The 117,902-nt window shown below is 38.4% G+C and overlaps 2 protein-coding genes and 1 long non-coding RNA gene across 3 annotated transcripts; all 3 read left to right on the forward strand.

The window, feature by feature from the left end:
- Window positions 1-24,752: 24,752 nt before the first annotated feature.
- On the forward strand, window positions 24,753-58,203 carry LOC147570821 (uncharacterized). Its single transcript, XM_086696761.1, has 15 exons — window positions 24,753-24,860; window positions 25,241-25,282; window positions 35,889-35,993; window positions 39,140-39,193; window positions 40,448-40,552; window positions 41,069-41,122; window positions 42,260-42,361; window positions 45,468-45,521; window positions 48,148-48,252; window positions 48,801-48,854; window positions 52,924-53,028; window positions 54,786-54,839; window positions 55,445-55,549; window positions 56,369-56,422; window positions 57,946-58,203. Exons 1-15 carry the CDS (start codon window positions 24,785-24,787, stop codon window positions 57,972-57,974), a joined length of 1,098 nt encoding a protein of 365 aa, XP_086552887.1. The 5' UTR covers window positions 24,753-24,784; the 3' UTR covers window positions 57,975-58,203.
- A 4,349-nt stretch (window positions 58,204-62,552) lies between these two features.
- LOC147570822 (uncharacterized) lies at window positions 62,553-67,724 on the forward strand. Its single transcript, XR_015248004.1, has 2 exons — window positions 62,553-63,522; window positions 67,670-67,724. It is a non-coding gene; the product is annotated as an uncharacterized LOC147570822 (long non-coding RNA).
- Window positions 67,725-68,748: 1,024 nt separating this feature from the next.
- LOC147570823 (uncharacterized) lies at window positions 68,749-106,748 on the forward strand. Its single transcript, XM_086696760.1, has 25 exons — window positions 68,749-68,809; window positions 69,864-69,968; window positions 79,074-79,127; window positions 87,265-87,318; window positions 88,731-88,835; window positions 89,529-89,582; window positions 90,345-90,449; window positions 91,050-91,103; window positions 91,767-91,871; window positions 92,444-92,497; window positions 92,843-92,947; window positions 94,385-94,438; window positions 95,019-95,123; window positions 95,937-95,990; window positions 97,108-97,209; window positions 97,889-97,942; window positions 98,846-98,950; window positions 102,319-102,372; window positions 103,026-103,130; window positions 103,307-103,360; window positions 103,630-103,731; window positions 104,249-104,302; window positions 104,991-105,095; window positions 105,877-105,930; window positions 106,639-106,748. Exons 1-25 carry the CDS (start codon window positions 68,749-68,751, stop codon window positions 106,746-106,748), a joined length of 1,968 nt encoding a protein of 655 aa, XP_086552886.1.
- Window positions 106,749-117,902: the final 11,154 nt, after the last annotated feature.

Consider the following 117,902-nt stretch of genomic DNA (forward strand, 5'->3'; position numbering starts at 1 on the left):
ATGAAACACTCATTGGCTCTACAAGAAAAAAGACTGCAAGAGTTATCATAATCATGTTCCTTTTTATAGTCTGAGGTGTGTTTAGCAGAATCAGAGTTAGAAAACAGGACTAACTTGGTTCTGAAGATTTGGTAAGCATGCATATCTTTTGACCTCATCCCTTTGTATCTTTGGGTGAAAGACCATTCATTTCTTGATGTTTCATTTTCAGACGAGGGGAAAGTGAACTTAAAAGATTTCCTGACTCAGTTAATGAAAATGCCATATCTTACAAAAGTTCAAAGTAAGTGAGAATTTTTTAACAATAAAAATTTTGAGTGGAATCCTTTAGCTTTGATTATATGCATTTGTGCAGTTTTCTAATGCTGAAGCACATCATGTATGTAACAAATGTACTTTGGATGATGAATCAGGAAGGGATCCTAGTCCTGACCTTTTCTTGACTTAAATTTTATGAACTTATAGTATTTTTCCATCACTCAAAAGGGATTAACTAAGTGTTAATAGCTGAATGAATAAGGAAACCATAAAAAGGATGAGATCATGCCATTGCAGACAACATAGATGGACCTAGAGGGTATTACGCTAAGTGGAATAAATCAGACAGAGAAAGATGAATGCCATATGATTCAAATTATAAGTGGAATCTAAAAAAAGCCAAACAGGGTCACCTAGCTGGCTTAGTTGGTAGAGCATGTGACTCTTGATCTCAAGCTTTTAAGTTCAAGACCGAAATTGGGGGGGGGGCGCCTGGGTGGCTCAGTGGGTTAAGCGTCCGACTTCGGCTCAGGTCACGATCTCACAGTCCGTGGGTTCGAGCCCCGCGTTGGGCTCTGTGCTGACCGCTCAGAGCCTGGAGCCTGTTTCAGATTCTGTGTCTCCCTCTTTCTCTGACCCTCCCCTGTTCATGCTCTCTCTCTGTCTCAAAAATAAATAAATGTTAAAAAAAAAAAAAAAAAAAAGACCCAAATTGGGTGTAGAGTTCACTTAAAAATACAAAGAAGAATTATAAATAAATAAATAAATAAATAAAGCCAAACAAAACAACAAATAAATAAATAAGCAAATAGCAGAATCAGACCTATAAATACAGAGAACAACTTCATGGTTGCCAGAAGGGAGGGTCTTGAGGGTTGGACAAAAAGGGTGAAGGTGAGAGGGAGATACAGGCCTCCAGTTATGAAATGAATAAGTCACAGGAATAAAAGGCACAGCATAAAGAATACAGTCAGTGATATTGTAATAGTGATGTAATGGGACAGATGGTTCACACTTGTGGTGAACAGAGCATAACGTATAAACTTGTCAAATTACTAAGTTGTATACCTGGAACTAATGTAACATTGTGTGTCAGCTATACTAAAAAAAAAAAAAAAAAATCAATGTTACCTTTTCTTTTTTTATCCTATTATATGTTCATAAAAATGGGATTTTATCATGAGAAGATTAACTATTGAAACATGTAGGAATATGTTGAAACATACAAGCTTCCTCCATATTTTGTAAGAGGTATTCATCTCATTATTCCACTGCCTTAGCCATGAGGCATTGAATGTAATCTGGTTTTAATGTGTTCATTTAATTGACATCTCCAACTGTGAGATATCTGTGATATCTGTGGAACTTCTGGGTCTCCTTGGAGCCTTTGTTCTTGAGATTAATTGAAATGGCTTAATTTCCTCTAAATTTTAATTCCCAAGATTGAAACTGAACAAAATTCAGAAGGCCTAATTTAGGTAGCTACAAAAATGAAATTATTCCCTAGAGTGTAGGTGTTTAGGATGTGACCCAAATGGTATGTTTTTTCAACTGACAAAATATTTTGTCCTTAATCTCTGGTTTTCTGAATGGGATCTATAAAACTCTCCTAGGTATGTGGTTTATAAGCAAATCTCTTACAGGATTAATGTTTATGATGTGATAGTGTTTATCATAATACGTTTAAAATGTGTTTTCTTACTTGAACAATTGAACCATGATACTTTCAGAAATGAATGTTACCTTTTTTTGGTATTGATAGCAGTGCTAACTAATCCTTCCATTATTTGGGGGACTTTTTGTATGTATGTGTTGGATATATCCGAGTATCCACTGAATGAAAAAAATTAAGAATAGTCACATCAAACTATGGCTGGTTATCTAATTTTTGGCAAGAGAATTGCTAGAATTACTTTTATGCTTAGTTATCCTAGCTTTAATGGAATTCCCAGCCTCTGATATGCCAGAGATGAGTATAAGCGGATGTCCTGAGATTCCTTTATATGTAATCATTCCTCAATCTCAAATTAAATATTTACAATGCCCTGTTTAGCCTAGCGCCTAAACATTCTATGAAATCAGATAGCCTGCACTTCACACTTGGCTTTACATTTAATAACTGTGTATGCTTAGACAGACTAGCCTCTCTAAGGCTAGGTTTCCTTATCTGTTAAATAAGGGAAATATTGGTAACAACCTCACAGAATCTTTGTATTAAAATGGGATGGTGGAGGGGTGCCTGGGTGGCTCAGTCAGTTAAGCATCCGACTTCAGCTCAGGTCATGATCTCGCGGTCTGTGGGTTCAAGCCCCGCCTAGGGCTCTGTGCTGACAGCTCAGGGCCTGGAGCCTGCTTTAGATTCTGCGTCTCCTTCTCTCTCAGCCCCTCCCCCACTCCCACCCTGTCTCTGTCTCTCTCAAAAGTAAATAAACATTCTAAAAATTTTTTTAAACGATAAAATGGGATGGTGTGTATAAAGCACTCAGCATAGTGCTTAGCAAGCACTAAGCTGAATACTTAATAAGTGGTAGAAGTAGCAGTAGTAGTACTACTAGTAGTAATTATTGTCACTCAGGACCCACTGAATATTGCATATTTTTTAACTTCATGTATTGCATATTTTTTTGAATATAGAAAAAGAAGGCCCCTTGAAAACTTTGGCCGCCATTAGGAAAAATGAGGTCACTCCTGATGATCTAGACTCCATGATGAAAAATATAGGAGTTCCATTACCCCAAGATGCGATTCAAAGATCCCGGAAGAATGTGGCTATCACGGGTGAGTATTTAACATTTCTAGGTATCCTTTATCTTAGCTGACATGCATGTGTTTGAACTTTTCAAGAATCCTTAAAGCGTTTATCCACTTCATGGATTATCCGAGCTCTTTTCTACCAACTACCCACTTGGGTTCTACTTATTTTAAGTAGCATCATACAGAGGAGGATCTATACGGTAGGAGGGTATGTGTCTGAATGATACGCATGAGTCTGTCTTTTTGATGGAATCTACAAAATATCAAACGTTTTTCAGTATAGCAATTACAGTTGCCAATCTCTGTTCATATTCCTTGTTCTCTGACATGCATTTTTTCTTTCAGAAGATGGGAAAGTGAATTTAGAAGGGTTCATTGGCAATTTAGTCAGTTCAGGATTTTCATTTCTACCTGAAAGTAAGAATTTTCAGTTGAATGGAGATAGCTAATGATATGTAGGTTATAGATCTCTTGGGAAAACCCTAGCTAGATTTTGAGATGGTCTTAAACTGATTTACCACTGGCATAATTTTCTAGTATCTTTACTCCACACATGTCAAATGTGTATGTAGCACATGAGAACATGCCCTTTAGAGAGTTCTAGTTACCTCTTCTGCCTAGTCTGAGACCAGAGTCTTGACTGCAGTTATCTTTCCACTAAGGACCTTGTGAAGAAAAAAAATCACATTAATTAAAATGACTAAACCAGCACTTAGAATTACACTGTTTGCAAGTTACTCTACTTTAACTCAAGTGTAATTGTGTGAGACATATGAGTATGATAAATAGTGGGTTCCTGATATTGATTTACAATAATTCTTCTTTAAGAAATGAGTGAAAATCTTTGTTACTGTTAGGAGAATTTTTCTTCAGGTTTGTTTTTTTTCTTTTGTTATTTCAACGTTGTTTTCTTCGGTTATTTCTTTGTATGAGCTCCATGTTTTTGCCCCTAGTTTCTCTTTATACACTAATTCAAAGTTTAATTTTAGCACAATGTTTGTCAATTACAATGTTAAGGACCCTTTTCTTCTTTTGGTTTGCATAGTATTTCTGTAACCTTAAGCCTCTGAATTCTCTGATAAGCTGCCCTTTCTTGCCAGATGGTGCTGAAAAGGAAGGAATGATTTACATTTTGCACATTTAAGTGAGAAGAATATCTCTGACACCAAGCCAAAATTATACACACATTCAAACCACTTCATATTGTCCATTTTTAAGTGCCCTCTATGGTTGCAGAAATTCAAGGTTTACTTCTTTGACCATTTCCACCTACTTTTGGATAAGCACATATATGTAGCTTTGATAAGCAAAAAAATATTTATGGAGAGATGTTTTGTAGAAATGCCTGGGATCCATACCTGAGCTGAGATCAAGAGTCGGATGCTTAATTGATTGAGCCACCCAGGCGTCCCTAGAAATGCCTTTTTTGAGACAACTTCCTGATAGTATATATCAACTGCTTTTGGGAACTGGTGTTAAAAATAGCCATATCAAGAGTGTCACTATATCGTCAGAAGATGTTGCCCATTAGATTATTTAGTGATGAAAAGTGTCTTGAACTTTAGATGATTGATTGATTGATTGATTGATTGATTTTTTAGAGAGAGACAGGGCACGTGTGCTCACCAGCAGGGGAGGGGCTGAGGGAGAGGGAGAAAGAATCTTAAGTAGGCTCCATCGTGAAGCCTGATGTGGCTCTCCATCCCACAATTGACCATGAGATCCTGATCTGAGCTGAAATCAAGAGCTGGATGCTTAACTGACTGAGACACCCAGGCACTCCTTGAAATTTAATATCAGAAAAAAAAATTCTCTCTTCCAAAGACCAGTGTGCTTCTTTGTGTAGGTAATAACCTGAGTTCCCTTTTATGCCTTAGCTTCCAAAAAGTTTCAGATCTAAACTTAATATTTAAGCACTATTAACCATGTTGGCCTTGTTTGTTATTTACTACCTTTTTCTCATGTGTTTTTGATGCTCACATTTCTCATTATGATTGTTGTATTTTCTATTTCTCCATGAAATTTTGTCAGTTCTGTTATATACTTTCTAGACTCTCTAATTTGGCTCATCTGCATTTATGATTGTTATATCTTCCTGATGAATTGGCTGGCAGAGAATACCGAATGTATCATATTGGAAGAGAAATCACTTTTTCCTCTGAGTACAAGCTGAAAATTGATTCCTCATTCTATGGCTACATGACTCTTTATTTACCACATTTTTTTAATGTTTATTTATTTTTTTGAGACAGAGAGAGACAGAGCATGAACGGGGGAGGGTCAGAGAGACAGGGAGACACAGAATCCGAAGCGGGCTCCAGGCTCTGAGCTGTGAGCACAGAGCCCGACACAGGGCTCGAACTAACAGACCGTGAGATCATGGCCTGAGCCGAAGTCGGACGCTCAGCCGACTGAGCCACCCAGGTGCCCCTACCACATTTTACATACTGGCTCCTAACTGTTCCCTCAACATCAGCCAGTAACACTTCTTGTCTAATATCATATGGGCTGTACTGGGTTAAATGTTCCTGTGCTTATAGCCATATTCTCTTTAAAATGATCAAAAGAACATGTTTCTATTTCTGATAGAATAACTGAAAGTGTGCATCTGAATACATGTCAAAAGACTCTTCTTTTCACACTGAAATGGAATATAGCGATGTGAAGATAATAGGAAGTATTTTTCTGAAATTGAAAATTATTAGCATTTCCCATTCTCATAGCTTTTACCGCTTCTATTTTTCTCCTAGGAAGTAAGGTTGATGACAGCAACTTAGACACTTTTCTAGGAAACATGAAGATGGAGATGTCAGGTAAAGAGTTTTGTAAGATTCTGAAGCACCTGTCAGTGGAAGGGGACATAGACATAGACATGGTTCACATGGTTCTATGTTGTGAGAAGTCTTTTTATTAATGTAAACTTCTTAGATATAAAATTCTTATAGAAAGAACCATAGAAAATGATAAAAATAAAAAAAAAGTTACCTTAAGTGTTATGCTTTAGGCTCTCCTCCTTGAGAATAAATGTTATGGTTTCCAAAAGTTCCATTTGGGAGGTGTGGAAGAAAGATGGAAATGTATTTGCTATGTTATGTTAGTACTTTAGATCCAAACTTACGTTTCTAGGAATACTTTGGCAACCTTTCCTCTGTATCACTGATTCAAAAAGCATCATTAAGATCCCACAATATTCTTTTTATTATTTAAAAAAAATTTTTAATGTTTTCTATTTTTGAGAGAGAGAGAGAGAGACAGAGCATGAGCGGGGAAGGAACAGAAAGAGAGGGAGACACAGAATCCAAAGCAGGCTCCAGGCTCTGAGCCGTCAGCACCGAGCCCGACGAAGGGCTCGGACTTTAGGAGCGGGGTAGCATCCTAAACTGCCACCGTTACCATGTATACCCAGTCCAATCCACCACGAAAGGCCTAGCACACAACATTCTGCTCTTTAAACTTTTTTTTTTCAATTTTTCCTCCTTTCTCCTTTTAAAATGCTATTCTGCACTTTGAAAACAGAATCAAGACATGATAAAGAATCAGCTTCCGAAGAAAAGGATTTCTATAGAATAAATACAGCTGTATTACACTGCTATTAAATAGCTCAATGCAGGAAAAAATTTACAAGATACAAGTTTGTTTGTTTTTTACAATATTAAAAGGCAGGAGTTTCAACTTTATAAATCTAAGAACATTTTATGCATAGGGTAACGTGCATTACTGTCATTTAAAGAAACACTGACAAATCCTTTAACTTGCAAATCTGATGAAAAAATATCAAAATGTTGAAAGTTGTGGAACAACCTAACCATTAAGCAATTTATCTACTATTTTTATATGATTACAAAATGTGAGGAGCACCTGCGTGGCTCAGCCGGTTTAGTGTCCGACTTCAGCTCAGTTCCTGACCTGGCGGTTGGTGAGTTTGAGCCCCGCTTCGGGCTCTGTGCTGACAGCTCAGAGCCTGGAGCCTACTTTGGATTCTGTGTCTCCCTCTCTCTCTGCCCCTCCCCCTCTCACGCGCTGTCTCTCTGTCTCTCAAAAATGAATAAATGTTAAAAAAAATCAAAATGTGATAAAAAGCCCTTATCTTGCCTCCCCCCTTTTGGTGATATGATCATACCTGATCGGTCACAAGGTTGACCAAGGAGGGCGATGAGCGAGCAATGGGAACCACAGCTAGGACCAGACAGGGTTCCACAGGCAAGGGGAGCATGAAAGTGGAAGGGCCTAACTGACATCGACAGGGAACTGGATGTGAAGGAAACAGGACTAAATGAATCAGTCTGTAAAAATGGAATTATTTTTACATGAGATGACTGCTCATGTCCCAGACCCCCTAGTTTGCAGAGAAGTGGGAATAGAGGTGAGGTAGTCCTAACGTGGACTTTATAGACCAGGGCAGGTAATAAAAGCATTTTGAATGGCAATACTGGTGTGTAGGGTTATGTACCTGGTGGGGTGGAGCACAGAAAAGAATATGAAGGCACGGGCGGAGCGGGGGGAGAGAAGTACAGTTGTAGTAAAAATCATGGGAAATTGTTGATTTCTTATGCTCTGTTTCACAGTTAAGAATTTCATGTGTTTGAGGGGCGCCTGGGTGGCGCAGTCGGTTAAGCGTCCGACTTCAGCCAGGTCACGATCTCGCGGTCCGGGAGTTCGAGCCCCGCGTCGGGCTCTGGGCTGATGGCTCAGAGCCTGGAGCCTGTTTCCGATTCTGTGTCTCCCTCTCTCTCTGCCCCTCCCCCGTTCATGCTCTGTCTCTCTCTGTCCCAAAAATAAATAAACGTTGGAAAAAAAAAAAATTAAAAAAAAAAAAAAGAATTTCATGTGTTTGAATCTCATTATGATCTCTGTAATTTGTACCTCATTTTACAGCTGATGGAACAGTTGAACCTAATAAACTAATGAATAAAGCTGAAACCGTTACAGGTAAGAAGTTGATATAAAACTGAGAGAGCAATGCTTTAAACTTCTTTAAATGTTTTATTGATTTGCGAGGGGGGGAGGGGCAGAGAGATGGGGAGACACAGAATCAGAAGCAGGCTCCAAGCTCTGAGCTGTTAGCACAGAGCCCGATGCAGGGCTTGAACCCATGAACCATGAGATCATGACCTTAGCTGAAGTCAGACACTTAACCAACTGAGCCACCCAGGCGCACCTGAGATAGTAATGCTTTTAAAACATATTTTTGCAACAGTATTCTTAGCAATATTTTTTAAATTATTGAAGTGTAGTTGACATACAACGTTATACTAGTTTCAGGTGTGCAATGTAGCCGTTCAATAATTATCTATTTAACTGCTCACCATGGTAAATGTCGTTACCATCTGTCATCATACAACGTTATTATATTACTGACTATATTCCCTATGCTGTACTTTTCATCTTTGTGACTCTGTTTACCTATTTCATGCATCCCCCCCCCCAACTCCCCTTTCCTCTGGCAACCAACAGTTTGTTCTCTGTATTTATGAATCTATGGTTTAAGAAAGTGCAACTGGGGGGAGAAATAGAGATAAAGATCTCTCTCTCTCTCTCTCTCTCAAAAAAAGGTTTAAGTGTTCTTGCTGCCTGCTGCACATCCCCGTCATCTCTACCCTCAACCCCTCTTTCTAATCAAACCTTGATAGGAGGTAAGATAGAAGAAAAACTCTAGATGTGTTGATGGGATGGGAGTGAGGGTATAGAAAAAACCAAGGAGACCTTTTGTCGTGCTTCCTATTTGGAACTCTGGGATGTCACCACCTCATTGGGTGTCCAGACAAGATGCCATTTTCACCAGAATAGATATTGTGGTATGGTGTTCTTAGGCAGAGGGAGGGCTGGAAACAGGCCGCCGCTTTGCCCCCTTTGGCTTTGTGTGGTATGAAGGATATCCAGTTTTCCCACGTACTCCCAGTAAGCAATGTAGAAGGTTTCTCAGAGATGGAGGTCAGTGGGTCTGCCATGGGACACCAAGTCAAAGGGAGAGGTGATCCCTCCAGAGGCTATGGAGTAGGCAGTATGGTCTCGGGACTAATAGAATACTTGACTGAGACACAGAGGACCTCATCACCAGTGAATGCTAGGGCTTAGCCAACCAAGTTAGTGAAGGAAGGACCAAAGAACCTTGACTTTGCTAAAAAACAAAACAACAACGACACAGACCACAACGACACAGACCACAAGTTTCTCAGGCCATCAACTTCAGCAGGAGATGTCAGGACTCATGAAATGGGCTGTCAGGGCTCATGAAATGTGGATTTTGTTGAAGAAGCTATCGAGAATCCAGAGGGCAACCCAAGGTCTGGCCGCCCTCCTTTACGGGCAGCAGGACCCCCAAGCTTTCCCTGATACTACGAGGAGGCCTCTCAGAGCGGACGTGCGGAAAGATTTGAAAAACTGAGAATTTCCCAAAATAAACTAGGTCAACCAAAAAGGAACTTTTTATATTAAACCGGAAGAAGCTAGGTTAACTCTATTTTTTAAGTTTTTGTTTAAATTCCAGTTAGTTAACATACAGTGTGATACCACTTTCAGATGTGAAACTGTTTCTCCGCCATCACCTGTTTCTCCTCCCCTCACCCACTCCCTTCAGGTAGTTAACAGACTTTTCCCCTCCTCTTCTTACCAAATAGGATACGGGAAGAAGGGGGAAAGGGAGCTTCCTTGTGTCATTTTTTTTTTTCCCTTTCAACCCTCTGGTTCACAGTAAAACGAAATGTTAGATTTTCAGGTTTGCTTTATAAAAAGTAGCTTTTGAAAATTAAAAAAAAACCCTCTTTCCTCTGAGTTATATAAATTCTATGGCTGAATAGGAAAAATTTTATGGAAGAAAAGGAATATGAAGAAGAAAAATACATGAGTACAATTTACAATGTCATACCTGTTCCACATGTTTCAACATGGCAGGATGTCACTCACAGCTGCTTCAAGGGGAAAAGATTTTGACCTAACTTTTATATTATTATGGAGATAGGTATTCCAGATGTATAAGCCAAATGAGAAAAGTGCTTCTTTATGAAACTTAAGCAGTTCTATGAATTCCACTTCTCTTTCTCTGTGATTTGAATTTTGCCTTGTCTTTAGCTAACAGGAAGCTGTATCATTGTGAAATCTTACCTTTCCAAGGTGAGATTGATGATGAATCAACAAACCACTCGCAATGGATCACTTATTGTCTTACTTCCTAATCGTGTGATAAAGAATCCTGATACTCTCCAACATATGGATTCAATATAATTGAAATTATTTTATCTTGGCAGGTTGTTTTCTTTGGGGCTTTTATATTGATCTTATTGATATGAATTTTAACAAATTTTCCAAGACAAGAGACAGAATTTATTACTGCAGGTTAATTGTGAAATGCAGAATAAGAATGTAATTATTCTGTGATTTTGGTTAGCACAGGCAATGAATCTAGTTAGAGCTAAAAAAAAAAAAAAAAAAAAGGAAGCCAATGCTACTTTGGCTTAGATGTAGTTATTAAAATGTATCACGCGGGGCGCCTGGGTGGCTCAGTTGGTTAGGTGACCGACTTCAGCTCAGGTCATGATCTCCCTGTTCGTGGGTTCGAGCCCCACGTTGGGCTCTGTGCTGAATGCTTGCCTGCTTCAGATTCTGTGTCTCCTTCGCTCTCTGCCCCTCCCCCGCTTTGCTCTGTCTCGCTCTGTCTCGCTCTGTCTCTAAAAAATAAATAAATGTAAAAAAAAATTTAAAACAAAACGTATCAAACGTCTGCTACATACCTGACAGAATTCTAGATCTTTTCATAAGTGTTATTTTATCTTCACAGAAGCTCTGCAAGATAGTCTCATCTTTGTTTCATACAACAGAAAACTAGGACTCAAAGTTAGGTTATTTACCTAAGTTCCAGTAGATAATAAATAGTAGAGAACAATATTCAACCCTTGTGTTCTTACTCCAACCATGGTGATGTTCTCGTTTCACTGGAACTGCCCATTTATTTTTCTTAAAAATGTTTAACATTTATTTTCTTTTGAGAGACAGAGACAGAGCATGAGTGGGGGAGAGGCAGAGAGAGAGAGAGAGAGAGAGAGAGAGAGAGAGAGAGACAGACAGACAGACAGACAGAATCTGAAGCAGGCTCCAGGCTCTGAGCCGTCAGCACAGAACTAGATGTGGGTCTTGAACCCAGGAACTGTGAGATCATGACCTGAGCTGAAGTCGGACACTTAACTGACGGAGCCACCCAGGCGCCCCCTGCCTGTTTCTATCATAAAAATTATACACTGGAAACTAATTCTGTTCCTTTAGAAGTTTATGGTGTATATGGTTATTTTTCCAAAAAGGTTTAAGAGAAGTGAGCTTAATTCTAACCGTATTGAAGCCCTGCCGTAAACTGAAACATGTTCCATGGATCTTGCATATTTCTGCCAAGTCTATAATGAATGGGTAAAATATATGGAACATTTCAGCATTAGTAGGAATTTTCATATTTTTTTCTCTTTCCCTGAGGAGAGACAGTAGCTGTCAGAGACCTGGACGAGATACTAGGGAACATGGGCTTTGAACTCGCCAAAGAAGATTCTGGAGAGATGAAAAGAAAACTTCCACTTTATGGTGACTCATTTTAGATATAAAAAGTCTTTCAGGAAAATTTGGTCTCGAGGGTCTATGTAAGCGTTATTCTGAAACCAGATTAATTTTGTGATGTAAAATGTAGGGAAAAATGTAGTTCTAGAACAAGAACTAATCCTGTCTTCCATTTTCTGAATGTATATAGAACACAAAGCACTTGACTAGACTGATTCCAAGACCATCTTTCACATCTGGGAATGTTGAGGAAGCACAGTTAAACGATGGGAAAGGAAATAAATGCAAGCCCACTGTGTACCCTTCCCACATTCCCCATCATCCCTCTCTTCGGACACAGCCCCATAATACCACTGAAAGTTCTCTCCGGGCACCAGTAACCTGCCATTTGCTAGTTGCATTAGACATTATTCACTTTTCATTGGAGCTTTCTACGGTCTTTTGTATTGGTGATAATCCTCACCTTCTTGAAATTATTCTCCTTTGGCTTCTGTGTTTTTTTCCTCCTAACCTGGATCTTCTCATTTTTTGATTTTCATTTTGCATACTCTACCTGGGTAATCTCATCACTGTCTTTTGTTCAACCTATCATCTACATGCTTATGACTGTAAATCTGTGTTTCTATACAGCTTCAGACTGGTGTATCCAAATGCCTGCTAGACATTTCTACTTGGATATTCCATGGGATGCTTCTTTTTCCCAACTGAACTGAATTTAGAATTTAGAACTGAATTCAGTATTTTCCTGTCCAGTCTCCTAGTCCTGTATTCTCAATCTCATTTGTGCTCTCCCTATCCATCTATTCACCTAAGCTAGATATATGGAATTCATTTTTGATTCCCCCAATTCCTGTCAACCACTATCTGGATTATCTGTCACCTAATTTTGTAAGTTTTACCTTTATATAAACCTAAATTTAAAAATTACTGCACGCAGATGGGTAGATGGATGGATATGTGACAAGCCAAGTATAGTAAAATGTTAAATAGTAGAATCAGATGGTGGGCATATGGGTGTTTATTGCACAGTTCCTTCAACTTTGCTATATGTTTACAAATTTTCATAATAAACCATTGGAAAAAATCCCATAGGTAAATGCATCAGCTTCTCTCACTCCCTGCTACCACTGCCCTATTTTAGGTCCTTTCATTCCTGACTTCAGCTACTACAACGGCTTCCACAAAATATTAGACGTTAGAGTGATCCATATAAGATGCAAATCTGATGACATTCTGCACCAATTTAAAATCCTTTAATGGCTTTCAGTTAGGTACTTGGGATTGTCTCAAGTCCTTTTTATGGCAAACAAGCTCTTTCATTATCTGGGTTGGCCTTATCTGTTCAATCTAGTATTTTACCCTCACTAACATTGAACTTTTATTCCAAGCATACATATATCATGCTTTTTGTCGCATCTTTGTTTTGTTTATACTTTCCCCGCTATTCAGAGGGTTTCCCCTTCCCCTTTGTTTGACCTACTCCTCACCATTGCTTATTAGAGTTGAGGGCACTTTTTCTAGTAAGTTCTTTAAATACCCAGGCTCCATTAGATGTCTCTTCTCTGTGTTTCCACAATAACTGCATACATTTTTCATTATAATTGCCACATTGTGTAAATGTATGTTTATTTGCCTGTCTTGTCACTTTAATGTGACCTTAGAATAGAAAAGGTTATTCTGTATCTAGTACGTAGCAGAGTGTCTGGCCTATAAGTAAGCACCCTATAAATGTTGAGTGAGAGATGATAGAGTAAATGAGCGAAAAAGTGAATGATTCCTAAGGAAAACAAAAACTGCCTTTGGTCAGGCCACTAATACTTACTTCTAGTACATTGTAATCATTTGCAGCAATTCTGAGCAACAGGGAGAATCAGAGTATATTAGCAATGAACCAGAGATGAAAATAGACTTTTCTTCACTAGAGACTCATACTTAAGAGTCATAGCATTACCAGAATTGAGGGCCTTTAGAGAATTAACTTGCATGGATGGTATTTTCTATCCTGTTTATAAGGACTAAAAGAGCTGAGTAAAAGCATATTTTTCCATGGGCCAGACTTTATGGTTCAAGGGTCAAAGGCCAGCTTACTAAAATAGAATCAATGTCTTGGGGCACCTGGGTGGCTCAGTCGGTTAAGCGTCCGACTTCAGCTCAGGTCGTGATCTCACAGTCTGTGAGTTCGAGCCCTGCGTCAGGCTCTGTGCTGACAGCTCAGAACCTGGAGCCTGCTTTGGATTCTGTGTCTCCCTCTCTCTTTGCCCCTCCCCTGCTCCTACTCTGTCTCTCTCTGTCTCAAAGAAAAATAAATTAAAACATTAAAAAAATTTAAAAAAGTAAAATAGAATCAATGTCATAAAACTAAGAATTAAGCAATTCAAGTGAGCCCAAATGGTGATGTGGAATAATGAAATGTAGCTTATTTCTGGTTTCTTATTTTATAATTTTTTAAAGAACCTGCTTTGTATCTCCATTATGTCTTATTTTTTAGCTAAAGGGAAGACTGATCTAAAAACATTGATAGATTCAGTACAAGTTATTACAGGTCAGTGAGAAATTACTATAAATATGAGATCCCAAGTCTACACTAAATTATATTTTTTCCTGTGATAAAGATTTTACTGAAGTATGAAACACGTAATTACTACATTGTGTAATGTGTCCAGCTTAAGAATTATTACCAAGTGAACATACATCTTTATCTATCACCTGGATGAAGGAATACATTATCAATAATACAGAAGAGCCACTATACCACTTCACAGTCATGTCCTCTGGACTCTCTGGAGGTAACTGCAGCCTGTATTCTAGGACCACAGATTAGTTTCACCCGCTTTTGAAATTTGTATAAATGCAGTCATCTGATCTGTGTTCCATGATGTCTGACTTCTTTCATGTAACATTGTATTACATCTTATTCTCTGAGATTTGTCCACATTGTTGCATGTAGCGGCAGTTTGTTAGTTTTCATTGCTGCATATTGTACAGTCAAATTATAGTCAAGGAGATCTTTAGAGAATGTGCGGTAGTAGGTAAAATGATTTCTGACTAGCTCGTTGTACCTGAATTGCCGTGCGATATTCCACTGGGTCAGTATACCACAAGATATGTATCCAGTCTACCATCACAGGACATTTCTAGTGTGGAGCAGTTATGAAGAACATATTGCTATGAATATTCTTGTATATGCCTTTTGGTGAACATATGTGCACAATTCTAGGCCATCCACCTAGAAATGAAATTTCTTTGTTGTAAGATGGGATTGTGTGTACTTGAGTAGATATTGTCAATCCATTTTCTAAAGCAGTTGTACCATTTGACACATCAACAATTGCTTTACATCCTTGCTAATACTTGGTATTATCTCTCTTCTCCATTGTAGCCATTCTGGTGAGCATGCTGTGGTATCCCACTGTTATTTTTGGATTTCCCTAATGATTAATGATGTTGAGCATTCATGTTTACTGGTTATTTGGATACCTCTGCTATAAAGCTCCTTTCTTTTTTTTTTTTTTTTTTTTTAATATTTTTTTCGACGTTTATTTATTCTGGGGACAGAGAGAGACAGAGCATGAACGGGGGAGGGGCAGAGAGAGAGGGAGACACAGAATTGGAAACAGGCTCCAGGCTCTGAGCCATCAGCCCAGAGCCCGACGCGGGGCTCAAACTCACGGAGCGCGAGATCGTGACCTGGCTGAAGTCGGACGCTTAACCGACTGCGCCACCCAGGCGCCCCTATAAAGCTCCTTTCATGTCTGTTGCCTATTTGCTTGGATGTCTGTGTTCTACATACTGAATTTTTAAAAAAATTTTTGTTTTTTAAATTCAAGTATATGTATCATAAGGTGTTATATTAGTTTCAGGTATACATTCTAGTGACAGCTATACATTATTCAACAGCTCTATACATTACTCAGTGCTCATCAGCTAAGTGTACTCTTCAGTCCCCATTACCTACTTCACTCATCCCCCAACCCACCCACCCATCTGCCTCCTGGTAACCATCGGTGTGTTCTCTGTACTTCAGAGTCTGTTCCTTAGTTTCTCTCACTCTTTTTTTTTCTCTTTGTTTGTTTATTTCTTAAATTCCACATATGAGTGAAATCCTTTGATATTTGTCTTTCTCTGATTGACTTATTTCACTTAGCATTATAGTCTCTAGCTCCATCCATGTTGTTGCAAATGGCAAGATTTCATTCTTTTTATGGCCGAATAATATTCCATTACATATATATTCCATTATATATATATTCCATTATATATATAATTTCCATTATATATATATTCCATTATATATATAATTTCCATTATATATATATTCCATTATATATATATTCCATTATATATATATATATTCCATTATATATATGTATGTGTATGTGTGTGTGTGTGTGTGTGTGTGTGTATATATATATATATATGTGCGTGTATATATACACACACACACACACACACACACACACACACACTACATCTTCTTTATCCATTCATCAGCTGATGGACACTTGGGCTGCTTCTATAGTATGGTTATTGTAAATAATGCTGCAATAAACATAGAGGTGCACATATCCTTCTGAATTAGTGTTTTTGTATTCTTTGGATAAATACCCAGTAATGTGATTACTGGATCATAGGGTAGTCTATTTTTAATTTTTTTGAGGACTCTCCATAATGTCTTCCACAGTGGCTGCACCAGTTTGCATTCCCACCAACAGTGCACGAGAGTTCCTTTTTTTCCACATCCTCACCAACCCTTGTTGTTTCTTGTGTTTTTGATTTTAGCTATCCTGACCGGTGTGAGGTGATATCTCATTGTAGTTTTGATTTGTGTATCCCTGATGATAGGTGATATTGAGCTTGTTTTCACATGTCTGTTGGTCATCTGTATGTCTTCTTTGGAGAAATGTCTGCTTGTGTCTTCTGCCCATTTTTTAATTGGTTTATTTGGGGCTTTTTGATGTTGACTTGGTGTAAGTTCTTTATACATTTTGATACTAACTCTTTATCAGATACATCATTTGCAAATATCTTCTCCCATCCAATAGGTTGTCTTTTAATTTTGTTGATTATTTCCTTTGCTATGCAGAAGTTTTTATTTTGATGGCATCCCAATAGTTTATTTTTGCTTTTATTCCCCTTGCCTCAGGAGACATATCTAGAAAAAAATGTTGCTACGGCCAATGTCAGAGAAATTACTGCCTGTGCTCTTTTCTAGATTTTTATAGCAGTAAGTCTCCTATTTAGGTCTTTAATCCATTTTAGTATCCCTTGGTGTGGGGTGTAAAGTGGTCCAGTTTCATTCTGTTATATGTAGCTGTCCAGTTTTCCCAGCACCATTTGTTGAAGAGATTGTCTTTTTTCCCATTGTATAATCTTTTGTCAAAGATTAATTGACCATATAATTGTGGATTATATGCCTAAATATGCTTTATATGCTTTCTACCCTTTTCTATTGGTCTATATGTCTCTTTTTATACCAGTACTATATTGTTTCGATTGCTACCGCTTTGTAGTATGACTTGAAATCTGGAATTGTGATACCACCCGCTTTGTTCTTCTTTGTCAAGATTGTTTTGGCTGTTCGGGGTTTCTGAGGTTCCGTATAAATTTTAGGACTATTTGTTATATTTGTTACTGGTATTTTGATAGAGAATTCATTAAATCTGTAGATTGCTTTGCATACTATGGACATTTTAACAGTATTTGTTCTTCTACTTCATGAGCATGGAATATCTTTCCATTTGTTTATGTCATCTTCCAATGTTTTCATCAATATTTTATAGTTTTCAATGTATGGGTCTTTCACCTCTGTGGCTGAATTTACTCCTAAATATTTTATTATTTTTGGTGCAATTGAAAATGGGATTGTTTTCTTAATTTCTCTTTCTCTACTTCATTATTAATGTGTAGAAATGCAACAGATTTCTGTATATTGATTTTGTACCCTGTAACTTGGCTGATTTCATTTATCGGTTCTAGTAGCTTTTGGTGGCTTTTGTAGTTCTTCTTTGTTCCTTTCTTCTCTTGCTTTCTTCCGTTGTGGTTTGATGGCCTTTAGTGATATGCGTCAATATCTTTTTCTTTTGTTTTTTGCATATCTATTACACGTTTTTTTATTTGTGGTTGCCATCAGGTTTATATATAATATCCTATGCATATAAGCAGCCTATATTAGGTGCTGGTTGCTTAAGTTTGAACCCATTCTAAAAGCACTAAATTTCTCCCCTCCCCCCCCCCCACACACACATTTTATATGTATGATTTCATATTTTACTTCCTTTTATTTTGTGAATTCCTTGACTGATTTCTATAGCTATAATTGATTTTACTGCTTTTGTGCTTTAACTTCCATACTGGTTTTATAAGTGATTGATCTACCACTTTGGTTATGTTTGTATGCCCCCGTGAATTTTTTTCCTTTCCTAATTTGCTTGCTCCTGATTATGGCCTTTCCTTTCCAAAGAATTCCTCTTAACATTTCTTGTAAGACCGGTTTAATGGTGAGGAATGCCTTTTACTTTTGTTTGTCTGGGAAACTCTGTCTCTCCTTCTATTCTGAATGATAGCCTTGCTGGATAGAGTATTCTTGGTTGCAGGTTGTTTTCTTTCAGCACTTTGAATATATCATACCACTCCCTTCTGGACTGCAAAGTTTCTTCTGAAAAATCAGCGGATAGACTTAAGGAGTTTCCCTTGCATATAACTTTTTTCTCTTGCTGCTTTTAAAGTTCTCTCTTTACCACTATTTTTTGCCATTTTAATTATTATGTGTCTTGGTGTAGACTTCCTTGGGTTTATTTTGTTGGGGACTCAGAGTCTTCTGAATCTTGATTTGTCTCCTTCTCCACATTAGGGAATTTTTCAGCTATTATTTCTTCTAACAAACTTTTCTGGCCGCTTTTCTCTCTCTTCTCCTTCTGGGATCCCTATAATGCTAATGTTATTACATGTGATGGTGTCACTGAGTTCTCTATTCTCATTTTATATTGTTCTTTTACTCTTTCCTTTTCAGCTTAGTTGCTTTCCATTACTGTTCTTTCAGTAATGATCTGTTCTTTTGCTTCCTCTAGTCTACTATTTATTCACTCTAGTGTGTTTTTAATTTTAGTTAATGAGTTCTTCATCTCTGGTTCTTTTTTTGTATTTTCTCATATCTTTGTTGAATTTCTCACTATGATCCTCTACTCTTTCCTCACATCCAGTAAGTACCTTCATGACCATTACTTTAAATTCTCTATCGGGTATATTGCTTATCTCTGTTTCATTTAGCTCTTTTGCTGTGATTTTGACCTGTTCTTTCATTTGGGACATAGGCCGCAGCTTCATTTTGTCTAACTCCCTGTGTCTGTTTCTATGTATTGGGAAAGTCAGCTATGTCCCTGATCTTGAAAAAAGCGGTCTTATGAAGAAGAGGCCCTGTAGTGTCCTGTTGTGTAATGTCCCCTGTTCACCAAAAACTAGCATTTCAGCTGTCTTCTCTGGGTGTTGCATGCCCTAGGGCTGTGATTGTTGAGTCATGTTTGCCATCAGTTGTCATCTGCAATGGCCTTCTTTGCCTGTTGTGGACAAGGTTTGGTCCCTGTGATGCTAAAGGGCCAGTCTGGGGCCACCTTGGGCTTGAGTTGGGTCAGACCAGATGCCTGCCCTCACCCCATTTGCCAGAGCTGTGGTTGCACCAAACATCAGGGTGCTCACTTTCTGCTGCCCGCTGTGAGATCTTCATTGGTGGGTAGAGCTGGCAGTCAGAGGTCTGTACCCATCCCAGAGCTGGGAATATAGTCAAACTGATGTGTGTGATTATGTTCCCTCTCCCAGGGCAAGAGTCACTTGGGAGTGGTCCTGGACAGTGTTGGAGCTGCCTGCTGCTTACAAAATGAGAGGCATCTAGTGCTGCTTTGGATGGACTCCTGCCCAGTGGGGATGGTTGGAGGGGGCAGTCTGCAGGAGAATGCAGGGGTGGGTCAAGCGGTGTTAGCAAGCTACATGGCAAGTGTTCCAGCTGGTTCCTGCAGCTGTCTGGGTATCTGGATTAGGGTGGGGGTAGGGGAGAGAAATGGTGCCTGCCAGGTCTTTTATTCTTGGAGAAGTCTCCTAAAGATCCCTGCCCTTCCAGGAGAAGTTCTGAGATTAGTAAATAAATCTCCTTTCTCTATATCCCAGCCACTTTTCAAACTGCCACTTCTATGCTGGATCCCTGCAGGGCTGTTTGTTATGCTGTCTCTTTAAGGATGGAGACTGTTTCCTCTTGCCCTCCAGCTCTCCCAGAGCCAAGCCAACTGATTTTTAAAATTCTAGGTGTTAAGCTCCAGTGATTGTAAAAGTTAAAAAAAAAAAAAGTTAAGCCCCTCTGTCTTTCAAAGCCAAATATTATGGGGGTTTGTCTTTACAGTGCAGGTCACCCATGTCTGGGGTGCCTGGTAGGAGATCTCTTCCTCTCCCTTTTCCGTGCTTGTGGCGTCCCTCACATTTGTGGTTGGTTTTCCTGGGGGTCTGGTTCTAACCACATCTCCATTATTCCTCCCATTCTTTTCATTGTGGCCTCTTCTCTTCAATTAACTGGGGGGGGTCTGTTCTGACAGTCTTCAGGTTATTTTCTGGGTTGGTTACACTGATATGGGTGTATCGAGGGGTATCCATGAGACAAATGAGCTTAGGATCCTCCTACCTTGCCATCTTTCCCAGAAATTCATATTGCATTTTTCGTTTATCTTTTACCTGTTTGTTTGTTTTTTTTTTTAATGTACTCTAGATACAAGTCCCTTGCAGGTTATATAAACTATAAATATCTTGCTGTATAGTTTGACTTTTCACTTATATTTTATCGTCTTTTTTTTTGATAGGGAAAAATGTTTTTTAATTACACACTCAATCCATTGGATGTATTTCAAAATACCCCCCAAAACACTTTTCTTCATTTATCAGTGAAAGAAGTTAGAAAGTAACGTCAAAAAAATAGCATATGGCAATCAAATTTCCCTGAAAGTCACAGTCACATATAGAGTACATCCTAGAAAAGAGGAGGGGCCAGACAGGTTCTCCCTACTTTCAGGAATTTCATCCAGTACTGGGCCTACTCATGGGTGGAGAGAAAAGGCAACTTTTAACTATGAGTATGTTATTAAATGAGGCATTTACTATACTCCTTCCTAAGAGCACCAGGTGGGGGACAAGTGTTCTAAACTTGATCTAGGAAATGGAATGTGGAGTCAGTCCATCCTCTTCCCCCTAAGAGCTGTCCAGTGGCTAATGAATTTAAAAAGCATGACTAAATAAAAACAAATGCCCACATACTCTCTCCTCCCCGCCAATAAAGGTAAAAGAAAAAAACTGGATTTCCCAGATTGTTCTCCAGAATAATAGTTGCTTTATATATTTGGTATAAGTGGGATGTTAAAGTCCTTTACTGTTAGTTCATTGCTATCAATTTCTTCCTTTACATATCTATTAATAGTTGCTTTATGGATTTGGCTGCTTTCATGTTGGGCACATAAATATTTGCAACTCGAGAGTGGATGGAGCCTGGGAGTAGCTTTAACAACCCAAATTCGTCGATTACAGAGTCATCACAAGCATGCCTTGCTTTTAAACAACAAAAAAAATATTTTTGAAACAACAAGATAAAAACCTAGTACTAATCCCTTTCTGACAATACACAATTACTGAATTAACTAATATTGAGAAAGGGAAGGGAATCATACCTATGGGCCTTGTCTCACACAAGTGCATGTTTGTAGGTGCAAGGCACTTGTCATTATTGCAGAAATGAATTTGAATTTTTCATCTTTAGTTTAACATTGCTTTTAGTACAATGCTGACACCAGCAGTGCAGAAAGGGCTCTGGAGAGTTGTTCATAGCAGCAGCTCTCCTTTGGTTCTGGAGGCCCCAGGCCAGCCAATATTGCCTCGTCACATACATTCTTTAGGCCTTTCTGTGAGTGCAGAACCCGCCACATATTTGACCACCTTCAGGTCATGGGCCAGCTTTTCACATCATTTCGGCAGTCTCCGGAGGGATAGACTTCTCTTTGTTCTTGGTTTCTCAGTCGTAGAGGAGTCATCTTTAAGATCAATTTGGGTCCCGACAAGCAAGAAAGGAGTCTTGGGACAGTGGTAAGTTATCTCAGGCACCCACATTTCCTTCACATTTTCGAATGAGGAGGCAGAGATCACTGAATAACAGACTGGAATACATTTGTAGAAATGTATTCGTAGATACATTGAAATACGTTTGTAGAATAACTTGGCAGTTGTAATCTGTCATAGTCCTCTTGCCCCGCAGTATCAGAAAGTCCAAGAGTGTATGGCCCCCTATCGATCATAATGGTGACTGCATAGTTGTCACCAAGAGTCGGTACATCCTCGGAAATGTGTTTGTTGTGTAGGATATCAGGAGTCATGTTTTACCAACAGCAACGTCACCCACAACAACGCACTTAATTGTCTGCATTACTGAAACAATTTTGAATCCACTTTAAATATTTCAAATTCGGTGGTGATCTCAGCTTCTCCGCGGGGGCATTGGCAGTGCTGTGTGGTGTCTCCTCTTGTATTTTATCTTCTGATGAACAAAAGTTTCTCTTTGACACGTAGTTGAATTAGTCAACCTTTTTTCTTTTATAGTTAGAATGTTTGGGAGCCTGTTGAAGAAATCCTTCCATACACCACGGTCATGAAAACGTCTCCTATTTTATCTTGTGGGAGCTTTATTATTTTCCTTTCACATTTAGATCTATAATCCACTCAATTGATTTTTCTACATGATGTGGGATAAGGGTCCCTTTTTCTTCTAAATGGATATTCACCATTTATTGACAAGATGATCCTTTCCCTACTTTAATGTAAGGCTAGCTTTTTCATAAATCAAAGATAATAAACGTGTGGACTTTTTATTCTTTTTGTTCTTTGGTCTATCTGCTGGTCCTTGCACCAGTATACCTACTCTTTTAATGTAGATTTAATCTGTCTTGATATCTGAAGCATAAATCCTCCCAATTTTATTTACTTCTCTAAACTCTTCTTGGCTATTCTTAGTAATGTCCTTTTTGTCATTAGAAATATTTATTCTTTGTGCTTTCTCTCTTTTTTTCCTTTGTCAGTCTTAGTGCAGGTATGTATCACTTTTGTTGGTCTTTCCAAAACCCAACATTTGGCTGTATTGATTTTATTTAAAGTTTGCTTTTCATTTCAGTAGTTTCTGCTTTTGTCCTTAGAACTTTTCTTCTCCTTTTGAGGGGTTTAATTTGCTGTTCTTTCCTAACTTTTTAAGATAGAACCTTGGGTTATTGATCTTTTCATCTTTTCTATTACATGCATTTAAGGCTGTGAATTTCCCTCAGCACAACCTTACCATATCCTTTAAGTTTTAATATGTAATATTATTATTTTTACTCAATTCAAAATATTCTAACTTCCAGTTTGGTTTATTTTTTTGACACATGATTTATTTAGAGAGGCATTCTTTAGTTTCCAAAGTTAGGGGAGTTTCCTAGTAGCTTTTGCTATTGATTTCTAGCTTAATTTCCATACCCTATATTAAGTTATTTGTACCGATCATCTTTATTATTCTAATAATTTTTAAATTATATGAACCTTATTCAATTGTGAAATATTACTTTATAACCATTATTATGGGAGCATCTCTTTTGCCAGTGTTAAAGAAACACTGTTCATTTTGTGTCTGTAGCTGACTGCTTATTTTTTAGCAGGTATCATTATGCTTTATTTCTCTTTAATAACTGGAAATTATGCTATTTTTTAAAGTGTCATCTTTCTCTACTTCTTTTGTTCTGCAGGAGGAGAAGTTGACCTCAGTGACCTGGAAAATGTCTTGCAAAATATGGGGATAGAGTCCTCACCAGAGCATTCGGAGCTAAAGAAATTACTTCCAATTAATGGTGGGCATTTCAAATATCAGAATAGTCTTCAAGAGAGTTAATATAGTCATCCAGGGAGTTGTTCAGCCATTGCAAGTATCAGGTAGAATCTTGAGGGAATTAGAATTATAGCCTACAAATTTTGTATAATCCAAATCTCCATGTTTATTCTAGATCACTTAGAAGTTAGAGTTAAAAATATCCATAATTCTAAAGATAATTATTTTTCATATTTAGGAATACATAAATTGCCATTTAAAAATATGTCAAAATCAAGAGGCTCATCAATCATCAGTCTTGCCATCTGGACTAAGGAATATTGATAGTTATTTTTCCTTCCATTGAGATGCCTTGGGTTAAGACCTCTAGGACAAAGGAGGAGGACGAGGAGAGATGTAGAACTATCCTTACTAGTAGAGGGGGAAAAATGTGGACTCAGAAAAAACACAACATAAGGAAGTGTTTTTGCTTTGGCCTGGCAAATATTAATAATTGTCTCAGGTGCTAAAGAATTGATTTACCATATTAAGAATTTCGTTTACATTTTTTGTTTTATTATTTCTAGAAGATACTAGGTAAATTTTAGGAGCAAATTATTTTATGCTGTATATTTCTGAACTTGGATATTTGATATTGTTTTAGCATGTCTAGATATTTTCTCTATGACCTAAATTATGTGTTTCTTGCAGCTACAGCTAGTAGAAAAATATATAAGACTAGTTTGCTGAATCGTGCAGAAGATGTAAAAGGTGAGTGAGATTCAAATAAAGATGTCAGATTGAGACTCTTGTGTTTTGCTTTTTTTCTTATTAAATATTGCCCCCTGCCATTCTCATATATATTTCCATGATTAGTTTTAATACACACATATGTTCCTACTGATTAAATAATTTTCTGTCTTGTTTTTAAAAGGTGTTCTAAATATTTAGGTTTACCTAGATTTTTGATGTGGAAATAATAAAATTTAGGCCCAGCTATAAAAATTTAAGATAGTATATCTTGAAATACAGTGACCAAACTGAATCTCCTTGTATAAATGTTTATATAAAAAATAACTATTATATTTGCAGTTTTTGCTGCTAAAATTAACCTGAGTGGTGTCTCAGCCTTATTCTGATGTATTGTGTTATGTAAGCTTATCTTCAGTGTGGGATATTTTGGGTATAAATGAATAGATAATTTTAGTCCATTAGTATTTCTCTTTAAAAATTTAAATGTCCTTAGCCTCTTTTTTTTATGATGAAATTGATACCACCATACATTAGGAATTTATATTATATTTTGATTTTTATTTTAATATCCTCGTATCTTTCTCTTTTGTTGGGTTGCAAGATGATGACCATGACCTTGACTCTATTCTTGAAAACATGGCAATCAGACTTACAGCTGAGGAACTTAATGATGTACGAGTTGCTTCAGATGCTTCAGATGTACCAGTTGATGGTGAGTGATTTAGATATCATTATGCCTTCATGAAAATTTGGGTTTTGCAGCTGACATTTTTTATAGGACTTATGTAGCTGAAATAAGAATTATTTTTTCTCTCAATATATTAATCTAAAGTTGATACTTATTCGTTTATTTAACAAATATTTACTGAGCACTATATAGCATGTATTCTGCTCAGTGCCAGAAATACAATGACCACGAAATACAGACATAGTCCTTGACCCAAGGAACTTAATGTCTAGTGTATCACAATTCTTAGTATTCTAGTAGAGGCTGAGAATGTTGCTGGGGCCTCAGTCAGGTTAGTAGTTTTCACAGGAACAAGGGCTTTGGTTTCAGCCAATATGAATGACATTTTTGCCACTTCTATATAGGCATGGATCATCATATCCTTGGACCAGACTTCACGATTCAAGGTCAGTATTGTATGTATTAAATAAAATATTAGGATTGAAGTGTGATGCATCACAAAGTAATCCCCACTTTAAATAAACCAAAAAAGAATATATTTAGCTGAGCACAATCCACTGAGGTCAAGCAATATCACCTAGAAACATTTTACTGAATACTGCCTCTTACCTGAAAAAATATTTTTTTTCACATGATTCATATACTATTTAGTTATGTCTTTGCCATGGGTTTTATACCCTTCTGATAGGGTGAGTTTTTTTTTTCCCCAAAAGATATTTTTATTGAATCATTCCTTAATTTTCAAGTACTACTGTGTACCAATGAAAAACATGTAGTTAGTTTTTTATTTGCTTATTTTCTTTATGCTTTTAAGTTTCCCTGGGACATCTGGAAAAAAATAACTAAGTGGGACTATCAACAATTGCCAGAGGTTATTTTTAGCTTCAGAAACTCACTTGGGGATGTCAGATAAAAGGCAGAATAGGAACCACCGAAAAACTCTCTCCTCCATAAGAGCAATGAGCAAACTGGCAAAAATGGTCAAAATTAACATTTTCAGAACTGGAAATTAACCAAAGGTTTGCTGCAATCTGGGAGGATTTAAGAGAAAAAAGACTGAATCTCAGTAAGAATAGTGAGCTTTGTGATATTTTAATTTGCCCTATTCCCATCCTCTGTCTTACAGCTCCGTAATAGCCTTGAAAAATAACATTTTCTATTTGCAGTGAAAACTAGTAGCCTGGAAACCACTGGAGGGAGCAGAGGGGAACTGGAGCTCTTTCAAAGCCTTATTGCCTAAGAACTGTCATTATTTGGTCTGTTTGGTGGTTCCTTGGAGTGAGGCTTTATATCTGTCTCCCTTTATGTATGAATTAATAAATGAATAATTCATGAGTATGGAAAGATGAATCAAGAGATAAACTGAAAAGAGCAGAAAAGAATAAGAAAAAATAATAATTATTTGGAGTCATAAAGAACTAATAGCAATTACTGCAGTGGTAGAGTAATAATTAGTCAGCAGCCATACTGAAATGCACGCAGTGATTAAGAAAGAAGAGGAGAAAGTATGTTAGTAAAAGACAAGAGATGAGAATTATGGCCTTTACTTCTTTTACTCTTGGTACCTGCATGAGTCTTGTCCCTGCCAGAACAAAGATGAACACAGAGAGCATGAACTGTCCTGTAGAGTTTATGAACTAGTGTGGCATCATAAAATGTTTTTCCTAGACTCCGAGTCCATTTTGCAAATACAAATTGAACCCCAGAAAGCCTGAAATTAAAAATTAAAAATGGACTCAAATAAAATAGTGGAAATACTGGACTCTGCCTTAAGCTTTTTTACAGTATGGGTACTTTATGTTTTCATTCTAAAGCTCTATCATTTTCTGGATCCCAACTAAGTCTTTTTTTTTTTTTTTTTTTTTAACAGCTAATGGGAACTTTGATGTTGGTATCTTAATGGATGGAATGGATGGAATAAAAGCCAAAACAGGTAATAGAATAACAACTAAGAGTAAGATGCTACTAGAAATCTAAGAACCAAATTCTTTCCACTAAATTACAATATAATGCTCTTTCCACATCATGATTGCATGGACTTTTAAAATCTGTCTTACACATCTTATAAAAATGTTTATGTATAAATGCCTACAGTTAGATAATAGATTATCAGAACTTTTAGCAATAAAACTTCAGCGCTCTTTGTTGTTTCCCAAGTCATTATCTGAAATCTCTGCCAATAATTAGCATACCTTCTTTTATGGCGGAAAGCTAAATTCCAGTTTAACACAGTAAAAAGTGAAGGAAAGTTTTGGTAAAGTTAGAGGCGATCTCAAAGCAATAAAAGTGCTGAGAAAACTATTTAGATCAGCAATCTGTATCATTCTAATGCACTGCGAAGTTTATACTCATAATCGCATGCTCTGTTGCCCTGCCTATCATTCAGAGATTATACTAGAAATAACAAGAAACCTCTGTAGGCCCAAAGGCCTATTTTTTAGGCTGGGTCTCTTTTCATTCAGCAGTTAGCTGTAATGCTACAAAGGCAATTTTTTTTTTTTAATTGTGTGGAATCACGACATCATTCACAGTAATACCAGAAGTCTCCCTTCTTTTGCTTTGAAGGAGAGGTTGAGGTCAATGACATGAAAAAAGTTCCAGGAAACATGGGGATAGAACTCAAAGATAAGAAACAGGGAGAGTTGGTGAACAATCTGCCAGTCGATGGTGAGAATTTCTCTAACAATTCTATTTCATATCTAAGTGAAAAAGATTGTCCAAAAAAATCTTTTACAAGGTAATGACTGTTTTCTCTTACGAAGACATACCTACGGGGTCCTCTCATTCTTAGTTGGGAATGAGGTGGCTTTAGTCAGAAATCCTGCGACCATGGTTGAGAAATCCTGGCTATTATTCTTGAATACACTGTGATTCTGAAATTTTAAAATGAGAAGAGGAAAAGGAAGGCATTGAAAAGTATGAAATGGAGATAAATGAGAAATTACAAAGAATAAATGGATGGGAGGGGTTCTGCCTGTTAGAGGGCCAGCAATAAGTGCCTTAGGTGCCAGTGAATGAAGAGTGGCCTTATTTTCTCCGTTTCATATATTTTTTAAAATCATTGAGAGTATATTTGTACTGTATGGAAAGGTAAAGTCTGACTTTGTGAAATGATGGCTTCTCTGTTGCTTAATAACGAATTTTGGTGAGATTTTGATTTGTATGCTTCTTAAAGCTGATACATCTATCAGGATAGGCTGATGGTTGGCACAGAGGCCTTTTTCATTAATTTATTCTAAATCAAAGGATAACTGACATATAACATTAGTTTCGTGTGGACAACATAGCGATTCAACAATTACACACATTATGAAACACCATGGTAAGTGTAGTTGCCTTCTGTTGTCATAGTTATTACATTATCGACTCTGTTCCCTATGCTATACTTTTCATCCCTCTGACTTATTTTCTTTATAACTAGAAGTTTGCACCTCTTAATCTTCTATTTCACCTAATCTCCCACCCACCTCTACTTTGGCAACCACCTGTTCTCTCTATTTATGAGTCTGTTGTTTGTTTGTTATACTTTTTAGATTCCACAAGTAAGCAAAATCATATGATATTTGTATTTCTCTGTCTCACTTACGTCATTTATCATAATAGCCTCCAGGTCCATCCATGTTGTCATTAATGGCAAGATTTCATTCTTTTTTACGGCCGAGTAGTATTCCGTTATGTGTATGTGTACCACCTCTTCTTTATCCATTCATCGGTTAATGGACACCTAGGTTGCTTCCCCGTCTTGGCTATTGTAAGTAATGCTGCAGCAAACAAAACGGCATAGTATCTTGCCAAATTAGCGTTTCCATTTTTTTCTTGTAAATACCCAGAAGTGGAATTACTAGACCATATGGTACTTCTATTTTTAGTTTTTGGAGGAACCTCCTTCCTATTTTCCAGAGTGGCTGCACCAATTTACATTCCCACCAATAGTGCACAAGGGCTCCCTTTTCTCCTCACCTTCACCAGGACTTATTATTTATCTTTTTGATACTACCCATTCTGATTGGTGTGAAGTGATATCTCATTGGGTTTTGATTTGCATTTTCCTGATGATTAGTGATGCTGAGCATCTTTTCATGTGTCTGTGGGCCATCTACATGTCTTCTTTGGAAAAGTCTATTCATGTGCTCTGCCCGTTTTTAAATTGGATTATTTGTCATTTTTCGGTGTTCAGTCGTATGAGTTCTTTGCATATTTTGGATTTTAACCCCTTACTGGATATATCATTTGCAAACACCTTCTCCCATTCAGTAGTTGCCTTTTTGTTTTGTTGATGGTTTCCTTTGCTGTGCAATGAAGGCCTTTAAAGATGAAAATATACATAAGATGTTAAATTTTGATACTTGCCACTTTTCAGATATTTTGATAGCATATTTATGCTTCTTTTAATCCGCCCATACTTTTGCAGACAATGTATGTTCTATCCTGGGGGATAGAGTTCCATAACTTATTGAAAAGTTTATAATTTGTGGCAAAGAAGAAAATAAGTCTAGTCTGAAAAGTGATTAATAAACAAAAAAATTAGTAATGGTTAAAGAAATTTACTCAGAAAAAGATATTTTTCTCTGGGTATCATCCACAAAAAAATCATGCTTATTGGATGGAAGGATGAAATTTGTTATCCCCACTAGTGTATTTCACTGAGTAGCTCACCGATTACCTTTAAAGCTTTCTGCTCTATGGACTGACCAAAGGAAGATATTTTATTCTAACTCTATTATTGAACATATTTTAAATATTTGAACAATGTAGTTAGCTATGTTTTTTGTGCTAGAACTTGTAACTATATATTATCCACGAATTAATAGTTTTGGTCACATTTAAGAGTGACTACATTTTGGTGTTATTTCTTTCAGTTTCCTAGGGGTGAGGATGATTGATATCAACAATCATGTTGATATAACAACAATCACTGTTCTGGAAAACATGAGGTTGAATCTTACAGAAAAGGAACCTAAAAATATGAGACAGAATCTACAAATTAATGCTGCGCATTTAATATAGCATTGAACCACTTGGGAAATCTTGGGCTTAGGAAGTGATGGAAAGACTCTCGAAAGCCACTAATTTGGCACTAAGAAGACATTTTAAAAACTCACAGAACACATCTCTAAATAGAAATGAATGCTATCCTAAAAACTTATATTAAGTTTATTATATCAACAACTTCTTTCACTGTGAATCATAAGTAATGCTGAGGTTTCCACAGGCCACAAAAGGCCAGAGAAGAGTCAGAGGGATAGGGAGCATGGAAGTAAGATGAAAAAGCATCTTAAATTGGAAAATCAAATCTAGGTCTATACCGCAGACATTGAAGTGAAGTACTGGCAATGGTTCAGTGGAAGTGACCTGGGAGTTCAGGAAAATGAGAATGGCTCCTGTTCTTGTCTGTAGCAATGAGATCTGTGGTCTAATAGCCCTAAGGTGCTAAAATATACCTTAGGCACCTTTTGCTGTCTCAAGTTGTCCCAAGATAAGGTGAAAGGCGACAGGTTCTAGTTTTACCCATCCTATTAAATTTTTCCAGATAATTAGAAAAGTCAAATGAGTCTTGGTACTCCTATTTAAAATGTTAAATGATACTATGAAGACATAAATTACACTTTCTCTCTTTTTTCATATCCTTAGCACGGGCTAATTAAGTTAATAATACACAGAAACGAATGCATTTTTAATATTGTAGAAACATTCCATTTTTCTTATTTCCCATCCCTATTGCGTTCCTAAGGTGGGAAGGGTAATGTGGGTAATTTGGACAGCATTCTGGGGGAAATGAGGATTAAGCTCCCAGAAAAGGAACAGAAAAAGCTGACCGAAAACCTGCTACTTAATGGTGAGGATTTTAGAAATAACTGTGTCTTTGAAGGGAGTTAGCGCTTGTGAACACGCATACCAGAATTTCTAAAGCACTCAGAAGATATTTGCAGATCTTAAGGAGGGATTAATTCCTAATGTAAAAGTCCTATTTCTTCATTTTTATAAACTCCAGGGAGCAGAATGAAGTTCTGTTTGTAGTTCATTATTTCATTTAACACTCTCTGAAAAAACTTCCTTTCCCCCATCATCCCTATATCCTCAAAATACTCAGATTTATGTCTTCAGATCAATTTTCCCACTCAAATATTGTGTGTTGTAAGTTTTATAGGACTTTTCTTTCTTTTTAAAGTTTATTTTTGAGAGACAGAGAGAGTGGGGGAGGGTCAGAGAGCGAGGAGAGAGAGAGAGAATCCCAAGCAGGCTCTGCATTGTCAGCACAGAGCCCAACGCAGGACTGAATTCCACGAACCATGAGATCATGACCTGAGCTGAGATCAAGAGTCAGACACTTAACCAACTGAGCCACCCAGGTGCTCCGCTCAAGGAACCTTGTAATCTGTTGCAGTCTGTTCAAGTCTCAGTGACATGGTAGAAAGATGGTTTCATAGACAATGCAGAGATCGAGACCGAAACTTCCCTTATTTTCTTCCAATTTCTTCTTTGTCGTCTCCCCATTCTACCCCCATGTCCTTCTAGTCTGAGGCACCGAATGTCCCTTTTTGGGTTATCATTTACTTTATTGGGACTAATTACAATTTCATTATAGTTAGTAGCTTTATCAAAGGACTCTGTGAATACCCAGAACACCCCAAAACGAAACCCTATATCCTTTAGCTATCACCCTTTTATTCTCTCCCCACCACCCTACGAGCCCTAGGCAACTTACTAATCTATTTTCTGTCCCTATAGATTTACCTATTCTGGACATTTCATATAAGCGGGATAGTATGTAGTCTTTATGATTAGCTTCTTTCACTTAGTATGACGGTTTCAGGTTCATCTATATTGTAGCACGTATCAGTATTCCATTCTTCCTTTTTTCCAATTTATTTATGGTGGTAAGATGCACATAACATAAAGTTTACTACCTTAACCATTTTTAAGTGTCCAGTTCAGTGTTATTAAGCACCTTCACATTTTTTGTGCAATGACTACCACCATCCGTCTCCAGAATTCTTTTCATTTTGTAAAATTAAAACTCTGTATCCATTAGGGGCGCCTGGGTGGCTTGGTCAGTTAGGCGTCCGACTTCGGCTCAGGTCACGATCTCACGGTCCGTGAGTTCGAGCCCCGCGTCGGGCGCTGTGCTGACGGCTCAGAGCCTGGAGCCTGTTTCCGATTCTGTGTCTCCCTCTCTCTCTGCCCCTCCCCCGTTCATGCCTTGTCTCTCTCTGTCTCAAAAGTAAATAACCGTTAAAAACAAAAACAAAAACAAAAACACTTCCCATTCTCCCCTGCCACGAGCCCCTGACAGCCACCCTTCTACTTTCTGTCTGTATGGTTTTGACTAATCTAAATACCTTATATAAGTGGAATCATGCAGTGTCTATTTCCGTGACTCGTTTATGTTACTTACCCTACTGTCCTCATGTTTCATCCAGGTTGTAACATATGTCAAAATTTCCTTCCTTCTTAAGACTGAATAATATTCTACTATAGGTATATATATTCATTCATCCATCAGTGGATACTCGAGTTGCTTCCACATTTTAGTGATGGTGAATATGTTCTGTGAACATGCGTATACAATTTCATTCCTTTTTGTTGCCTAATAACACATTCTGTTGTATGTGTATATGTTGTGTTTATTCACTCATCCTTTGATGGGCATCTGGGTTCTTTCTGCCTTTTGGCTCTAATGAGCATTTCCAAATATATACAAAGTAGGAAGAATAATATAATGAATGATAAGGAATAAAGAATAATAGAATGAACCTAGATTCAACAGTTATGAAGATTCATCTCACTTGCTTCTTATTTATTTATTTAATTCATTTTTGAGAGACAGACAGAGACAGAGCATGAACGGGGAAGAAGCAGAGAGAAGGAGACACAGAATCCAAAGTAGGCTCCAGGCTCTGAGCTGTCAGCACAGAGCCTGACGCGGGGCTCGAATTCACAAACCGCGAGATCCCGACCTGAGCCGAAGTCCAATGCTCAACCGACTGAGCCACCCAGGCGCCCCTCTTATTTATTTCAAAGCAAATTTTCATTTAGTCCTTATATACTTCAGTACACATCTTCTTAAAAGTATGGATTTTTTTGGGCGCCTGGGTGGCGCAGTCGGTTAAGCGTCCGACTTCAGCTCAGGTCACGATCTCGCGGTCCGTGAGTTCGAGCCCCGCGTCGGGCTCTGGGCTGATGGCTCAGAGCCTGGAGCCTGTTTCCGATTCTGTGTCTCCCTCTCTCTCTGCCCCTCCCCCGTTCATGCTCTGTCTCTCTCTGTCCCAAAAATAAATAAAACGTTAAAAAAAAAAATTTTTTTTTAAAAAGTATGGATTTTTTTACATGACTGCAATACCATTATACAGTTTATTTTTAAATTTCCCTTCTTTAAAATATTTTTTACAGTGAGCTTATTCAAATAAAGAACCCAACAAGCTTTACACACTGCATCTATTATGACACTTAAATCTCACGTACTCTACAGCTATTCCTCTACCTTCTTTGTCTTTTCTTTTTAGGCACTGATTTTTTTTTTAGAAACTGGGTTGCCGATCGTCTGGTAGCATTTCTATATACTAAAAAAAGAAAAATTTCCCATCTACTAAATTTACCCGTTTTTGTCTGTTTTCTCATCTCTCGTTTCTCTGTTGTCCGTATTCCTCATAAACCAGGAGTCAGCTCTGATGGCTTAATTATTTTCATCTTCAACATTTTTTGACAAGAATACTTCATAAGTAATACTGTTTATTTCACATTGCATTCCATCGGGAAATACAAATCTAGTTTATCTTTTTGAAAACGGCTCTACAGGTGTCCCAAATCATTTATTTAAAAGTCTGTCACCACATCCTTGAATTTGAGATGCCATCCTAACTATATACTTGATTTCTATGTGCACTTGTCTATTTTGAGAATTTCCATTCTGTTCTATTGGTCTGCTTATTCATGCTCTAAATTGTGTTGAGTATAACAGCTTTATAGTCTTTTGATATGAGTAGACCTAACCCCTCACTCCTCAGCCCTTGTACGCACACACACACACGCACACACACACGCTCCCTTGTCCACCCCGCCCAGTTCTGGCTGTTCTTTATAGAAACATCTTTTTTGTGTGACTTTTAGTAGGAGTGTATTTGTCTTGTTTTTTTTTTTTTTTCTTTCATTTTCCATTTGCTGTGTAACATATTTCCTGGTGAGAAGATTGATTTGTTAGGGTTTGAAAACCACTTGTATTATGAGAGGACTTATCACATGTACGTGTTTACTGTTGTGCCAAGTTTAAATCCCAACATAATGAAGAAATATGAAAGCATATCATGCACCCTTATTTCTTGTTTTCTGTGGTATAGAAATACTGACTACCCTTTCAACTTTAACATCGAAATCTTCCACATTCAATACAGATCCGCGTTATTGTGAGTCAAGATTTAACCACGTGGTGATGTACCCACTTGGCTGTAGCTCCGGCCTCCGTGGGTGCAGACAATGCCATATGCACGGTGTGCACCAGTAAGAGTGCCCCATAGACACCGTGAGCTGCCCACTAGGAAGCTCGGGAAAGACACACCACCGCTACTTGGCACTAAACCAAGGATTGTCCCAAAGGACTTTCCCGCAGCCCTAGATTCACTAGTGGGTAGAGGATGAGTTCCATGTGGTTCAAGGTCCCCTTCATGTTCCCATACAGCTGTCTTGTTTCCTTCCTCCCTCCTTCCTCCTCTTTCCCCCTTCTTTTCATTTCTAAGCATTTTTTTCTCTTTTTCGGCTATCCTGGGTCATTTTGTATTGTTTCCTATCTCCTGCAGATGCAGATACTTTTAGCTTGTTTTCCATTGCTTTACACATAGGAAGCACAATAGTTTTGTAACTTGTGACTGATAACTTCTTTATTTATTTATTTATTTATTTATTTTTTATTTATATATGAAATTTATTGTCAAATTGGCTTCCATACAACACCCAGTGCTCATCCCAAAAGGTGCCCTCCTCAATACCCATCACCCACCCTCTCCTCCCTCCCACCCGCCATCAACCCTTAGTTTGTTCTCAGTTCTCAACAGTCTCTTATGCTTTGGCTCTCTCCCACTCTAACCTCTTTTTTTTTTTTTTTTTTTCCTTCCCCTCCCCCATGGGTTCCTGTTAAGTTTCTCAGGATCCACATAAGAGTGAAACCATATGGTATCTGTCTTTCTCTGTATGGCTTATTTCACTTAGCATCACACTCTCCAGTTCCATCCACGTTGCTACAAAAGGCCAGATTTCATTTTTTCTCATTGTGCCTGATAACTTCTAAATCTAAAGTTTTTATGAGCATGTTGCTGCTGCCTGTTATTTCTGCTTATTCTCTCTCAAGTAGCTTGTTTCGCTCTGTGTTTGATTCTTTTGAGTGTGAGCTATTTTCCTTGGAAAATTATAGAAAGAAACCTTTGAGGGTGAGGATGGAAGCATGTTCCCAAGGAATACTTGCCTTTGCTTCTGCTGGGCACTTGGACAGAATCACCCACACTCCATGAGGTCATCAACATGACAGTTCAAATCCAGATGGAGCAAGTATATTTAGAACAGAAGCAGTACCAGGGCTCTGCTTACCTCCCTAGGTTCCTACTTTTGATGAGGCTTTGCACTAGTAACGTACTCTCTTATCAGCTCTTTAGCACTTTTGAGGAGATGCTTTTTACATTTTATCCAAGATTTCAGTTTCCAGAGGAAGGTTGGTCTGAATAACATCGTCCTCCACATAAATGGAAACAGAACTTGATGATCGATTTTTGTCAGGAGTTGAGGCATCTAATCTGGGAGTTCAGGAAAAAAAAAAACAAAAACCCTCATTGTCAGCCACAGTTTGATTTTACCACTTGCTGTGAAAGATTTGAAAATTGCTCATTCACCTGGAAGATTTCTATTCGAATTCTAACATCCTTATTGACCCCCTTGATATATGTGAATAGACTATATTAAATCTTGTTTTCCCCATGAGACTGATAATCATTAATGCACTATGAGTAATGCGAGTGGTCACATTTTGGAATCAGTGAGTTTTCCCCGTATTCTTTACTTTTTCACAAGGAGAGATTATTGATGTCGATAAAATGGATTCTCCTTTGCAAACTATGGGGATGAACCTTTCAGAAGAGGAAATTAATGATCTGACACGTGACCTACCAGCCGACGGTGAGTATTTAAGATACGTTTGAATCGGTTAATCTGAGCTTCTATAAAAGAATCTCTGAAAACTCTACTTTGGCATTAAGAAGACGGAAAACATGAAAGATGACTCAGACTGGAAGTAAACATGTTTTGCCCCTTGGCATTTTCAGTAACTTCATTTCCACTTGGAGTATGGCCAAGGCCAAGGCCGCTATTAGAACTGAACAAAATTAGAGAGAGACACTGCTGTGGAGGGAAGGGAGTGGGGTGCATTAAATAGAAGAAACTTTAACACAGAAAAAATTTTTAAAAATTATAGAGAAAAGAGAGCAGAGCCCGAAGTGGGAAATTATTTTTAATTTCTTTTAAGTAAGCTCTAGGCCCAGTGTCGAGCTCAGTTCACAACCTGAGATCAAGAGTTGCATGCTTTACCACCTGAGCCAGCCAGGTACCCCTAAGTGGGAGGTTATTAAAATAGCATTTCTGTCTTTGCCTCACCATTTTCAAGGACACGTAGAAAGGCAGAATAGGGGCGTTTGGGTGATTCAGTCTGTTGAGCGTCCAACTCTTGATTTCGGCCCAGGTCATGGTCCCAGGGATGTGGGATCGAGCCCTGCATCCAACTCTGTGCAGAGTGTGGCCTGCTTTGGACTGTCTCTCTCTCTCTGTCTCTCTTTCTCTCTCTCTCTCTCTCTCTGTCTCTCTCGTGCACACGCGCGCTCACTCTCTCTCTCTTAAAAGAAAAAAAAAGCATGATAAAGGAGGAATATGAAGTGTAGGACCTATTTCCTGCACCAAAAGAATAGGACCAAGTTTTCCAGATACCCTTGAGGGGAAAAGGAACAGTAACCACTCAGGCCTGAATGTGTGGAATGTCTGAATGCTCAGCGGCCCCACCTATGCCTCTGCTTACATCCCATCATTCTGAGCTGGATTCCATGGTCCAAGGACTGACTGTTCCCAAAGCTCTAATCTCCCTTGATGGGCTAGAGACAAAGTCTCAAGTTTAGTACATTCTGAATTGGGGCTAAAAGAATTCTCAAGCTAAATAAGCAAATGTTAAATATCAGCCTGAGAACGTTATAGTAGGGCTAAGAAGTATCTGTCTGGAACATGCCTTAACTATCATATAACCTTAGATGAATCAATACTTGCTCATCTTATTAAGGTGCATTTATTCACGTCATTGTGTAAGATAAGCAGTGTACCCTTAAAAATATTTTTGTTAATTCATTTGATTTATTCTCTAATTTTTACCTCTGGTAGTGTACTAGAAGGACCATGCAAGTGGTCTTCACTGTCTTGTTTTCTTTGCTTGCAATGGTGTATCCGTGAATGAGACTAGATATGGAACAATCAGCTTTCATAATAGAAAACTATTTTTTGTCTATTTGAGATTATGGTGGAATTTTTTTTCATATTGCTAAAAAAAGCAGAATTATGGGTGGAAATATAGCAATTATTTGAAACTATCCTCTGGTATTGCCAATGATTTCTGTTCCTTATTTTAAAATAATAATTTCAGATCAACCAACATAATGAAAATCATTGTGAGATTAAAAAGTACACATGAAATAAAATGGACATGTGGAATGATTAATCCTTTTTTCTTTAAATCAGAGTTAGAATTTTTTTTAAGTTAATTTATTTATTTTGAAAGACACAAAGAGAGCGTAAGCGGGGGCTGGGACAAAGAGGGGGGTGGACAGAGGATCCAAAGTGGGCTCTGTGCTGACAGCAGCAAGCTTGATGCAGGCTTGAACTCATGAACCGTGAGATTACGACCTGAACTGAAGTCGGATGCTTAACCGACCGAGCCACCCAGGCACCCCCAGAGTTAAAATTTTTAAGTTATTGCTTATTGGTGATCTGCTCATCTGAAGAGTTACCATCAGTATTGAGCTTAAAAAGAAGTTTTGTGAAAGATTAAGGCTCAAGCATAGAGCCCCAATTATATCATTTGGGACAGAAAGACCCCATTTAGGGCAAAGCTTTTCTCATACTGTGTCTGTCAGGACGGAGATATGAATTTACTGGAGAGGGCAAGATTCAGTTGAAATGGGACCCAAGTTAAATAGCGAATTTTACACCAAATAGGTGTTATCATCTTTGTTTCTGAGAATTTCCGGTGGCCCCGTAAAACTGACACATATCTTCATGCTTTCCTGACCTCACTAATTGGTTTTACTACAGAAATAACTTTTGGAATGTTCTGCCTCAAAAGATCCAGAAGAAAAACAAGGAAGATTCTCGTTTAGCCTAGATTTAGCAACCAATGAATAAATGTATATTTATCCTGCTCACTGTTCTAATACTTGTTATTGTGTACATGTAAGTGTCACACAGCTTCTGCTAAGAGTCACTGCGTACTTCTAATACTTCAGTAAATCTTTTTGAGTTATCCAGGACCTTCATTTGTAAATTTTCCATGGTATAGGGGTTTTTAGATACTGTATACTGTAATTTATTACTTACAATCTAAAATCAGGAATTTTTCAAGTAACTTACCAACAGTGACAGTTTTTTAGGTCGTTTTTCTTTCTTGGCAAAATATAGATCTCAAAAATCATCTATTCGTGAGATATTTCTGTTCTTTACCATATTAATGTCTTTTTAAATATTAATTTGTATGAAATTCAATTTGTCTACTATGTCTACTACGAAAACTATGCAAATCATTAGAGTTGGGAAGTTAAGCTCAAAATGAATATTGCCCTCAAGCAAATCGTACGTCATGCAAATCAAGAGTAAACTGGTCTGCCTGGGTCAGTGAACATGAAAGGAAATAGTAATTAGAATCTCAGTAAAGAAAGAGATCATTTCAAAAGTCCCGTTAAAACAGTGGTGAATAAGATCCCAGTTTTAAATTTTGTTTTCCCTGGCGTGGCCCAAATCATCTTTGGTTTTCCAAAGTGTAAAGCTAAAAACAAAGTCTGATGAAAAGAGGTGACTTTTGAATCTCACACCTTTAGCGTTTTGCCATATGACAATGGATGAAAGCAGTTGTTAAAACGGGCACCTTTATAACAAGCAGAGTGATTATTTTCCATGTCCTTTTGTGCTCCTTGGGGTAGGTGGGGGATAAAAAGTAGCCAATGAATGCCATTGTGCTTCCTGTTTTGCATTTCTCAGTGAATGCCACTATGTATTTGATTTACATTTTCTTACAGTTCATGGGAAGGTTGAAATGAGAACGCACATGGATGGAATGAAACCTTTTACAGGTAAATAAGAGACTGTCACTTTTGTCCTGGAAAATATTTTGCTCACAGGGATGGATGATCAAAAACAGTTTGGGGAAGGGGGTCAAAATGCCACAAAGCTCTCTTACTATAAGTCACCTTTTTCTCAATTCTGCTTTCACTTGGTTGAGGTACCAAACTTTGACTATTTTCCAGAGTTCTAAGGAAGTTGATTCTGATAGTTCTTTCTCACTCATTGTGTTCCGGTGGAAGGATAGTTTCATGAAGCAACCCACTCACTGCTCAGCTGTTTTTGCCAATGTCGCTCAATCTTTCAATAAGAAATTACTTTTAAGTAGATCTAGAGGATACAATGTTAAGTGAAATAAATCAGCCAGAAAAAGACAAATACCGTTTGATTTCACTCATGTGGAATTTAAGAAACAAAGGAATGGGGTGCCCGGGTGGCTCAGTCAATTAAGCATCCGACTTCGACTCAGGTCACGATCTCATGGTTCATGAATTTGAGCCCCTCATTGGGCTCTGTGCTGACAGCTCTGAGCCTGGAGCTGCTTCAGCTTCTGTGTCTCCCTCTCTTTCTCTGCCCCTCCCCCACTCACGCTCTGTATTCTCTCTCTCTCTCTCTCTCTCTCTCTCTCTCTCTCTCTCTCACAAATGAATAAACATTAAAAAAAATTTAAAAAACAAACAAACAAAAAAAAAAAAAAACAGAAACACAAACCAAAAAAAAACTAGACTCTGAACTATAGAGACCACATTGTTGCCAGAAGGGAGGTGGGGGAGGGGATGAGTGAAATAAATTGATGGGATTAAGAGTTCATTTGTTATCATGAGCACCGATTAAGGTCTAGAGTTGTGGAATCATTATATTGTGCATTGTACACTTATTCCAGTTACATTGTAAAGCCCTGACAGGATCAAATTATTGTCATTATGAAGAAAAAAGTCACATTATTCAGAGACAAGAATAAATACAATAAATGATAGCTGAATTTATACTATTTTCATCTAGTATCTTAATTTGCTGGCCAATTATAAAACAAATTTGTTCTCAGCAGGGCAGACTTGTTCCCAGAAATAAAAGACCTTCCTTTTGTAAACACTAAGGGGTTATGTTCTATTATGTGACTTCCCCATAATTCTGTGTAGACGTGTCTCATTGTCCCCTTCCATTTCCTCAAATGGGGGGGGGGGGATGCATTATAATGAGAATGAATTTTTCACCATTTCATGGAATGATTATTCTCAGACATTAATGTTCTTGTATTTTCAAAGGAAAAAAGGTTCATGTCAGTGATCTGGAGAAAGTTCTGGGAAGCATGGGGATCGAGCTCACAGCTGAGGAGCTTAAAAAGCTGCAGGAAACTCTGCCAATTGATGGTGAGCTATACAGAAGCCACAAAGACTTTCTAGGGAACTTGGTTTTGTGGCCCGTGTGAACAATTTAAAATTTTTACCTGTCGAGGGCTTTCTGAAAAATCCTGAAATTGATTAGGAAAAGGCATTGTCATTTGGATTTAGTCTGCAGTTTACCAAACCCTTCAGCCATAGCTTTGCCATCTGAGTGTCAGGTAGTTGATCAGCCTATATCCTCAGGAAGAAAAGGAAGGAAACTGGAGGGGACGAGGAAAAGAAATAAAAGGGGAAGTGAACAGAAAAAGGAAAGGTGTGATTGTTTCAACAGAATAGTGTTTCCCTCAGCTGTCAGTCTCCTACTTGCCAGAAAATATATATATTTGTCACACTGAGACAGTTTTCTTTTCCATAACTTCTTTTTAAATTTAATACTGAGACAGAACACATGTCCCACTCAGTTACAGTTGTTTTACTGAAGTTATAAGTAAGTGGATGTTCATACCATTTCCCTTCTGACATGAATTGTTCCTTTTCCTATAGCTGCTGGAAACGTATTTCAGAATGCAATGCTGGATGGGGTGAAATCCACTCAGGGTAGGTTAAAAGCCTGATAAGAAAGGCAGAGACATCTGAAATCTTCAAGGTTCACATTTATCATTTAGACAGCGTCCTGTCTAGCTTCCTATGTATAGATCACTTAGTTACTTTCTTTCATTTTAAGTTTGTTTATTTACTTTGAGAGAGAAAGATGGTAAGTGGGGGAGTGCAGAGAGAGAGAGAGAGAGAAGGGGAATCCCAAGCAGGCCCTGCACTGACAGTGCAGAGCCGGACGCAGGGCTTGAACTCCCCGTCGCTGAGATCACGACCCGAGCTGAAATCAAGAGTCGGATGCTTAACCGACCGAGCCACCTAGGCACCCCAGTTACTTAGTTACTTTCGTCATCGTAATATTTTACGCTATCATGTCTCAATCCATCTTGCTAGGAATCCATACTCACAACCCCAAAAACCTAATCATACACAGCAAATTATGAAGAAAAGAATTACCGAATTTTTAGGGAGTTGTGTAAGGAAAGCTTGTTATGAAGGAAGATTGAAGGCACATCCATAGAAACAAAAAGTAGGTTAGGGTTGCGGGGGGCTGGGTGGAGAGGGGAGTGGGGAGTGACTACTTAATATGTATGGGCTCTCCTTTGGGGATGATGAAAATGTTTTGGAACTGGAAGTGATATTTGTACAACATTGTGAATATGTACCAAATTCCACTGAGGTGTTCACTTTAAAATGATTGATTTTATCTAAAAAAGTGCTAAGATTCTGCTTGTTTTTAAGGTTACCTTATGATCGTCACTCTGTTTTAATATTAGTTAGTTAATAAATTAGTGAGGTCCTATCATCAAAGCTCATTCCTATTCTCTCTAATATTGGTTATAATCAAATCACGTAGCCTATCCCTTCATGAGCTGTTTATAATACAGGCTTCCATTCAAGGTTTAAAGGACGAATTACTAATTCTGATTTTTCTGTTGATTATTTAATGCTCTTAGACATGTTAAATGGGAGTTCATACAGAAAAGTAATAATCACAGAAGTACATTTTCTCTTTTGTTTTTTATTGTAATAATGACAAAGTATATATATTCAGATAACAATTCGCATTCACAAATATATTTCTAATATTTTAAACTCATTTTTTTTTTCATGTTTCGTTCCTGTATGTTTCCTAAGCAGGCAGAGTTAAGGTGAATACCCTGGACACTGTCCTGGAAAACTTGGGAATCAAGCTCACACAAAGGGAACACGAAGATGTGACAGAAAATCTACCACTTACCGGTGCGTGTTTCACATACTACTGTATCTTACAGGAGACTTTCTGCACTTGTACATGAGTGTGTCCATAATTAGTTTTACCTAGTATCAAAATGACATTTTTGCAAAGCTTAGAGAAGAAACTAGGCTTCTCTTCATTTCTATAAGCCCCATATCTTTAACCTCTTCTCTTTTGGATTCCAGGCATCACACACAGAACTATTATAACTACTTTCTGATCCAGTAATGAATTTACAAGGAGCAAAATGAATCTCATAGGCTGGCGAATAGAAAGGAAGGAAGAAAAATATGACTAATTTCCGTATTATTAGTATCCCTCAAATAGTTGTGTCCTAAGCCCATTAATCACTTTAACTTTTACAATTCCGTGTTACAATTCTCAGTGGACAGTGTTATCCACACTCCTATTTCCAAGTGTCATTATATGCTGAAAACTTCTAGATGTTTTTCTGCAGCCCAAATTCCTCCCCAAATATGGGTTGGGTAAAACCACATCCAGATTCCTGTTGGGTTGTATCTGCCAAATTCATTCTTGCTCAGCAAAGCCTCAGATCTTAAATTCACTATATTTAAAAATACCTACCCCAAACTATCTCCTAATTATACATTCCCTTTCTCAGCTGGTGGCACCATCATGTTCTTAGTAAAACAAATTTAAAAATTGACATTTTTCAGGGCACCTGGGTGGCTCAGTCGGTTAAGCCTCCAACTTTGGTTTAGGTCATGATCTCGCTGTCCACGAGTTCGAGTCCCGTGCTGGGCTCTGTGCTGACAGCTCAGAGCCTACAGCCTGCTTCAGATTCTGTGTGTGTCTCTCTCTCTGCCCCTCCCCCAATTGTTCGTTTTCTCTTTCTCTCTCTCTCAAAAAATAAATAAATATTAAAAAAAAACCGAATTGGTATTTTTCACTGCAACTTTTCCTTAGTGCCACATCTCATTGAATACCAAGTCCTACCAATTAGGAGTGCTGACTATTTCATACATCTGTGATCTGACCCTTGCTTTCCTTTTAGCTTTATCTTACATTATTTCCTGCTTCCACATTGCCCTATAACACTGAGGTGTCTGAACCATAGTATTGGATATAGGCAAGATTCTTATATAGTCGGCTCTCCACCCTGTTGCAAAGCAGTAGCTATAAATGGATGAATTTTAGCGGGAGCATCTCCTGATTTTATCATTTGCTGTATGTCAACCCAACTACTCTATTACAGTATGTTTACTTGTCCGTCTCACCCCAGAAACTGACTTGTTCAGAAATTATATTAAATTTATTATTAAATATATTTTAATCTTTAGTGCCTCATATGGTGCCTGAAATTTAGTAGATAATTCATAAAATTTTCTTCAATTAATATACAGATCTTCTTTGTTATTTAATGCTTATACCATGGCATCTGATTTGATTATCCAATTGTCCTTTTCCACATACTCTCCAACTCCTAGAACAAAAATACTTAGGCATATTTCACCAGCCAATTCTTGCCCATAAAATTAATCTCAAAGTTTACCTTTCCCAGAGCTCCCTGATCCATGGAATTCACTTTATTTACTCTTCCTCTTAGTTTAAAATTCATCCTATTCACACATATATTATTATACACTTAGCATATTGTATAAAAAGGGAGTGTCTTTATATCACTCTTCTTTGTTTATGAACTGTGATTTTCTTGTAAGTAGAAACCATACGTACATCATCTTATATTTAGAGGCAATAAATATTGAAGAATGAATGGAATGATGGAATAATTAGACTAAACAAATGAAAAACAGTGAAAAATACAAATAATTCAAAGTGACAGAAAGTCTTCAAGAGGAACGTCAAATATAGGCTGGCCTTCTAACACTTCATTTGAGCAGTACATAACCAAAGGGCTCCAAATCATTGGTATAAATGTTATCAAAGCAAAAAGACAATTGCCTAATCATCACTCATGCAGTTTTCTGCTTTCCAAAGAAGGTTTGGCAGAAATTATACTCATTTTGAAACAACCAGCAACATCCTGGCCAATTTCAGTGGCATACAAGGGAATACTTGTTCATACTCAGCACACGGGTGCAAACTTGGCCTTCTCTTGAACCCCCCCCTCAGAACCATCCTCATTCCAAGTTATTCCCAATAAGGCATAATATTCTTCTAAAGTTTATTGCTTTTTTTTTTATGACTCGTTACCCTTTAAAAAAAAAAATAATTCCTAGTGTTACACAAGGACTTCATGAAGCCTTAGGACATAGGAGAGCAAGTCTACACATTCAACTCATCATGTAGAATTTTTTTTTTTCAACGTTTATTTATTTTTGGGACAGAGAGAGACAGAGCATGAACGGGGGAGAGGCAGAGAGAGAGGGAGACACAGAATCGGAAACAGGCTCCAGGCTCTGAGCCATCAGCCCAGAGCCTGACGCGGGGCTCGAACTCACGGACCGTGAGATCGTGACCTGGCTGAAGTCGGACACTTAACCGACTGCGCCACCCAGGCGCCCCATAGAATTTTTATTAACCCATTAGCTTTCAGTGAACTGTTGAATCCCCTTTGTGACTAGTTATGATGTTACCACAAGTCCTTTCAGTTTGGAGACTCTCTGAAATATCTACCCGTCTTTTAGGGTTAAAGAGAAATACATACCTATCTTTACACACAAGTATATGTAGTGTTAATAGAAGAAACAGGTCACCAATTTGTGTGATCAAAAATCCCAAGATAGTTGTGATAGACACAGAAACTAGAGAAAGACAAATTGGGAAAAGGTAAGAAGACAAGAAAGGTGGTCCCCAAAGACTCCTCTGACAAATGTGGCTGAACCAAAGCTGATAAATGGCTACACAGCCAAATAAGTCACTGGGACCTTTCACCCTGCCAGTAAGATGGAGAGCAGCCTTCAAATTCAAGAGGTACATTCAAGACTCCATTTCGTCCAAGAGATAAAGACTCTCCCTCAACTAATGTGGAGTTAATTCTTTAAATCCAGGGTTTATATCCTTATAGTTGAGTCAGATAAAGCAGTGGAGCTAATGAACTTCGATCTCTTATTTCCCAATTTACCCTATTTTTTGTCTGTTTATATATGGCTCTCTGGCCTTATTACCTTATTTTGGCTTTCCTTGTAGCTAACGGGAAGGTTGAGCTCAGCACATTGATGGATGCAGTGGCCACTGTTACAGGTTAGTGAACAATTACTGTGACTCTAAGCTCCTAATTCGTACATTAAGTTATATTTTAATGCTCTATTCCAACTCTCCCATCACTACCTTTTTACTCTGCCATTTTACCATTTTATTGGGGAAGTGTTTCTACTTTAATTGTCTAAACTACGGGTTGGCAAACTCTGACCCTTGGGCCAAATCTGCTTCCGTTTGTGTAAACGATTTCATTGGAACACATCCAGCCCATTAGTTTGTGCGTTATTTATGGCTGCTTTTACCATACAAAGGTGGAGCTGAGTAGTTGTGACAGAGATCATAAGTCCTACAAAACCTAGAATATTTTCTATTGTTTATAAACTTTTATAGAAAAGTTGGCTGACTCCTAGCCTAGAGTTTAACTTCAGAGTGATCTTACATCCTAGATTGTTATGGTTTACCACTGAGGGAGATTAATTTTAACGAATTATTATTTTTTTTTTTTTTTAATTTTTTTTTTTTTTCAACGTTTATTTATTTTTGGGACAGAGAGAGACAGAGCATGAACGGGGGAGGGGCAGAGAGAGAGGGAGACACAGAATCGGAAACAGGCTCCAGGCTCCGAGCCATCAGCCCAGAGCCCGACGCGGGGCTCGAACTCACGGACCGCGAGATCGTGACCTGGCTGAAGTCGGACGCTTAACCGACTGCGCCACCCAGGCGCCCCTAACGAATTATTTTTAATACCCTCTTTTACTCCAAGTAGTCCTTGTATACGTGATAAATTGTATGGAATTTTAACTTTTGATATTTACACTATATACTGAAGTGCAATGCTTGATAAAAAATTCTTGATCCTCTGAGGTTTCTTCCAAACAGTACTTTGATATGCATAATCTGAGTGTCAAGGGAAACAGACTTTCTGCAATTGTAGCCTCAAAGTACTAGCCCAGAGTACGCAGGACAGAAAGGCTGATGGACCCAGTTAAAATGTTTGAGTCACACAGTATTAAATCATTTAAAAACACACAGCAAAAAAAAAATAATAATAAAATAAAATAAAATAAAATAAAATAAAAACACACAGCAAAAATGGGGCAGAAATATGGAATACATTAACAAATTCAGGGTAGAGTGAATGGAAGGACTACACTACTTGAATCTAAGGTGTGTGATGTGCATAATAAGTTTTGTGTCTCTCTCTGTTCAGCAGCATTAGTTTTTCCTGCTGCTGATGTGGTTATAAGGACCAGAATTGAGATTCAAGCAGATGGACCACAGATGGAAAGTGCTCTAGCCTGTGACACAAACTCTTTCAGAAAGACTCAGGGTTAGGGGCACCTGGGTGGCTCAGTCAGTTGAGCATCTGACTCTTGACTTTGTATCAGGTCATGATCTCACAGTTCGTGAGATCGAGCCCCATGTCAGGCTCTGCACTGACAGCACAGAGCCTGCATGGGATTCTCTCTCTCTCTCTCTCTCTCTCTCAGTCTCTCTGCCCCCTCCCCCACTCTATCTCAAAGTAAATAAACTTAAAAAAACAAAAACAAAAACAAAAAAAGAAAGACACAAGGACAAGTACCTGTTGTTAATAGTTGTAGTTTGCCATTAAGGCCATCAAAGAGCCATAGGTTTTGTGTTCCTTGAGCAGAGGACACAGAAGACCTAAAAATGGTGTCACCAATGGATTGCCAAATTAGAGTCATTTGAACAAGTGTCATAAATCTTTACCACATCTTGAATATTTGGTGCCTCAAGCAATGTTAGAGTATCACAAATATTTAGCGCTTCTTATACATTTAGTCTAACATGTATTTAGTGAACATGTTCTCCATGTGCATGTAATGCCTCATGAGTATTAAATATTGCTCAGTTCTTTCATTCCCTTCTATCTAACTTACATACCCTTTACTTAAAAACTACTTGTCTGTACTGCAAAACATCTTTTTTTTTTTTTAATTTTTTTTTTTTCAACGTTTATTTATTTTTGGGACAGAGAGAGACAGAGCATGAACGGGGGAGGGGCAGAGAGAGAGGGAGACACAGAATCGGAAACAGGCTCCAGGCTCTGAGCCATCAGCCCAGAGCCTGACGCGGGGCTCGAACTCACGGACCGTGAGATCGTGACCTGGCTGAAGTCGGACGCTTAACCGACTGCGCCACCCAGGCGCCCCATGTACTGCAAAACATCTTAAAAGATGTAGCCCATGTTTTGTAAACTACAAACTTGAACTAATGTACTTACTTCACTTGTGTAATAGAATTAAATGTTCTCAAAGGCAAATGCACATTATGCTGAATTAACATATTAAGCAGTGAAGTAAAACCAGACACAACACTCATAATTAAGGTAATAACAGAGACACTGAATTTTAAATGTCTGTGATATTTTAAATAACTTGGAATCCCCCAAGCCACTTACATCTTGCTTAGATTGCTTTACTCAAAAAAAAAAAATTGCTTTACTCCATAATTATAGATATTGAATTTTTTGAGTAAAGGTAACAATTCTGTTTCCATGATGTCTGATGGCGCAAAGGTCTCATGCTACTTTGTTTATAGCTGTTGCATGATCTGCTGAATAGATAAATGACTTCTTTTTCTTCATATTTTGGAGATTTTAGGTCATAGTCAAACTTTTCATCGACTTACATTTCTTTCTTTGAAGGAGGAGAAGTTAATGTCAGTGATATTCAAAGTATTCTGGAGAAAATGGGGGTAGAGCTCACAGATAAGGAGTGCTCAAAACTAAAGAAATGTCTGCCAGTCAATGGTGAGTATTTAAAAAAACAATGTAGCCTTTAAGGAACTCAGACTTGTGTTTATTTTTTGAGAAGTTCTAGAATTATTTCCATTTGATAAAAACAGGATTTAGAAGGAATTATGCAGTTCCAGTTTAAGAAGTAACCCCAGCGGTGCCACTTTGTTTATAGAATCATTGGCCCCTTCAGTCACTAACCTGGTATTAAGTCAAGGAAGTGCCTATTCTAACTTTTGATTCTAGTCAGAAGGCATCCTCAAGAATAAACAGGGACATACAGGAAAGTAAAAAGAGTGAGAAAATACCAGAAAGGGAAAATGGGGACATTAAAGGGAGGCATAGGGAATTAAGATGTGTGTGTTTCAGCATAGTAGAGTGCCCATAATAACTCCCTCAGAAGCCAGGGGGCCATATTGAAAATTTTCTCTACTTGTTAACTGTTTTCTTGGTTATTTACAATTAAATTAGGCCTTTTCTGGGGGTAAATTATGATGTCTGTCTTTTCTAAATGCCTAACTTAATCTTTCATTGGTGTGGTCTGATTTCTTTCTTTCTTACAGCTGTTGGAAAGGTGTACCAAAATAGGTTGATGGATGGTGTAAAAACCCTTAAAGGTGAGTGACAGTTATAGCAAAAAAGCAGATGAATCTGAATCTGAAAAGCAGACGAGAAGCCTTTGCCACTGTGTGTGTATGTGTGTGTAAAACTACATTCATGTTTTTTCCAAAGATCTTTTCTGTATTTATTTTACGAAATGGCCTCCTGTACCATTCTTTTACCTTAAGATGGAAGCAAAAGTCCACATAAAAGTAGAACTCTTGAATAACTTCACCCTTAAGGAAATGGTAAACTAGAAAAATGTCTAATCAGCACAAGTAGGTAAAAGGAAGTTTATGTGTATAGTCATGGATTCTAAGATCATGAAGAAATGTCTTCTTTGAAAATTCATGACTATGGACCTATGTTCATGTTGGTTCCAATTCATATTTGCACTCCCTGCATGGGCCAGGAACTCACAAAAATTTAACAAAAAGTGAGGCACCTGGGTGGCTCTGTCAGTTGAGTGTGTGACTTTGGCTCAGGTCATGATCTCATGGTTTGTGGGTTTGAGCCCCATGTCACACTCTGTGCTGAGAGTGCAGAGCCTGCTTTGGATTCTCTGTCTCAGTCTCTCTCCGCACCTCCCCCACTCACACGCATGTGCGTTCTCTCTCTCTCTCAAAAGAAATAAATATTAAAAGAAAAATTTTTTAAAGTTTGCGCCAGCATTGTAGTAACTCTAGTATTCAAGAAATTCATCCTCATATCATGGTCCGAAGAATTTTCCCTGTAAAACTTTTCTTAAAATGACCTTGAAACAGAAAATTACAAAAGATGAAAAAATTTTGCCAAAAGGGAATTAAAAGCAAAAATGAACTATTGGGACCTCATCAAGATAAAAGGCTTCTGCGCTACAAAGGAAACAATCAACAAAACTAAAAGGCAACCGTCGGAATGGGAGAAGATATTTGCAAATGACATATTGGATAAAGGGCTAGTATCCGAAATCTATAAAGAACTCGCAAACTCCACATCTGAAAAACAAATAACCCAGTGAAGGAATGGGCAGAAGACATGAATAGACACTTTTCCAAAGAAGACATCCAGATAGCCAACAGACACATGAAACGATGCTCAACATCACTCATCATCAGGGAAATACAAATCAAAGCCACGCTGAGATACCACCTCACGCTGAGTGGTCAGAGTGGCTAAAATGAACAAATCAGGTGATTATAGATGCTGGCCAGGATGTGAAGAAATGGGAACCCTCTTGCACTGTTGGTGGGAATGCAAACTGGTAGAGCCGCTCTGGAAAACAGTGTGGAGGTTCCTCAAAAAATTAAAAATAGATCTACCCTATGACCCAGCAATAGCACTGTTAGGAATTTCCCCAAGGGATACAGGAGTGCTGATGCATGGGGGCACATGTACCCCAATGTTGATAGCAGTGCTTTCAACAATAGCCAAATCATGGAAAGAGCCTAACTGTCCATCAACTGATGAATGGATAAAGAAGATGTGGTTTATATATGCAATGGAATACTACTTGGCAATGAGAAAGAATGAAATCTGGCCTTTTGTAGCAACGTGGATGGAACTGGAGAGTGTTATGCGAAGTGAAATAAGTCAGGCAGAGAAAGACAGATACCATATGCTTTCACTCATATGTGGATCCTGAGAAACTTAACAGAAGGCCATGGGGGAGAGGAAGGGGGAAAAAAAAGTTAGAGAGGGAAGGAGGCAAAGCAGAAGAGACTTAAAAACTGAGACCAAACTGAGGGTTGATGGGCGTTGGGGGAGAGGGGAAAGTGGCTGATGGGCATTGAGGAGGGCACTTGTTGGGATGAGCACTGGGTGTTGCATGGAAACCAATTTGACAATAAAGTATATTTAAAAAAAATTTGCCAATATATACGATAAAAAGTGGAACGCCCAAAGACTTCCTATGACACAAATATTTTAGATAGACCATAAAATAAGTATGCTTTAAATGACTGAATTCACAAAAGGAAAATGGAAATACTCTTAAAAACTAGCACAGGAAAACATGGATTTGAAAGGAGTCAAAATTTCTAGAAATGAACTGTCTAGCCTGGAAAATTTAAAACCATAATGGTTTTATTGGCAGATGGAAATGAAGAATTAATTGGATTACTGGAATAGAACTCTGAAAAAATTGCCAAGATTCCAGCATGAAGACAAAAAAGTAACAAACAGGAAGGAGGAGTAAGAGGCCTGAGGGTCAGAGTGAAAAATCGGCCCGTTTATCCAACAGTATACAAAAGAGCTAGCAGAGACAAAGAAAGAAAATGCTAATTTGAAGACCTAACAGTTGGTAATTTTTTGTGATTGTTCAAAGACATGGATCCTAAAACACAGGGCACGTAATGAGTCCTAAAAGGTTGCTTCAGAGGTCTCTGGTTAATCAAATCGTAAGCAAGTCACAGAACACCAAAACAGAACAAAACAAAAAACCCTACGGGCAACCACAGTGCATTCTGACTACCTACAAATGAGCAATTAGACTTATAGTGGACTACAATGAGATGCCACCTTACACCCCATAGGATGGCGATTTTATAAAAAGGAACAGAAGCGCCTGCATGGCTCAGTCAGTCAGTTAAGCATCCAACTTCAGCTCAGGTCATGATCTCACAGTTCGTGAGTGTGAGACCCACATCAGGCTGTGCTTTGGATCCTCTATCCTTTCTCTGCCCCCCCCCCCCCCACCACCACACCCCGCTCATGCTTTCTCCACTCCCCCCCACTCAAAAATAAACATTTAAAAAATTAAAATTTTTAAAAAGGAACAGAAAATAACAAGTGTTGGTGAAAATGTGGAGAAGTTGGAACACTTGTGCGCTGGTGGTGGAAGCGTGAAATGGTGCAGCCACTATGAAAACCAGTATGGCAGTTCCTCAAAAACTTAAAATTACTACGTGATTCGGCAATTCCATTTCTGGGCTTGTGTCTTAGTTCATTCAGGCTGCTATAATAAATTTCCAGGGACTGGATGGCTTATAAACAACAGAAGTTCATTTCTCACAGTTCTGGGGACTAGAGTCCCAAGATCAGGATGCCAGCATGGCGGGTAAGGGCCCTCCTCTGGGTTGTATTTGTACAGTGACTTCGCATTGTATCATTCCAAGGTGGAAGGGGCAAGGGATCTCTGCAGGTTATCCTTTATAAAGACACTAATCTCATTCATAAGGGCTCTGCCCTCATGACCTAATAACCTCCCAAAGGACCCATCTCTTAATACCATCAATTTGAGAATTAGGTTTTCGATATATGAATGGCAGGGGGTAGGGGGGCACACAGACATTCAGGCTTTTGTAGTGCGTATCCAAATGTGTATATCCAGCACTATTCAAAGAGCCAAGAGATGGGCTCAGTCTGTGTGTTCATCAACCTTAACATGGAAAGAAATTGTGACACAGGCTACAACATGGTGAACATTGAAGACATTTTGCTAAGTGAAATAAGCCAATCACAAAAAGACAGATACTGTACGGTTCTATTAATGTAAGATAACCTGGAGCAGTCAGATTCATAGAGACAGAGGCTGGGTGTAGGGAGGAATGAGGAGTGTTGTTTGAGGAGTACGGACTTTTAATCTGGGAAGATAGAAGGTTCTGGGATGGATAGTGGGTGATGGTTCTAAAACAAGGTGAGTATGTTCCATGCCACTGAACTCTATCCTGAAAAATGGTTAAAATGGTAAATGTATGTCATGCATATTCTACTCTATATATATTTCAATCTCACAAGATGAGAGAAATTATTAGACATTTTTGGGAAAATTTATTCAGAGGAAAGAACCATGTAAACTGTGCAGCAAACAAAAATAATACTTTCCTACTGGCAGAAGCATATGAATTTTGTTTTCTGTATTTCTGTAAATCGTCTTGAAGTTCTGCCACAGTCTTTAAAAGCTAATTATATAAATGGATTCCCACAATTACTCATTGGAGGAAATTCTAATTCCGCCTTTATTACTGACACTCTTAGATACAACTGAATATACATTCGACCTTTTTCTTTAAGGTGAAACCAATATCTATAACACACAGGAATTCATAGCTATTGTCACATTCTAAGGTTATTCAATGTTGCTTACATTCTTCTCTTTCTTCCAAGGAGGGATTGTTGATGTTGCTAACCTAGACACTGCTTTGCAAAACATGGGAATGAATCTCACAGGAATGGAAAATAGCGATTTGATAAAGAACCTACCTGTTGATGGTGAGTAAGCATATAAATTTTTGCATCACTGAATATAACTTGAGTTGTGAGCTTCTCTAAAATCATCTCTGAAGAAGTTTGTTTGCCAATAAGAAGATATTTGTAAAAACTTAGAAATGAGCTCGGAAAGAAAATAAAGTAATATTCTTTCTTGTCATTTTATTAACATATTTCATCAATCTTTTTAATTCTGGATCCAAAGGAATGCTAAAAACATAGTTCTTTGATTAGGACTACAAAAAGTGAGGGAATAGATAAATAATTAGGGGTGAAAATAGCATGAAAAACGGTCTAGAGGAGATGAATACAGAAAAAATAGGAAAATAAAAGAGAAAATGTGGGAGTCTAAACATGAGAGGCACATTCCAAAGCCGTATGATAGCACTCATTCATTTTCTCAGAGCGGTCTGCAAACACTCAGGCTATCACATACAGAATTTTGCCTTTTTCTGAAGCTACATAATATCCCACTCCTATTTCAAATTCCATGATCTAAATAAAGGCCACATTCTCAGGCAGTTCCCTTGAAGAACTAGAAACACTGAAATACAATTGAAGCTGAATGAGGGCTGAAATGCAGTGGTTCAATGAAAATATTATGCTAAGTGAAAGAAGCCAGTCACAAAAGAGCACGTATTGTATGATTCCATTTATAGGAAATGTCCAGAATAAGCAGATCTGTATGTACTACATATTAATGTTTCCATTTGGATTTTTAGAAATCTTGTCCTCATATAATATACTGACACTTAGTCCTGACACTTTCCCTGACACAGATAGATTAGTGATTGCCTAGGACTGCGGTTGGGGCTGTAGATGGGAACTGCAAATTAATGGCATGAGGCTTCTTTTTTTTTATGATGAGGTTTCTTTTGCGGAATATGAAAACGTTCCAAAATTAGATTGCAGTGGTAGTTGCAGAATTCAGTCTATATCCTAAAACTGTTCACTTGTACACTTGAAATGGATGAATTTGTTTGGTATGCAAATTATATCTCAATAAATTGTTTAAAAATGAATATTGGCCTGCTCTGTACTTTTAGAGCCAGAAGATAATAAAGAACAAAAGTGACATGAAGCTTCTATTTACATATTTGTCATCTACAAATTAGACAAAACATAATAATGTGTGCAAATGCAGTGTCTTAGTTGTTTTTGGTCTAGTAAGGAAAAATGAATCTGAGATCCTATAGAATCCCAAATTTCTATCTTTGTAATATGCTTTCATGTTAATGTCTTTAAATATTGATTTAAAAATATACAGAATCTCTACTTTTAAAATTATCTCAAGCCAATCACTGAAGTGATCATTAATTTACTCATAGGGAATAAAGGAGTAAGAAACTCTGTGTCAAAAAAAAAAAAAAAAAGTCAGGAACTACTAAATATCAGCTTATTACATAAGGAGATCAATTGTAAGAGCCAGATACAAACATTAATATGTAGCACACAAAAATTGTAAATTCTGTTCCTTGTGCCTGATGTAAACAGTGGAGAGTTTCCCAACGTATAGGAGTCATGAGGCCGACTCTGTGGGAAATGGTGACTTAATTTTATATCTCATCCTTAACTACCAGAGGTTTAATTTTCTGTAGTTCAATGAATCAAAGCTCTAGTAATATTTTAGAACTTCTGGCTCAAGATGAATATAGGATAAAATATTGGAGTATACATATATTGCTTTCTTTTTTAAATTCCATATTGCTAATGAGTGCCGGTGTTAGATTTGTATTTGATTTACGTGGCTCTCTTAACAGATAATGGGAAGGTTGAAGTGAAAAAGTTAATGGATGCATTGAAAATGTTTTCTGGTGAGTGGCAAGTTACTATAAAATTGTACTATTTTAAAAATATCTCCTCAACTGCCCCAAACTGTTTATATGTCTTTATATTATGTCTCATTGAATACTTGTTTTCAGAGTCTTAGGCTGTATTTATTTGTACAACTTAAATTTTAAAAATACAATGACGATTCTGTGTCTTGGTAAGAAATCTGGCCCAAATGTTTTTAATAAAGCAATAATATCACTTACCTCACTAATATTCAAATAATCCCATACCTTGATAGGCATATATGAAGAGAAAAATCACATAATTTAGGATCTCCCCAGAATTCTAAGTTCCCCTGCCAAAGTTATAAATTTCCATGATTTCCATCATTCTAACTTGCTGGCCAATCTTAAAAGCAAATCTACCCTCTGCTGCATTAGATGCACACAGATCCATCACTAAGAGAGTATGCCTTTTAGGAGATTAAGGACCTGTGTTCTATTTGTGGCCTCCCTGTGATTCTGTGTAGTTGTATGTGTTTCCTTTTACTCGCTCGCTACTTCCGAGCCGAAGGTGATCATTTTTTCATTATCTGGAATCATTAGATTCCAAATTGTCACGCACTGATGTTCCTGTCTTTTGAAAGGAAAAAAGATTGATGCCAACGATCTGCTAAAGGTCCTGGGAGCCATGGGGATCGAGCTCCCTGAAAAGGAACTAGTGAGGCTGAGACAGACGGTACCTATCGACGGTGAGCCATTTAAGTCTCAGAACAGCCTTTCCGGGGACATTGGTTTTGTGGGGTCATTGTCAGCAGTTCTTTTTTTTTTTTTTTTTTTTTTTTTTTTAATTTTTTTTTTTTTCAACGTTTATTTATTTTTGGGACAGAGAGAGACAGAGCATGAACGGGGGAGGGGCAGAGAGAGAGGGAGACACAGAATCGGAAACAGGCTCCAGGCTCCGAGCCATCAGCCCAGAGCCTGACGCGGGGCTCGAACTCCCGGACCGTGAGATCGTGACCTGGCTGAAGTCAGACGCTTAACCGACTGCGCCACCCAGGCGCCCCATTGTCAGCAGTTCTAAATTGTTGTCTCTTTGTTTCTCCTAAAAAGTACTGAAAATAATTTTTAAAACAAATTAAGTTTGCTGACGTACAGATTCAATCTGTCAACCCAGCTCTTTAACCATAACCATATTGCCATCAGAGTTGATGCAGGTTGTAATAACACTACCCAGTCACGGCCCTGAGAGGCCTGCATGATAGGAAGGAAACTGAGGGAAGTGAGACACAGGTTAAAAAAAAAAGGGGGAGGGGACACAAAGAAGTAGTGATTTTTTTTTTTTTTCCTGCACAGTATAGTCTTCCCAGCAGTCTTCTTGGTTGCTGAACACTGGGTACATTTTTGTCACAATTTTTTTCCTAAAATAATTTTTATTTGATGAGGAGATAGAACAGATTTCCTAGGGAAAGAGTAAAAAAGATTGCTCCTAGAATTACCCAGTTGCCCAAAAACTGTGTGTCCATGTTCTTTTCCTTTGGATATAAATTATGGTTTTTCTTTTCTAATAGCTGCTGGAAAGGTGTATAAGAACAGATTGTTGGATGGTGTGAAGTCTGTAAAAGGTATTTAAGAACCATGATTAGCAGAAAAGTCTGCTAAATGTCAACACAAATATCAACACAAACATCTTACCACCAGGTTTTGAGTCATGTCTACATTCCTGTATTTAGATTTTTTTATTTCATTATGTTAAGCACGTTTGCATAATCACCCATGGTATAGTATTGCAAGGGATCCATTCACTCTTGGAGAATATTTCTAAATAGCACCCCCAAAGAATCATTTGAAATCTAATTTATACAACACATAATATACAGAATATCATAGGCAGTTTTTCTGAGCGTTTGCCCAACAACAATACAAAGGATTTTGGAGTGACCTTTAATAATTTTATGGCACAAATCAAGTTATTTTCTTTTTTATTTTTATTTATTTATTTATTTATTTATTTTATTTTATTTTATTTTATTTTTAAGGCAGAGAGAGACAGAGCATGAGTGGGGATGGGGCAGAGAGAGAGAGGGAGACACAGAACTGGAAGCAGGCTCCAGGCTCTGAGCTGTGAGCACAGACCCCGACGCGGGGCTCGAACTCACAAACTGTGAGATCATGACCTGAGCCGAAGTCGGACGCCCAGCCAACTGAGCCACCCAGGCGCCCCTCAAGTTATTTTCTCTAAAACATTCTTTCCTAAAGACCAGTTAACAACAATAGCAGCAACAGCAAATGTGGAAAAGAAGCATGGTATTGTGGCCAAAATGCTTTTTTACTTCCTCTTCCTGTAGGTCCTTAGAAAAAGAGACCAGAAGGGGAAGTAGGAAGGGAAAGAGGAAAAGGGTAGAAGGTTTGCTGCTATTTAATGAGAGAAGCCTCTTGCAGGTGGCACTTGGCCTCCTGACATCCCAGATACTTGGAATAATTCCAGTCAGCAACATTCTTGGAGAATTTTGTGGTGAATGTGTTGTTCATGACAGTTTTCTCTTCGAGAGCATTGAATCCATTTTTATAGTCTTTTCATCTTTCATACACTTTTTGTATATTGCAATAGCAGAACATTGATGATCTGAATCTTGAACTATCCCTCTCAGCTGATACCTTGGCTTTGTTTTGGGGACAGACCTGCACAGTACTCTCTCTGTTTTCCCGATGGGGACAGTCCTATCATTGGTATTCTTTCGGCCCCTCTTTTAACAGATGAGTATTACTTAATACTACAAATAGTAACTTTAAACACATAATCACAGCCTGTCACCCAGTAATGCTTCAACCTCAGAATATTTTTTAAGTAGGCTAAATGCCCAATGTGGGGCCTGAACTCACGACGCCAAGATCAAGAGTCACACATTCTACTGACTAAGTCAGCCAGGCACCCCCAACCTCAGAACATTTTATCTAAGTTGTTCTTGACATCATTTTAGGTGATTTACTGAGTCAACCTTATATGCCTGTTCACTAATACAAATAAATTGTACTTTTTCTTTGTTTTTTTTATCATACTAAAATGCATGTGAGAAAAAAAATTATATATAATCTTTGGAAATCACGTAATTTTTTTTTCATGATTACTTCCTGTTTGTTTCTTAAGGAGGAATGGTTAAAGCCAATATAACCTAGACAATGTTCTGGAAAATCTGGGAATTGAACACACAGAAAAGGAACGTGAAGCTCTGGCAGAAAATCTGCCACTTAGTGGTAAGCATTGTAGATAATAATGAGCCTTAGGAGTTTACATTTATGAGCTTGTGTAAGAGAATGTATATTAACTAGTGATATTTGGTATACCAAAAGAAATTAGAAGCATTTGCAAAGATAGGGATGAACAGTCTTCATTTAAGAACAGATCACGTATTGTTTAGGGTAAACTACATTTTTATTTAAAAACAAACCTAAAATTATGTCCCGGGTAAATGCAGCAGAAGTTAAATTCTTTCCCCCGTGAAAGTCCAAGGCGAGAGTATCTTTGGGTAATGGACAGTGGCTCTTCTCCATTCAGCGATCCAGGGACCCAGGTTCCTTGCCTCTCGGATTCCTTTTTAAGGCCTTGTCATCGTTTCTGTCTAATAATGGAATGGAAAGGAGAGCATGAAGGAGAGAGAGTGCACGCGTTATTTCCGTAGCCATTCCTCTGTGGAGAACCGGTCACGTGGCTGCACCTAAATAAATGTGAGGCGGAGGTGGGGCGGTAGAGATGTAGTATCTGTCTGGGCATCCACTTCCATTTATGATTCTATGCTCTGAGAGGAAATCAGAGTATTGGTAGGTAGTTAGCTGCTTTTTGTGTTTTGTTTTGTATTCATTGACAGTTGCCTCAAATATACATGCACCATGTGATTTGAAGCCCAGGAGACCTTCCCTAAAAAGTCTCCGTGAGACTAGAACTGAAGAAGATAAAATAAAACGAAATCAAATCAAAATAAATCCATAAAGGAAAACTGTTTCCTAGTCATCTTCATTGAGGTTAACAGTATATATTTCCAGGTAACAAGCCCAACACCAGATTGCAGCAGATAGTTTTGCTTTGTCCCCAGCTGAGGACTGTTAATGCCTAAAGGAGCCTGTAACCAACCACAACTTAGACAAGCCTTGAGTTCCGCAATGGGGAAACTGGCTCGTTAACAGAAAAAAGGTGTAGTCTTGGGCTTCTTTGCTTCTCTTGCACATGCTTGGCTTCTCTGTCACCTGCCCATTCCAGCTTCACGTTCTTCAAGTCGAATCACTTACCTTCTCATTATGTTTTAAAACATCACTCAGAAATGTTAGAAAGACCTAAGGAACAGGGGTTATGGTTTATGCAGTCAGCTATCCTCTTGAGGCTTTTGGTTTATAGATTTGTGGCATTGTAGGCCTTCCTTTATTTTGCTTTGGGGAATGGTGGTGTGCAACCAGTGAGGTTAGTTGGACACAGCCGTGATCTCAAGAGTGCCATGCTTGGGGTTTAGTGCTCTGATTTGGCCATCAAGAGGGTCTTCATAATTTGCTTTTAAATTTTTTAATGTTTATTTATTTTGGAGACTGAGAGAGACAGAGCGTGAGCAGGGGAGGGGCAGAGAGAGAGGGAGACCCAGAATCTGAAGTAGGCTCCAGGCTCCGAGCTGTCAGCACAGAGCCCGATGCGGGGCTCGAACCCACGGATCGTGAGATCGTGACCTGAGCTGAAGTTGGACGCTTAACCGACTGAGCTGCCCAAGTGCCACAAGAGAGTCTTCACAATTCTATCTTTGAATTTGTGTTTCCTAATTGAAGTCTGATGGGAAACTAGAGCATGGCTGGGGCTTGGCACCCTGGCTCAGGCATGTGACTGCCGCTGCCATTTAGTCCCCAGGATGTATTCTGGGTCAACCACTCCACAGCCTCTGGTATGGCCAACCTCCCTTTCACCACCATGCCTGGCAACATCTGCATCCCCTGACCCCAGCAGGGACCTGGGCATGGATGCAGGGAGGGCTGGCATTGGCAACCTGTACCTGAAGGCATCTTGTGACAAGACGTGGCAGCAGCAGTCCCCACTTTGGGCTGGCAGGGTCAAGCCTGTTCCTCATCCCCTTCCAGGTATCTAGTGTGTCCCCACGTCAAGGCTGCATTACTCTTGGGAGTCGCCTGTCCATAGTGAGTTGAGGCAACCAGTGCATTGGAAAGTGAGACACGTGACTCACTTTTCAGATGTGTGGTTCTGGCGGCAGGAGGAAGGAAGGAAGTCTGCTGCTAGTGAGCCTCGTGCATGCTGAGTAATGGGACCACCCAGGGTGCCTGTGAGGTTCTGCACTCAACCCTAGAAGATGCCATGCCTGTGACAGTGCAACATTTACCAGCTGACTTATAAACAAAAACTAAAACAAAAACACCACCATGACAGTTTGGGAACAAGACTGTGGAAGAAAAAAAAAAGCAAAGTTTTTCTTCCTGATTTTTGAACAAGGGGTCCCACGTTTTCATTTTGTACTTGGCCCAGTAAATAAAGTAGCTGGTCTTAGGGGGTTGACCAATCCTTCCTGATATTGGCACAATGCCATATTGCTATAACTCTCTAGCTTTAGCTAATGATTTCTTTTTTCCCAAACATAGAAAGGTAGAAACATTTACCCAAACTTTATGCATGTGCTGGTAACAAAAGATTGAGAACACATAACCAGCCATTCCAAGTTAATAGTTGAAATAACTAAAGAAAAGTATTAGTAAAAGATAGAACATGAAAAATGTTTTCAACATCAATCATGGGAAGAACCTTGCATTTGCATCAGAAGGGCTATCAGAGACCAAACAACAACATACTTAGCCTACCGTAACATTCCTGCAAGTGTAAGACAGAGAAAGCTTTCTTGGGTAAACCCTCTATCTACCATAGAATGAATTCTTTGCAATCCATTGCATAAAAGTTTTTGGCTGGTGAGATTAAATTGTGGGGAGAATCTCTATTTCTTAATTTAGCTCCTTTATCTTTTTATAATATTGCCAAATTATGGTATTTCTTACAGCTAATGGGAAGACTGAGCTCAAAAAATTGATGGAAGCAGTGGAAACTATTACAGGTTAATTAGAAGCTTCTATAAATCTAATGTCTTTATTCTTTAGCTAATTTATATTTTTATGTAGAACCATCATTTTTACATTCCCTTTTTTATTCTATTCTACCCATTTTTCTTCTATATTGATGAATATCTGCATACAGTTGCCCAGAATTACACATTAGAACATTTGCATTTTAGCACTAATTTTTCTGTGTGAATTTATAGTAGCAAATTTCTTAGTTTCTGGAATATTTGCCAAGAATAGTCACTATTCTTGATTTTGAAAGCCTAAATTTGAATTAGCATAGCTGATGATACAGCAAACTTTCACAGAGATAAAATTCTGTTATCATTAAGAGATTAGGGGAGAGAGAATATCCTTACAAAATAAATGGATCTTATGCCTACAGTGTCCTAATTTGTATTATATAAACTGCATCAGTATGTCTATTACTTTACTAAGCGTAAGAGAGAAATTCTATTTCTACCCCCAATTAATGACAGTGGCGAACAGTTAACATATTGTGTGTGTTTGCTCATTCAGCTATTGTAGCTGAAGCTGTAAAGGGTCAACAGGTTTGGGGGGGGCTGTGGTTAGGCCCTTCTCTCTACTAATCTGTGACCATTTTGTTATGTTGAAGGGGGAGAGGTTGATGTCAGTGATGTAGGAGGTGTTCTGGAAAACATGGGAGTAACTGTCACAGATAAGGAATGTGTAGAGCTCGTAAAAAAGCTGCCAGTTAATGGTGAGCATTTAAAATATTAATATGGTCTTGAAGGAAGCACACATTTCTTATTTTGTTTATGAGAACTTCTATATACTTTCTGATAGCATAGAAAAAATGCTTTCAAAAACTACTTAGTATGAATGATTTCACTCATGTAATTATGTATCTTCACATACTGATAGATAATATGTAGGTATATTCTAGGTTGTTAACATGAATCATCTAGGGACTTGTGGCTGCACCATAGACTGAGAAGGAAGAAGCAGAAAAAGGCACTTAAACAAAAACAAAGACCGAAAAAGTACAGCCATTGTGATATGGTTCAATTTATACACTTATGTATGCAAATAATTTTTTTAAAAAAATGAATGGTACGTTTTCACCTTAAAAGGATGCTATCTAATGGTAGAACATCAGTAACTGTAAGCTGAGTGTTTATGGGGATTCATTGTTTCCATTCTACTTTTGTATATATTTAAAATTCTTTACAATAAAAACATTTCAAGAGAAGATTTTTAAGAAGGAATTCCATTAATTTTTAGTTGGAAATCAGTTGCTGCTTTATTCACAACCTGCCATCAGGGCTAAGAAGTACCTTTTGTAGTTGTGGTTCTATAGATGGGGAATTGTAAAAGTTATACTGGGTGCTAACCAGGTGAGAGAACAGAAAAGGACATTAGAGAGCTGAAAAGGAATTAAAAAAAAGCACCAAGATTACAAGATTCACATGCTTAAGTGTCAATAACTGAATAGAGTGGATACATTGGTGGCTATTTCATTTTTAAAAATTTGAAAGTAAATTGGAAATTTTCTAGAGAAAATTACAAATCCTCCTTACATTAAATAATGACTTGCTGCCTTGGTGAATCTCCACATCACTTACTTGTGTATGACCTGATTTATGTTTCCACGTAGCTAAAGGAAAAGTCTACAAGCATAGGTTACTGGATGGTTTGAAGTCTCTTAGTGGTAAGTGAGAAGCATAATACCAAGCCAGATGATTCTAAGAGACACATTATACTGTCTCCTAGATATCCAATTGTGAACTTCACTAACCTCCTTAAATACTGATATCATTCCTAGCTTCTGATATAGACCTGTGAGCAAATTATCTCCATATAGAAATTTAAATAAATTTTACATAAGAGAAAATAAAGTCTGTGTCAGAACAGTAAAATTAAAGGGAAAATATTTGGGGAATTTGGTTAGGCGTTGAGACAATAAAATAAACAAAAATGAGCCCACTTATTAGTGAGAAGATAAAATAATGTTTTTCATTACTATGAATTATTAAATACTAATGCAGGCCCTTTTAAAGCTTATGCTTTGTAAACCTGTCCCCATGATCCCACTAAAGAAAGAGGTTCTTTTTAAAGAGCTATTATCTATTATTATCTATTATTGACCCGCTTTGTACTATAGACACTTGATGTTCCTGCTGAAAATGACGTTAGTATATGTCAACAATTTGATGTATTTGCTAAAACAAGTCAACTGTCATGCTATATATGAGCCTATTTAAGTTATTTAAATCCAAAAACTATACAGCATGCTAATTGACTATAATAATGCATCTTGGACAATTAGTTCAAGATTTCAGTTTTTGGTTTTTTTTTCTGCAGACGGAACTTTCTAAGAACTAAAATCCCCCAAACAAAAATTTTAGAAAAAGATCCCTTGCCTGCAAAAGAAAAATATTTCTGACAGGGGACACCCTTTATATTTCCACCTACACTACAGCCATGTGGGCCCATAGGTTATTTAAATATATAAACTGTATTTTTCTTTCCTTTGGCTATTTCTTGACCATTTTGCTTTTCTAAGGAGGGATTGTTAATGCCAATAAACTTGATTCAGTTTTGAAAACCATGGGATGGAAACTCACAGAAGACGAAATTAAGGATCTCAAATGCAACCTGCCCACTGATGGTAAGCATTGAAAATATTTTTAAGTTCTTTGGGAAAAATCTTACCATGATGATTAGATTCCCAGCTCATTGTTCTTTATGGATCTTGGTTATGGGATTGAAGAAGTTCTACCTTTTTCCATTCTTCTTCTTCTCACATCTGAAGAAGGCATTGAAGAATAACCCCTTCTTGGGGGCTGGGGCAACTTTCTTAGCGTACTTCCTATTTGTAGAGGGCAGGAACCCCACTTTAAGTCATGAACAGAGTACCTTTTAGTTTAAGTTTTATACTAAAATAGGGTTGACTTTTTATCTGATTGATTACAACTTGCTTAATGTGCCAATAGTTACATCTACAATTCTTTTTGAGATGTGCTTCTCATTAGATTTAATTGTAGACCCCTTGAGTTTTATCAGACTTCCCTGGGGAGAAGCACAACCTAAGATGCTTGTTCCTGAATTATTTTTTTCAAATTTGGAGGATTTACTAGGCACCATGTTAATCAAATCAGAGGTTTCAACAAAAGGAATGATGATCACACTCTTCATATTGCCTTTGCCAGAAGACTTAGTTTTGAATGCCCTTGGTCACTAAAAGAAATTCCAGGTGTTATCTTCTATTTGTAGAAGATGAGAACTAGTTCATTTTTTGTGCCATGTCGCACCCTGAATCTCTGGATTCTCTCTGTTCTCCTTTATCCTTGCTTGCTAGCCAGCCAGTTGTTTTCTGGGTTCATTTCTTTTTGTAGTAACTTGTCCGTTGCTGCCAATATCAACCAGATACTCTAGTAACACTGTATTTCCTAGCTTCTTCTTTTTTTTTAAGTTTATTTATTTATTTTTGAGAGAAAGAGAGAGAGGGAGTGGAGGAGGGATGCAGAGAGGGGGAGAGAAAGAGAGAATCCCAAGCAGGCTTCAGCATGGAGCCCGATGTGGGGCTCGAACCCACAAACTGTGAGATCATGACCTGAGCCAAAACCAAGAATTGGAGGCTTACATGACTGAGTTACTCAGGCGCCCCACACAGCTTCTTCTTTTAAAGTACAAGCATATTCAGTACATTTTCTGCCTTCTAAGTTGTTGGAATTGCTAAACTCACCAACACCATTGCAAGGCATGGGTTCATTCCAGCCTCCAGTAACAATTTCTTCACCAAACACTTCCAGCACCAGAGCCAATGCCACATAGTTTTGGTGTTTTTGCTACTACTTTTGTTGTTGCTAAGACAGCAACACACTTGTGGTTCCAGTTCCTTTTTTTTTAAGTTTCTTTATTTTGAGAGAGACAGAGATGGCCTAAGCAGGGGAGGGGCAGAGTAAGAGGGAGAGAGAGAGAGAGAGACAGAGAAACCCAAGGAGGCTCCTCAGTGTCAGTGCAGAGCCCAACACTGTGCTTGAACTCATGAACGGTGAGATCATGACCTGAGCTGAAACCAAGAGTCAGACGCTCAACCGACTGAGCCACCCAGGCGCCCTGTGGTTCCAGTTCCTATTATCAGCTAGCTATGCTGCAGTAGCAACAAACAACCCCCAAATCTCAGTGGCAACAGAGTTTTTTTGCATGACACTCAATATTAGACACTGCCCATAGGTTGGCTGTCCATCTGTTCTCTACTATAGGACATAGGATGCAAGAACAGTCCCTGTCTGGACAGTGTCACTTTTGTAACAGGAAAAAGAGAGATGATGGAGCCATGTGATAGTTCTTAAAGTTTCTACTCAGAAGACACTCAAATATTTCATTTGACAAAGCAAATTGCACGATATCATTGGGAACAGCAGTACAATCCTCCCATAAGACAGACTTGATACAGAGGGGAAGAGAATATTTGAACAAACAAGATATATTCTCTTAAAACAATATATCTGAAAATGCAAGGAAAAGCAATTTATACCCATTTTGATGCATTTTAAAATTGATTCCATAATTACAGAACATCTAGTCAATTTAATATATGGAGCCATCAAAAGAACCAGTCAGCTCTATTCTTATATACAAATATATGCATAGAGTATCTCTAAAAAAGATAAACAAAAAATGTCAATGTTTGTTCCTTAGAAGGAAGAGAATTCTGACAATGGAGATGTTTATAAAGGAGACATATTTTTCACTGTATTCTTATTGGTAACATTTGAGTTATGTAATTTATGCTTATGCTGCCTAGTAAGAATAAATTGATTTAGAAACATATTATGCGAAAAGCATGATTCACAAAAGGAAAAAATTGATAAATTGTACTTCATTAAAATTAAAAGCTTTTATTCTGGAAAGCTGTGTGGAGATGGTGGAAGACAACCTACCGTCTGGGAGAAAATATTTGCAAATGATACATCTGACAAAGCAGCAGCATCTATGGCATTTAAAGAACACGCAAAACTCAGCAATATAGGGGCATCTGGTGGTTCAGTCAGTTGAGCGTCTGACTTTGGCTGAGCCTCGTCTTGGGCTCTATGCTGACCACTCAGAGCCCGGAGCCTGCTTCAGATTCTGTGTCTTCCTCTCTGCCCCTCCCCCTCTCGTGCTCTGTCTTTCTCTCTCTCTCTCTCTCTCAAAAATAAACATTAAAAGGGGTTTTTTTTTTTTTTGATTTGAGAAAACCTCAGCAATATAAAATACAAACAAACCAATAAGAAGATGGGGAAAATATATGAAACTATATGAATGAAAATACATTGCACCAAAGAGGATATACAGGTATCAGATAAACACATGAAGAGATGCTTGACGTCATTAGGTATTAAGGAAGTGCCATTTGAAACTGCAGTGAGATATCATTGCATACCTATCAGAATAGCTAAAATAAAAAATAATGACAACACCAAATGTTGATGAGGATGCTTGAGAAACCGGACTACTCATACTTGGTAGTGGGAATGTAGTGATACAATCACTATAGAAAAAGTACCAGTTTCTTACAAAACTAAGCATAGAGCTACCGTAGCAATTACACCTTTGAAACTTAGGTTCGCACAAAATCTGTACATGAACGTAAGAGCCAAAAACTGGCATCAGCCCAAGTCTCCTTCAACAGGTAAATGGCTAAACAAACTTGTGGTACATACATATTATGGAATACTATTATTCATCAGTAAAAGTACACTATCTGATTCATGCAACATCTTGGACAAATTTCCAGATAGTTATCCAGAGCTAAAAAAGCCAACCTCAGAGCTTACATACTGTAAGATCTTTACATATCATTTTTGAAATAACAAAATTTTAGAAATGGAGGACAGATTAGAGCTTGCCTGGATTTAGAGATAGGGGATTGGTGGAGGCAGAAGGAGGTGGATGTGGTTATAATAGGGTCCTTGTGGGACTGGAACTGTTCAGTATCTTGACTGTGGCAGTGCATACGTGAACCTACACAGGTAATAAAATTGTCTGGAATTTAATAATACAGAGACATACACATGAGTACAAGTAACACTAAGGAAATCTAAATAACATCGGTGGATTGTATCAATGCCAGTATTCTGTTTTTGGTATTATTCTATGGCTTTGTAAGTCTTATCATTAAGGGAAGCTGGACAAAAATGTACAAGGCATCTCTCTCTATTTTTTCCTACTAACTTCATATGCATCTACAATTACCCAAATAAAATTTTCAAAAAAAATATTAAATTGGAAATAAAATCTGTTAGTCTATCAGTGTGATAACTGCCCCCCCCCAATTGCTAATATAAAGGATTTGTCTTCAAAGTGCTTAATAATTTATCTTGTAATCCAAATGGAGGAAATAAATCTTTCTGGGTCTGTTAAAACACCAGGGAATATTGAATGAGAACACATTACCTGAGAAAATCACTGCTGAAACCCAAGTTTAAACATTTTTGAATAGCATGTACCAAACATAAACCCATTGTCATGGCCTGATAGAAATAAGAAAGTTCTTCAAAGTCTGAGAGCTAAAAAGTAGACCCTGGACAGTAAGTGGCTTTTGACTCTTATCCCTTGACTATTGTAGGTTTGATTTTTTTATAGAAGAATTAAGTCATAGTTGTATTGTTGATGTTATATTTTTCATATTTAACCTCTTTACACTCATTCTCAAGAAGTGGGTAAAAGTAGAGAATATTATTAGTACGGAAGTGTTGCTGGAATATTTTCCTCTCCTATTATTTGTGTGTTTCACTGTCTCTTTTTATTATTTGCATTTCTTCTTACAGTATATGGGAGAACTACAATGAAAAAGTTGTGTAGTGGATTAAAAGCTTTTACAGGTCAGTGGGAAGTTATATAAAACCAAGATCTGCAGACTTTATGTAGTAGTATAGTTTTAAATAATATTTTTTACCATTCTATTGCTGATTTGTAAATTGTAGCTTTCAACCTTTTCTAATGGAACATTTGCTCCTAATGTCCCACGGTTTACCTTTATATATAGTAATTAAAAGCCTATAACTTACTAATAACTTCTGAACTTTCTGGAGTTTTTATACTAATAATACTTACTTCAACATTATTAATAGATTCCCAAATCAGAGTATATCAAGCAACAGCAAAATAAAGCTTTTTTTTTTTTCCATTCTTGGAACTGGAAAGAATTATGCTGAGTGAAATAAGTCAGAGGAGGACAGGTATCATATGTTTTCACTCATGTGTGGATCTTGAGAAACTGAACAGAAGATGATGGGGGGAGGGAAGGGAAGAATATAGTTACAAACAGAGAGAGAGGGAGGCAAACCACAAGAGACTCTTAAATACAGAGAGCAAACTAAGGGTGGATGAAGGGGTGGGGGAGAGGGGAAAGTGGGTGATGGGCATTGAGGAGGGCACTTGCTGGGATGAGCACTGGGTGTTGTACGTAAGCCAATTTGACAATAGATTATATTCATTTAAAAAAGTTTATTTATTGTCAGTATCAAGAGCAAATAACATATTTCAGAAAAAAATTAAAATATATAGTATTCTCTGGTAAGATGGATAAATGAATTGATGTTGATATTTCATTAATCAGACAGTTATTTAGGTAAAATCTATTCTCTTCTACTTTGACTTCTTGTCAGATTAAGAAAACATACTTTTCAGTATTTTTAAGCAAATTTGATATATGACCCTTCTCAATTCTGTATGGATGTATATATCTTATTATATCTTTGAACTTGCTCAAGTTAGGAAGAAACATGCTTAACACTATTAAATTATTACTTGAAATAATTATTCTATAAAATTCTTGAATGATCACGTTTCATATTTTCAAAGGAAAAATATTAATGTGCAACATCTATCAGATTTTGTGAGGAACATGGGTATTGAGCTAACAGATAAAGAACAAAAGAGGCTGCTAAAGAAGCTTCCAGTTGATGGTAAGCCATAAAGATACTTTAGTAGCCTTCTAGAATACTTAGCTTTATGGTACCATGGGAGAAGTTTTAAAAGTTCTCTTTAGGGGCGCCTGGGTGGCTCAGTCGGTTGAACGTCCAACTCTTGATTTTGGCTCAGGTCATGATCTCACAGTTCGTGAGACTGAGCCCTGCGCAGGGCTCTGTGCTGGCAGCATGGAGCCTGCTTGAGATTCTTTCTCTCTTTCTCCCTAGCTCTCTCTGCCCATCTCCCACTCACTCTCTCTCTCTCTAAATATATAAACTTAATTTTTTTTAAATTTCTCTTCTAGCATTTAAAATATATATATATTTAAAGTAATTAGAAAAGGCAGATTTTAAGTTATATCTATCAATCTATATATCTCTCTCTCTATATATAACCCAGGCCACCAGGGGCAAAATAAATGCTGTCATGTCATGCCCTCTGGCCAATGACAAAACTATTAGAAAAAAAAATGAAGGAATGTGATTAGGGGAGAGAATTTTAGAAGAATTGGACAAGAGAAATCAAAGGATAAAGAAACCAGCATAGAGAGACTGTCAACTGTTCTGTCAGGGGTTTAGAATGGCATAATTGTCACTATTGTATCCCGTCTCATTTTTTTGTTGTTATTCGAGGATGAATAAGAACATATTTACTCAGTAAATGAAAACTCTCCCTGAAATTCTGAAGTATATGTATTATGTTTCTGAGCATCTATATAATGCTTTGTCTGACATAGACACAAAGCAAATTCAATTAGTTGTCTTTAGCTTAAGTTGCAAAATCCCTTCATAAATTATTTCTTGTCCATAGTTTCATCAAGGCAAAGCTTAAGGCTCTTTAACACGATGTTAAAATAGAGTTTGGTACTCATGTTTCAAAGCAATATTAATAGTACTGAAAAGGATTCTATTTTTCCTTATTCCTAGTTTTTTCATATTAATAGTAAAAACATTTTCAATATAATAGTAACAGAGCACTGATAGATTTCTAGTATTTAATGTTCTTTCATATTTTAGTATTTTTTGTCATTCCTTATGTCTCTTTCCTGAGGAGGGAAGGTTGAAAGAAGTAAAGTCAATACTGTTCTAGAAAACATGGGAATCGTGCTCACAGGAGAGGAGCTTCAAAGTCTAACAGATAACCTACCAGTTAACGGTAAGCACTGTGGTTATTTCTCTGCGTTTCTGCAGAGCTTTGCCTGTGAATGTGCATATGAGAATTTTTGAAATTAGGATTATTTGATGCTGAAAGGAAATGTATCTTAGAGTAGAACCCATTCTAAAGTAAAAAGAAATCCTGCCTCATTTTTAAAATTTAAAGTTATCAACATGTTTTCATACAGAAAGCAGAGAAGCCAGAATGCTTATCTGAGGAATAGTCAGAATGTAGAATAAAACTTCTACGGATTAAATTTAAAAGTGATCGTACGCTGGCTAACGCTTCATTTCTTAGTTCTTCCAATCTGAACCATTTGCTTTTTTGTCTTATGTGTTCTCCCTGAGTGATTTTATGAACCCCTACTTTTAACCATCTGTTTGAACCATCAGTTATGTTCTTTCCAGTCTTCTCCCCAGTCTTCAAACTATTTTATTCTAAATCTTCTGAGACATTTCTATTCAGTCCACCCCAAATAGCTGTTCAAGGATAAAATTTGTAATCTAATATATTCCATATCTTTTTAAACTGATCATCCTTTTTTCTGCTTCACTGACCCTGCCAGAAATCTCTACCCACTTAATTACTTGCTGCTGCCTATTTAAACTCCTAAATATTTTTAAAATCCATTCCTACTCTTTAGCTCTGTATCACTACCCTTCTTTCTATTTCTTTTTATCTCTTCTTAGACTGCTAGATAACTCTCTCTCTGCCTATAATTTTGTTACTTTTAAATCCACTCTACACACAGTGGGCAGAATGATCCATTTCTATGTAAACCTGATCATAAAACTAGTTGGGGTTTTTTTCTCCCCATCTTATCTTCCCCTCTTCTACTTTTCTGTACCTTCTTTCAAAACGTTGAAATAACTCAAGGCTCTGATGGGTTCTCTAAGTGATCTTACCTACTTTTTGAGCTCTGAATTCTATCTGTATGGTAATGAATCACTGATAGCTATTCCTAACCTAAAACACTCCTTGGATCTCTATTTGGTTTATTCACTACCTATTTGCAATCTCCACTTGGATAGCTCAAATAACTTGTAACTTAACTTGTCTTAGTCTGAGCTCTTGATTTTTCTACTAAAACTCATCCCTTCCCAGTATCATTACAAGGCATCACCACTGGAGTTTGTCTTGTGATGTCTTTGTCTAGCTTTCGTATTAAGGTAGCACTAGCCTCATAGAATGAATTGGTGTTTTTTCCCACTTCTGTTTTCTGAAATAATTTATGTAGGACTGATATTATTTCTTTAATTATTTGTAATAATTTACCAAAGAAGCCATCTGGACATAGTCCCTTCTCTCTGAGAAAATTTCCAATGCTAAATTTTCTTGTGTGTTGCAACACTATTCAGATTTTCTGTTTCTTTTTTATTCCATTTTGGCAGCTTGTGTCCATTTTGGAATCTATTTCATGTAAGTTGTTTAATTTCTGGCATAAAGTTGTTCACAGTATTCCCTCTTTAGCCTTTAAATTACTGTTAAGTTCAATGGGTTAATCCTTTCTTTCATTACTAATTGTAGTCATCTGTGTCCTCTCTCTTTTTTTCTTGGCTAGTCAATTTTGATGATGTTTTCGAAGACTAAATGTTTGGTTGCATTGAGTTTCTCTGTCATTGTTCTCATATCCTCTCTAATCTTCATTATTTTCTTCCTTCTGCTTGTCTTTGGTTTGGCTTGCTCTTACTTTCCTAGATGAAGATAAAGACTTAATTATGGATTTGAGATCTCTCTTCTTCTCTAACATAGTTATTTAAGGCTATAAATTTTACTTTAAGCGCCACCTTCACTGTGTCTCATGTATTTAATTTTTATTCAGATAAAAATACATTCTAATTTCTCTTGTAATTTCTTCTTTGACTCATGGATTACTTTGAAATGTGTTGTTTGATTTCAAAATATTTGAATGTCTCGGATTTCCTTTGGTTGTTCATTTCTAATTTAACTCTGTTGTGGTCAGCGAGCATACTTTGCATGATTTCAGTCCTTTGAATTTTATTAACACTTGTTTTACGATTTAGCATACAAGATAATCAGACGCTCTTTGGAGTCTCCAAAAACTTCTAACAGTGTAAAGGGATTCTGTGACCAAAATATTTGTTTTAGAGCCTTTTTTTTTTTTTTTTTTTCCTGATAATTCTAACACTTGAGTCATCCAAGGATTGGCATGTGTTGATTGCCTTTTCACTTGATAATTGATCTCATTTTCCTAACTTTTTGTATGTTAAATAATTCTGAATTGTATCCTCAACCTTGTCAACTATTTTGTTGTGTAGACTCTGGGTCCTTTTAAAATTCATTGGAGAATGCTGGTGGGTTTTGTTTTAGCAGGTAATCAACTCTGAGATTCAGAACACAAATTCCATCTCCCATTTCTCTGGATGGTTCCAGTCTCAGTTCATTCTACAAAGCTCTGTTTTACTGCTATGGGTCTGTCTGCATGTGCCACTTGGGTTAGTCTGAGACTTGGGCCCTGGTTTAAATATTAATTCAGTTCTCAAAGCCATTGCAAGAATGCTTTCTTTGTATCTGTCTCATGCATGCACAACTCAAAAGTGAGCCCAAGACTTTTACAGATTCATACACAGAATTAGGGGATCCCTTTCTCCATTGTTCTCTCCTCTCTGGAATTACCCCATATTTTCCAGCCTGAAGGGGCCTCTTTTCCAGGTTTCCCTGGTCAAAGAGATGGAGTTTTTAATCAGTCTTAGCTTCCTGCTCTGCCTTGCAGTTCTGTGATTGGGGCCCCACCCTCAGGACAAAGCCATTAGGGAAAAGAGAAAACCAAAACAGAAGGCTCACCCCCGTTGCCAGTCACTTCTGCAAGTTTTGGTTCTCTTCTATAGTCTAGTGTTGTTGCTTTTTGTGTTTTCTTTAGACTTTTAGTCTAATCATCAGGAAAAATAGATTGTAGAGAGCTGATACGGCCATGGCAGAATCAGAATCAGCCTCATATTTCATTATTTAAAAAATATATATTCTTTAAAATTAAAAAAATTAAAAAATATATATATGTAAATAATACTTTCACATTTTAGCATGTGAATCAGGATGCATCTTATAATTGTTACCAATCACATAGTAGAGTTATTACATTCTTGTCATTGAGTCTGCATTTGTGAATTTGGTTTTAGCCTGTCACTGTGGCACATTACCACTTTCAGTTGTGTATTGTTGGTACCCCATGCGTTGAGTTTAATTGCTGTTTAAAAACTTCTCCAAAAAAATTGCGCTGTCATTAAGAATTGAAGGGAAAGTTGTGTATACAGGAAAAGCATGGGAACAGTGGCAAAGTATAAATTTATGATTAGTGAAGAAAACATCTCACCATTGGAGGAAAGACCACAATTCTGTTTTTCAAAATTTTATTGCAAAGCTACAACAAAATGCTTTTTGGACCTAAGAAAGAAAGAAACCCACAAGTAGAAAATCTATACTACCTGTTGTTAATGATGCATACACAAAAGAATTGCCTATGATACACCATACAGTGTAAGTGAAGGCAAAAGAAACTGCCAAATCCCTCACAAAGGTAAAATAAAGTTCCAAGCAATGAGGATGGACATCAGACATCAACTTGTCAAAATTTCTTGTTAACTTTAATTGCACCAAAAAGAATGAAATAGGAATAAATTTAACCAAAGAGGGAAAAAAAATCTGTGCTCTGAAAACTATAACACATTGGTGAAAGAATTTGAAGATGACACAACAAACAAATAGAAAGATATTCCATGCGTAGGGATTGGAAGAACAAATATTGTTAAAATGTCCATACTATCCAAAGCAACCTACAATTCAGTGCAATTTACCAAAAGCGCGTTCTACAAAACTAGAAAAAATAATCCTAAAATTTGTTTGGAACTGCAAAAGACCCCCAATAGCCAAAGTAATCTTGAGAAAGAAAAACAAAGTTGGAGATGTCACAATTCCATATTTCAAGATCTACTTCAAAGCCATACTAATCAAAACAGTATGGTGCTGGCATAAAAACAGACACAGGGATCAAAGGAACAGAATAGAGAGCCCGGAAATAACCCCGTGATGATATGGTCAATTAGTCTATGACAAAAGAGGCAAGAATATACAATAGAGAATAGACAGTTTCTTCAACAAATGGTATTGTTGGACCATTTGTCCGGAAAACTAGACAGCTACATATAAAATAATGAAACTGGACCACTCTTTAATACCATACACAAAAATAAATTCAAAATGTATTAAAAACCTAACTGTGAGACGTGAAACCATAAAAGTCCTAGAAGAGAACACAAGCAGTAATCTCTTTGATATCAGCTGTAGCAACATTTTTCTAGATATGTCTTCTAACACAAGGGAAACAAAAGCAAAAGTAAACTATTGGGACTACCTCAAAATAAAAGCCTTTTTTGCACGGTGGTGGAAACTATCAACAAAACAAAAAGGCAACCTACTGAATGGGAGAAGATATTTGCAAATGATATATCCAATAAGGGGTTAATATCCAAAAAATATGAAGAACTTATACAACTCAACACCAAAAAAAAAAAAAAAAAAAAAAAATCTGATTTTTAAAATGAGCATAGGATCTGAATAGATACTTTTCCAAAGAAGTCATACAGATGGCCAAAAGACACATGAAAAGATGCTCAGTATCACTCATTATCAGAGAAGTGCAAATAAAAACCACAATGAGATATCAACTCAGACCTGTCAGACTGGCTAAAATCAAAACAATGAGAATAATAAGTGTTGGTGAGGATAACAATTGTTGGTGAGGATGTAGAGGAAAAGAACTCTTGTGCACTACTGATGGGAATGTAAATTGGTACAGCCACTATGGAAAACAGTATGGAGGTTCCTCAAGAAATTAAAACTAGAAATACCATATAATCCAATAATTCCACTACTGAGTATTTACCCAAAGAAAACAAAAATACTAATTCAAAAAGATAGATGCACTCTATGTTTATTGCAGCATTATTTATAATAGCCACAATATGGAAGCATCCTAAGTGCCTATCAATAGATGAATGGACAAAGAAGACACACACACACTGGAATATTACTCAGCCATATTCGTCAAGAAAGATGAAATCTTGCCATTTGGGACAACACAGATGGACCTAGAGGGTATTATGCTAAGTGAAGTAAGTCAGAGAAAGACAAATATATCAATTCACTCACACGTAGAATCTAAAAAAAAGTCAATAAACGAACAAAAAACCAATCAGACCTGTAAATACAGAGAACAAACTGATTGCCGGAGGGGTGGGGATGTGAGTATTAGCAAAATGGATGCAGAGGAGTAGGAGATACAGGCTTCCAGTAATGGAATGAATAAGTCATGGGAATAAAAGACACCGTATAAGGAATATAATCAATGATATTGTAATAGCGTTGTATGGTGACAGACGGTAGCTAGACCTGTGGTGCTGTGGCATCACGTATAAAAACCTATCAGATGACTGCGTTGTACACCTAAAACCAATGTAGCCTTATGTGTCAACTACTCTCAAGAAACATTTTTAATTTCTTGTTTGCTTTCAATAAAAAACTCTAATGGAGCCCTCATCTAAGAAATGCTGTGTCACCAGTGCTGTTGATAGCACACTGGACAATATTTTGGAGACAAAAGCAGACACCAGTGATTCTGAGTTGAAGAGCTGAACAGCAATTTAAAAGAATTAGATTCTAAATATGAAATTATAGTAATTGCAAGTGTATCTCACATATTTTTATGTTTGCATAAGCATGACATTTTAATTTTTTTTAATTTTTAAATTTTTTTTAATGTTTCTTATTTATTTTTGAGAGAGAGAGAGAGAGAGAGAGAGAGAGAGAGAGAGACTACAAGCAGGGAAGGGGCAGAGAGAGAGGGAGACACAGAATCTGAAGCAGGCTCCAGGCTCTGAGCTGTCAGCATAGAGCCCGAGGTGGGGGGCTTGACCTCACAGACTGCGAGATCTTGACCTGAGCCGAAGTCGGACGCTCAACCAACTGAGCCACCCAGGCGCCCCTGCATAAGAGTGATATTTTAAAAATCGGCTTAACTCTAAACATCATTCAATGATATAAAATAAATTTTCTAAATTATAGGGAAAAAAAAGGAAGTTAGCCTATTTCCAGGCCTAGATGATTTTCATGTTCTTCTTACAGTTTGTAATCTATCTTTTACAATAGGACATATGTATATTTAAAATACTTTGCTTAAAGGCAACAATCTCTTTGACCTCAGCCACAGCAATTTTTGCTCGACACCTCTCCAAAGGCAAGGAAATTAAAAGCAAAAATGAACTATTGGGACCTCATCAAGATAAAAAGCTCCTGCACTACAAAGGAAACAATCAACAAAACTAAAAGGCAACCGATGGAACGGAACGGGAGAAGATATTTGCAAATGACATACCGGATAAAGGGCTAGTATCCAAAATCTATAAAGAACTCGCAAACTCCACACCTGAAAAACAAATAATCCAGTGAAGAAATGGGCAGAAGACATGAATAGACACTTTTCCAAAGAAGACATCCAGATGGCCAATGGACACATGAAACGATGCTCGATATCACTCATCATCAGGGAAATACAAATCAAAGCCACACTCACGCTGGGATACCACGTCACACCAAGTGATCAGAGTGGTCAGAGTGGCTAAAATGAACAAATCAGGTGATTATAGATGCTGGCCAGGCTGTGAAGAAATGGGAACCCTCTTGCAGTGTTGGTGGGAATGCAAACTGGTAGAGCCGCTCTGGAAAACAGTGTGGAGGTTCCTCAGAAAACTAAAAATAGAACTATCCTATGACCCCCTGCTAGGAATTTCCCCAAGGGATACAGGAGTGCTGATGCATAGGGGCTCATGTACCCCAATATTTACAGCAGCACTTTCAACAATAGCCAAATTATGGAAAGAGCCAAAATGTCCATCAACTGATGAATGGATAGAGCAAATATGGTTTATATATACAATGGAATACTACTTGGCAATGAGAAAGAATAAAATCATGCCATTTGCAGCAACGTGGATGGAACCGGAAGGTATTATGCTAAGTGAAATAAGTAAGAGAAAGACAGATATCATATGTTTTTACTCATGTGGATCTTGAGAAACTTCACAGAAGACCATGGGAGATGGGAAGGGGAAAAAAAAGAAATAGTTACAGAGAGGGAGGGAGGCAAACCACAAGAGATACTTAAATACAGAGAACAAACTGAGGGTTGATGGAGGGTGGGGGAGAGGGGAAAGAGGGTGATGGGCATTGAGGAGGGCACTTGTTGGGATGAGTATTGAGTGTTGTATGTAAGCCAATTTGACAGTAAATTATATTAAAAAATATATATCAATAAATAAAATACTTGGCTCGACAATAATAGATACTAATCTCCTAATTTAACTTGTTATTTATGGAAAAGGAAAATTCCTATGTGGTGTATATGGGAAAATTTCAGGCAATTTGATCAGAGTCTTCCATAAAAGTACACTATCTCTGAATTTTGTTTACTCAGCATAACCAGTTTTTCCGAACTCTGAAGTCCTTGAAAGTAGAAAGTGTACTTTAATTATCTTTGTGCCCTTAAGACCTAGCACATTTCAAATATTAGATACGTAATTTGAGGGAAATGGTTCTTCTCTCACAACTTTGCACATCTCCACCTAGGCCACATAAATACATCTTGACCACAATCTTACCATAGTCTTTCTTGAAAGCGTCACAGTTCCTCCTGGAACAAGGGGAAGTAGACAGCCTTGTGAAGAGCTGCCACCAAGCAGTGTCTCCATCTGTTTCCCTATCTACAGGAGACGGTCACAAGGTCATTTCTCATTCATCTCCTTAGTTTCAGTTGAACACAACTTTCCGCCTCTCTCCCTTAGGATAGAGCTGCAGATTTCTGTATAAGTCTATAAAACTTGTTGGGTACCATTTGAGTGAGCTTCCCAGCAGCAGAACGACTCATCGCATGTCCCACCCGTCCACTGTCCAGCTGGTTCCGTGTTGTATTCTGGGACTAAAGTGGCAGAGATCCAACACCATGCTGATCTTACTTCTTGGGTATAAGTAATAAACTATCTTAATCCATTTGGGCTCATTGTCTCATTACCATCAAAATCTGTGGAGATGTGACGAGCCAACCTAGCAGTTTCAGTGGCAATCTTTTGTGATCCTGTTAAATACCATACCTCTTCTTAGGAACTCTTCTTAGGAACTTCTTGACCACTTGTCAGTAACTAATGTATGATGACTAAGTAAAGAGTGGAAAATAAGAAAAAAAAGGGAAATTTGCCTATGATGAGATGAATGAAGTTTTTTAACAATTGCTTCAAAAATACACCAGTCATATGTCACTGGCCATTCCATGATTATCATAGTAATTGAAAAGACTTTTCAAAAAAAATTATATTGGGAATATATGAAAGATTACTTCATTTTTCCTTTTATCATACAATGATAGGTAGGCTTTATGGATATACCATAATTGAGCAGGGTCATAGAACATGGCCAACATCAATAATAGTTTCTTCCAGGTTTATAAAGTAGGGTGAATCTAAACAATTCAGGAGTATAAATTGCCTCTGAGTGGACTCTATCTTCTAGGGCAGGGTCAGCAATGTTTCTATAAAGGTCAAATAATAAATACTTCAGGCTTTGTGGTTGATGTGATCTCTGTCCTACTTCTCAGTAATGTTGTTGTAGTACAAAAGCAGCTGTAAACAATGTGTAAACAAATTAGTGTGGCTGTGTTCCAATAAAATGTTATTTATGGACACTAAAATTTTAAATTTGTGTAAGTTTTATGTGTCACAAATAATATCCTTTTGGGTTTTACAATCATTTGAAAATGTAAAAATGATTCTTAGCTCATGGGCCATATAAAGCTAGGTGGTGAACAAATAAAAAGATACGTGGCAGTGGGCTGGATTTGGCCAATGGACGATAGTTGGCTCACCTCTGATAGGGAATAGGGCACGTCTTCTATCCTAGAATTTCTGAAGAACTGGATTTATAAGTTGAGGATTGACATAGAGCACAATGAAAAGAAGTGGACTTTCACAATATAAGGTTTTAATACTCTGTTTTTCTGAGTCTGCATCATTTTATTATTTTTATCTTTACCTTTTTTTATAGATAATGGGAAGGTTGATCTTGATAAATTGATGGATGGAGTGAAAACTCTTACAGGTGAGAAGTTAATATAAATCTAAGAATATAAGTTTTACTCAAAATTATATTTCAAAGACTTTTATTTCTTTGCTTTTTCTACCATTTTATCCTTCATTTGATAGATCGTTTTTTATCTAATTTCTTAGAGTTACACTTTTAAATCTCTGCATGTTAGTAATAAAATTTAAATTCTGGGGTGCCTGGGTGGCTCAGTTGGTTAAGCAGCTGACTTTTGATTTTGACTCGGGTCATGGTCTGAGGTTCATGATATCAAGCGCCACATGGGGCTCTGCCCTGAAAACATGGAGCCTGCTTGGGATTTCTGTCCCTCTCTTTATCTCTGCCCCTCACTCACTCATTCTCTCTCTCTCTCTGTCTCTCTTTCTCTTTCAAAATAATAAATAAAAATAAATAATTTCAATTGTGTGTCTTGGTAGCAAATTCTTTTTTTTTTTTAATTTGACATTAATATATGACACCTCTTCTATGTGGGGGAAAAATATTCTGTATTAAATCAGTGAATAGTAGAGTTAGGACGGAGAGGAAGATGGCGGCGTAGGAGGACGCTGGGCTCACCGCATCCTGCTGATCACTTAGATTCCACCTACACCTGCCTAAATAACCCAGAAAACCCCCAGAAGACTAGCAGAACGGAGTCTCCAGAGCCAAGCGCAGACGAGAGGCCCACGGAAGAGGGTAGGAAGGGCGGAGAGGCCGTGCGTGCTACAGACTGGCGGGAGGGAGTCGGGGCGGAGGGGCAGCCCGCCAGCCAAGCAGAGCCCCCGAGTCTGGCTTGCAGAAGCGGAGGGGCCGGACGGAGTGTGTTCCGACAGCAAGCGGGACTTGACATCTGGAAGGTTATAAGCTAACAGCTCTGCTCCGAGAACAGGAGGGCTGGAGGACAATGGGAGGGAGAGTTGCTGAGCCCCGGGACAACACAGCTCAGTTTGGCGGGGAAGAAAGGCGCTCGCCAGCGCCATCTCCCTCGCCCACCCCCCAGCCAAAATCCCAAAGGGAACCAGTTCCTGCCAGGGAACTCGCTTGCGCCACGCAAACACCCAACGCTGTGCTTCTGCGGACCCACACCTCCGGCGGCGCGCCTGACTCCCTCCAGCTGCTGCAGGGCCCCTCCCAAAGCGGATCACAGAAGGAGAAGTGAGCTGAGCCTGCCCCTCCCGCCCCCCATGCACCTTGCCTATCTACCCCAGCTAATACGCCAGATCCCCAGCACCACAAGCCAGGCAGTGTGCAAGTAGCCCAGAGAGGCCACACCACCCCACAGTGAATCCCGCCCCTAGGAGAGGGGAAGAGAAGGCACACACCAGTCTGACTGTGGCCCCAGCGGTGGGCTGGGGGCAGACATCAGGTCTGACTGCGGCCCCACCCACCAACGCGAGTTATTCAAGACAGCACAGGGGAAGTGCCCTGCAGTTCCGCACCACTCCAGAAAGTATCCAAAATGACCAAACGGAAGAATTCCCCTCAAAAGAATCTCCAGGAAATAACGACAGCTAACGAAATGATCAAAAAGGATTTAAACAATGTAACAGAAAGTGAATTAACAGTAATAGTCATAAAATTAATCACTGGGCTTGAAAACAGTATAGAGGACAGCAGAGAATCTATTGCTACAGAGATCAAGGGACTAAGGAATAGTCAGGAGGAGCTAAAAAATGCGATAAACGAGCTGCAAAATGAAATGACCACGCTTCAGATTGAAGAGGCAGAGGGGAGAATAGGTGAACTAGAAGATAAAATTATGGAAAAAGAAGAAGCTGAGAAAAAGAGAGATAAAAAAATCCAGGAGTATGAGGGGAAAATTAGAGAACTAAGTGATGCACTAAAAAGAAATAATCTACGCATAATTGGTATTCCAGAGGAGGAAGAGAGAGGGAAAGGTGCTGAAGGTGTACTTGAAGAAATCATAGCTGAGAACTTCCCTGATCTGGGGAAGGAAAAAGGCATAGAAATCCAAGAGGCACAGAGAACTCCCTTCAGACGTAGCTTGAATCGATCTTCTGCACGACATATCATCGTGAAACTGGCAAAATACAAGGATAAAGAGAAAATTCTGAAAGCAGCGAGGGATAAACGTGCTCTAACATATAGAGGGAGACCTATAAGACTCATGACCGATCTCTCTTCTGAAACGTGGCAGGCCAGAAAGGAATGGCAGGAGATCTTCAATGTGATGAACAGGAAAAATATGCAGCTGAGAATCCTTTATCCAGCAAGTCTGTCATTTAGAATAGAAGGAGAGATAAAGGTTTTCCCAAACAAACAAAACCTGAAGGAATTCGTCACCACTAAACCAGCCCTACAAGAGATCCTAAGGGGGACCCTGTGAGACAAAGTACCAGAGACATCGCTACAAGCATGAAACCTACAGACATCACAATGACTCTAAACCCGTATCTTTCTATAATAACACTGAATGTAAATGGACTAAATGCGCCAACCAAAAGACATAGGGTATCAGAATGGATAAAAAAAACACAAGACCCATCTATTTGCTGTCTACAAGAGACTCATTTTAGACCTGAGGACACCTTTAGATTGAGAGTGAGGGGATGGAGAACTATTTATCATGCTACTGGAAGTCAAAAGAAAGCTGGAGTAGCCATACTTATATCAGACAAACTAGACTTTAAATTAAAGGCTGTAACAAGAGATGAAGAAGGGCATTATATAATAATTACAGGGTCTATCCATCAGGAAGAGCTAACAATTATAAATGTCTATGCGCCGAATACAGGAGCCCCCAAATATATAAAACAATTACTCATAAACATAAGCAACCTTATTGATAAGAATGTGGTAATTGCAGGGGACTTTAACACTCCATTTACAGAAATGGATAGATCATCTAGACACACGGTCAATAAAGAAACAAGGGTCCTGAATGATACATTGGATCAGATGGACTTGACAGATATATTTGGAACTCTGCATCCCAAAGCAACAGAATATACTTTCTTCTCGAGTGCACATGGAACATTCTCCAAGGTAGATCACATACTGGGTCACAAAACAGCCCTTCATAAGTATACAAGAATTGAGATCATACCATGCATACTTTCAGACCACAATGCTATGAAGCTTGAAATCAACCGCAGGAAAAAGTCTGGAAAACCTCCGAAAGTATGGAGGTTAAAGAACACCCTACTAAAGAATGAATGGGTCAACCAGGCAATTAGAGAAGAAATTAAAAAATATATGGAAACAAGTGAAAATGAAAATACAACAATCCAAATGCTTTGGGATGCAGCGAAGGCAGTCCTGAGAGGAAAATACATTGCAATCCAGGCCTATCTCAAGAAACAAGAAAAATCCTAAATACAAAATCTAACGGCACACCTAAAGGAAATAGAAGCAGAACAGCAAAGGCAGCCTAAACCCAGCAGAAGAAGAGAAATAATAAAGATCAGAGCAGAAATAAACAGTATAGAATCTAAAAAAACTGTAGAGCAGATCAACGAAACCAAGAGTTGGTTTTTTGAAAAAATAAACAAAATCGATAAACCTCTAGCCAGGCTTCTCAAAAAGAAAAGGGAGATGACCCAAATAGATAAAATCATGAATGAAAATGGAATTATTACAACCAATCCCTCAGAGATACAAGCAATTATCAGGGAATACTATGAAAAATTATATGCCAACAAACTGGACAACCTAGAAGAAATGGACAAATTCCTAAACACCCACACGCTTCCAAAACTCATATATACCCTCATATCCCATTGTATATATACCCCACATTTTCTTTATGTATCCCTCCATCAATGGATGCTTAGGTTTCTTCCATGTCTTTGCTATTATAAATTATGCTATAATGGATGTGAAGATGTAGTTATCTCTTCAAGACAGTGATTTTGTTTACTTTGGATATATACCCAAATCATAATTTCTGGATCATATGTAGTTCCATTTTTAATTTTTTGAGGAACCTTCATACTCTTCACGTTGGCTGCACCAATTTACACTTTCACCAGCAGTGCACGAGGCTTCCCTTTCTCCCACATCCTTACCAGTACTTTCTATCTCTTGTCTTTTTGATGATAGCCATTCTAACAGGTGTGAGGTGATACGTCATTGTGGTTTTGATTTACATTTCCCTGATGATTAGCGAGGATGAGCCACCTTTTAATGGACCCGTTGGCCCTTTGAATATCTTCCTTGGAAAAATGTCTTTTCAGATATTTCACCCATTTTTAAATTGTGTTATTTGGTTTCTTTGTTATTGAGGTATATGAGTTCCTTATATAGTTTGGATATTAACCTCTTATAAGATACATGGTTTGTAAATATTTTCTTCCATTACATAGGCTGTCTTTTCATTTTGTTGATTCTTTTTTTATTATTATTATTCTCAAGTTAGTGAACATACAGTGTAGTCTTAGCTTCAAGAGTAGAACCCAGAGATTCATCTCTTACATATGACACCCAGTGCTCATCCTGAAAAGTGCCCTCCTTAGTGCCTGTCACCCATTTACCTCCCCTCCAAACCTCATCAACCTCAGTTTGTTCTCTGTATTTAAGGGTCTCTTATGGTTATTTTGCCATGCAGAGAAGCTTTTCAGTTTGATGTAGCCCTACTTATTTATTTTTTATATTGTTGCTTGTGCTTTGTAGGAGTCACATCCAAAAAATCATTGCCAAGAGCAACATCAAAGAGGTTTTTTCTCCGTTTCCCTTGGGAGTTTTATGTACGCTTTCAGGCCTTACATTTAATTCTTTAATTCATTTTGAGTTGATTTTTGTGAACAGTATAAGACAGGGGTCTAATCTCACTCTTTGTCATGTAAATATCCAATTTTCCTAACAACATTTAATGAAGACACTCTTTTCTCCATTGAGTATTCTAGGCTTGCTTGAATATTGTTGGCTTCTGTGTCAAATAGAAGTTGGCCATATATGTATGAGTTTGTATCTAAGCCCTTGATTCTCTTTCATTGGTCCAAGTGTGTGTTTTTATGCCAGTGCCATACTGTTTTGATTACTATAGCTTTATAATACAGTTTGAAGTAAAAAATTGTGATCCTCCAGCTTTACCCTTCTTTTGAGGATTGGTTTAGCTTTTGTGGTTCCAAATGAATTTTAGGATTATGTTTTATGTATGTGTAAAAAATGCCATTGGAATCTTAAGAATTACACTGAATCTATAGATGGCATTCCCTTAGTGTGGACATTTTAAGGTTAATAATTCTTCTAATCTATGAACACAGGATATCTTTCTATTTGTGTCTCTTCCAAATTTACTCCTAAGTACTTTATAGTTTGTGATGCTGTTGTAAGTGAGATTATTTTCTTCATTTCTTTTTCTGATAATTCATTGTTAGTATATAGAAACACCATTGATTTTTGTATGTTGATTTTGTATCCTGCATCTTTACTGAATTCATTCATTAAATTTAACAAGTTATTATTTTTTTTTGGTTGAGTCTTTAGGATTTTCTATACTTAAAATAATGTCATCTGCAAATAGACACACTTTTACTTCTTTCTTTCTTTCTTTCTTTCTTTCTTTCTTTCTTTCTTTCTTTCTTTCTTTCTTTCTTTCTTTCTTTCTGATTCTGGTGACTTTTATTTCTTTTCTTGCCTAATTGTTCTAGCTAACACTTCTAGTACTATACTGAATAGGAGTGGTAAGAGTGAGCACTTGTCTTATTTCTGATTATAGAGGAAAAGCTTTCAACCTTTCACTGTTAGAATATGATGTTAAGTATTGAGTATTGTCATACATGGCCTTTATTATGTTGAGATTCTTTCCTTCTATACCTAATTTAGTGACAGCTTTTATCATGAATGGATGTTGAATTTTGTCGTATGCTTTTTCTGCATCAATTGAGATGATCATGTGATTTTTATCTTTCATTCTATTAATGCAGTATGTCACATTTATGGATTTGCACATGGTGAAATATCTTTGCATCCTAGGGATGAATCCCACTTAATCATGCTATATGATCCTTTTAATGTGCTATTGAATTGGTTTGCTAGAATTTTGTTGAGAATTTTTGCATTTATATTCGTCAGGGACATTGGCCTATAGTTTTAATTTTTTTGTAGTATCTTTGTCTGGCTTTGGTATCAGGGTAAATGCTACCTTGTAAATGAGTTTGGCAGTGTTCCCTCCTCTTAAATTTTTTGGGAAGAATTTGAGAAGGATTGGTGTTAACTCTTCATTAAATGGTAAAAATTCAGCAATAAAACCATTTGTCCTGGACTTTTGGGGAAGAAGATTTTGATTATTGACTCAATATCCTTACTTGTTTTTGGTCTCTTCAGATTTTCTGTTTCTTCATGATTCAATCTCAGTAGGTTGTATGTTTCTAGGAATAATTTATCCGTTTCTTCTAGGTTGTCAATTTTGGGGTCTCTGCTCAGGCACCATTATAACCAGATCTGTAGGATGGACTATGCAACTTCCCAGGTGTTCTGGTTAGGCTTCTTGGTCAGATAAGGCTGGAAGCTATATTCATCCCTGGTCAGGGCTTTGAATTTCCTTCCCAGCCCAGTCTCTATATCATAGGCTCCTTTGCTGATAAGGCTTATTGGCTGGGTACCTGAGTCGGGCAGGAGTATCCATCAGTATCCCTGGCCAGATAGTGCCACTAGCTCAGTTCTGCAGAGAGACAGAGCCAATGAGTGGGCTCTTCACTCAGGCGCTGCTGTAAGAGGGGCTGTAGGGTAATCTACACAGTCTCTGGGATGGTCTCAATAGGTTTTCTGGTCAGGCAGGACAGAGGACTATCTATACTCAGCAATAGGCAGGAGCCATGAATTTGCTTCCTCATCTGGATGGGGTGATCGAAGAGGTTCCCAGGCCAGAAAGGCTTATTGGCTGGGGACCCAAATCAAGCAGAATGGTTCCCTGGCCAGAGGGACCACCATTTTGGCTCTGCAGATGGGCAAAACCACTGTGTCAGATATCTACTCAGGCACTGCTGCTAGGAGAAACAATCTGCCAAGATCCAAGTGCTGGTTAACGTAAGCCATGTTTCCCTTCTCCATCTCATTCTGATCTCAAATGGTTAAGACCCACGGATACCTCCCCCCCAATACCTATGGGACAGGACCCAGGTGGGCCTTCCAGGAAGCAACCCACAACTCTGGAGGAGCTGGATGTCTACCTTGGGCTCTCTTTTTCCCACCAGAGAAACCATAGCTCTGGGAAGCCCTCTCAGTGCAGCACTATACTAGCCTGGGAGAGGGCAGTGCAGTCAGAGCATAGCTGATTGTCTTACCCTTCTAATGTGGTCCTTCTCAGTCTCTGTGGTTTCAGGGAGATTCACAGCCTCACAACCATACCCTGGGATTTTCACAATGGTGTCTTGTCTGTGGATACTTGCAAGATGGTCTTTTTGTGAGGGGGACTGAAGTCAGGAAAAACTTATGTCACCATCTTGATGACATCACTCTCTATATATTTCAATATAAATGTAATTTTGTAATAATAAAATTAATTATAATTTAAAGTTAAAGAAAATTAAAATAAAATGCAAATTGGTCCATATCATTCTTGAACTTATAACCAACCACTCAATGATTCTATATAACCTAGTAGATAAAGGCTAAGCTTCTTAAAATTACTTACAAATCCCTTAATAATCTGAGTCCAACCTTCCTCTCTTGTATGAACTTTCCTTTCCCAAATCCATACTTTATTCTTCTGCAGTGCTGAACCGACTATAGTTCTCCATGCACTGCATATGTATATGTTGTATATGTTGTACCCCGGTGTGGTTTTACTTTATATTTCTCAGCCTCTCTTCCATGTAGAAGACTCTTTCTATGCATTCCCCTTTCCTTTAGTTAAAATCTGATATTTTAACTTGCCAGGCACTACATACTCTATGATGTATTCATTTAACACTCTAGTTTGAATTAGTGGTTCCTATATGAGCTATGGCACTCATGGCTCACAGCAGTACCTGAAGTGCTACCAGAGAGCTGATAAATACCAATGATCCAGAAACACTGGAAAAATAGATCAGCTTAAATCCTTGAAATTCAGAGATTTAATATAAGTGTGTATAAAATTATGATATTAATGGAATTTATCTGGAATTTTCCATCAACGTATGTCCTTTGTATATGTTTTTTGGAGCTCATGACATTGATTACATGTCTCAATTGTCCCTTCTCTTCATAGCTAATGGAAAAGTTGATCTGAATAAAGTGACGGATGGCGTGAAAGCTGTCACAGGTGATTGAGAAGTTAATGTAAACATAGGATCCTAATTTTTACAGAACTGTTTTTCTTCATGCCTTAATTGCTAGGCTAATTCTATCATTTTTACCTCCTATTTGTTTAAGGTTTTCATAACCAGTAGCCCAGAAATTGGAGAATTTTCTGATGTATTCTTCACGAATACACTTCATTTTCCTTATTTTAAGACAGCCAAAATGTACAATAAAAGGTGAAATGGATCTTTGGAAAAGTCCCTGGTAATTACTTAAAGGAGAGGTGATACATTCTTCATGTCAATAGAATTATGAAGATAAGCCATCTGCAGCTTGAAAATTGACAAAAGAGATCTATAATACCCACTTTGTGTCATTGTCATTTTGAGTATGTTAGTCCAAGCCTCCCAAGAAGCAAAAGCCGGGGCAGGGTTAAACATGCCAGGACATTATTAGGGGAAATGCCTGCGTAAGAGAAAATAAGGAGGATGCCTGAAAGGCTGGGAGGCTGTCAGACTGCAGGGCAAATCTGTCACCAGGTGAAGGAAAGAGGAAGAAATGTTTGGGCGGAAGCATCCTAGATTGTCATGCAGTCTGAGGAGGGCCTGGCAAAAGTGCTTTCAAGAATCCTCTGGTTAGAATCACCATCCTGTATCTTCCAGGAACAGGGCTCCCCTAGTATCTTGGCTGCACTTGTGATTGGCCAGTGCCAATGATACATATGGCATTAGTGCAAAAAAACACAGGTTACTTTCAAAGCAGAAGGTGGGGCCCTTGGTTAATTATGTTCTCCATAGTTGGAACTCCTGTGGATACATTCTCATGACCACCGTTGAGAGTGCCATCTCTCTCTCTCTTGTTTTTTTATTAAGTATAATTTATTGTCAAATTGGTTTCCATACAACACCCAGTGCTCATCCCAACAGGTGCCCTCCTCGATGCCCATCACCCACTTTCCCCTCTCCCCTACCCCCGATCACCCCTCAGTATTGTTCTCAGTATTTAAGAGTGACAGTGCCATCTCTTATTAGCCTTTAGAAAGCTGGGGCACCTGGGTGGCTCAATCGGTTAAGCGTCTGACTTCAGCTCAGGTCACGATCTCACGGTCCGTGAGTTGGAGCCCTGCGTCGGGCTCTGGGCTGATGGCTCAGAGCCTGGAGCCTGCTTCTGATTCTGTGTCTCCCTCTCTCTCTGCCCCTCCCCCATTCATGCTCTGTCTCTCTCTGTCTCAAAAATAAATAAACTTATTTTAAAAAAGGCAATTATGTTTCCATAAATGACATTATCTCCATGTATTTGGGCAGAGCTCAGTGATCATTACTTTCCCCAGCTCATAATCCTATTGTTTTAGCATCCTAATTTAGTTTAATTATTTGCAATAATTTGATTGTACTTAAATTCCATGTATGTCATTGTTTTAATCTTTTTATTAAGGAGAAAATGTTGATGTCAATAGCGTTAAAGCTGTTCTGGGAAACATGGGGATCGAGCTCAAAGGTAAAGAATGCTTGGAGCTGGTGAAAACTCTTCCTTTTAAGGGTAAGCATTTTAAATATTGATGTATTCAAAGAGAGGTTTTTTTTTAAGTTTATTTATTCATATTGAGAGGGTGAGAACATGTGTGAGTTAGGGAGGAGCAGAGAGAGAGGGAGAGCGAAAGATTCCCGAGCAGGCTCCGCACTGTCAGCACAGAGCCGGACTCAGAGCTCGATCTCACAACCCGTGAGATATGACCTGAGCCAAAACCAAGAGTTGGATGCTTAATTAACTGCACCACCCAGCTGTCCCCAAAAAGAAGTTTTAGATTTCTGTGTCTGCGAGAAGCTCTAAAATTATCTCCATTTCCTAAGTTCTAGAAAATAGAAAATCCATTTCAAAAAAAATTTTTTTTAGAATGTCCACTTATACCTGAAATGAATCCCTAAGTGGTTTTACTTTTAGATTAGGAAGCAGCATTTCCATTACGATGGGTCTTTTTATCAATAGTGAAAAACAAACAAGGAAAAAACAAAGGTTAAACTGGGATTTGTGAAAGAAGAAAGGATTAATAATTGGAAGTGAATAAAGGCAGGATTGGGAAGAAGAACAGAGGTGTGCATGATGTGCTAAATTTCACCCGATTTTCTCTCAAATTTTATTAAAATAAGAGAAAACTCTTGAAAAGTCATTTTTCCTAATTTCTCTGTGATTTTCCACATTTCTCTGTGACTTAAATTCTGCCTTTTCTTATAGATGATGACAAGATCTTTCAAAACAGGTTGCTAGAAGTTGTGATGTCTCTAAAAGGTACGTGAGCAGCATAATGAGAGTGCAGACCAATATGGGATCCTTGCTTTTATACTGTTTCCAAGGTATTAGTGGTTGCTGCTATACTGATCATATATACTGACTGCAAATTTATGCTCCCACTGAAGATCAAGCTTCACGTTAGCTGCTGATCTTTTACTTTATATCTAGGAAGAAAGCCTTCTACTTTCTCAAGATTCTTCCAAACTTTTCAAGAGAAAAAATACCAGATTTCAAGTTTGCATAGCAAAATGTGACAGACAAGATTAGCACTGATTCAGGGAATTTAATCAGCTGCAGATAAATACTAAACTGGGAATTCAGTCATCAAAACTTACTGTTTAGAAGTAAAAAATGTTTGCCTCCAGAACTAGAATTCACTTAGCATTTATTCAATGGTATTTAAAACTTTGTATTTTATAGTCTGATCCCCAAGACAAATCTCACGAGAAGTGACCTTCGTTCTAATGTCATAGTTGACTTTCTCTATAGGCATAATAAGGTCCTTAGTCTCTTGTTCTAAAATTGGTGTGTTTTTTTTTTTCACATTTTAGAACAAGGATTATTAACCTTACTACTAAGGGGGGTCTGTGAATAGGCTTTAGAGAATATATGACCCCCCCCCCTCCCGAAATGATATGTAATCTTTGTGAACACTAGCATATAGCTCATGCAATTCACAACAGGGCATGTGTCTCTAAAAGCTTTATGAACCTCTTTTTTGAAGTTACATAATTTTCTTCATGGACTCTCTTTCCTTAGATGGGAAAGTCAATGTCAACGACTTGAACGCAATACTGGATAATATGGGAATCAAGCTCTCAGATAAGGAACTTGAGGCTCTGACTCAAAATCTCCCTGGTGATGGTGAGCAAGTTTCCAGATACCATAGTTCCATGTTGGGAGAGCTTGGACAATAAAGGTTGCGAGGGAAAGGGCCCTTAGGAATGGTAATCTACACTGATAGTAGGAAGCTATAAGTACGGGCAAAGCATGTAAACAGCATATAAGCAGCCAGCTACCAAGTCACCGTGAAAACATTGCCCTTTGTATGAATGTCTTTTATGTTCTTTACCCATATTATGGTCACTAGAGGACAGTCTTCCACATTTTAAAAAGAAACATGCAGGCCACTTAGATGACGGTACTTCTGAATTTCTTCCCATTACTAATGCGTATAGCTTTGAAATGGTAGAGAACTATAAGTAAAATTAATATTTTTGAAATGGCATGTTTTTATGTTTAGGCTTTTCTTTCTAGTATTAATGAAGACAATGAAAACTGAATAAATTAATAGCCTAGAAAGATATTCTTCAGTAAATAGTTCTTAAGTAAGCATATATAAAGTACTTAAGATAATGCCTGGCACATAGTAAGTTAGGATTTATTATATTTATTCCCACATTGTTTTTCACGATATTTCATGAGTCTTTTATATCTCATTATGACTTTAATTTTCTTTTGCAGTTGATAGGAGGACTTCTCCTAAAACACCGATGAAGGAACTGCAAACTTTTACAGGTAAATGAGAAGTTGATGTAAATCTAGGGTTTCGGTCCTTTATAATAGTTTTTTTTCAGTGGTATTTCTGGTATCTTATAAATTCTGATGTTTTATTTTTAAATATATGAATCCTGGATTGACATTAGGAAAGTTTCTACACTAGGATACAAGACTATATGTCAATTTTAAATCCTAAGTTTTCTGTTACTTGTGCAAGTAACATGCTTTGGGTCACAAATGTTTAAATGAAAAATATCTAGAAATGTATAGAAAATGGCATGGTGAAGCTTAGAAATGATCAAGATAATGTATTCCTGATATCATCAATAATTCTTACCAAAGCAAATGTTTTTGAAGAATAATTTATATACGAATCTGCGTTATCTTAATTCACTCATCAGATTTTATTCTGAAAGTTGTTTTTTTCCAGCTTTAGGAAAAAAGGTCTTTAATTTATAATAAATGTGGTATTTTATTACCATAAGATACCATAAGATATGCTCCTAAAGATATGCTTTATTACCATAAGATATGCTCAACGGTTCTGCAATTGAGAACATCTTCGCCTAACACCTCATCTTGATATTAGGATATCATTAAACTTCATAGAACATATTTTACAACTTGATAGAATACCAGAGTTCCAAAAGCTTATATGTCTATTGTTCCCTCTCTTAAAAGATGAGAAGGTCGATTCTAATGACCTGAAAATTTTCCTGGGAAGCCTGGGGATTGAGCTCACAGATCAGGAAAAAGAGAAGCTACTGAAAACACTGCCAATTGACGGTGAGATTAATAGAGGTGTCATGGAGGTCTTTTGTTGGTCTTTAGGTCTGTGTAAATATTTCCAACTTTGTTTCTATTTATTTTTCTCCAAAAGTATAAAAGAAAAAATATTAAATTGAGTTTTAAGTATATAGAAACCTGTTACTGTCGCTTAGAATTTATATTGGAAGTTAAATAACCCTTTAGACAAGAGTTGACATTAACAGCTAAACATATTGTTACCTATCAAGCTACTAATTTGTTCATATCATGAGAAGAGAAAAAAAAAGAAAGATTGGAGATCCATGACAAAAAAATAAAGATGGGAAGCAGAAATTTAAAAGCAAAGGGAAGCTATACTCATGTTTGAGCAAGGAGACTTCCCCAGGTACTGGAATAAAGAAGTTTGTCACAAGGAGAGAGGTTTTTGTTTCCAAACTTCATTATATTAGATGAAATAAACTAAAAATTAGAGACAACTCTTCTTAAAATGTTATTTTTGAAATTATTTATTTAAATTATTATTTATTTCACACCATTTTTGTGATTTCATGTTAATTTCCCCATTGCATGAATTATGGCTTTTCTTACAGCTGCTGGAAAGGTATATCACAACAGGTTGCTAAAGGGTGTGAAATCTCTCAATGGTGAGTAAGACCCAATTAAAAGTCATACTGTCTGACATTCCCCAACTTGACACTTTTATTCCAATTATGAATTCTGGCTCCTCACTTTGGTATCATTCCTTATTTATGATTCTTGCAGTCTACCCACATTTTAACTGATAACAGCGTATATTTTATCTTGTAGGAAGTTCCATATGGAACTTGCATTTTTTTTCAACTCTGTACACCCCTTCTCCATGCACGAAAAAATCACTTCACCTTAAACAAACAAACATAATAAGTAAATAAATAGAAAGTTGATATGCATGCAGAATTTTGGCATAATACACTTTTTTTTTCATGTTCCTACCTTCTGTCTTTCCTAAGGGGGAAAGGTTCATGTAAATAACCTGGACAACACCCTTAAAAAATTGGGACTTGAGCTCACGGAAGAGGAACTTGCAAAGCTGTCCAAAAATCTACAAGTTGATGGTGAACACTACAGATGTCCTCAGGCCATTTTTTAATTTTTCCTTTATATCTGATAGGTTTGAAAATAGATTTAATTGACAGATACATGTTAGAAAGTTTGGAGGAGAGCCCAATTTTATTTTTTTTACTTAAGTCTTTAATTTTAATTCCAATATAGTTAACATAGAAAATTATATTATTTCAGGTATACAATATATCAACAATTCTATATATATGTGATAAGTATACTCTTTAGTCCCCATCACCTGTTTCACCCATTCCCCCACCCACCTCCCCTCTGGTAACTACCAGTTTGTTCTCTATAGTTAAGAGTCTACTTCTTGGTTTGTCTCTCTCTTCTTTTTTTTTTTTCTTTGTTTACTCATTTTGTTTCTTAAATTTCACATATGAGTGAAATAGTATAGTATTTGTCTTTAACATTTCTCTTAGCATTATACTCTTTAGCTCCATCCATGTTGTTGCAAATGGCAAGATTCCATTCTTTTTTAAGGCTGAATAATACTCCATCACACACACGCACACGCACGCGCGCGCGCACATGCACACATGCACACACACACACACATATGTGCTACGTCTTTATCCATTCATCTATTGATGGACACTTGGAGGAGAGCCCAATTTTAAAGTCAGAATAAATCTTGGATCTTCATTACAATTAACCTAAAACAGCATCATCTTTCCGTAAATATACCAAAAACTGCAGAGGGTGCTGTCAGGACTCTAATAGCCTAAATAATAAGAAAGCAAAATAATAGGGATATGAAAATCTATTTATAGAGAAGTCAAGCCATTCTTCTATCTATCCTTCTGTCTAATGAAATCTTCACTCGAAAATGTGTTCAAAGATTTTTATCATAGTGCATGAGACCTTCAAGCTCCATCTGCCTGTGTGGACATATCTTCTCTCATTTTTCTAACTGTTCAAGCCATGTTGAGCTGCTTGTAGTTTCACATGCATAGCATGATGTCCCTGGACATTTTTCTCAACTTCTCCTCCATGTGAAGTCTCTTCCATCCTTCCATATTTCATATCAACTGCTCTGATACATTAATGTAGTTCACACACATCTCCTGCAGGAAGCAATCTTAGAACATACCAAGCTGGATTAGTGGTCCCTTCCTCAGCTGTTTGTTGGTACATGAAGTAAAGTTACCAGAATACCTGGCCAACTCCAATAGTATCTTCAGCTATGGCTTATAATGGCATCCAAAATACTAGGAAGAGCACACTTTTCCTGACCCAGTTTCTAGTATACAAGAGACCTTTGTATTAATGGAGATCATCTTAACTCCCTGAGATCCAGGCATTTTCTAAATGGTCTCAGGTAAAATGAAGATGTAAGGAATTTTTAATGGAATTGTTTCCTTAAAATATATGCCTTAAATTTGTCTTCTGGGCTTCTGACATTATTTTCATTGTGCCTTTTCTTGTAGCTAATGGAATGGTTGGTCTGAAAGAGGTGATGGATGGAGTAAAAGCTACTACAGGTAAGAGAGAAATTATGAATCGAAAACATTTAGTATTTATAGTAATTATATTGCATCATTATTGCTCAATTGCCATATTAGTTATGGCATTTATTTGTTCATTAAATTACTAGCAACTCATTTGTTTTCTGGTATATTTTTTATTTGTATATTTTGCTCTTCTCTTTTTTAGAATGGCCAAACTCTGTACTAGTGAAATAATATATGAAGTAAAATTTTGATAAAGACTACAGATAACTGACAAAAAATGAGACTAACAGATCTTACCTTATTTTATACATTTATTTGAATAAGTAATTTATAATATTCCAATTGAATAGCAGATACATAATGTAAATCTCACAGGGTTCAGAGTTGCCTTGCCATTGTCATTGTGACTGTGACTTCTTTTATTAGCACTTAGAGATCAAATTCTTTTTCTGTGAAAGTCATCGTCAGTATATCTGGAGAGGTCTCATTGGCCTATGCTCTTTATTCTGTACCGATTTAATCTACATAGCCATAGATTAATTTTCCCTGTTTGGAGTCATTAGATGATCCTTTAAATTCGTATATATGTAATGATGTCTATTTTTTTAAGGAAGGGAGGTTGATGTCAAAGATGTGAAAGCTATTCTGAAAAACATGGGAATAGAGTTCACAGATAAGGAACGTTTGAAGCTGCTGAAAAATCTGCCTTTCAACGGTAGGCATTTATATACTGATGTGACCTTAAAGTCTTCTTTGAAGCTTTTAAAGATTTTTTAATTTAAATTCCAGTTAGTTAACATACAGTGTAATACTAGTTTCGGGTGTACAATTTGGTGATTCAACACATCCACACATCACCCTGTGCTCATCACAAGTGCCCTCCTTCATCCCCATCACCTGTGTCACCCTTCCCTCGCCATCTTCCCCTCTGGTGACCATCAGTTTGTTCCCTATAGTTAGGAGTCTGTTTCTTGTTTTGCCTGGCTTTTTTACCCCGTGTTTGTTTTGTCTCCTCTTAAGCTTTTTTTTTTTTAGAAACTCAAACTATCCCCATTTGCTAAGATGCAACAGTAAATAAACAAACAAATACCAAACAAAATAATTTAAATGTTCACTCATTCTAGAGGGAAATTTCCATCTATGCAGTTTAACTCTCTGTTTTGGAATAATCATCCCCATGATGCTGACTCATGCCATCAAGGGGACTACATTTCTGAGGCTACCCTTACCTTTTTAGATACGTATAGGCAATTGTGGGAAGCAACCAAGGGAAAGAAGTGGTGTTAGACTAGAAGGGGATAAAAGGTCAGAGGTGATATTTTCCAAAAAAGCTGTGTATGTTATAGAGTGCCTTCTATGCTAAATTTTAGATAGACTTGCCATATTATAAACTTTCCCTAATTTTCTCTCAAACTTTATTTTAATGAGGGAAGTTTCTAGGGCAAATCATGAAAATCTCAGTTTTACTAAAGTTTTAGTGAATAGCCACATCATTTCTCTATGACCTTAATTGTGTTCTTTTTTATAGATGAAAACAAGGTCTTTAAGAACAGGTTGCCAGATGGTGTAAAGTCCCTTAAAGGTGAGTGAGAAACATAATAAGAATACAAATGAATATGAGATCTTCATTTTATACTGTTTCCAAGATGTGAATTTGAATGCTGCCATCTGTCATATGTACTGATTGCAAATGTATGCTTTTTTGGACCTCAATCTTTATTTTAGCAGTTGAATCTGATGTTCTGTCTTGGAAGTAAAGCACCACACTTTCTTGTCATTTTCGAAATTTTCAGGAAGAGAAATATCAAATTTCATGTTTACATGGGAAAAAATATAAATGATGAGCAGTGATCCAGAGAACGTAATAAATAGAAAAAACTAAATTGGCAGTTCATTCATCAAAAGTCAACCTACTATTGTTTAGAACTAAATAATGTTTGCCTCCAGTACCAGAATTCCCTAAGCATTCACTGAACACCATTTTCTCAACCAGATTTTTTTTTTTTAATTCATTAAGAAAATCGAGGCTGGCAAGAGTGATAGCCCTCAGCTTTACATCTTCAATCCCTCCCTATTCAGGTATCTTTAAGCACACCCATGTTAGTATAAAGGATGAGTGAGAAGTCCCTCTTCCTCCTCAAAGCTTACCAGGATGCCCTTGACTCCACTGTCTCCCGTATCTTTTAAGACCTTGCCCCACTGGCCATTTTCAACCTCTTCAGCCCATTCACATGTTCCACATACACCATCCTATAAAATAAGCAAACTAGAACTCTCCACACCCCTTTTTGGCCACAACTCAATCTCTTTCTTCCCTTTTTCATCCATTTCTTGAGAGACTTTTCTGTACTCTGAGCCCATATTTCTGTACCTTATTCTCAAACTAATTTCAGTATTAAATGCCATTTAAAACCTTGTGTTTCTGTAGGCTGGTCCCCAAGACAAGTCTCAAGGGAAGTAGCCATAGTTCTAAATTTGTAATTGACTGCTTAGAATATTTTGTCTCTGTGCTAAAATTGTTGAACATTAATTTATTTTTTTCACTTTAGAGCAAACATTTTCTGTTTGGTCCGAAGCAAATTTTGTGAATAATGATCTACTGCTTAAGAAATTCACAATGGGATATGTGTATCAAAAAAGTGTAAGAAATTCTCTTTTGAAGTCATTTAATATTCCTTATGGACCGTCACTTTTCTTAGGTGGGAAGGTCAATATGAACAACCTGGGCACTGTTCTGAACAACCTGGGGATAAAGCTTGCAGATACGGAACTTAAAGATCTGGCTGAAAACATACATGTTGGTGATAAGCATATTATCATATATACTAGTTAACCCCGGAGAGAGGTTAGTTACAAGAAACTTGGGGGGGGGGGGGGGCGGGGAAATGCCCTTTTTCATAGGGAGAAGGGAAGGCCCAAGAGCAGTGTGAGACACCATATCAATGACTAAAACACAGAGAATGTCATTTGAGTTTATGAGTATCCAGTTAACAAAGTCAAAATTAAACCAGTTTTCTATATGTGTGATATGTATGACTTTTATGTTCTCTGTAAGTATCATGTTTAGTAGTTGAGTCTTTCCAGTTTTGAATACAAGAATGCAGATTCTTTAGACACATTCACTTCTAAGTAACCTCCCCTTACTAACACAAATAAATTTGAGATATTATAGGCCAAACTGCACCATTGCGATTGCGTGGTTTTCATGTTTAGAATTTTCTTGTTATTCATGCTTGTCTTAGAATAAAAGTGGACTAGAATAATAATCTAAAAAGTGTGTTCAAAAATATTTGTTTAAGTAAATATTAGCAATTATGATGGGGCCTGACACATAGTTAAGTGCAACTGTTATAGTTCTTCCCATGTTTTCCCACAAACTTTTGTATTATATCTAGAATGTAATATTTGAAGTCTATATGATATATGAGATCCATAATATATGGGATCTATAATATACTGCGATTTTATCTTCTCTTATAGTTGATGAGAAAATTCCTCTAGAAACACTGATGGAAAACATCACAGATTTTACAGGTGACTGAAAAGTTACTATAAAATTAGGATTCCAATTATCTACATTAAATTTTGGTTTTTGCTAATATTTCCTGGTACTTCATCACTGACTTGTAAATTCTGACATTTCTCTATATTTATTAATGAAATATTTGCTTCTAGTGTTACATGTATTGATATAAAATTATCTGATTTTGCAATGAAATTACCATACTATTTCTTGCTTTCAAATTCTACAATCTCTGTTGTTTATGCCAATAATGTAATTCACTTCACCAGTGTTTAATAACCACAGTATAGAATGGCACAGCAAATTAGAGAGTGAAGCCTAAAATTGATGGAAGTAATGAATTTATTGTATTTATCATATAATTCTTATTTTTTAAATTAAAATACTTTTTCAAAGAAAAATTCATATAAGCATCTATTTTTCTAACTAATAGATCAAATTTCATTCTGAAAGTAGTCTGTCCTGATTTTAGAAGACTCTCTTGTTCACATTAAGAAAATAAATTTGACCTATCATCTACATTGATTCTGTAGTTGAAAATGTTTGTTTGTTTTTATTACTGTAGTTTTCAGTCTGAAAACAAGGAGATGGTATTAATTATCCTAAAATAACTTTTTTCATTAGAAATAATTACTATTATCTGGAGGTGCCTGGGTGGCTCAGTCGGTTAATCGTCCGACTTCGGCTCAGGTCATGATCTCGCAGCTTGTGAGTTCAAGCCCTGCATCAGGCTCTGTGCTGACAGCTCAGGGCCTGGAGCCTGCTTCAGATTCTGTGTCTCCCTCTCTCTGCCCCTCGCCCACTCGCTCTCTCTCTCAAAAATAAGTGATAAAACATTTAAAAACTTTAAAAAAAAAAGAAATTATTACTGCTATCTGAAATGAAGATGTATACCAAATTTCTTATTTTCAAAGGTGAGAAGATTGAATCTAGTGAGCTAAAAAATGTTCTGGGAAATCTCGGAATTGAGCTCACAGATGAGGAACTAGAGAAGCTGCTGAAAATACTGCCAATTGATGGTGAGTCATACAAGTGTCTGTGGGAGCTTCCAAGGAAATTAGATTTTTGCAGATCTGCATGAAAATTTTCACTTCTTCTCAAACATGATGGAACATTTTTAAAAAACTAAAATGTAAGCTACATCTTAAAACAGTAAGTGTCGTTTAGAGTTTATTTTAGAAGCCAAGCAACTCCTCAGATGTAAGTTGCCATCAGAGCCAACAAATGTCTACTGTCTCCCTTCAGGGCTTATACCATAAGAAGGAAAAAGAGAGAGATAAGCGAGCAATGGAAGAAATTAAAAATAAAAGTCAGAATTAAAAAGAAAGCAAAGAGATATTTGTATAGTACAGTAGGCCCACTCAAGGGGACCAGCTTATCATATCGAAAAAGCCTTCTCGGGGCGCCTGGGTGGCGCAGTCGGTTAAGCGTCCGACTTCAGCCAGGTCACGATCTCGCGCTCCGTGAGTTCGAGCCCCGCGTCGGGCTCTGGGCTGATGGCTCAGAGCCTGGAGCCTGTTTCCGATTCTGTGTCTCCCTCTCTCTCTGCCCCTCCCCCGTTCATGCTGTGTCTCTCTCTGTCCCAAAAATAAATAAACGTTGAAAAAAAAAAAATTTTAAAAAAAAAAGAAAAAGCCTTCTCTTCCTTAATTTCACTGTTATATAAAGATGAAAATTTTAGGTGAAACATTTTTTAAAAAATTTTTAATGTTTATTTATTTTTGAGAGACAGAGAGTGATAGAGCACGAGCAGGGGAGGGGCAGAGAGAGAGAGGGAGACACAGAATCCGAAGCAGGCTCCAGACTCTGAGTTGTCAGCACAGAGCCTGACGCGAGGCTCAAACTCACAAACTGCGAGATCACCACCTGAGCCGAAGTCAGACGCTTAGCCACCTGAGTCATCCAGGCACCCCATAAGTGAAATATTTATAATGGTACTACCGAATTATCATCCACATATTGTACAAGTAACCCAATATAGCATACAATTAAGTGAATTCTAATGTATTCACCACATTCATCACAACAATCAATTTTAGAACATTTTTATTATCCCAGAAAGATATTCCATACCTATTAACAGTCACCTCCCAATTTCTCCATCTCCCTCAGCCCTGGGCAACCACTAATCTATTTTCTGTCTCCATCAGTTTCCCTATTCTGGATATTCCACATAAATAGAATCATATAATACGTGGTCCGTAGTGACTAGTTTCACTCAACATAATGTTTTCCAGGTTTATCTCTGTCCTGTTATGTATTAATACAGTTGACGCTTGAACAACACGGGTTAAGAGCACTGACTCCCTGTGTAGTCGAAAATCTGTGTATAACTTTTGACTCTCCAAAAACTTAACTACTAATTGCTTACTGATGACCAGAAGCCTAACTGGTAACGTAAAGTCAATTAACGTACATTTTGTTGTTATATGTATTATATACCCTATTCTTACAATAGGTAAGCCAGAGAAAATAAGATGCTAATAAGAAAATCATAAGGTGGGGCACCTGGGTGGCTCAGTCAGTTAAGCGTCTGACTTGAGCTCAGGTCATGATCTCACGGTTTGTGGGTTCGAGCCCTGCATCAGGATCTGTGCTGACAGCTCTCTCTCAAAACTAAATCAACATTAAAAAAATAATTTAAGAAAATCATAAGGAAGAGAAAATACATTTACAGTGCTATACTATAAAAAAAAAAAACAAAACCCACGTATAAATGGACCTGCACAGTTCAAACCTCTGTTTTTCTAAAGTCAACTGTACTTTGTTTCTTTTCGCTGCTGAATAATAGGCTATTCTATGGATATAACACATTTTATTTATCCATTCGTTGGTTGATGCGCATTTGGATTGTTTCCACATTTTAGCTATTATGAATAATTCTCCTATGAACGTTCATGTACAAGTTTTTACATGGATATATATTTTCATTTGTCTTGGGTATATACCTAAGAGAGAAATTGTTGGGTCATATGGTAATTCTGTGTTTCACCTTTTGAGGAAGTGCAGGCTGTTTTCCAAAGAGGCTGCATTACTTTCCATTTCCACCAGCGGTGTATCAGAGTCCCAGTTCCTCCGCATCCTGGTCAACACTTGTTACTTCTGTCCTTTGATAATATCCTAGTGGGTATGAGGTGGTATCTTATTCTGGTTTCGACTTGCATTACCCTGATTGCTAATGATGTTAAGCATCTTTTCATGTGAATATTGGCTAAACGTATACCTCCTTTGGAGAAAAATCCACTCATAACCCTCATCCGTTTTTAAATTTGGTTATCTTCTTCTTATTGAATCGTAGAAGTTCTTTATACATTCTAGATACAAGTCCCTTATATTTTCTAGATAGAAGTTCCTTATCAGATACATGATTGCAAAAGTTTTCTCCTGTCCTGTGAATTATCTTTTTACTTTCTTGACAGTGTTCCTTGATGCACAAAAGATTTTTAACTTTGATGATGTCCAGGGTATAACTTTTTCTTTTGTTGCTTGTGTTTGGGTGTCATATATTACAAAAATGTCTAATCTAAGGTTAAGAAAATTTACAGTCATGTTTTCTTTCAACATTTTTATAGTTTTAACACTTACAATTAGGTCTTTGATCCATTTTGAGTTACTTTTTGTATAAAATGTGAGCTAGGGATCCAAAAGAATATTCTCTTTGCATGTGACTGTCCAGTTGTCCCAGCACCATTTATTAAAAAGACTGTTCTTTCTTCATTGAATGTGCAAGTACCTTTGTCAAAAATCAGCTGACCAAACATTGGAAGGTTTATTTCTGGATTGTAAATTCTATTCCATTAATGTATATATCTAGTTTTATGCCAGTACCTCCCTGTCTTGATTACTGTCACTTTGTAGTTTTTAAACTCAAAAGTGTGAGTCCCCTACTTCTTTTTCCTTTTTAAGATTACTTTTGCTTTTTGGAGCCTGAGCTTTATCATATGAATATTAGGACCAGCTCATCAGTTTCTGCAAACAAACCAGCTGGAATTTTTTATAAGAATGTATTGACTCCGTGGATCAGTTTAGGGAATATTGTTACATTCACAGTATTAAGTCTTCCAATCCATAAACATAGGATGTCTTTTCATTTATTTAGGTCTTCTTTAATTTCTTTCTATAGTGGTTTAGAGTCTCCAGAGTATAAGTTTTGTACTTCTTTTGTTAAAATTATTCTTAGGCATTTTATGCTTTTCATGCTCTTGTAAATGAAATTGCTTTCTTAAGTTTTCTTTTCATTTGCTTGTTGCAACTCTATAGCAATACAGTTGATTTTTGTATGTTGATACAAGACTGCATTTTCTGCTTCTGAAATTATTCAGTTCATGCTATTTTTGTGAAACTCGTATTCATTCTACCATTACATGAATTATGACTTTTCTTACAGCCAATGGAAAGTTATATCGTAATAGACTACTGAAGGCTATGAAGTCTCTCAAAAGTAAGTAAAAAACGAAATTATAAGGCATGTTATCTAGGTCTCCAGGTACACCATCCAAGCATGAATCTTGGCCCTATATAAGCTTTTATTTATAATTCTCCCAGCGTAACTACATCTTACCTGCTGTTAATATACACTTTCTCTTGGCAGGAAGTCCACTGTCTTCTTAGATTTTTTTCAACTTTTTCTCAAGAAGAAAAACCAACCCTGGCAAAAACAAACAAAAAACCCTGGTTGTTATTGAAAAGCAATGGTCAGCTACAATAATCACTAATAAGTCAAGCCAGTAAACAAAAAAGAACCCTACTTTTTATGCAGAGTAATTAAGTTAGTGGTCTGCAGTTCTGTTTGTTCCAGCACCTTAACCTTGTCTTACTTTGTAGGCTTGTCCACAAGAATAGACTAAAGGAAATGCGGTTCTGACTCCATTGACTTTCTATTTGAGTCTTTAAGTGGAAAAGCCTATTTGGGATTTCAGCCTTGTCAAAGTGTAATAATAACAGAGGCATGAAATATATTTTATCTTTTGTTTCTTTTGTTTTAATAATATGTGGTCATTGAAGTTAATAATAGTTTTCCTAAAAAACATTTTTAAATTTTACTATTATACAACTTTTTTTTTTCAAGTGTTGCTTTACTGTCTCTTTCCTAAGATGGGAAGATTAAAAAGAATTACCTCCATACTAGTTTGGGAAATATGGGAATGGGGCTCACAGACGAGGAATTTGCTGGATTGTCAGGAGACCTACAAGTTGATGGTGAGTACCAAAGGTAGCATTCAGGATCTATTTATCTTGATCTTCGATTTAAAGGGGTATCAATTAAAATTATGTTGTGAGACAAATTTAGCTGGACTTTATTATACTCTAAAAACAAAGTGTATCTTTTTCTGAGCTCATGTCATTGATTACATGTCTCTTTTGGACTTCTGTAGCAAACGGGAATGTTGATCTGCATGACGTGATGGAAGGAATGAAAGCTATTACAGGTGAGCACAAAGTCACTATAAACCTAAATTCCCATTGGAACACTGACTATATTTTACCATTAACCTTAAATGCCATGTTGATTCTGTTACTGTACTCCGTATTATAAATATTTGCCCAGAGTTGGGCTTTGTGGTATTCGTGTTTTGGTAATAAAATTTTAGCTTCAAGTCTTGGTAAGAAGACCCTTACTCTCTTAAAAAAATAATCTAAAAATAACTTTTTTAGAGTCACTAAATTTCCCTCACGAGCCTTTCTCTTTCTGATTAAGGGAAAGTTGACATCAAAAACCTGGAAACCGTTCTAGGTGACATGGGAATCAAGCTCACAGACCAGGAACTTGAAGATCTGAAAGAAAACCTGCCAGTCAGTGGTGAGCACGTGAGATACCATTGGATTTTGAGCTTTAGGTGTTATGTACCGTTAGCAATGAAAGGAATGGAACGAGGGAACTTTTTACGCAGAAGAGGTCCAGATTGTAGATGGGACAAGAACACTGACAAAGAAGTTGAGAATGTAGTATTTGGACACAGGTGGCATGGCCACTAGAAGAGTCTGCGAAGTTCTGAGGACAACAAAGTTTGCCTTTCCAAAATGGCCGCTTTTGAATCTCATCTTTTTGTTATCAAATTCAAGAGTTGATATTTTATGAAATAGAAAGTCAAATTTACATTTTTTAAATAAGTATATTTTTAATATTTTAAATCTTTTCTTCTGTTCTATATTCAAGCATATTCTTTGAATCAGCTTGAATTCCTGAATGGCTATTTAAAGTGCATAACAAAATGCCCAGTAACAAAATGCTGTTATAATCTGAAGGGGAGGAGAGCGTTCTTATGCTATTTTATATCATTTTATGAGCTTCAAGTTATGTGTTTTTTCTGTTACAGTTGATAATACAGTTGCTCTGAAAACTTTGAAGGATGAAGTGAAAGCTTTTACAGGCAAGAATTTGTTATAAATGATTTGCAACAAATTGTGGTTTACACTAAAAATTTTAATAGCATTTTCTCAAAATTCTACTACTGCTTTACAGATTCACATACTTTCAGTATTCATTTTGATAAATATGTGCATCTACTGATCAACATCTTAATCTAACATTATCTGGGTTTATAAGTAAAACAAAAGGACTATTTCTTCATTGTAAGTCATATATTCTTTGATGCTTTTTTTCAGTAAAAGTGCCTGGCTCTTATTTATACACCCAAACCTAGATGATCACAGCAAAAGCAGGGTGGAGCTGTAGAAATAAAAGTCCATTACCAACAGCTAATTACATAGTTTTAACAAAGTAAAGTAAAATATGTCACACTTTGTTAATTGTGTCTTGTATCATACTAACCGTCTCTTGACCTTATTTCTGGATAATTATATGACCAGATTTGCTTCTGTACTATGTGATATCATTCCCAGTGTTAGGGATACATCCCATTTGCTAATATCGAGGGACAAATTCTATTTTTTATTTAGCATTTGACTCTTTTTATTAGAAAATCTTTCACTCCATCTTTCCTTTTCATTCTGGTATCAGAGTAAGGACTAGAGCAGCAAAAGTAAATGTTTAGATCGTGTTAAATAATCAGATTGTCCGTTAATAGTTTAACCTGTAACTATTCTGTCTTTTCAAAGGAGAAAAGGTTGATTCCAGGGACCTACAAAATACTCTAAAAGACATGGGGATTGAGCTTACAGACAAGGAGGCCAAGCAACTGAGGAAAACACTGCTCCTTGATGGTAAGTGAATGCCACATAAATGCCACCATGCCTTCCAGGGAACCTGACTTTATGGGTCAGTGCGAGCCATTCTTAATCTTTTAGTAGTACAGTTTTGTCTTAAAATGCCATAAATTAATAGAGAAAGGCACTTCTGACTTGAAAAGAAATTCTTTCATTACCTCGTGGAACACAATCTGAAATTCATCACTACATTGCCATATAGTAATCTGAGTGACTAATACTATCCTCTCAGATTGGTATTAGTTTTGCAATAAGAGCAAGGAAACATAATGAAGGAGAAAGAGGACATCAGTAGAATAAAAAGGAAGAAATATTTTAATGTATTTTTTAGAATGGCACCATGGGAGAGTTTAATAAATGTCTGTAATTCCAAAGAATGGGTAAGTTTGTCACTGTGGAAAACATCTATCTATCTCTATCTATCTATCTATCTATCTATCTATCTATCTATCTATCTAGAGCACATGAGCAGGGCAGGGGTAGAGAGAGAGAGAGAGAGAGAGCGAGAGAATCTCAAGCAGGCTCCACACTCAGCACAGAGCCTGACATGGGGTTCAGTCTCATGACGGAGATCATGACCTGAGCCCAAATCAAGAGTCAGATCCTTACCGACTGAGCCAGTCAGGCACCACAAACATTTATATTTTTAAATGTCCACGTCGTATAACTATAAAATAAATGCATTTTTAAAGCAAATCATTGAAATGTATCTTTCTACAATCATATAATTTGTAATGTTTTGGTTTTCTGGAGATCTGAATTGTACTTTTTCTTACAGCCCACGGAAAGGTGTTTCAAAGCAGGTTGCTGAAGGATGTGAAGTATAATAAAAGTGAGTAAGAAGCACAAAGATGAGGCATATGAAATATCCTTAAGCATTAAATTTATATCACTAGGATATAACACCTTATTTTGCTTCTTGTACCACATCTATGTTTTTGCTGGTAGTAATCCTTACTTTATCTTAGATGAAAAGTTCTCTACTGCATTGTGGTTTTTTTTTTTTTTTAACGTTTATTTATTTATTTTTCAACGTTTTTTATTTATTTTTGGGACAGAGAGAGACAGAGCATGAACGGGGGAGGGGCAGAGAGAGAGGGAGACACAGAATCGGAAAGAGGCTCCAGGCTCCGAGCCATCAGCCCAGAGCCTGACGCGGGGCTCGAACTCACGGACCGCGAGATCGTGACCTGGCTGAAGTCGGACGCTTAACCGACTGCGCCACCCAGGCGCCCCGCGGAATTCTTAATTTTTAAATAAAAGTCCCAAAATTTTAGAAATAAATTTTTAGAATGAACAGGGAAGAATGAGATCTCTTTGTTATTTTAGTAACTTAGCCATTTAAAACTACCAGTGTCTGAAGTATCATTTAAAGTTTTTGGAAGCAGGAGTGTTATCTGAATAATTCAACTTAATGGAACTCTTGTCTCTGTACATGGAAGGCACTAGGAGAGATGCTGGGTGAATGCAAAGATTAGTAAGAAAAGGTCCTTGCCCCAAAGAGCTTTTAATCCTGTAACGTAAATTTTTACGATGCAAGGGGAGGGAACAAAAAGGATCAACGATGGGTTCAGTGAATCGGCCGGGAAACATTTTTGTGCAACGACTTTTCATCCTTTGCGTTACTGTATTATTCACGAGCACCATTAAACGTCTCGGAATACTTGCGTCTCTATTCCTATTACCATTTTATAAACCATAAATAGCACACATTTGATTACTCATGAATACAAGCATCACAGTGCAAAAGAAAACCCCAAATCTCCAAGAACAATGCCTAACACATAAGAAATACACAGTGAAATTCTTCCAAATGTATTTATAAATGCTTTCTATACAGTTAACCTATGAACGTAATTCTTATTGGCTCAGAATATTCTTTTAAGATGTTACGTGTGTGGTTTTAACGTCACAACAAAAATCAAATGCCAGTAAGCTGAACATCTTGAACTGCTTATGCACGCTGCATTTGACCATGGGCTGTGCTCTGAGTAAGCTGCAACAGAAACAGAGGCTCCAGCCTGTGGCACGCAACACTAAGACAGGCACACCACGGAAGTGTGAGCTCTGGCCACCGTGGCTCAGGGGTCTCCACGGAGTAACGCCGTCCCCACACTGTTTCAGTGGCCTTCAGGAAGTCCAAAGAACTCACCTAAAAAATGCTCCACTTTTGTCCTTGCTTTATTCTACTGCAGGCAGTGTGCTGAAAAGGGCATACGCCGTCCCTGACACCCCAGCCCACAGTGCCGAAGCATCTTCTGTACAGAACGGTCTAGAGGTGCCATTCATAAGACAGACCAAAACCAAAACAGTAAGTAAACTGTGAGATTTCATGCCCAAACGTTGCCACGCTGGTGAGATTTTCACCTGGCAACAACCGTAGACAGAAACGAAATACAAAATGAGTTTGAAGTACTTAATTGCCATGTGTCTGTGGTTTGTAGCCCAGCTGACCTTTTTTAAAGAGCTTATGACACGTTCTTATCTAGAGCACCAGAATCTAAATTCAGATACTTACGTTATTGCACTCTCCAAGGAAATACAGTGCAAATCCATCAGCTTTTGTGGCTGCCAAAGTAATAAAAAAGGAAGAAACTAATCTCAATGGAAGAACAGACCACGTATGAATTCTTTAAGGTGAGACCTCAGAGAGGAATCTTGTGAAAGGGCTTGTTAACATAATTAACGGTCATGCAGCGAATCGAGCCAACCAATTTATGGCTTTATTCAATGACATAGAACATTTTCATTCATTATTTATCAGCTATTGCAAACTTTAAGACGTGACATCCTCACATGCACACAGCAGCCAGTGCACTACGCAATAATATGTTTGTGAAACTTTAAATGTTACAACTATTGTTAAATATGTTTCGTTTAAGAACGGGATTTAATTGTTAAAGTACTAAAAAATACCAGACACAATATTCATAATAATGAGTAATCAAGGCAAGCATCACCCAAAGAGGATGATGCACGTATCCATGCAGCCTCACGAAGAGAACACGGCTTAACTCTCCTAACACTGCTTCAGGGCCATGTGAAGGCAGTTCCCACGGCAGATAACCGATATTACTCCCGCAGGATCGCTTGCCTATAGACTCACGGTTCACTCCTTTTCACTCGTGCGGCCTTGGGTCAAATATTTGGCCTGCCTTTGCCACAGCTTCCCCATCAGAAAAGAGGTGATCAAAGTACGTAGATCTGCCATCTGCCCCAATAAATTTAAAATGCTTTGTGTTGCTTAAAAATTAAGGATTTCCTTCGTAAAGATGTGATTTAATTCAACAAAACTACACGTTCCAAAGAAACTAGGCTTTATTTAGAAAGCATAGTATATTCCATTTGCACATCTAGCAGATACTTTTTTGAGACTGGGTAAGTTAGGAAGTTTTAGGTTTGACTCATTCTGGTCGTTTCAGAATAGAGTATTTTCACTTCAAACTTAGCCCGAGAACAGAAGCAAATAAATAACTTGCATTTGCCTTGTAATAAGTATATTACTCTTTCCATTTTCTGCAACAGAATAAAAGACACTTTGGTTCAAAAGTTCTACCAGAAGGAATATAAAACATTTCTTACCTATTTTAATGATGCTGCTCAATTCATAAAGGAGTAACTGATTGTCTCCTCCTGTATCTAATCGCTGTTCGATGTAGCTGTTTAATTCATACACAACTCCCTGCATATTCGTATCTTGGTACTTTTAATAAAAAAAAAAAGAAAAAAGAAAGAAAGAAAAAGAAAGGGCATAATTAAATATAATAAGATAAAAATTCCTTAATTTATAAAACATTTTATTAATTATATAACTTTATGTGTGTGTGTGTGTGTATATATAATTTTATGCTTTTACACATTATGCTTTTAAAGAACATTTATTTAAATATAATCTACTAAAAAATTGATTGCAAATTAAATTGCTGTGACATAGAATTATTTACAGGGGTGCCTGGGTGGCTCAGTCAGTTAAGCCTTCGACTTCGGCTCAGGTCATGATTTCACAGCGTGTGAGTTCAAGCCTTGCATCGGTCTCTGTGCTGACAGCTCAGAGCCTGGAGCCTGTTTCAGATTCTGTCTCCCTCTCTCTCTGCCCCTCCCCTGCTCATGCTCTGTCTCTCTCTGTCTCTCAAAAATAAATAATAAATAAAAACTTAAAAAATTATCGGAGCGCCTGGGTGGCTCAGTCGGTTGAGTGTCGGACTTCAGCTCAGGTCACAACCTCACGGTTTGTTGAGTTCGAGCCCCACGTTGGGCTCTGTGCTGACAGTTCAGAGCCCGGAGCCTGCGTTGGATTCTGTGTCTCCTTCTCTCTCTGCCCCTCCCCCACTTGTGCTCTGTCTCTCTCTGTCTCTCAAAAATAAATGAAGGTAAAAAAAAAAGAATTATTTATAGGCGCCATGTATATTTCTATTAAAATATCAAGTGTTACAAATTACAACTTTATTTCTGAAGTTGTATATAGCTATTTGGTAAAAGTAGCATAAAAGTTTGCCAAAAGTGTGCTGCACTGGGTAAAACGAAGGTTATTATTCTCCAGCCACCTGCCACGATGGGGCCACTACCCTGGTCCGATCCAAACTCTACCCCCGGCTCAGGAGGGAGCAGCTCTCATGGCCACCCCATGGCAGGACCAGTTAGCTGCCCCCAGAAGCCCAAAGCTCTGGGCTGCAGGGACACCAGCAGTAGAGGGGTTTGGGGAAAAGGCGGACGCTAGATCTTAGCTACTCCAGCACAAGCTACCGCTGTGACTTCTCTCCAAGGACCCAAAGGCTGTCTTCTAACAAGCTTCCTCACCACTAAGCTTGCCGCCCTAAGCCTGTTCTCCAAACAACAACCATGGTAAGTTCTATAAGCAAAATAAAATTCTGTTACATCCTGGCTTAAAGTCCTTCCCACTGCACTTAGAATAGCAGACTCCCCACGGGGTGGCCTCTCACATTCTACAAAATGCGGTCACTGTCTGCCTACGACACCATCTCAAGCCCCCTTTCTCTTTCTTAACCACACAGATACCTTTCGCTCCTAAAGGTCGATTACTCGCCATTCCTCTTCTTCCTTAAATGCCAGTGTAAGTGTCATTATCAGTGTCAGGTGTCCGATATCATGATTTGGCAACTCCATGCATCACCCAGGGCTCATCACAAGTGCACCCTTTAATCCCCATCACCTATTTCCCCCATGGTCCACCTCCCTCCGCTCTGGTAGCCATCAGTGTGTTCTCTATAGCGAAGAGTCTGTTTCTTGGTTTGTCCTTCTTCCTCTTTTTTAAGCCCCCCCTTTGTTTTCCATTTGTTTCGTTTCTTAAATTCCACATGAGTGAAATCATATGCTCCTTGTCTTTTGCTGACTGAGCTCAGCATGACGTTCTCTAGCTCCATCCACATCGTTGCAAAGCACTGTTCTCAACGAATGGCTGGGGAATGAAGGGATGTGAATGAACAGACGAAAGAATGGATGAATCAGTCCCTCAGTATTCTGCCCACAGGTACCGGTGATCCTGGCAATCTATCACACACCCTCCCCTGCACAGAAGAGATCCCAGGGCATTCACACAACAACGTGCACTCAACAGAGATGCTGGGTTCCACGGGCTTGTGCTGGCTTGGGAGTACGTTCCAAAAGTGGCCAATGCTTTTTCAAATACAACTGAAACACCAGACCTTCCTGGTATCTCTTCCAGTCTGTGCAACACTGGACTGCTAGAGTGGATTTCTTCTAGAAGAATCCCCGAGCTGCATTATCACAGACGATCCCTGCACCAAGGTTGTGCGAAATACGTCCCGGAGGGTGCAGTGGCACGTGTGCACAAGTGTGTGGTGTGGGCCAGGAAGGCCCATCCAAGGGGGTTTCTCAACGCACGGCGGGGGGTGGGGGTGGGGCCTGGCGCGGCAGGGCCATGTGGCTACGACAACACTCAGAGACGAAGCCGGGGTGGCTCGCATCCTGGACGGACCTGAAGCCGCCGTCGGAATGACCCGGCCTGGTGGCTGCCTGATCCCAGTGTCCCCGGAGCTGGAAGAGACAGGGTGGCCTGCTATCTTCTCATCCGTGTCCACGGGAAAAGTTCCAGGTTTCAGCGGACACAAGTTTGACTTGATTCTCCGCGGCAAGTCACGGTGCCTGGACGAATTCCAGGCTGGAGCCAATTCACAGGCCCAGGATCCTCTGAGTGAAGGAGGGGCAGGGGACGTCAGGGCAGCCAGGGGGCCGTAGTTCAGGTGTGTCTCAAACGCGAGCCCCAGCTGGCGTGCAAACCCCTGTGGCGACTGCAGTCCGGAACACACGTGTGCCACAGGCGTTCCCAGAGGCTGACAGAATCCCACCCTGACGATCGTCGCTGCAAAGGGGTGAAGACGCAAGACCCGCAGAAGTCTGGAGCGACAGCTTCCCCAGGAGCGAGAATGACAGAAAGGAACTAACTGCGCGGGACCCCAAGGCATCAGAACGGAAGCCCGCCGGCACGCCTTCCTTCTTGCGCTTGAACACCAGCCGCAAGACTGCCGGCCGCTCCTCCGAGACCCTCACCTAGTGCTGCCACTCCCGTGTCTGCCCCCGGATCGGGCTCTGCGGGAGGTGCGTTCTCCGCTCTGGCCTCTGCCGGGCCTCCTACCTGGGGTCCGCCTCCCCCCCTTTAACCCGGGCACCCTGTTGGCTTGGCTGCACCCAGCCACACGCAGACCACAGGCCTCCCGACCAGGTGCTGTGGCTCCGTACTGCGCACGCCGTATCAGTCGTAACTTCCCAGTTGCGGTCCGGCTGCAGATACTGCCCAGGTCCTCTGCTCGGGTAGACAGCCCGGTGTCAGGGCAAGGCCGGCAGAAAAAATCAAGAGCACTCTGAAAGCCCGATGCCCCCAAAGCGTGGCAGGGCCGTATGGGGTTGCAAAAGCCTATGCTGTTCCCTCACCATCTGTAAACAGCATCCTAACTTGACTGCTGCCAGTTTTGAGGAACTCCAGAGAAAAGATTCCGTCCTAACATACTCTCTCTCTCTCTCTTCCTCACCAGTAATTAGAAACATTTGTTGTACATTTTTTTCCCCCAAAGTCCTGGGAAAGAGCTTATCGGAGACTGAGGCTAACCCAAAGGAGAGCGAGGCTAAGAGACACAGATTAAGTCATGAGGACAGCGTCTGAATCCCTCGATCCGGACACACAGAGACCCTCCTGCCTAAAAACCTCACGCTAGACACACGGTGTTCGCGAACCAATTCGTTCTTTGAACACTTTCTCTCTCTTCTGGGGAGGGGAACTGTAGCTGGTCTCAAGCTGGGTTCTCAGTCACCCGACAGGAGTCCCTATAAACACGATACACGGGCAGACCCCTTGCTCTGACCACGCACCTCGGAGAGCACAGCCGTTCCCGAGGCCTGGGTGTGGGGCGGAGAGGAACGAACAGCTGTTCCCCACCTCTTCTGGGCTGGACGGGGTGTCACCCGTGGGAACAAGGAGGCGATGCACAACACGGGCAGCTTATCGCGGGTTTTCCTCCCCCCGTGCCTCCGAGCTTTCGTCTTCCCATTTGCGAAACAAGGAGGTTAAAGCGCACTGCCTTTAAAATACTTTTCAACACGCGCTGTCTGTGATAATCTGTGCCCTAGGGTTTGAATTTCGTCGTCAGACTTCAAATTCTAATCGTTAAGCTGGCGGATGGGTGAGTACACCCCCCTTCCTTTGATTCCTAGTGACACGATTGCATCATAAGAGCAAAATGTCCTCTTATGGCTACTCTTGCATATTAATGTCCTATCAGCTCTCCAATATTAAAGCCCTATCGACACAGCAAAGATGATTCACAAGAGCCAAGTGGTCTGTCAGTAGATGAATGAATCAAGAAAATGCCACACACACACCATGTATGTATACAAACTAGAGGAGATATAATATCAGAATATTATTCAGTCCGTGGGGCGCCTGGGTGGCTCAGTCACAGTTACATGTCCGACTTCGGCTCAGGTCATGATCTCACGGCTCGTGACTTTGAGCCCCGTGTCGGGCTCTGTGCTGACAGCTCGGAGCCTGGAGCTGCTTCAGAATCTGTGTTTCCCTCTCTCTCTGCCCCTCCCCCTGCTTATGCTCTGTGTCTCTCTCTCTCAAAAATAAACATGAAACAGAAGTCCAGTCCTAAAAAAGGAGGAAATCCTGCTAATTTGTGGTAACACAGATGAAACTAGAGGGCATTCTGCTAATTAAAATAAACTAGACACAGAAAGACAAACGCTATATTATCTCACTTACATGTGGAATCTAAAAGGCCAACGTCACAGGAGTATAGATCAGATTGGCAGGTGTCCGGGGCTGGGGTGTGGGGGAAATGGGGGAGAAGACGGTCAAAGGTTACAAACTTTCTGGTGGGAATGCACACTGGTGCAGCCACTGTGGAAAACAGTCCAGAGGCTCCACAAGAAACTAAAAATAGAATTACCATATGACCCAGTCATTCTACTTCTGAGTTTTTACCCAAAGATTATGAAAACACTAATTTGAAAAGCTGTACGCACCCTTATGTTTATAGCAGCATTACTGACGACAGGCAAAGCACGGAAGCAGCCCGAGTGCCCATGAAAAGATGAACGGACAAAGAAGGTGTGGTGTATACACAATGGGAGATTATGCAGCCATAAAAAAGGATGAGATCCTGCCATCTGCAACAATATGGATGGATCTAGACGGTATGATGCCAAGGGTCGGAGAAAGACAAATACCAGATGATTTCACTTATACGTGGGATTTAGGAAACAAAACAAAGAATGAGAAAAAGGAACAAAAACCAGACTCTTACGTACAGAGAGCAAATCAATGGTTATCAGGAGAGAGGTGGGTGGGGGTGGGGAAAAGAGGTGAGCGGGACTAAAGAGTGCACGTATTGTGATGAGCACCGGGTAACAGGTAGAACTGTTGAGTCACCATATCCTACACCTGAAACTAACGTAGCACTGTATGTCAATTACACCGGAATTAAAATGAAAAAGATGATCATTTAAAAAAAGAGACAGAGGAACTTAAAAGAGTAAAACAGACACAGACACATACCAATCCAGTGCCACATGTAACCACTTAAGGACCCTGATTTGAACAAAACGACTTAAAAAGAATCTTTTCAGACAGTTGAGGGAAACTGAACATGGCCCGAGGATGAAGGTATTATTGCTACGTGGGCCTGTCAGGCATGAACATGGCATGTAATTGAGGTTTTTGTGTAAAAAAAAATGTCATTTCCCAGTAGAAACCTATACAGAAGCCTTTATGGCTGAAATTACACGATGACAGAGATTTGCTTTAAACTACACCAGCAATCAAAAAGGGGAGGGGATGTGCAGACGAAAGGCACAGCGACACGGTCATCACTGAAGCTGGGTGGCAGGTATGCGGTGGTCAATACGCAATTCTCTCTTCTTTTACGTAGAGCAAGTGTCTATACACAAAAGGAAGTTAAAACGCAAAGAAAAGAAGAGACCAGTAACAGCCCAGGGAAGCACCGATCCCCCTGCTGCTCGTTTACTCAGCAGCCTTCCTGCGTGTCCACAGAAGACGGACACAACCCGCACCCTGTGTGAGTTTCAGAAAGCAAAGGACTTGGACACAGCGTGGCCTTCAGCAGGTAGGGGACAAGCCAGCCAACTCTAGGACGTCTCTGCCCATTTGTGATAACTTCTACACAAATAAACGTGAAATACTAACTATGCACACTGAATAAAAAAGGTTACAAACTTTCAGGTATAAGATGAGAAAGTTCTGGAATCTGATGTAGAGGACGGGTCTGGAACCAAAACTGCTGTAGTCCAAATGGAAAACCGCTGGAAGGAGACTTTCGGTGCTGTCGCCACACACACCCCAGCCCTGGCGGGCACGGGTGCATCCCTTGACTTGACTGCAGCGACCGCTTCATAGGCACACGTGGATCAAGTCATCGTGTACTGTATGATGTACACGTACGCTGAAGTATATACCATTCTTATTCGTCAAAAATAAAAATAAAATAATTTTTAAGCAAAAGAATCCTTCAGAAAATAATAAACATCTTGATAAAAATAATAAGAGCAACGACGACAAAGGACACGGAACATTTAATCTCTCCGTAAAATCTCCACGGTCCTTCTGAATCAGACTTTGCCCCCAAGGCTACCACTATTTGTGACTTTTGTCCGCTACAGATTAGCCTTGCTCGTTAGAATGTTATCTAAACGGACTCACGCAACATGTCCCGTTTTGAACTCGAGTCTATCAGCCTGCCGCAGTATCACTGAGATGCCGTCCACTGTCGTGTCCCAGTGGTCTGTCCCTTCCACGGCTCGCTGCATGCTGTTGCGTGAACAAAAACAATGTGTTTCTCTGTTCTACCACTGTGGGTCGTGCGGGATGTTTGTGTTTTCTGGCTCTGGGATATTATGAATAAAGCTGCTGTGAACATCTTCGTGTGAACCCAGAAGAACCCAGAAGTCTTCCTGTGGACACAGGTTTTCGATTATCTTAGGTAAATCTGTAAGAGTGAAATTCGTGGGTCGAAAAGTAAATGTATGTTTAACTTTTCAAGAAACTGCCAAACCCTTTACAGTGCTATATATGAAGTATGGTTATCAAAGTGATTTAGGTATTTTAGGCTAAAATAAATTATAAATAGGTCATCAGGTCACGCAAACACCACCGGCAGAAAAGTTCTAACCAAGAATGAGCTCTCACATGGTAAGTTACAGATGGCTGTGAGCCTCAAAGGCAAAGTGAATGGGGGGAGGGGGGGTAGCAAAGAGGATGCCACTGACACTTTTACAAAAAAAATTTTAAAATCCAAGCAGGGGTGCCCGGGCGACTCAGTTGGTTAAGCGTCTGACTCTTGATTTCAGCTCGGGTCGCGATCTCATGGCTTTATGGGCTCGAGCCCCGCGTCAGGCTCGCCACTGACAGCGAGAAGCCTGCTTGGGATTCTCTGTCTCTCCCTCTCTCTCTGCCCCTCCCCTACTTGCGCCATCCCTGTCGAAATAAATACACTTAAAAAAAGTTTTCGAATCCTAAATATCAACCAAGGGATTAGGACACTCATCCTGAGCTTATCCTAATACTATGCGGAAAAAGCAAAAACGAAAGCAGCTACCTTTACTCATCCTGCTCTGTCATGAGCACAGAGGAAAAGCCACGCAGAGGTGTTTCGGGATGTTCCACAGCAAGGCGGGTCCCCCATGGCGCAGGAGAAGCAACTGCACAGACAGCACCTTACAGAGACCCTGGAGGCCACAGGAGAGCAAACAGCAGAGTACAGGGTCGGGACTGAGCAGGAAAGACCTTACGCCGTGAGTTCCCGTTAAAAGTGGTAGAAACAAGCAGGCTGGGATTCCGAAAACCATGTCGGCTCAATGTAAGGGAAGAGAAATAATGGAAATTTAACAATCCTAAAGGACATTATTGTAAGTTTTCAAAGGGTTGTCTATAATATTAACTAATTTAATTTAGGGCGAAAAAAGGTCCATGAGAGGAAAGGGCCTTTCTTAATAATAATTTAGGAAAAGGGAGTCCGTGAGATACAACAGTTTTAAATCACTGAGGGACACTGAGGGCAAGCATTTCTGGAAGGTGTAAGAAGGCTAGTACGAAAGGATTAAGTTATCAGAGCAGATGAATGATAAAGTTAAGCAAACCTGTCTAAGTGCTTAACTCAACAGATACATTTCTGAACATGGCAGGTGATCAGATCTTTTTCAACCACGTATTCAGATAACGCCCCAACTCCCATGAAATTTAAATCCTCGCTGGGGAAAACAGATAAGCGAACATCAGCTTGGGGGGCTGGGGGGCCAGACGGTGACGCTCAGATCACGATCTCACGGCTCCCGAGACCGAGCCCTGTGGGGGCGCTGTGCTGCCAGCTCAGAGCCTGCGTGGGATTCTCTCTCCCTCTCAATATAAACAAATAAATAAACACTTAAAAAAAGGCAACGACAGCATCTACGACAAAAGTAAAATATTTGCACGACAGAAACCAGACCTCGGGATGTGAGCCAGCCACAGTGAGCGACGCTGATGTGTGTACTGTGCGGTGTGCCCAGGGCGTGGACCCTAAGGACCCCCTCACGGGACGAGACGCTGCGTGCTGGCAGTGTTCGCTAGACTCGGGTGTAGACACGTCCAAGCACCGGGGCTCCAGCCGCACGGGCGGGACTGAGAAAGTGACACACGCGCGCCATCTCGCAGGCAGCAAAGCCGGGGTCCTCTCCCCTCCCGCGCAGCTGGCGCCCGCGATTCCCCCTCCTTCGGAGGCGAAGCCCCACGCACCCGCCGCCTAAGACTTCTGTCCTCTCTCGCGCGGGCTCCCGCCGCTCCAATAAGATGCTGTGACGTCACCAGGGACCTCCATGTGTCCAGACCCCAAGGGTCACACGCGACCCCCTGGAGCAGGCGTGCGTGACGTCAGCCTGCTGCTCGGTGCGCACCGTGAACGCCCGCACCCCTGTCGCACGCCCACACGGACGCCGCTCCGCTACCTCCTGTGCCACCCGTGTGAACGTCCTGTCGCCGGGCTGCTCTGTGCGTCCCCTTCTCTACTCGAGCCACGCTGGCGCCCTCGGCCATCCCCTCTAGCCCCACACCGTCACACCCCGTCCCCTGGCCGGCGGGTCCCACTCACTCGTGTTATGCCCGGCCACCTCCTCACCTGCCCCCTCCAGAACCCTCTCAGCTCTCTCAAGCGGCACGCCAACCCTGGGCACCTGATGACCTCCCCCACCCCTCGACTTCCTGCACACACACCACTACCCCCCACCCCCACCCCTGCCCCATGTATGGCAACCCACCCTACCAGGGTCAGACAGACC

This window comes from Puma concolor, unplaced genomic scaffold, assembly GCF_028749965.1.
Source record: "Puma concolor isolate L17-30 unplaced genomic scaffold, mPumCon1.1.hap2 unalloc_scaffold_91, whole genome shotgun sequence".
NCBI classification, from domain to species: domain Eukaryota; kingdom Metazoa; phylum Chordata; class Mammalia; order Carnivora; family Felidae; genus Puma; species Puma concolor.

Excerpts from the sequence above, each read along its gene's own strand:
- LOC147570821 (XM_086696761.1), top strand. The coding sequence starts at position 24,785 with ATGGCAATCAGACTTACAGCTGAGGAACTTAATGATGTACGAGTTGCT. Across the intron at positions 40,553-41,068 it reads GGAAACTCTGCCAATTGATG|CTGCTGGAAACGTATTTCAG; the intron begins GTGAGCTATACA and ends CTTTTCCTATAG. Across the intron at positions 53,029-54,785 it reads AAAGAACCTACCTGTTGATG|ATAATGGGAAGGTTGAAGTG; the intron begins GTGAGTAAGCAT and ends CTCTCTTAACAG.
- LOC147570823 (XM_086696760.1), top strand. The coding sequence starts at position 68,749 with ATGGGTATTGAGCTAACAGATAAAGAACAAAAGAGGCTGCTAAAGAAG. Across the intron at positions 94,439-95,018 it reads TGGAGTAAAAGCTACTACAG|GAAGGGAGGTTGATGTCAAA; the intron begins GTAAGAGAGAAA and ends TATTTTTTTAAG. Across the intron at positions 98,951-102,318 it reads GAAAATACTGCCAATTGATG|CCAATGGAAAGTTATATCGT; the intron begins GTGAGTCATACA and ends CTTTTCTTACAG.